Genomic DNA, 144,179 nt, shown 5'->3' on the forward strand with positions numbered 1-144,179 from the left:
GATTGTCATTCCACATTTCAAGTATGCATCATCTATCCACGGTTATGTGTATGGCTGCATTTAGCCCAGAGTTGCGCAAGCAACTTGTATTGACGTCCTTTTGACGTCCAGGATTCGAGAAAAAAATCATTGCTTTTATAAAACTCCAATAATGTCAAACAAATTCTGAAGACTTGACTTTAATGCATCTGGTGCAAAGGACTGATAGTCATACAAAGAACTCGAATGAGAGAAATAGATGGATTTAAGAAACTGTGTAAGTCCATGAAGCACTTTTGCAATCTGCTTAAGGACTCACCAATGGAAAAAGACAGAGGAGGAATGAGATAGCCAAACTTTGTGGGACTTTATAGATAACTATAAACCACTTACGTGCTGCAAGAAAGGAAGTGGAATTCTAGCATGTATTAGAGCTACAGCATGTGTTACTCAGCTATGGGACTGCCACTAAATATAGTGGCTCGTTGATATTAAGTTATGAACAATTCCCCCCAATATCCCTAATGGCTATAATCACCACTCATGGAGGACAGGGCTTCCCTTTGACTGGATAGAGCAGGCTTTTCCTTGAGGCAAAGTGAGGTGACACTGCCCAGATGGACTGGCAAATGCTGGGGGGGGGGGGTCAACAGCTGCCACCCCCTGACTGCTCTTCCTAAGGTCCCCTGGCCATTTCCCTCTGTTGGAAGGTACAGCTATGTAAGCCACATGGCATTACTGGCCTAATAATAATAATAATTCCCAGCCACTCTGGGTGGCTTACAGCATATCTAAAAACATAATAGAAACATCAAGCATTAAAAACCTCCTGATACAGAGCTGCCTTCAGGTATCTTCTAAAAGTTGTGTAATTCTTTATCTCCTTGACATCTGAAGGGAGAGTATTCCACAAGGTGGGCGCCACTACCGAAAATACCCTCTGCCTGGTTCCCTGTAACTTTGCTTCTCACAGTGAGAAAACCAGCAGAAGACCCTCAGAGAAAGACCTCAGTGTCCTGGCTGAGCAATGGGGGTGGAGACGCTCCTTCAGGTATACTGGGCCAAGGCCACAAACCAACTTGCTGCCTTAGGTATGATAGAAGATGTTATTGCATCCAGTGATGGAGGAACCCTCTCCAGCACCTGGGGCGGGATGTCGAGGGGGGTTAACCACCCAGTGACGCAGGTGCGGCATCCCGTACGGAGTGCGCATGTGCGGCAGCCTGTACGGTCTCGTGCGAGAGGCAGCCTGTACGGTCGCCGTGCAAGAGGCGCCCATACTGACTGCACAGCTGGGGGGAGGCAGGGGCCATCTTGTCACACACACCCCAGAGTGGCATCCGGGGCAGCCCGCCCTCTCCACCCCCCACTTCATACACCTCTGATTGCATCACCAGTGTTGAATAAAATCCAACTGCTAGTTGTGTGAGTCAGCTTCAATTCATGGAATAGGAATGGCCGTCCTCCTTTGCTTCAGGCCGCAAAATGTCTTGGACAGGCCCTGGGACAGAGCAAGGCAACCTCCTCAGGCATCTGATTGTATCACAAGAATAGAGCAAATTGCTAACTATTTGATTTATGATTAGTGTATTTTTGTCTGCAGGGGAAGGGGAAGAGGTGCTTGGAAGATTTTCTGCCCCAAGTGCCAAAATAACTTGACAGGCTTTGGTAACTGGGCACCTTGAGATGAGGAAAGGGAGGAACAATGTTCTGCTACTCCTGAGGCAGCAAAATTATTTTGGGTTAGCCCTGGTGATGATAGGGATACATTCCTATTTCTTCTGCTATTGCTATTCATTCACATGAGTGCTCTTTTCCTTTCCATGACAAAAAATAATAAATAGATATGGGAAAGATTTATACCTATGGCTATTTGGGAATTAAGACGCTGTTATTATAAGCCACACCTCTTTCTCCTTTGGGTCATATATTAAGTGTTACAGGCCAATGAGTGTGTCGTTCAGCCTCTCTCCACACCCCTTCTTGTGAAACAAAATGACTGAATTTCACTTTTCTTCTGCTTTTTAGAAGCTTGTAATGGGCAATTGAGAAAACAATAGAATAAACACAAATACCATCTGTTTCCAGCCTCTCTCAACTGCATTGTAATGAGTCTGGGGAGATGTTATTTCTGGGTCTTAAACATTCAGTCATGCTTCTTTTAAGGAGTCGCTACTTAGCAGGGCATTAAGTTATGCAATTGAGTTCAAATCCCCAAGCTTGAATGTTCAAGAACCATACATTGTATTTCTAAAAATGGTAAGAGTCACTTAAAGATTGACGTTAGAAAATCCCCTTTAATTAATTTTTTTAAATGGAGATTTTTCTACTGCATCTAAGTAATGTTTGAAATACCTCTCAATGGCAAGACATTATTATTAATAATATTTATTATTGTTGTTAATAATAACACATTTCAAGATGAAATTAAGCCTTTTCTGTGTAGTAATATTAATTCAACTAATATATACTGATTTATTACACATGTGTCAAAGGTGCTCATTCACTATTTGCATATTTTAATGGGTTTTGTGTAATTTTGTAATTACAAAAATATTTAAAAAGAATGGTGATGGTTGATCACAACAGAGTTTGACCCAGAAACTTACTATGCTGGCAAATGTTCACAAACCCTCAAAAGAGCCTCAGATCAGATCCCTCCCAAATGGTAGGCAAGGTGAGGCTGTTGCCGCAGGTAGCACATCCCCAGGTACCCTGCCTGACCTGCTGCCTCCACCATCAGCAGAGAAGCACCTCTGCCATCAGCACCAATTTTGTGCAAGACGGTGTCCATTTTATGTGAGATCTCACCCTAAATCGGCATAATCTTACCCATAATTGGTGCCAGTGGTGGTGGTGCTTCTCTGCCAGCAGTGGATGTGGCAGGGCATGCAGCGGCAGCAGATAGGTGGTGGCAGAAGTGGTGACAGCGGCAGAGCAAGGCTTCACCTCCTGTTTCACATCAAGCGGCGAAATGGGATGCCCCAGCCATGTCTCAAAATGTGCTCCTTAGCACAGTCACTGGCCAGCCTCCTACAATCCACCACCAATGTGGGGTGGGGAGGCTGTGTACTTTTGTGGTCATATCCTGCTTTTGGACTTCCTATGAGCCTCTGTTTGGCCACTGTAAGAATGGGCTTGATGGGCTTGGGTTCTGATACAACCCATCTCCTTATATTCTTATGATCCAGAGTGGGGGACCCCACTGCTTTCTTTTGAGTTAAAAAAAAACCTCACATACAGGCTACATATTAAATGTAACATGTAGACTCTCAGTCTTGGAATCACTGCTGCTGGAGTCTTTCATAGCATTGAACAGGGCATGGGCAGCACATGCAATGTTCCTTTCCTTGCAGTGTTGTGGCTGCTTTGATGGTTACTTTCTTCAAGTGTTCTCTTTAACTGTTTGAAAAGAAACCTCGATGCCAAAAACTGTTTCTTCTCCTGCAAATGAAATAAGCAGAAACTCCCCTTTCAAAGAGGCCACAGGCATCTGCCTACAACCCTATTAAATCCTGTAACAGTACATATGTCTGAAAGGGTGTGTATGTGTGTGTTTTATTAGTACGCAGATTAATTTTTGACTATGCAACTCATCAGCTTTGGAGTTTGAAGCCTATAAACTTTGCTTCAAAAGCTTGCCATTCTGAAATAATCTTCTTCATGAAATTGATCCTATTTGGCATTCGTCGTTACTCCTCAGCATTGCACAGTGACCAAGAGAAGCCCTCAGCCAAAAACTTTGCAAGTAGCTGTGTCCATGTGGTCTGCACTGCTGCAAAGGAATTTAAGAACAGTTAAGGAATTTGTCGTCTATTAATAAGAACGGGAAGCCAGCAATGGGTTAAATGGATCATTCGGCCGACAGGCTAACACTTCCCTTCATTTGGCCTTGGTGAGGTGAAATGGTGAGTTTTCATAAATCAGAGCATGAACAGTGATTTTCATAAAGGTCTCAACAAACGTGATGTAGCTGCTGTGAAAGTTGCCAAAGCAGACTTTCGCTTTGGGGTAGATTTTGAACGCCATGTCTTGAATGTTTTTGCTCAAGCTATAAGCCATATGTCTGCATGAGCTATTAACAATAAAGATGAGGCCAATTGCTCCTAAAGGTAAATGTTTAATTCATGGCACACACCTGGATGTAGCACTCATGCTAATAGGAGGAGTGAAATATTAATAACTCTAGCAGACAGTTGCATTTGGCACAATTACATTTCCCCTTCTAAAGAAGACTCTGCCAGATTTTCCAGTGCATCAGTCCACATTCTCTTCCTGAAGCCAACATTTCCTCAAGAAGCATTGCAAATAGGCATGTTTTAAATTTAGATCTAACATAATTGCATCATTTTAGACTTGATAAGTGATATGTTTTGTTCAAGCTGCTACTCCTCATCCCCTTTCCCAATCTAGTGCCAACCAGATGGTTTGGACAACAGCTCCCATCGTCCTTGACCATTGGCCAGGCCGACTGGGCTCCCAAACCACAAAAACATGGATCCAAGGCACAGACCTTCATAATTTTTACATAAGTTGACAACAAAGCCACCAACAAGTCCCAGGAGACATTTGTAGACACAGAGCTGACATGTGTTGTTGGTGATTTTGAGGAGATCTCTTCAGGGTGGGGGCTGAGGATCCAAAAGGATTCATGTCCCCCATTCATGTTTTTGTGCTACTGGATTTCTGATTTTTATGGTTCAGTCTTGCTCTTGGTTTTTGAGGGTAGAGGGTAATCCTGGGGGAAACTATGTAATTTCAAAAGGATCCATTTACTGGAACCAACTTCTCTTTCTTTCTTTCTGGTACTTCTTTTTCTCACAATTGGCCCCCTCTCCTTCTCTTCTCTTCTCTTCCCCCCAACCTCTCTTGGCTTTCCCTCCTATATATTCAATCAATTCATTCTCTCTTTCTTTTTTTCAGTCCCATTGTTGCCTTTTGGTTATGTTTTTTTATTTTTAAAAGATTTTATTTTTATTAACACACATTTCACAGTACAGAACAACCCTCTCCTCATCTTGTAGATGAGGCAAGGAAAGTCGAAAGTTAAAAAAAAAAGGAACCCAAACCATTAATCTGTCAGTACAACCCACCAGGAAGTATCAGAATTAAGTCCACAATATTCATAGCAGCCAGAAAGTGTTGTATGCTGCTAGGAGAGGTCTTTGTATTTCATCTTTGTTTGCATAAACAGTAAAAGAGTGCCAATCTGCCACAAAAGAATCTTTATATTTCCTTCTTTAAGCCAGCCATAGATTATTTTTTAATTTTTCCACCAAACTGACTCACCAAACCATCTTATACCAATTAGCTAAAGTGGTGCTCTTTAGATCCTTCCAATATTGAGCAACAGCTGGCTGGGCAACTGCAAGAAGGTAACCCATTGTTGTTTTGAAAAATGCTTAACGGGGGCAGCTCCAGAGATTTCAGTGCTTGCTGTCCAGTCATTTTAGCAATTTCTCCAAAGACCAAAACTGCAACACGTTTTCCACAAGCCCAGTACATACGCTGGAATGCCCCTGGTTCCTAACATTTGCTCAACAATAGTCTCAAATTAGAAATTTATACATCAACGGTCCTGGATTATATTAGATTCTGCACAGCAAATGTCACCAGGGAAAAGTATGTTAAGTTGTATCCGAATAGGAAGCCCTGGATGACAGGAGAGGTTAGGAGATTGTTGAAGGCCAGAAATTCTGCTTTTAAAACTGGGGACCTGGTATTGTATGGCATAGAAAGAGCGAACTTGAAGAGGGGTATCAGGAAAGCAAAAGCGGAGTACAGAGGAAAAATTGAGGACCATCTGAGAAATCATGATACTAGACAAATGTGGCAGGGAGTCCAACATCTGACTGGTTATAAATCAAGGAATTCATCAGTGGTAGAGAGTACTGCTTCCTTGGTGGGAGAGTTGAATACCTTCTTTGCCCGATTTGAGGTGACACCAACAGTGACTCCAATAGGGATGCCAGAGCTATTGGCGTCACTACCTACAGGAAATGCTGCCAGGGTGGAAGAGGGAGAAGTGAGGTGAATATTAAAGGAGGTAAACACGAGGAAGGCTATGGGCCCAGATGGGGTGGCTGGCAGAGTGCTAAGAGATTGTTCGGACCAACTGGCAGGAATCTTTACGAAGATTTTTAACCAGTCTCTGGCCCAAGCCACTGTTCCACCCTGTCTGAAATCCGCTACCATTATACCCCTGCCAAAAACATCAAAGATAGACAGTCTGAATGATTTTTGCCCTGTGGCGTTGACACCCATTATAATTAAATGTTTCGAAAAACTGGTGAGGAAGCGGATCTTATCTTGTCTGCCAGTGGTACTTGATCCTTACCAGTTTGCATACAAGGCAAAGAGATCCACAGAGGATGCTGTGGCAATGGCTTTACATGCTGTCCTGACTCATTTGGAGAAGCAAGGGAACTACACGAGACTGTTATTTGTAGACTTTAGTTCTGCATTTAATACTATTCTTCCGCATAGATTGGTGCCCAAATTATTAGACCTGGGACTTCCACCATGTTTGTGCAGGGTGGATATTAGACTTTCTATCAAACCGTTCCCAAAGGGTCAGGTTGGGTTCCCATGTCTCTGCGGATCTCATCACGAATACGGGGACGCCGCAGGGGTGCATGTTGAGCCCGCTTTTATATATGCTCTATACAGCTGACTGTGCCCCCAAATACCCCAGTAATAAGATCATTAAGTTCACAGATGATACAACGGTGGTTGGTTTAATTACTGCTGGAGAGGGGGAGGCGGCCTATAGGAAGGAAGTTGAGCAGTTGGGGGAGTGGTGCAGGAAAAACAACTTACTCCTTAACTTAAAGAAAACAAAAGAGATCATTGTGGACTTTAGGAAATGTAAATTGAATATTCAGCCACTTATTATTGAGGGGAAGTGCGTGGAACAGGTCTCGGTGTTTCGATTTCTGGGAATGGAGTTGAGAGACGACCTAACCTGGGGAGAGAACAGCAAAGACCTGGTGAAGAGAGCACAGCAGAGGTTATATTTTCTGATAATCCTCCGGAAAAACAATCTCTCAAAGGACCTGTTGATGGCATTTTACCATTGCACTGTGGAGAGCGTACTAATTTATGGTCTCTGTGTGTGGTTTGGGAGCTGCACGGCCAGGGAAAAAACAGTGCTATCCAGGGTTGTAAAGACTGCAGAGAGAATTATTGGGTGCACTCTTCCCACCTTAGATCAAATCTATGCTGCCAGGTGCCATAAGAAAGTGGCAGAGATAGCACATGATAGTACGCACCCCAGAAATGATCTCTTTCAGCTTCTGCCTTCTGGAAGAAGGTATAGGGTTATAAAGGCCAGGACTAGCCGCCTGAGAAACAGTTTCTACGCTAATGCAATTCTGGTTCTAAACGCATCATAAGGGGTCTCTGTAGTATAGTGTATTTTAAAATTATGGCAGATGAAACTGATGGACTATATGGAACTGGCGGAAATGACTGGTAGAATCCGTGACCAGGGAGAAGAGTCGTTGGAGGAAGATTGGAAGAAATTCAAAGACTATCTGCAGAAACATTGCAAAATTAAAGAATGTTAGAGTGATGTTGGATTGAAAACAAGTGGCTTCCAGCTGTAAAGGATTTAAAGTTATAGATAGATTAAGATTAAGGATTAGGATTAAAAAAGTTTAAGGAAATGGAAACTTGGTTTTTAAGAGGTAAAACTTTAATGTTATATTATATTAAGATTAAAGATTGGGATTAAAAAAGAGGGAAAGAAACTGCTGGACAAACCATTTGAACTGGAATACAAAAGAGGGAGGTATGAGGAGGTCCAGAAAATAAGTAAACTTAAAAATGGAGATGAAAAGGTGATATTGTTTTTAACTGTTTTTTTTCCCTTTTTTCCCCCTTTTTTGTCTTTTGTTTTTTGTTCTTTTTTTCTTTTTTGGATTATGTATTGTGTATTTTTGAATTGTGTACTTCTTTTCTATGTTTTCATGTTTAATCTTTTATTGATGTGTTCTTTTTATTGGAAAATTTAATAAATATCATTTTTTTTAAAAAAAGATAAAATGGGGTTTTAGAGTTTTTAGGGGTTTTTGAATGTTTTATGTAGTTTTGTAGTAGTTTTATGTAGTTTTGTAGTAGTTTTATGTAGTTTTGTGGTAGTTTTATGTAGTTTTATGTAGTTTTTCAATTTCATTGTTCCGCAAGGGACAATGACAATAAAGATATCGTATCGTATCATAAAAATTAGATATCTTCATTTGGAACACTTTCATCGGTGTCATATGCCATTTTTGCTCATTTTCAAATGCTTGTCCACTCATGCTAGATTATCCCAATTTAAATGAGAACTTTAACCACATGGAATTTTAACAATTGTCCTAAATAAAAATATTCCAGCCTGACTCCCACATCCATTTCAGACCCTTTGAAGAGCCAATAGCAATGCCAAGAAGGAAATTATGAATACAGGACACCAGCATGAGGGCTTGCTGTTTAATATGCTCTTTGATGCCACTTAACACACTTGCTTATATTAAAACACCATGATAATAAATATATTGTTCTGAGTTGTGGGAGGTCAATCTGGATGAAACCCTGGGCGCCCTTCCAAATGTGAGATCCTGCATCTGTGAGGGTAGAATGTATCAGAGGAGGCTGGCCAAACCACTTCCTTTGCCAGGTAATGCCTTTGATGAGCTATTTAGCTACTGCAATTTAACATATCCAACAAAGTTGCTCTCTGCCATGGAAACAAATGGGTGGCTCTTTCCCTCACTCCCCTTACCAGGCTGGATGTCCTGTGATCCTAGATAGAAGAACAATAGCCAGAGTTGCCAGAGGATGGATGCTGTGAGTTGTAGAACAAGTATGGCTTGTTCTATGCTGGACTTTGGTACCCCCCTGAAAACCTAATGGGGAAGCAATATCTAAGGGAGTGTTAATGCTGGGAGTCCTTCCATCCTCCAACCATGCTCAGGTTGTATATATGTGTAAATAAAACCATATATCTTCAAGATCCCACAGTCTCCACTGGTCTTCATTCCAAGGAAACCGAGCCCTGGAAAAGTGTCAGCACCCCTGCAGCACCATTTTCCATTATGGCTATGACACCATTAATACAGTGCCCAGGGAAGTATTATTTCCACACCATGAGAGCCATTGCTTTGTAGAAACTGACAGAAGACAACTAAGTGTGCCTTGTGTTTTTGCTTTTGAACAAGCTTTTTGCACCATGTTTTATTTTAAAAGTTTTCTGTTGGTGGAAGCGAGCAAGCTTCTGTAGCTTCAGACTGACTAGAGTTTTGCTGGGCATTGGTTCCAGCCAAAGAGCAATATAACTCGATTTTCCACAAACCATTTTAATCTGATTTTCATTTAACCAGTCAATCCACAGTTAGACCAAGAATCTGCCAACAATCTGAAACAATATGATAAACAAAAATTGGAACAAATGTTCGCACTGTATAAGTAGTATACAAAAGTCATAATTAAATCTCATGAGTTTAATGTTGATGCACTTTTCAAAACAAACTTTTAAGAGAAAAAATCTGTTACTTGTAGATGACAGTACCTAAACTATTTTCTTTCTTGGGTTGATGGAATTTCCACAGGGGACTCTGAAATTAGTTTTTGAATTGCATATGTCTGTAAATAATCTGGAAGAACATCATTGATCAGAGAGTACTTTCAGCTTCAAAACAGCTTCCTTCAGTTTTATGTGGAGCATTAACAGTGTTCAAAAGTAATGTATCCCAGACAAAAAGTCACTTAATGTCACTTGAGAAAGCTGCTTAAAATTCCAAGCTATTGGCAACAAAGTATTGTTCAATTAAAACAGGATATTCTTATTTAATCTACTGCTTTCATTTCAGTTTGTTCTGAATTCAACAGATGGGAATAAGTTTAATTGAACTCAGCCTAAAGCTGGAATCCTTAACATGCTCATTTGGGACTGGAAGTAAATTCCATCAGCATTGGTGGAATTTATTTCTAAATGAATAGGTCTTAGCGTATGGTATACGTCTGCTTAACTGCAAGCTTAACTGCAAGCAAGCACTCTTTATAGATGGATGTAGTCAGTTGATTGAGGGTGGTGCGAGTGGTACCCATCACATGCAAGGCATAGGTGAGATGCAAGATTGGCTGCTGCCCATGGAGTATAGTCCTCACAAGCCCTTTTGTGTATCTGTTTCTCCACTGTATTCTGCCTTTGTGCAATCCCATTGCTTTGGATTTGGCAATAGAGACTGCTGTCAACCAACTAAAACTGATCCACTCTGCTGTACCAAACATTTTGTGTCAGTTTGGAATGTCATTTGTGATTCTACACTTTGATTTTCTGGTGTAGTGGCTGATCAGAATGAGCTGTACAATTTTACATTATCCATTTAAAAAAAATAAAAAATAAAAATAAAGATATGCATTGAGCTGTGTAAACTGAAAAGCAAACAATCAATCTGTCACAAAATTCCTCTGAGGTAAACAATTACATATTTAATTGCTTGTTAATTCTCCATAACAAAGCAATTGAAGGATGGCAGGGAAAATATTTTTTTAGAGCGACAACCTAAATGGAAATGCTAATTAATGCCAAAAGGTTTGGGGAAAGCTACTTTTATCTAACAAATGCCAGCCATTTTCAAAGCTGTAGAAGAAATTTGCTTCCAGCAAGTCAAAGTATATTAAAGGATGAGTAACATATGTTTCCAAAATCACCAGAACTGAGGATAAAGCAAATAACATGATAGGAGGGGTGGTGGAAGAACACAACTCACTTCTCTTTTGGATGGGCTGCTTAATTTGGCATTTAATATGCCAAAGGGGCTGCTTAATTGTTTAGGCAAGTCTTCGGTTTCTGGTTAAGGATTTAAGTTCAAAAGCAGTAGCACAGCATGTGCTTTGTATTTTGCTGATTTTAACAAAATCTGCTTCCAAATGTCCTGAGCTCCATCAATGCTGGCACAAGAAAAATGTTTTAGGAATGGATACAGAAGGCGCATTTTAAAGTGCATGAAGCAATTTGGAGGAACATGACGTGAACTTCTTTGCTCCTTGCAGGAACTCTGAAATACTAATTTTCATATGCTTTTTTCTTTAATAGAACTGTTCCTGAGGAATCAGACCTGCTGAGAGATGTGGCAAATTGAGCAATGGAGTAGGTGCCCAGGGTCTATGCTATACCCTAAACACCAACTCTGTGTCTCCTAAAAAAACACTTTCCTGAAATGTTTCCCATTTGCATGTTACACAAAAAGGGAGCCTGAAACTGTCAGGAAAACGAATGAATGGCAGCACAAGGGCATTGGTGGTTTCAGGTAACAGGAAATGATCTCATGTCTTCATGTTGTAGGTAGGAGGAGAAGATGAAACAGCTAACCTCAAAGAGAGGTGATCTAAAAATGTTGAGGGAATGAGATGTGTGTGTGTGTGTGAGAGAGAGAGAGAGAGAGAGAGAGAGAGAGAGAGGGAGAGAGAGAGCTGTCCTCAGCCAAAGTAATCATAGCTTTTGTCCTTGGCATGCTACAATTTAGCCTTGCTCTCCAACAAGTGTATTCCCCTCTTCCCCTCTCCATTTCCTCCTCTTTGTCAGATGGCCAAGTGATCTAAAATGGATTTCACTTTCACCGTGTTTCCCTAACAGTTCAGTAAAATTGTGTGCATATGCATAACACAGAGAGAGGGGGGTGTTAGGTTTTTCTTCTTCTTCTTGGGGGACAATACAACTCGACACACAAGGATTATTTTCACATTTACAGAGCTATTATGTAGAGAGTTATCAGGAACACTCCTGCAATATTAAATACTGTCAGGAATATTGGCTATAATGGATGACCTGAATACTATCGAGATTCATTCTTCCTCCTCTCTAAAAAAGTAAGTTGGAAAAGGATGCATTGTGTCTGCTGCTCCTGGCCAAGCCAAACATTGTTCATCAGGATAGATGCAGGGCTGCATATCAGAAGAGGCAATTAGAAAGCTCAAAGCAGTCGGTCAGCTTGGCAAGCATCCTTCTCATTACGCCAATTGCAAGCAGATCCCCAAAGGCTCCTTTGCAGTTGCTTTGCTCGGCAGTCCAGTGGGCAGCCAGTCCTGAGCTTTGGTCCTGGAACAACTGTTGTTGTGGGAGGCTCTCCAAGTGTCCCATTTACCACCCTTATAGTTGCTTACTGACCCCAATAAAACTCTGCTTGCCTTTTGCCTTGTGGTGCTGTCTTTGGGCAGGAACAATCACACTGGCAAGTGTGACACGCATTTCTTCTGGGCCCAAACATGTCAACAGCAGACTGTGCCAGTGGCAAAAGAGGGCAAAGCAATGAATGCAAATTTTACTTTTATTGTTGTGGTTGTTTAGTCGTGTCCGACTCTTTGTGACCCCATGGATCAGAGCACGCCAGGCACTCCTGTCTTCTGCTGCCTCCCGCAGTTTGGTCAAACTCATGCTGGTAGCTTCGAGAACACTGTCCAACCATCTCGTCCTTTGTCGTCCCCTTCTCCTTGTGCCCTCAATCTTTCCCAACATCAGGGTCTTTTCCAGGGAGTCTTCTCTTCTCATGAGGTGGCCAAAGTATTGGAGCCTCAGCTTCACGATCAGTCCTTCCAGTGAGCACTCAGGGCTGATTTCCTTCAGAATGGATAGGTTTGATCTTCTTGCAGTCCATGGGACTCTCAAGAGTCTCCTCCAGCACCACAATTCAAAAGTATCAATTCTTCGGCGATCAGCCATCTTTATGGTCCAGCTCTCACTTCCATACATCACTACTGGGAAAACCATACTTTTATACCGTTGGTTAATTCCTAAACGCAGTCACAGCTCACTCTCTGTCTTTCATCCAGGCAAGCAAGACGCGTTATGATAGTTAAAGGACTCATCTCAGCCAGACAGAAACACCCAGGTCATTGAAGAGTTTGCCATGGGGAGAGTCCCAAAGGCCTGACAGAGCAGCCTGGAAGTCCAAACTTAGCCACCATATGCACCTTAGATTATCTATCTACATCCACCTAAACATGCCCTTTTTAAACACACCTGGATACCACAGCCTGTATATCTGTTTAAGTCTGAAAGGGTTTGCATTTTAAGGCCAACTTCTATGCCCGTTTCCTTATCTTTTGACTTCAGAAGGAGTTACAAGGCTCTTCAAGCCCCCCAGTTGTACCAGGCGTAACTTTATCTGCGGTTGTCTCAAAATGACAGCAAAGAGAATGAAGTAATTGCACCCTTTGGTGTGCTTGAAAGGGTAGCCATGTCAAAGGAGGGCGTATGTAACAAAGCATAAGGCAAAAGAACAAATCCAGAGCAGCCTAGTAATTAAAATTATGAGATGTAAGCCCACAGCGTTAAATTTAGAATTTTAAATACTACAGGTTTGTCAGTTTCTCCTCACCTCCCTTCCCCCCCCTCTCTCTCTCTCTGCCTTCCCCCAAATGCATTGTTTTTCTTTCAGCTTTATAATCAGATTTAAACAAATACATCTCCCCGCTGGGAAAAGAACAATCTTTGGCCAGCTCCAATCTGCACTTTGATAAACTGTGTATAAACGAACCCAGGAATAATACGAGCACTCTGGATTGAATTCCCATCTTAAATTAATCTGTTTAATAGAGTGAGTTCACTTTCAGGTCCCCCTGTCATTCAGAAAACTGCTAGTGGATACTATACAATATTAGCAAAATAACCAAAAGTGATTTACAGCTTGGTGTTCAAACTGGGACAAGGTATAGCATTATTCAAAATGTAATGTTCCAACTGGGTGCACTTTGTCTTTAATGATGTATTTAGTTTTACTACGTAGAGGAGTATTTGGCAAAAAGGTTTTCTTTGGGTCTCCTCCTCCTCCTCGTATGTTTTCTGACACCACTGAAGCCTGGGATTATCTGTTATGCCTTCTGGAAAATGGAACCTTGGCAATTCAGCAACCAAAGAGCAAAAATGCAGCTCACCTTTACCAAGTCATCTTCTTCTTTCTTGTAAAACTTGGTTTGATGTGACCCTTAAAAAACCCCCTTTATTTTAAGCAGAGGTTGGATGGCCATCTGTCATGGATGCTTTACTAGACATCCCTGCATTGCAGGGGGTTGGACTAGATGACCCTTAGGGTCCCATCTAACTACAGTTCTTCGATTCTGCGAAATAAAATGTACATGTTCCAAGGCACCATTGAAGGGCCTTTGTTGAGGATCCTGTAAGGAAAGAGCTTGCAAACTACTGACAATTTAATGCATCTGTTACTAGAGGGGAAACAATTGTCAATATGTTTCCTTCCCAAATTTGGGAATATGAAATATTCATCAAAAATAGCTTAGATAAACATGTTCAAGATTCATTAGTAGATTACAATCCTGGCACCAGTGGTTGGTCAGATGGGGCCCTGGCCAAGGCCCCCGGGGTTAAGAGCCCTGCTTTGCCACCATTCCCCATAAGGACTTGGCACTAACTTCCCTTGTATTCATTAATAGCCTGCTTTTCTATTTAAATAACAACAAAGGGCCCATTTTTCTAAGGTAGGAACAGAAGCTAAAAAGCTCAAGCATCTGTCTGGCAAACATGTCTGTGTATCTTTTCTGTTGCCTCACACCTGCTGAAATGTGTCTACCATATTGTCTACAAAGATGCAAAAGTTAAGGTAGGTTTGGGGGCTGATGTGATAACTACACTGTACAGCCAATGTAGAGAAAAAGAGACAGTGATTAGTGCCCTTTCTAACTTTTTCCAGGGAACCAGGCAGAGGGCCTTCTCGGTAGTGGCACCTGCCCGTGGAACACCCTCCCGTCAGATGTCAAGGCAATAAGCAACTATCTTACTTTTAAAAGACATCTGAAGGCAGCCCTGTTTAAGGAAATTTTTAATGTTAAATGCTGTACAGTGGTACCTCGGGTTACATATGCTTCAGGTTACATACGCTTCAGGTTACAGACTCTGCTAACCCAGAAATATTACCTCGGATTAAGAACTTTGCTTCAGGATGAGAACAGAAATCGCACGGTGGCAGCATGGCAGCAGCAGGAGGCCCCATTAGCTAAAGTGGTGCTTCAGGTTAAGAACAGTTTCAGGTTAAGAATGGACCTCCGGAACAAATTAAGTATGTAACCAGAGGTACCACTGTATTGTGCTTTTAATATTCGGTTGGGAGCCACCCAGAGTGGTTGGGGAAACCCAGCCAGATGGGCGGGGTAGAAATAATAAATTATTATTATTATTATTATTATTATTATTATTATTATTATTATTTCACGGTTTTGTAGATGGGAAATCCAGATTCAAATTCTTAAAGACTTATTACAGAAAGCTTGCAGTGTGGTCCTGCACATGCAATTGTCTCCTGGCCCAAAACAATATAGACTGAGGATTACTGTGAAGCAAAACCATTGCTTTGAGTTCCTTGCACGTCAATCCTTTGCTGCCTTTACAGCATTTAGATCCAGCTACAATTGGTGGGATACAAATGCAACAAAAAAACACATGTACCATGCAGAGTTGCAAATGTAACGACTGAGATATAAATGCAACAAATGGGGATAAAAATGTAACAAAACAAAAAAACCATATATGGGATACAAATGTAACAAAAAAGCAACAACCCTGGAGATCACAGATAGTCGTCCCATGTTCAAAATCCCTGCTCAGATGTGAAGTTGGCTTTGGGCTGTTCAGTTTAGACCGTTCATCTGTTGGCTTTATATACCAGCTTACATACATACAGTACTTATATTTATTTTGCCATTACAGCTCAATCTGTTTACTTAAATGCATCTAATGAAGTAGGCTGTTGCCTTTGGGGGAGGGAACCAGTTTGTGTCTAAAAATATTTTATTGTTCTGGTGCCATCCAAGTTAGCATTTATGGCAAGAGTAACAGAGCAATCCCCTGTAAATTTACTCAGAAGTTAGTCCCACTGTTTTCAATGACATTTACTCCTACTGTACTGCGTGTACAGTATTATTTTTATTTTCCTTTAAAAAAATTCACAACAGCCTTGTGAGGTAGGATAGGGTTGAGAAACTGTGATTTGTCCAACATCACTCAGTGAACTTCACAGCAGAGGGATGGTGAGTCGGGCATCGTAACTCCTTCAACACACTGTTTATTCAGGTTAGTAGCCTTTTAAGAGCTCCTCCAGACAACATATCCAGTTCTCGCCCTCCAAAGTTTATCCTCACAGCAACCCTGTGAGGCAGAAATTAGGCTGAGTGGGAACTGGAACCTTGACCTCAAAGGCCCTACCCATGATACCACCAGGGCAGACCCACATTTTTGGAGCCCTGAAGCTTGAACTGTTATTGGGGCCCCTTCGCAACCGGCAAGGAGGTCTGGGTAACCCCTATTATCTTCGTCAATGGAGTTGTTCCATGACAGATCACCACAATGTTTTCACAAAGATCAACTGCTACAATATCCGATTTTGAATGAAATTGCTGTTCTGCACTGGATTATTCCACATGTCAAAGTCACTAATGTGAACAAAAAATTCCTATGCCATATAGTTTTTGAGTTATGGCAGGGGGGGAAATGAAAATTAGGGAAATGTACTATACAGGATGCATCATAGAATGATTTAAGTCGCGCCACTCAAATCGGGTCTGCTAGACCCAAATTTTCAGTGCATTTTTTTAAAGCCCTGGAGCCCACGCTCCGCAGCAGGAATGCAGGGCTCTCGAGCTGTCCCGAAAAGAGAAGCTGCCCGCTTTCTCCCTGCCCAAGATTCCCGGGATCCTTCGCTCGCCTCGCGGGAGTCGCGCGTTCTGCCTTTCCTCGCTCGCTCTCGGCAAAACTTTCAGCCAATCGGAGCGCCGCCTTTCTCGAGCCTCGGCAGAAGCGCCGGCCCAGCGGCGGAGACTTCGCGAGCGAGGAATCGGGGCGGGGGGAAGAAGCAGGCCCGGCCAGGGGGGAGAGCAGGGGAGGAGATCGAGCAGCAAGGCTTCCCCGCCCGATCCCTTCTCTCTCCCCACACCCCACCTACCCAACCCGCTTCCCTTTGCAATGAAAGCCCCTCTGGATCCCTTCCCCCCGTTTAAGAGCCTACATTAGTAACTCCCCCCAGCCCATAATAGTACAAAATGCTGGGCATGTACGTGCCGGACAGGTTTGCCCTGAAGTCATCTAACATTCAAGACGGGATGGGGCTTTTTACGGCCCGGAGAGTAAAAAAGGTGGGTGATCCTTGCTGTTGCACCATTAAGGTGAGGGATCGGCAGGACGGGTGGGGGAGAGATCCGCCAGGCTTGTCTTGCAAGCTGTTCCTCCCTTCTTTAACCTTCCACCCTCCCCAGAGAGCTTGCCACGTATTTCTCTCTCTCTCTCTCTCTCTCTCTCTCTCTCTCTCTCTCTCTCTCTCCCTCTTTCTCTCAGATCTTCACCATTTAATCCCAACCCCCTCTTCCTCTCCTGACACTCTTTAGTTCACTTCCGTCTGGCAACTTGTGGAAATTATTACATAAATGGCCTCAAAACTTTTGCTTTTTAATCTATCTTTTTCGCAGCGCCTTCTGCGCCCATTGTTGTTCGATTGAGCTCTCCTCGGTCCAGTCAGAATCCCCATCAGTTCGACAACAGCCACATAAAAGAAGGAGCTGTGAGCTCAAATCCGATTCGCATCCAAAATAGATTTGCCTGGGGGCAGGGATTCAATTTGCATCTTGCAAATCCGTGACAGTCTTCGGTTTCAAAGGAAGAGCCTGTGTATTTCAGTCCTTCACCTCAATGGCAAAGGGAACGAGAATAAACAAAAGGTGCCTTTTCCAAGACGCTCTCTTGAGCTAGTTTAGGTAGCCAAAGCTTGCCAAATTGTAGCAAACTGTTATTGTCCTTTCTTACTGTAATTGCTCCTCTGTTCCTGGTTTATGCTTTCTGGGCTGTAGCTCCGTATAGATCACCTGCCTTGTGTGGACCCAGGTTCAGTTGCAGACATGTCCAGGTAGAGTCAGAAAGCTGCTATCAGTCAGTGTGGAGAATACTAAACAAGATTGCCTAATGGACTTAGTATAAGGCAACTTCCCTTGTTCCTATAAACAAACAAATAAGCAGCTAAGCAGTTTAAGGTAAAGGGACCCCTGACCATTAGGTCCAGTTGTGGCCGACTCTGGGGTTGCGGCGCTCATCTTGCTTTATTGGCTGAGGGAGCCAGCGTATAGCTTCCGGGTCATGTGGCCAGCATGACTAAGCCGCTTCTGGCGAACCAGAGCAGTGCACAGAAACGCCGTTTACCTTCCCGCTGGAGCGGTACCTAATTATCTACTTGCACTTTTGAGGTGCTTTCGAACTGCTAGGTTGGCAGGAGCAGGGACCAAACAACAGGAGCTCACCCCATCGCGGGGATTTGAACTGCCAACCTTCTGATCGGCAAGTCCTAGGCTCTGTGGTTTAACCCACAGCGCCATCCGCGTCCCTGCTAAGCAGTTTACATTGTGGTAAATAGGATGGATGATTGACTTAGTGGATCATGTGTGAGTACCATATTTGCAGTTTATCAGGTAGCACAACAGAGAACATCCTGCTCTCTCCCCACCCCACCCCTGGACCCCTGTAATTGACAGAATGTACACTGAACAAAACTGACAAGCTACTTTCCTGAAGGTTGGGTCTCTGACAGCATTCCTATTGCCATGGCAGAGAATCACATGTGTGACCTTATGAGCCAATTCTCCACATTTTGGGGGGGTGGGGAAGAGTAACCAGTAGGATCCAGGGGTTGGAGCAATTCCCCTATGAGGAAATGTTACAAAATCTGGGGCATTTTAAGTTTTAGAAAAAAGGCAAGTAAGTCTTTTGGGGTGGGGAATGGGAGCTTTTTATCCTTCCCATAATACTAGAACCAAGGAATATCCACTAAAGCAGATGTGAATTTCAATTAATTTTAGTATTTTAACTTTTTGTATGTTTTAAAGTTTTGTAATTCCCTCTCCCCCTTGATTTTCTTGTTTTATTCTTTTGTAAACTGCTTTGAGGTTGTTGCTATTGTTAATTTACAATCGATTGGTATATAAGTAAATAAAAATAAAATAAACCTGAAAGGTGGAATATTCGAGACAGCAAAAGGAAAGACTTCTTCACACAATTAACTTCCGAAGGCATGGAATTTGATCCCTTGAGATGTGGTGATAGCCACCAACCTGGACTTTTTAAAATGGGGATTAGGCACATTCACCAATGATGATAAGTCTGTCAATGGCTGCTAGTCATGATGGTGATATAGAACCTTTGGAATGAGAGACAGTTTGCCATTGAATACCAGTTATTGGGGATCATGAGTCCTGTTTGCAGGCTACCCAAAGGCATCTGTTTGGTCACTGTGAATAGAGAAGTTTGGACTAGATTGACTTTTGGTCTTATCCAACTCTTCTTATATCCTTATTAGGCTGTTAATTTGTATCATTAAGCAGTTGAAAAAATACAGTTGTTAACAGGACTTTGCATGATATTCAAGAAGTTTTACTCAGAGTAGACTTCTTTAAATTAATGGACAAGACATAAACATGTTCATTAATTTGAGTAAAACTTAATTGAATACCACCCATTAGTCCTCTTCAGAGATTCAGGGTACCTGTCCCCCATATCTTGTTTTATTTTTTTCAAATAGGGTATGGGAAGTTAACCTTTCTCGCCAGTTCTGATTTTCTGATTCGGAAAACATCTGGACATGGCATTTGTGCTGCAAGGCTTTTACCACTGGGGAATAAAGCAGCTTTTTGTGGGGTGCTAGGGGATGGGTGCTGGGGGAAGGGTATAAACCCCTTTCCCCCCATCTTTGTTCATATGTGAATCCCCATGTAAGTAATTTAAAGAAACGGTGGGGCAGTCACACATTTCTGTAATAATATGTAGCTGACCCCAATAAAGTTGTGAAACTGAACATAGTAATACATTTTCCGAGAACAGAAGGAAGGGTTTGATGGCTTTGCTTGCTTGTGTTTCCACTCCTTAGGGCGAAAAATTTGGACCCTTTGCAGGAGAGAAGCGAATGCCTCAGGAGCTGGATGAAGACACAGACTGCAGACTGATGTGGGAGGTGAGGACTGCAGGAATGACTTGGCTCCTGGGGCTCTAGGCACTCAGTTGGTACATTGTTTTGCAAAAACAAAGAAGTCACACCCACATGATACATTTGAAGCACATGGTTCCCCTGCCCCAAGAATCTTGGGAACTGTAGTTTGTTTATTCATTCATTCATTCATACCCTGCCCATCTGGCTGGGTTTCCCTAGCCACTCTGGGCAGCTCCCAACAGAATATTAAAAACATGATAAAACACCAGACATTAAAAACTTCCCTAAACTGGGCTGCCTTCAGATGTCTTCTAAAAGTCAGACAGTTGTTTACTGTATTTTTCGCTCTATAGGACGCACTTTTTCCCTCCTAAAAAGCAAGGGAAAATGTGTGTGCGTCCTATGGAGCGAATGCAAGGGGGAGGCAGGCGGGAAAAGCCCCCAAGAGCCGCACACAAGCTTCGTGCGCTCTTGCGGGCTTTTCCCCAGGAGGGAGAAGGGACTGACTGGCTGCATTAGTCCCTTCTCCTACCTCCCAGAAAAACCAGGAGAAGCCGCGCAGCCCCTTTAAAGAGCTGGCGGCTTCTGCCAGTTTTGCGGGAGGTGGGGGAATCCCCCCACCTCCCAGAAAAGCCAGGAGAAGCCGCGCAGCCCCTTTAGAGAGCTGGCGGCTTCTGCCGGTTTTGCGGGAGGTGGGGGAATCCCCCCCACCTCCCAGAAAAGCCAGGAGAAGCCGCGCAGCCCCTTTAAAGAGTGGGCGGCTTCTGCAGGCTCTCCGGGAGGTGGGGGAAGCTGCAGCGGATTCCCTCCTCCCCAGCTCCCTTTGAAGCAGCAAAGTGGGAGGGGAGCAGCTTACACTCATGTAAGCAGCTCCTCTCCCACTTTCCTGCTTCAAAGCAACCAGGACGAGGGAAGGAAGGGGATCCATGCAGCGGATTCCCTCCTCCTGGGCTCCCTTTGAAGCAGCAAAGTGGGAGGGGAGCAGCTTACACTCGTGTAAGCAGCTCCTCTCCCACTTTCCTGCTTCAAAGTGGATGGAATCCACTGCAGTTGCGAGCAGAGGATCCATGGCTCCGCTTCCTTCCCTGGAAGCAGGGTGCGGGGGTGCAGGGGAGAAAGAGGGCAGGAAATAGATGCCGGGCAGGAAGACACAACCACACTTTGACCACTGGAATGTCCACCCCAGCCTCCCCAGATTTCCACTGAGACGGCCAGGCTAATCTCGATGGCCATAAGTCAGGCTCAGCATTATTGACTGGACTTAGATAAGCCATGGTTCCCCTTCCTACCCTCCTCTGAGGCTCGATTTAAAGCAGCAAATGGACAGGAGCCGCCCGCTTTGCTGCTTTAAATAGTTTAGTGCAACATTTGATTCAGAATATTTTTTTGTGTGTTTTCCTCCTCTAAAAACTAGGTGTGCCCTATGGTCAGGTGCACCCTATGGTGCGAAAAATACGGTATTTCCTTGGCATCTAATGGGAGGGCGTTCCACAGGGTGGCGCCACTACCGAGAAGGCCCTCTGCCTGGTTCGCTGTAGCTTCAGTTCTCGCGGTGAGGGAACCGCCAGAAGGCCCTCGGCGCTGGACCTCAGTGTCCGGGCAGAACGATGGGGGTGGAGACTCTCCTTCAGGTATACTGGGCCGAGGCTCAGTACTCAGAAATGTACTGGGAGCCAAATGTAGGTACAATTCCTAGCATGCAGAATACAATTCCTAGCATGGGAATACAGTTCCCATGATTCTATGAGGGAAGCTATGTGCTTTAAATGTACTGTATGGATGTGACCCAGGGCTAGGGACCCCGGGACCCAATTGCTATTGTTTGTTAGTCTAACTAGATGTGATGGGATACAAAACTTTTTCTTCTTTGTATCATCTTTGTATCTCTTCCTCCTGTTCCTGATCACATTTACTTGTACAGTGGTGCCTCGCAAGACGAAATTAATCCGTTCCGCGAGTCTCTTCGTCTTGCGGTTTTTTCGTCTTGCGAAGCATGGCTATTAGCGGCTTAGCGGCTATTAGCGGCTTAGCGGCTATTAACGGCTTAGCGGCTTAGCGGCTATTAACGGCTTAGCGGCTTTAAGAAAAAGGAAACAAACTCGCAAGAACTCCCATAGGGAAATTCGTCTTGCGGAACGACTCAAAAAACGCAAAACCCTTTCGTCTAGCGAGTTTTTCGTCTTGCGAGGCATTCGTCTTGCGGGGCACCACTGTATTCAGTGTATGAGGTCTCCACAGCGTGTGCCCTTCTGCCCCACCACCTATTGCCAGTGATGTGAGGTGGGAGTAGGACAACTCATAGGATGCGGATGCTATACAATACACTGTGTTCAACCAGGGTGGAAAGATGTAGAGCAGCAGTGGCATCTACAAAGGTGCTACAAGGGCGCTACTTGTTGTTGTTTAGTTGTGTCCGACTCTTCGTGACCCCATGGACCAGAGCATGCCAGGCACTTCTGTCTTTGACTGCCTCCCGCAGTTTAGTCAAATTCATGCTGGTAGCTTCGAGAACACTGTCCAACCATCTCGTCCTCTGTCGTCCCCTTCTCCTTGTGCCCTCAATCTTTCCCAACATCAGGGTCTTTTCCAGGGAGTCTTCTCTTCTCATGAGGTGGCCAAAGTATTGGAGTCTCAGCTTCAGGATCCGTCCTTCCAGTAAGCACTCAAAGGGCACTACTACTTGTGACAAAACCAAGACTGACAAAATGTAGTTGAGAGGGAGAGAGAGACAAATACATACATAGAGAAACCTAGGGAATTATAAACCTCTACAAAGGCATGAATGGTCACAACTCTTCCAATTTAAAACCAATCCAGACTACCTTTTCTTAGTTAGGGCCATATATTACAGGTCTGTTCTTGAATGGATAGCATTTCTGATGTTTTATCTAGTTTAAATGCCTGTCTTTTTAAATAATGGTGGCATGGCTGCTTTTAAATTTTAAGCGTGCTCTTATAAGAAGTGATCCACTTTGGGTGTAGTTTTCCTTTAATAAATGCCATTTTAGCAGTGGTGCTTGTTTAAATATATTCATTACCAGGGGCACCAACTATCTGGGTGCCTGAGCATCCACAAAAAATTGTTGTGGGTGCTGCCCAACGCAACTTCTGAGGTCTCGTAAGGTCTCGGAACCTGACTTCCATTGCCACCGGAAGTCAGGTTCCGAGGCTGGGGAGTGTGTGGGACATCATGACATCACACCGCACTGTGACACCATGATGTCATGTGCACTGGGTAACAATAACCTGGGACCCAAGTTGGCTCCCCTGTTCATTATGAAGAACGAAGATTCTTTTTGTCTAATTAAAGCTACCTAGAAGCACAATAATCTTCTAAATGCTGTAAATGGTTTAATATTAATATGTTTGAGAGTGTGACAGTGTTTCAGTGACACGTATATGTTCTAACAGCAAACCATAAAATCAGCTTTTATATGGTTCTTTGACACTTTTTCCTAGCTTTCCCCCTCTTTGACCTATTTTTGGAACCTTGCACAGATTCCTGCATACCGCATTTTATGACTTCCTAAATGTTTGAACCCAAGCGGTTTACGTTTACATACACTGATCTGAATACAAGTGTTGTTGTGCATTATGAATCATGCTGTGAAGTGGCCTTGAGCTGCAAGCCTGTGGCTAGGGACACGTAAAGTAAAAAGCAGCTGTCCAGGTTTACATAGATAGCCATTCAAGAAATTAGGAAGGCAGCTTCAAGTTCGTGACTGTTTTGCTGGAGCTCATATATTGTCTATTATTAGTAGTAGCAGTATTAACCACATTGCTGATCACTCCGGTTTATGAGGAAATATTCTTTGTAGGTTACATAGAATCTGAAAGACCCCTAATATAGTTCCCATCCATTATTTAGTGGGGTGGCTTTTTTGGGCAGGGGATGGGTCAACTGTAAGAAACCTGCCCACATTCAGACAGATTATTTTTACTTTTGTTATTTAAAAAATCTGGAAAGTATTTGTCACCAGGCCCCCTTCCTGTAAGTACCCTCCATGAAGAAATGAGAAAGCCCTATGTTTTGTAATTGTTAGTGGGTGATACCAGACCTGGAGGACAAGGACGATCCATTGGGAGGGTGAGGGTTATTGTGCCCCCAAATCACTGCGATTGGAGTTCAGCTGGAAAATAATTGACCAATTTAAATGCTAGACCTCTCAGTCAAATCAAAAGATCACCTCACCTCTCCACTCTCCTTTCCACCTCTTTCCAGTTGAATTCTGAGTGTTTTCTCTATCGACTCGGGGATCTTCCAAACTTCCACTGGCCCTGCCACCTTCCCCTGGGAAATCCTGCTGTTTACTGCTGAATCTGAGCAAGTATCAATCAGGTTTTCTCCGGATTAACATTTGTTCCAGTTTAAATAATAAGATGATAAGATAAGATAAGATAAGATAAGATAAGATAAGATAAGATAAGATGATGATGATGATGATTAGCACCCCATCCATCTGTCTGGGTTTCTCCAGCCACTCTGGGTGGCTTACAGCATATATAAAAACATAGTAAAATATCAAACATTTTTAAAAAATGGGTTTTCAAGGGAAAAACAACAGGTGAAAGACAAAACTGCTCTAGAAAACAGGGGACAAGCAGAAAACCGCTCAGACTTGTGCTTTGGAGACACCAGAAAAGCAGAAGTGTGGATGAGCCCTGTGTTTCATTTCTCAAAAAGCCAGTCTGTGTGGGGTGGCAGGATGGGGGGGGGGCGGTCATATATTTCACGCTACGGAAAAACTGAGGCAACTAAACTATTCCGAGGACTGGGCACTGCCTGATCTCCCTTGGCATTACCTGTTAACGGCGCAATGTGGTAACGTGAAAGACTCCTCAAATCACTATGATTTGCCTCACGATTTGGGCTACACACACCCCTAGTATCTTTTTTGTTATTTTAATGCTTTTTATTGACTTTCCCCCCCAAAAAACCCAAAATAAAACAATCTTTACAATCATTCTTAGTGTCATCTTATTTACATTGCGTAGAATCACACCTCGACTTCCTTCTTTCCCAGTTGCGGTTTTCTTAATATACCTCTTCTCTTACAGTTTCTTCTACTTTTCTATACACGTCACAAGAGTTATGTTAACCCTGCTGTAGTTCTTAAACTTCTACAGTTGATTCCTGTATGTTACAAATTTACCCCATTCTTCTACAAACTTTGCCCCTTTTTGGTGTCGAATTTTATATGTCATTTTCGCTAATTCTGTATATTTAAAAAGTTTAGCCTGCCATTCCATAACTGTTGGCATCTCCGATGACTTCCATTTTTGGGCTACAAGAACCCTACGCACATCCCTAGTATCCATGCCTAGCACTGTCAGGCATCAAAAGTACATACTCATTCATGTAAACAAATAAAATTCTGCTCATTGAAAAATAGGATATCAGGTAGAAGGCTAGGCTGGGATTTTTCTCCTTGACACTTTGGTAGGCAGGGAGATTTGGATGTGTTGCAGCATTCCAGCATGTCTTTCCCCTCTTCATATTATGAAATGATACAGTGCTAGGAGGGCTGCATCAAGTGCTTTTTATAAACATGCAGTTCAGATCTTAGATCGAGCCCTTCTGAGCGTTTGTTGAGGCTGACTATAGCTCTTAGTATGCTTGGACCTTCAAAGCTCTGTTGATTTCATTAAGGCTTTGGGGATACTCAGTGCATTTGGGATTACAGCCCATATCCTGTGGATGTGTGGTCTTATATGACAGAGCTATTGCTTGATCTCCGATGAGACTAGTATTCTTGGAGGGCGTCTTAAGGGAGCCCTGCTGGGTGGTTTGGTGTTTTGCTTTGTAAAAACAGTTCCTAAATGAAATATTTTGTGCTCATAGAGTGACAGTATTTGTAATCAAGTGACATCATTGCTCTTCCTGCAATGCTCTTGCAGCTGTCTGCTTTTGATGAAATTAGGCATCAATACACCCTCAGCTGATGGGCTTCTGAGGGTTGAAACAAATAACAGTATCCTCAATTCAGTTGCCAAATTAAGAACCATGGCATGAAGTAGTAGGGTATGCAAACATTTTATCTGTAAGCCACAGACCACTTGCTCTGAAGTTATCTCATTGAAGTTACTTCACTAAAGACCACATGACTAATGCAAACCAACACTGGGCTTGGCAGAACATTTATTGGGCTTTACCTCTCTGGATAAGTCTCCTAAAATACCATTAAAAATATTTGCCATCACCTACAATATTCTGCAGAGGACTGAAGGTCCCTGAATATTAAACAGCAATTAATCTCTATATATTCCTTTCTATTGATAGTCTATGAATAAAGTATCCAAAGTGCTGGCCTGGTTCGCACCTAACGCTAAACCATGTTTTATTAAACCATAGTTTGTTTGCTCATCTGAATCAACTTAATTGGGGTTTGTTTAATCCCAACAAACCACAGTTTGAAGCCATGGTTTGTTGTTGGTTTATGAACCTTGATTTGTTTTAACTATGGCCTGATGTCACATGTAAACCCAGTACTCTTAACCATGGTTTGTTTGGCCATCGCACTCCAGATGCACGTCAAGTTGCAAAGTTACAAGGCAAGAGCAGCTGGAAAGCAAACCAAACTTTATAAAACCAAACTATAGTTTGTTTGTTCAATCGACTGTGGAAAAGTCTTCATCTTTTAAATTTTCTGCCAGAATTGGAAGCAAATTGCAGGCATGGTTGTCCCTTTTGAGGGAATGGCGTTGGCAAATTTCAAAAAGATAGATGCAACTTGCCCATGGAGGGGCTGCACTCCATTAGATAGAGTCTCTGAACGGCATATTGCTCTAACCCAGCAGCTTCAAGATCAATGCAAGGCTAACATTTAGCTTCTAAGAGCATCCCATACTAGGTCTCATGTGTTCTGTTTCAAAATTAAATTAGAGTAGTCACGGAATATCCCCCGCCCTTGCTGTTTATATGGGAATGTAGTTTCTTGCCTTTCTTATTTAATAACAATCCACCAAATGGCCTCCAAAATTGCAAGCAATGTGTTTACTGAGTGCTGTAGCAGAAGCCATCTGTTTGTTATCATTGCTGTGCTGACATTTCCCCCTCACTGGCTGTAAAGTATTTGACTTCAGCTCACAGCCATGCTTATGTAGTGCAACAGAATACATCCCGCTGCTTAATCCTTTTGGCCAAACGCAACATAATTTCATTTCAAACTTGAGAGAGTCATTTAGCAAGTTGCCTGAGCCACATATGCCAACATGAGCTTTCTACTTTTTTTTTTTTTTTTTTTTTTGCCATTCACCAATAGCCTTCCCCAGAGTGCTTTTTTTGGTTTTGGTTTTTTAACCAACTTGCATTATTGGCTTGCATCAAGGCCACCATTTCACACTGGTGGGTAGTATTCACTGAAGGTGTTTGAATCTGCATTTCACTGCTGTATACAAACCAATGGCACCCATTTCCTGAAAGTTGTAATCTCTTGTCTCCCAGCTTGTGGTAAAGTGGTTTCAAAGGAGTTGTTAGTTCCCTAGTTATTTTCTTTTTCCAAATTAAACAATCTGTTGTACCTCACAGAGCTACAGTTTCCAGAGTGGTTTCAGAACTGGTCCTCTTTCCAGGGAACTAATTCTGGGTCTCCTAACAACTATCAGTGCATGCCCTTAACAAATTACAGTTTCCAGAATTCATTGTGGGGAAACCACAACTGTTTAAAGTGGTATAATGGTGCTTGAAATGTAAAGTGTGGATGTGACTTCTGTCTGTTTAATGGTAATCAACAGACAAAATAGCAAAACTCCCTTTAGCTAAGAATAGAAATAATGTTCACATCAACTGCAAATGGCTAGAAATCATGACTGATTTTGGTGTTTTTCCCCCATCACTGTATAAGTGATTAAAGGCTTCAATCCTATACCCATTTACCTTGGAGTAAGCCCAATTGCACAAAACTCACATCGGTAGGTTTTCTAAATTCCACTGAGGTCAATATACTTTTAAACAATCTAACTGTGTACATGATTGCAGCCATAGTATTGTCCAAAAGGAAAGCTCCAATTTTCCCAACTGCATTACTTGTCTTCTTATTTTAATGTACAGTTTTGTGTACGGCAGTGGTCCATTCAGGCTTTCAACCCTTTCATGTTGAAAACACAGCATAAACTTGTGCTATTGTGGAAATGTCAGGCTGTTTGAAACACGATAGCTTTAATTTCATCCATATTCATGCAAGAATTAACACTGGCCTTGCTTGTCTGTCCCAAACAAAGTCAAATGCATATAAATATAACTTTTTGGAGCAGATTTTGTTTTTTCAGAGGCACATACAAATCCTGTTATCTTCAAAAACAACTTATATTCACATCTCTGTCTCTTTGGGGAACAAAATCTCTCCGTGGAAAAAGAGTAGGAAATTGGAGAGACTTTTATATTGTTTTGCAGAACCTTGGGAGCAGTTAAATAAAGAAAATAAGAACAGTGTCAAGAATACTCTCTTGTGGTTTTTGCTAAGTTTTGTCATAATAAGGCTACCTGTGTCTGTCAGTGAGGAAGTAGGATGTCCCTTCCCGAGGGTAACTGAGACAAAAAAGCTTGTATGGTGCAGTGGGTATCGTGTCAGACTAGGACCTGAGACACTCAGGTTAAAATCCTCATCCAGCAATGAAGCTTACTGGATGACCCTGGGACTGTCACACTCTTAGTCTGACAAACCTCTCAGGATTGTTGTGAGAATACCGTATTTTTCGCTCCATAAGACACACTTTTCCCCTCCTAAAAAGTTAGGGGAAATGTGTGTGCGTCTTATGGAGCGAATGCAGGGGGGAGGCAGGCAGGAATTTTGGGTGATGGGTTGAATCTTACCCTTGAAATCTGGAACCAGTGCTTTTCCTAACAGTTTCTCATTCCTTTTGGAAGAGATCCACCTAACCTTTTGAAAAGTGTGGTTTCAACGGAATAATATTTTCTCCCCAGAATTTTCCTGTTTCTGTCCAAAGTGAGTACACAATGCTAAAGAAGTATATTATAATATCGCTCAGGAACAATGGTCAGTTACAGTCCCTTTTGGCACAACAGTGAACAGTTTGCTAGTTTGTTCTTTTATTTTCCAGGTCCAAGGTCTTAGAGGCTCAAGTTAAAAGATGGAAAAGGAAAATATATATGAAGTATTGAATAGACTGCTTTGGTTAATATTATTAAAGCACTGCCTTCCCTCTTCAGAGACCCTGGAAGAGGGTCCATTACTGTTTCGTAATATGAAAACATTTTCTTAAAGGAATTGGGAAAATGCTGCAACCACATGTGATGAGGAGCAGTACAAATGTGGGTTTTGAAAGGCAAATGAGGAAGAATGGTTGGAGTTGAAAGTGCTAAGGAGAGCACAGATGTGTTTACCTTTTCCCAACCTATCTGGGCAGCTTGCCAGGGGCTTTAGAATATCTTAAATAATTTTGTCCAGAACATTTCTTCGGGTAGCCCATTGCAATTATTATCTCCAGCGCATCCATTATTTTTTGAAGGCCTTTTAATAACATTTAAAAAAATTCTTTGAATATTGTTGATCATAATTTTTAGTATTTTCTCTGCTGTTTGACAGTGGTTGGTTGGTTTTTAATCTTTTCAATGCAGTTGTAGCTCTTCTGTTGTGTAAAATGAGATGTGCCTGGCCTTGTTTTACTCTTTTGTTCAGGTTTTGGTGTGAATTTGTATTATTCTTCTACTCCAGAGTTGTTCTTATTTTGCTTATTATCACATAGCCTTTATTATGAGGTGACAAATATAAATAAAAAAAATAAATAATCCAGCAGTGAGAGTCACTAGTTTATATATTTTTATTGGACTTGGCAGCTCAGCTAAAGAAGTCCTTTATTAAAGTAGACCACAGATGGGGAACCAGAGACCCTCTAGATGTTATGGGAAGCCAGCTCCCATCAGTTGCAACCAGCATAATGCCAGTCCAGATGAGTACATTCCATAATACTGTACTGGTGCTAAAATAGCCCACCTCCACCTCACTAGAAACTGACAATAATCAGACTTGTGCCTGTGGGAGTTTTAGTCTGATACCAGGGGGTGGTCAGGTTTCCCTATGCCTGCTGTAGACCAAGATAAAATGGGAGCAGGTATGGGTTTGGAAGTGGGATTTGGAAACTATCTAGTTTTGTGCTTTTGACAAAACCAGAAGTGTGGGAAGCAAGCCCTTCCGTAGGTAACTTATAGCACAGGTTTTCTCCTGTATTTTTTCCTCGTGTGGACTGTATAAGATGCTTGAATTCCATAGTTAACCTTTTGTCCTGTCTGAATTAATGATGGTTGTTGGTTATCCAGTGGGGCTATTTGACTTTTGATGTAGCTTATTAATGAATATGAGCCCTGAGAAAAGAAGGCTGTCAATTTGAAGAGAGTTAGCAAAAGAGAAGGGCAGTTGGTGATGGAGGTACATGGGCCAAGGATGTGAGACATGGTGAATTCCTGGGAAAGTGACAGATTTGCTTCTTCTGCCAGGCAGAGTAAGATAGGCTAGGAGGGGAAACTCTGGTGATTTACAGTGGAATATTTTAATTGTTCCGCAAAGTTTTAGTTTTGCTTAACGGTTTTTGCCATTGCAGGTGCGTGGGAATAAAGGTGAGGTGCTTTATGTGCTGGATGCCAGCAGTCCAAGGCATTCCAACTGGCTCCGCTTTGTACATGAAGCACCATCCCAGGAACAGAAGAACCTGGCTGCTATCCAGGTAAATTTGGTAAACACTCATTATCCTTAATCTCCGTAAAGGATTGCTCATTTATTTATTTATTCCCCTGTGCCAGCCTGGAAACACTGTATGAAAAATTTCAAAATTCACAGGGCGATACCTGTGCACTTTTTTATTGGCAGTCAACAGACCATTGAAACATTTTGTAGCACTTGACAATCACACTTGATAAAATTTATAAACATGCACGTGGATACAGCTGAAAAACACAGAATTAAAATACTAGACAATATTGATAGATATATTTATTGGGAACAACTAAAACGTCCCCCAAATAGTGAATGTGTTTTGTGTTCTACAGAACTCTCCACTAGGCAGGATTTTAAACAAAATCTGAGGAGTGGGGTGAGAAGGAGAGAAAACTCTGGTCAGGGTGTTGGAGGCCAAAAGACTGTGGTTTGTATCCGTGTTAAAACTGAGTGCAAAGGGGTGGTAGACTGACTTAATTTGGTTAGTCTCTGCTGTATGCAAAATGGATGCTAAGTTGCACCAAAGGACTGCTGGGATAAAGAAAAAATAGTGGCAATTCCTCCATTTTTTGAAAGTGCGTAATTTCTCAGGCAGCTACTCGGAAGCTTTCTGCCAAAGACAAGTGAAAGCTATAGGTAGCAATTAAGTCCATGTCCCAATAAAATCCATTCTTCCATGAATTTGTCCCCTTCACAATTACCCCAAATCAGTAGTTCGTCTTTAGTTAATTTTTATCCCAACTAATAAAGGTAAAGGTAAAGGACCCCTGACAGTTAAGTCCAGTCACAAACGGCTCTGGGGTTGTGACGCTCACCTCGCTTTACAGGCTGAGGGAGCCAACATTTGTCCGCAAACAGTTTTTCTGGGTCATGTGGCCAGCATGACTAAGCCGCTTCTGACGAAACCAGAGCAGCACACGGAAACACCGTTTACCTTCCCGCCGGAGTGGTGCCAATTTATCTACTTGCACTTTGACGTGCTTTTGAACTGCTAGGTTGGCAGGAGCAGGGACCGAGCAATAGGAGCTCACTCCGTTGTGGGGATGTGAACCACCGACCTTCTGATTGGCAAGCCCTAGGCTCAGTGGTTTAGACCACAGAGCCACCCACGTCCAACTAATATTCCCTCCCAGAACACTTTCTATTGGATTCAAACAGAAGAGTTTTAAGGGCATACTTAACTCTCCCACTGATATCACTGGTAATTTAGATAGCTTGGGTTGTATCTAGTACTGCTGTTCCACTTGTGCAACAGAACTACTCTACTCATGCATTTGCTTTAGCTTTGACTTGATTCTGCCTTTAGATTGGATTCTATGAAATTAGAGTAAAAGCTAGGCAAGAATAATTTTACAAATATCCCCAAATCATGCCTTATAGATTTTCTGGGGGGTACGCAGAGGTACGCATACCCCTAAACATTTTGTGAATCTTTGTACTTTTGACCATTTACTGTATTTATTCTTCCCGATTTCAACTATAAAATGGTGATTTTCTTGAGTCAAAATAAGAGTACCTCTAATAATTTTTTAAAGAAAAAAAGCACTGGATATAAGAAATTAAAAATAGTGGCTAATCATACATCCACATTCAAGCAGATTAGCTTTGTATGCTGTGTCTGAGCTATGGAAATTCTAAAGAACTGTAAAAACTATTTAGAATCTGAAGTCAGTTGTGTGAGTATGCTTTGTTAAGCGGATAAGAAAGCCAAGAGTTGTAGGGAGCATCAACTATCTCTCCACTCCCACCCCGTCCTCAGATGCATGATATACTTTTTGACGCCTCCCCCAGTGGAAGGAAATGGTTAATCAAAGTTTTTGGAATACTGCCAGATTGAATGAGGACTTGTAAGGCCATGTATGACATATAGCTATGAAGTCATTGGCCTTTTGTTCGAAGTTGTAATCAGTGTGACAGCAACAATAAACCTTCAGTCTTTTCTCCTGTCATTCAACTGATCAATGAACATATAAAATTCACAATGCCTCTCAAAGCTAAATGTGTTTTCTGCTTGCTTTCCTGTACCTTAATCCCATTTTGAGTAACCTGGTTGAATAAAAAGGCCTGCATTTGCTCCTGTGTTTGCCAATTCCATTTTTATACTTTTTTTTAACAATGGTGTCTGCTGGTGACTACTGTATGGCGAAGGCCCCTTAGCTGTTAATGTCAAAACTCTTTATAAACAGGATCACAGCCAACCCTTTCTATTCAAGCACTCTGTTCATTAGCCACCAGACATTCTGGTGGTCTGGACAAGCTCAGCAAACTGGAATAATGAAATGGCAAAGGTTAATGGGAAAAGAGGTATTTACTGTGATGCAGTAGAGTGGTTTAAAGTCATACTTAACAAATGTAATAATGGAAGATTAGTATTTGAGAATCAGTCAACACTGTAATAAATATGGCACAACTGGTCTGCCTCTCAGCCTAAAAGGCAGGCGGGAATTTGGGAGAGGAGGTAAGCCACAAAGAAATCCAAGACAAATGCATCTTATTATAAGTAGACAAGGAGAGTCTTGCTGGCTCAAACCAAAGCCCTGTCTGGTCCAGGATTCTGTTCTCACATTGGCCAAACACATGACTATGACAAGCCCATAAGTGGGACATGAGAATAATAGTCCTCTTCTGCTTATGATCCTGCTTGTGATTTTATATATTTACCTATTGCAATATTTACTCATCATAAGGCAAGTTTGAGGTTTTCTGTTCATTTCTTGTGCTGCGCATAAACAATTATATTAACAAAAAGTTAATGCCCAAATACATAGTGTTTGACTTTTATAAGAAAGCAGGGCCACCTCCTTGTTTGAGGGGATCCATGGCAGACTGCACTCCCTTTATCAGTAGTCATCCTATATCACCACCATCATTCAAATATACAGTATAAAGCCATCAAAGAAGACTAAAACAAACAAGCACAGGTTCCAAAAACAATAAAATATATCCAGCAAACTCCAAAAACGATAAAACCACCCATCTAAATCTAAAAAGCAAAACAATTTCATTGGCTGTAATATTTGAACCGCCATAAACCTTCAGTGAGCACCTAAACATCATTGTGCCAGGCATCTGTCTGATTTTGAGTGGCTAGTCCGAGAACTGGAGCTACAGGAGTAAAAGCCCAATTTATAGTACAGGCTAAGCACACCCATCTGCTGGACAGAGATACAGTAGGAGAGATGGTCCCATAGATACCCTGGTTCCAAGTTGTTTGTTGACATGGCAGTCCTGGCAGCAGTAGTGCTGGACACTTTGCTCTGAGCCACTGTTTAAATTTCTAGCAATGTAGGGTCATTATGGGAAATTAAAATGGCAGCTGAGTGCATGTATTTGAGCATGAAACTTCAGCAGTAGTCTTAGAATCTTGGTACAGGGCGAACGAAGGCTAAAACCGACACCCGGGGCGGGGCAAACCGCCGGCTGTGCACGTGTTGTGCCGCTACGTACGACACATGCGTGCGGTGTCACTACGTACAGTGCATGTTTGTGACACCACGCATGTGTTGTACATAGTGATTTGTCGCCGGTGCCGCCCCAGCACCGTACAGACGGTGGCGGGATCTTCTGCTCACGGCTTCAGTGGCAGCAGAGGGATCACACCGCCGTCCGTATGGCGCTCGGGTGGTGCCGGCGGCAAACCGCTATGTACAGTGCAGGTGCGACGTTGCTATGAACAGCGCATGCATGTGACACAGCACATGCGTTGTACCTAGAGGTTTGCTGCCGGCACTGCTCGAACGCTGTATGGACGGTGGCAGGATCCTCTGCTTGCAGCTGCAGCCACGAATGCAGCTGCGGCGGGGCGAAAACCCCACGGGGTGCCTTCTTGTCACCCCTTGAGACATGGCACCCGGGGTGAACCGCCCCCTGCCCCCCCCCCCCCCCCCGCGATGCCACTGTCTTGGTAATCTTGGTAATCTTAGAAACTTTTGGTAATCTCAAACTTTTATCAACTCATGTCCCCCTTCTGGATTTTTGTTGCCTTCTGCCCTTCCCTTCATGCCCTGCTCCTAACAGCAGAGGTATGGATTTCATACAAAGATTGTAACTGAAGCAGTGCTTGGTTTTATAAATGAAGTCATAGTCTTAGGAGCCTTGGTTTGGTTTGGGTGTTGTTTGGTGTTACCATACACTCCACCCTGCTTCCTTAACCATGGTTTGTTTGAGCTCCCAACCACAAATGATCAACAAACTGCAAAAGTTTTGACTCAAGAGCAGCTGGAAAACAAGTCCAGCTTTGGAGAAACTAGCCATGGTTTGTTTGATTGTCTATGGGACAACTTGTGGTTAACTAACAATTTGTTAAAACAAATTATGGCTTAGCCATTGTGTATCAGGGCCTTTGTGTGGCTGGACATATGTTTCCTCGAAACAAGAAAAAGTAAGAGCCAAATCTTTTTACATTAGGAGGGAGGGGGGAATGTCTTATAACTTGATTTATTTTAAGTTTTTATTGTGGTAAATTAAAATTCCCTGGAACATGCAACAGTGCTATAAGAGGAAAAAGTAACTCTTTGATGAAGGCAAGATATCCTGATAGCTATCTGAACTCCACTGTGAAATACACATCTTGAAGAAAATATGTAATTAATTTTCTTCTCCCCATTCCATCACTGATGTAAGAGCAAAAAATGTGTCTGGTCCTTGAACACTGTTGCTTTTGACAAGTTTTTCAAATTAAATTGACTTTCCCATTTCATAAATAAGTCATTTTAATCCATTACAGACCTATCTAAGCTTTAGAAGTAAGATATCCCCTGTTGGCAGTTTCAATGAATCTGAGCATATTGCAAATTAAAAATCATTATCTTGCTGTAGCCTCACAAAGCTTGTCACAAAATATATGGCTATGTACACTGTAAGCAAGGCTCAATTAACTTTACTGGATGTTGATCAGATAAGAATTATGATTTACGACAGCACTTGGCAGCATTTGCTAGGTAAATGTGATTCTCCTTTTGTTTCCTTTGGAAGAACCCAAAGCACTTTGCTCATCTGATAACTGTTGCCCATGTCTGCATTACCATAAAACCGTTGACTGAACCATATGAAAGCAGGTCCATGGGAATGAGAGGTGGGCAGAAGCAAGAGGCTTGCAAATTGCAATAAAGCTATAGAGACAGAGCACAGGGCGCACTGCAGCACTGGAGTTTTGAGAGGACCCTGGGCAAAGTGTCCTCTCATGGACTTCCTCTTATGTAAATATAGGTCCCATTGGGAATACCTGGCCACAGTGTTGGAAGCAGCAGGAGTAATCCATGGGGGGCTGGGAACTGGCATTGTAAGCTCTCAGAGTTCCATAGTGCAACTCCATGGCATCCTGAAAAATGTCAGTGGGTGGCTTGCAAACAGTATCCTGACATCCCAAGGGACCTGCTAGCTGCCTAGGGTGCTAGTGCTGAGCTTGATATACTGCAAAAGCATGCAAAATTAGTAGGGGGGCTTCCACAGGATACATGATTCCAGCCGTCTGGAAATCAGTTACCAACTGAAATTAGGCACACAACTAGTATTCTGATATTTAGACAGCAGTTGAAGACATTTTTGTTTAAGAAGGCTTTTCCTAAAATGTGACTCAGACATTTTATGGACTATTAATTGTACAATTGAATCGCAGAAATGGTTTTATTGCTGCTTGTTCATTGAGTCTACAGGGGTTTTTTTGTATTTTATCTTACTTTTCCTTCTGTCGTACACTGCTCTGGAACCTTTGATTGTGAATTGGTTTATAAGTCTGCAAATAGTAAATAAATAAATAACAAGCTCAATTGTGTCTGACAGGAAAAGTCAGCCTTGTGGTACCTTAAAGACTAACAGATTTACTATGGCACAAACTTTTTAAAAAGTGCAACAAGACTATGTTGTTCCTGCTGGAACTTTAGAGCAATATATTATTTTCAAAACAATGGGTGAGATTGAAGTAAATTGGCTGACCAGAATGAGCTCTAGTCGTGCAGTGGGATTTCCCCCTCTCTCTTCCACCTGTATGCCCCCCAAATCTGCTGTAGGGGGCTAGGGAAACCCCCAGAATGGGTTTAGGGCTTGTGGGGGTGCAGAGAGGAAGGAGAGGGGAGAAAGTCCTATTGCACAAGCAGACCTTGTTCAGCTCATGCATACCCTGCTTAACACTACTATGAATTCCACCTTGTATCTGACAAAAATTACTTGTTCTTGTATCCACTCAGAAACTTAACTTGTATTTCTTGATGCTTTTAAAAATTAATTTAGCTGTATGCTTTCCTAAAGGGACCGTCCAATCTCTTGCTTTCCCCAACAGGAAGGAGAAAATATTTTCTACTTAGCTGTTGAGGATATTGAAACAGATACAGAATTGCTGATTGGTTATCTTGACAGCGATATGGAAGAAGTAGAGGAAGAAGAGGAGGAAGTAATTACTAACCAGGAAGAAGATGACAATATCATCAGCAACAATGGTAACAGCAGCCATAAGGAATTGCAACAAACTAGTGAGAAAGGTATGGAATGAAATTAAGCTGAATGGACATGATGCACATCTGTTTAAAAGCACACAGTCATTTCTTAATTTAAGAAAACAAGGGGACCTTTTCTGTATAGCTGAGGATTTTGGTAATTTCAGTGTTCTGAACAGTTTACAAATTGCAGCCTTTGGAAGCTATCAAGATTACTTCAGACTTCATACCTTTCTGCCTCAGTAACTACGAAACAGGATTCTATTCTTAAACATTACTGAAAAAAATCACACCTCTCTATGTGACTCTTTTATAAGATTATTTCAGTTTTAAAATATATATTTAAGGTGCTTTCTCAAGCGTCTTAGAAGGCACTCACAGCAAAAGACTTATCTTTGTTTAATGAAATAACATAAAACTCCAGAAAATCAAACAGCAGTCCATAAGTAAGGACTTTACAGAAGTGATAGAATTTACATAAATGATATAATAAAACAGAACACCGTCCCTCTTCCCCAAGTTCTTTCTTTTAGGTTCTGTCACCACAAAACCTCTTCCTTGAAAGTTGATCTTTCTGTTGGCTGGAAGGAACATTGCTTCATCTCAGTCACCTCAGCAACACAGCAGTCTTATCAAAAGAGTTGCCACTTAGGAAACAGAAACGGAAACTTACAGCCCTTTATAATATAAAGAGCACCAGTGCTCTTTCCAACTGTCTGCAGAATTGTTATAGCAATGTATGCTAAAGGGTTACACCAAGACAAAGCGATGCAGAAAAATAAGTTGCACAGAAATGAACAAACATAATTAAATTTCTTTGCTGTTTTCAGATGTCAGCTGAATTAATCATGTTTCTTTTTGCAGTAATATGAACTCACCACAGCTTAGAAAATATTGTGGATCCTCCTTCATTAGAGCATTTTCTTAGAATATAAGCTTCCAAACATGTTATATGCAGGAAATGATTTTTCTGAATTTTTCTTCTTCGCTGTGCAGATTCTTTTAGTTGCAAAGAGGACCATGCCTGCCCTAACTGTGAATCCAGTTTTGCCAGCCAGGAAATCCTAGCTGAACACCTTCAGACATTACACCAAAAACCCAGTGAGGAAAAGGAATTCAAATGCAGGAATTGTGGGAAGAAATTCCCAGTTAAGCAAGCTCTGCAGAGGCAGTAAGTCTATAACATCATAAACTATGATTCCGTGTCGCTTAGATCATTAACTTGAATTTCTCTTCTTTAGGGATGGATGAATTGCAAAGTTAGCAAACATTTTTAGACTACTTTAAAATGTACATTTTTGAATGCACACTGAAAACATCTTATACCTGGAATATGACAGAAGTTGTGTGCAGACAGATGCACTGCAGCAGGTACACTTCTCAGAGAAGTCAGGATTGGCTTTGGCTTCCTGCTGAATGTTCCCTCAGTGAGAAACCTGGGTTTGTCCTGTGTTGTCTATGAAATGGAAGTTTTGGAGGAGAGGTTTTCTTCTGGGTAGGCTTTCATGTTAGTCTCCAAGCATTCCTTCCAAGTACCACAGCCCATGTTGGCTGTTTTCGCTGAACATCTTGGACAGTCATAGGCAAACTCTGGCCCTCCAGATGTTTGGGACTACAATTCCCATCACCCCTAGCTAACAGGACCAGGGTCAGGGATGATGGGAATTGTAGTCCCGAACATCTGGAGGGCCAGAGTTTGCCTATGCCTGATTTTGGATAATGCAACAAGCTTAGGGAACATCATCATAGCTATGAATGTATGGGTTCTGTATGGGTTGGGTGGAGCCATCTTCCTGACGATGACATCACTGCTGCTTACCTGGAGGCAGATGGGGTGGGACAGAGAGACTGCAAAGTTGGAGTCACCAACTAGAGAGTGGTGGCCCCACCGGTGTCTCTACACAGTCCTAACCTTGCCACCACCTTGACTCTTGAAGACCTGGTCCAGGTAAGAACAGCAAAGCCAGTAAAGGTAAAGGACCCCTGTACGGTTCAGTCCAAGTTTTGGGAGAGCATCTGTGTCCCACCACAAACTCCACTACTAGTTCACCCTCACCTCTCCTTCCAGTGTTCTCTAATATTGTGGGTGCTGTAGACTTAGCTCCACAACTTCTTTGAATGCAGTGTGGAATCAAGACAACGCCACTGAAAGCACAGCACATTGATTGCACTAAATTGTATAAACCCAAATAAGCCCAAATAAGTTATGAACACTCATAAGGACTCGTAAGAATTGGTACCTCAGATAAGTTTCAGCTGTAATTATTTCTCCCCAAAATGAAAAAAAGCAAACTAACTTATGTGATGTCACATAATATTTATTGTACCTAGAAATCGCATACGACCAAAGCTTGATAGCTCTGTTGGTAGAGCATGAGACACTTAATATCAAGGTTATGGGTTTGAGTCTCACATTGAACAAAGGATTCCTGCATTGCAGGGGGTTGGACTAGATGACCTTCACAGTCCCTCCAATTCTATGAAAACAGAAGAGAACATTTAAAATTGAATTAATAGCAAATAAAATCACATAACCAGAAGATCAAACTTGCAGCCTATTTGTAACATATTAAAATGAGAAAAGATACTATGTTTTAAAGGTATACATGAAGCAGCTATAGGTAGACAATTTGTGAGAGGTTATTAAGTCTGACATCTATATATATATAGAGAGAGAGATACATTTTGTTTCTCTTCAGGGGATTCAGCATGTGAAAATATTCCATATTTTAATTGTGTATTTTGTTTTTGAAAAAGCAACCCTGGGAATGTGTTTGAAGTGCAGAGGAAAATTTCTTAAGTAAATATTGTACATTGGAGCAGCAGCAGACCTCTGGAAATTATACAACACACAGTTCCTCTTTCCAGCAGAAATGGAACATTTTCTCCCCCATTGATTTGCATTCTGAGACACAATCTTTGTAAAAAGCAACCGTTTAAATAAAATGGGCATGGTTTCCCACCAAAGCAGGAATTTTAGAAGTTTTCTGTATATTGGTGTATATTATAAACAACGTATATGTAAGTAGATCACTGGAATGTAGTGGATTTATAGAGATCCATTGTGAATCAGTTGTTCTGGATGTGTTAATGTTTGTGGAAGAGGAAAAGAATGAAGGGTTTTCAAAGGTTTATGTTGTAGCTGTTAATCCCAACATGTTTCAGAAATAGTTTTCCTTCTTCACGGGCATTTTTTTTTGTCAGAATACCACAGAAAAATACTATTGCGTTCTGCAGCCTTGAAAATATGGAAGCCACCCAAAAAACTTTATTTTTGTTTTGACTGGGCTGATAGGAGTTGTAGTCCAAAATAGATTTTGCTGAGATTAGATTAAAACTTGATTGTTGATTTGTGTTGTGATCGTGGTCTCCCCTTCAAGACACCTAGTAATTAAAAACAACAACAAAAAGTATATATATAATTTAACTATAAACTTTGCAAATAAGATCACTCAATTTAAAGAGCATACATTATTGCATTAAGATGGCTAAACCACAAATTAAGTGACTCGTCATAATACTCTTAATTTCCTTCAATAATTCATATACAGTGGTACCTCGGTTTAAGAACAGTCCTGTTTACGAACAGTTCAGTTTACGAACTCTGCAAAACCAGAAGTAGTGTTCTGGTTTGCGAACTTTACCTTGGTCTACAAACGAAAACCGAATGGTGGAAGGGCACCGGCGGTGGGAAGCCTCATTAGGGAAAGCGTGCCTCGGTTTAAGAATGGATTCAGTTTAAGAACGGACTTCAGGAACGGATTAAGTTCATAAACCGAGGTACCACAGTGTATGGGTGTGTGTGTGTGTGTGCGCGCGCACACACACACACACACACCCCTCCCCCTTGAACAAATATCCCAGGATGTGTGGGAAGCCAGTCAATCCCTGAAATCTAATTGACCTTGGAATGTTTGCCTTCTGTTTTATTTTGGAAAACAAACAAACATAGCATAAATGTGGATGGCATCAAACGCCCACACAATTTAAGCAAATGCGTGTATTTTCTTTTGTCTTTCCTGACAGTGTTCTTCAGTGCACAGAGAATGTCAACCCGGGAGATCGTTCGAGAAGTTTTCAGTGTTCTGTTTGCAACACATCCTTCAGCTCAGAATTGAGGTTCCATGTCAGAATTACTGGACTGCTCTCATCCTGCTGCTGACCTCCCTTTTGCATGCTTGCTTGCTTTTCAAGTTCCTTAGTTGTTTTCTGAACCCTAACTGTGCAAGACGAGAAATGCTTTCATGCCTACCTGCAGTAGGTTATGCATGAAGTGACCCCAGAAGTCTTCTGCGCAGCATGTGTTAAGCGCACTCAAAATGCCTGCTGAGAGGCTGATTCTTTTTGGAGAGGGGGGAAGTATCTTATTTCTTGATGTATTATTTTTTCCCCACTCTTCCAACTCTCCAACATCAGCTACGAGCAACACAAAGAAGCATGCCGAGGTGATGCCAGGTTCGTATGCAAGGCTGACAGCTGCGGGAAGAGGTTCAAGAGCAAGGATGCTCTGAAAAAACACAAGGAAAATGTGCACACTGGTAAGCATAAAATGTTGAAATCGCCGGTGTTTAGGGAATCACTTCCCAGTGTTCAAGTTTCCTGAGCTGAATCTGGATTCAAGAAAATGTCGGCCTATCTGTGGCTATTAACTGGGAAAACCAAAGTGTTCAGAGGAAGAGAATGAGAGCTCCATGTTCAGCTCCATGTTGAGAGCCAGTGTGGTGAGTGGTTAAGAGCGACAGACTCGCAATCTGGGCAACTGGGTTCGCGTCTCCACTCCTCTACATGCAGCTGCTGGGTGACCTTGGGTTAGTCACACTTCTCTGAAGTCTCTCAGCCCCACTCACCACACAGAGTGTTTGTTGTGGGGGAGGAAGGGAAAGGAGAATGTTAGCCACTTTGAGACTCCTTGGGGTAGTGATAAAGCGGGATATCAAATCCAAACTCTTCTCTTCTTTTTCTTCAGAAGCAGGACACTTGAGTACCAGTTTGTGGAAAGAAACACAAGCCCATGTTTTATCACTATCATCTGGGCTGGTGTCAGTCCAGAGTACCCTTCTCAGAGGCAGTATGCTGGGATTTACAATTGGGGAGTGCGCTGTTGCATTTAGATCCTGCTTGTGGGCTTTCCATGAGCATCTGATTGGCCACTGTGGGAACAGGATGTTGGCCAAAGATGGACCTTTGGCCTGATCTAGCAGGGCTCTTCTCATGTTCTTGGGTAGCTGTATCATCGCAGGATGGCCAGAACTGACGTCCATGCCAGTTTGGTTCTTCCTGCTATCCCTCTGGCTGTGTGCTGGGCTTACCTGAGTGGCAGTGACTGCGTGCGGGAATTTTAACATGATGAGCGGTTTTCACAGATCCAGCCACTGCTGCCAGGTGAGCCTGTAGCCTGTGAGACACTGACTGGCCAAATTTACAGATGACCATTCACCTCCCCCCAAAAACCCCTCTGACAATCATTGTGGGCTTCCTAAGAACAACTGGTTAGTTATTGTTGAAGATAGAGTGCTGGACTAGGTGAAAATGGATATCCTTATGTGCTTCCGTTTTGAAACTGTTGGTCAGACATGGTTCAGAGCATTACAAGGTTACACTTTTGCACGCTACCTGGAGTGCACAGGGGAGGGCTAATGATCCTCCACTACATTTGAGTCTCCATGCTTTAAATCCAACTATGACTTGAAAGGGGCAGTCTCCCTAATCTGTAGTGTAATATTGGACCATAGTATGGGAAATTATGGAAGTTTAAAGCAGATGTGGCAAGCAGAGTTAATAGAAAAGGTAAGAGGCTCACAGGTGGGACACTGTCTGGCAAAGCCACCCTTTAAATATGGTATCTGCACACCTAGAGGAAGCCTCCCTCAAAATCATCTTCCACTGGTATTGGACACCACTAAGACTAGCTAAAATTAAACACAGGCTGTCTTTCCTTCTGTACTGGAAAGGGTGTTGGAAGCCTGGGTATTATATTCATGTATGAGGGAAGTGCATTATTGTTCAAAAATTCTAGATCAATGTTTTCACAGTTGTTTCTATTATTATTTCTAAACGACCCTTGAAGACTAATCAAGTCTTAGCACTCCTCCTACTGGATCTTAGCTCAAGTTGTGCTAAGGGTAACACAAACAATTAATTGGTTTTCTTCTTACTGTGGATTTTGAGGGAGTTTTAAAAACGTTTCATAAGGAAACTTGCACATTTGACGTGTCCAGCATTGTAAAGATGGCCACCGTTCTGCTGTTAAGACATAGAACAGCCATGTAATGTTGGCAGTGGCTCACAGATTAGCCTGAAGCATAATTGGGATGACTGGAAACTTTTCTTGGTATTAGTTAATTATGTTAAAGGGCAGAGGAAAACATGTATTAAAGATTCAAATCAGAAGAGGTTTTGGTGTGTTTTCAATTTATTTATGACAGGAAAATCTAAGAGATACGTGTAAACTTCAAGAAACTAATGGAATTAGAAACCTTGTTTTCTGCGCATGTCTGAACCTCCAAAAGAAGCCACTAGTCCTTACTTGGCTTGGAGAACTTGACAGGGAGAAAATACAATAGTGACACAAATGGTAGTTTAGCACCAGAACCTGGGACAGTAGCACTGTTGGAGCTGGAGGCAAGACTGAGGCCCCATCTGCTCTGCATGTTTAAAGGGGTATTGTAATGAGTATGGGTTGCTCGTGCGTAAGTTGCCGCCTCTCCTGGCTATGTTGCCTTGTTAAACCTTTCTGTCTGGACAGCCCTTCAATTCGTGGCTGCCTCAGTCGCTAGCAGAATCCGTCAGTGGGCGTTTCTTAAACCTTTTCCAACATAAAAGTAGTTTGACGCCCAGTCTCCTCCTACTCTCCCTGCGCAGAAGTCTTCTGCGCAGGGAGGGCGTGGGTAGCGGAGGACCCGTGCTCTCCCCACTGGTGTCCGGTGAAGAGTCCTGGAGCCCTCTCGCCGATTCCCCCATCTGCCCCCCTTTATCCCTGGTGTTGCGCTGATTTGCTTCCCCATCTGCTGAGCTGCCTCTCTCCCTGCTGGGCCCTTCTCCAGCATCATTTGAGAGCCTTCCCTCCGCCTCCAGCTCCGATGTCAGTTCCCTGACATCCACCTCCCACCCAGGACCCCCTCCACACCCGGCCCAACCTGTTGACCCAACTTCGTCCCTTTCTTCGGCCGACAATGTGGGGAACCCCCGGAAGGAGCTGTCGCCATCCTCTGAGGATTCAAAACCCGCTTCCCACCCACTCTGATCCCTTCCTGCGGGGTGGGCCTCCCAGTCTGATTCTTCTTCCTCCGAAGCCTCTTCTCCCTCCCCTTCGGAGGCAGAAAAACCCACAAAATCCTCTTCATCGTCTGTGGTTCCAAATTGCTCCTCCCAGAATCTTGCTAGTGGTTTGGGTTTGTCCGGGAACAGGCGGTGGAATTCCTCCACCAGATACCCGTCATCAATTGCCTCCGCGGGAACCCACGTGTTTTCCGACCCGGGTTCTCCCTCCCAAGCCACCAAGTACTCCACCTGGCGTCCTCGCCACCTTGAATCAAGTATTTCCGTGGCCAAGTTGTGGTGCTCCCTCTCTTCTACCTGCAGGTGTGTGGTGACTTCTCCCTCTCGCCCCGGGAATCCCCGTCCTTCCCTGTACCGTGAGAGTAGGGACCTATGGAACACCGGGTGTATCTTCATGCTGTCAGGCAATTTGAGCTTGAATGCCACGGGGTTCACCCGCTGTGTTACCTCAAACGGTCCCAGCCGCCTGGGCTGCAACTTCTTGCACCCCCCCTTAAAAGGTAACCCTTGGGTTGACAACCACACCCGATCTCCCACCCGTATGGTCTCCCCTTCCCTACGGCGCTTGTCTGCCTGCCTCTTGTAAATTTCCTTGGCCCGCTCCAAGTTCATCTTAAGTTGCTGGTGCAGGGCTTCCATTTCTTCCACAAACTGCTCTGCCGCCGGTACGCTCCAACCTTCCTCCCCACTCCCCGGGAAGGCCCTGGGGTGACACCCATATTTGGCCATGAACGGGCTCATTCCCATGGACACATGTTCAGCGTTATTGTACGCAAATTCAGCCAGCGCTAGTTTCTCTACCCAATCGTTCTGCCTCTCGCTGACGTAGCAGCGTAGGTATTGCTGGAGTATACTGTTCGCTCTTTCTGCTTGCCCGTTGGTTTCTGGGTGTCTCGCCGTTGAGAAGCCCACTTCGACCTGCAGCAAGCTCATGAGCTTCCTCCAGAAACGGGAAGTAAATGGTTTCCCGCGGTCGGAGATAACCCTTGAAGGAGCCCCATGCAACCTGAAGATGTGATCTAGAAACAACCTGGCTGTTTCCTCTGCCGTGACCGCATGTGAGCAAGCTATAAAATGGCACATTTTTGTTAGTAGATCGACCACTACCATGACCGCTGTCTTCCCCTGGGACTTGGGCAAATCGGTCATAAAATCAATGGACACCACCTCCCAAGGTTTCCCAGGCGTGGGCAAGGGTTCCAGTAATCCTGCGGGGGCAGCCCGCTCCCCCTTTGCCCTTTGGCAGCGGTCGCACCCCCATACATATTCCCGTACATCCTCCCTCACCCTGGGCCACCAGAACTGCCTGGTGATGAGCATCATGGTTTTGTGCTGTCCAAAGTGCCCAGCTGTGGGGTTGTCGTGGAGTTGTTTGAGTACCTTCCCCCGTAGGGTCTCCCCCGGTACATACAGCGCCCCCTTATAGTACAGCACCCCTTCCTTCTCCTCAAACCCTCCTTGGGTTTCTCTTCCGTCTCGGAGTTCCCAGATTTTAGTTTGTGCGAACATGTCATTTCTAGTAAGTCCGGCCAGTTCTCGTTTCCCCACCAAGGTTCCCCCACACACCCATTGGTCCTCGGGGATCACGTGTCGTATCTCCGGCGGCCCCTCTCCTTCCATGTACTCCGGCTTCTGGGAGAGAGCATCTGCTCTCACGTTTTCCTCTCCTGGCACGTATCGGATTTCGAAGGAAAACTTGGAGAACTCCTGTGCCCATCGAATCTGTCTCTGGTTGAGCACTCGTGCGGTCCTCCAGTATTCCAAGTTCTTGTGATCTGTACAAACCTGGATCTTGTGCTGTGTCCCTATTAGTAGATGTCGCCATCAACGAAATGCCGCATAGATCGCAAGCAGTTCGCGGTCATACACAGTATAGTTTTGCTCTGACTTGTTCAGCTTCCTCGAGAAAAAGGCACACGGTTTCCATTCCTGCTTGCTCCTCCCTGGCTGCAAAAGAACCGCCCCAATGGCTTTGTCGGACGCGTCGGTCTCTAGCCTCATGGGTTTCTCCAGATCCACGTGCAGGAGCTGCTCTTCCGATGCGAACACCTTCTTCAGTTTTTCAAAGGATTGCTGGGCCTCCTCTGTCCAGACGAACTTCCTTTTGCTACTGAGACAATCTGTGATGGGTGCTGTCAAGTGGGCGAAGTTCTTGATGAACATCCTGTAGAAGTTGCTAAATCCTAGGAACCTCTGCACGTCCTTCCGGGTTTTGGGAGCCTTCCACTCCAGCACTGCCTGCACCTTGCTTGGGTCCATCGCTAAGCCTTTGTCTGACAACTTGTACCCCAGAAACTCGACTTCTCTGGCGTGAAACTGACATTTTTCCAGCTTGACCCACAACTGGTGCTTCTGCAGTCGTTTTAGCACTTCCCTGACGTCTCTGACATGTTGCTCCTCATTGTCCGAATAGATTAAGACGTCGTCCAAGAAGGCTACGCAGTTCTTGTACAGCAGGGACCCCAACACGTGGTGCATGAAAGCTTGAAAACAGGCGGAGCCCGACTGTAATCCAAAAGGCATAACTAGGTACTCAAAGGCCCCCAGGGGTGTGAACATTGTGGTCTTCCATTCGTCCCCCTCCCTCATCCTAATCAAGTTGTATGCTCCCCTGAGATCAAGCTTGGTAAAAATTTTCCCCTGCCTCACCCGTGTTAAAATGTCATCAATCCTGGGCATAGGGAAGGTCACTGGTTCCGATACCAAATTGACGGCCCTATAGTCCACAACGAGCCTGGGTTGATTAGTGTCCTTTTTGTCCACAAAGAACACCGGACTGCCCCCTACCGCTTTTGATTCTCTTATGAAGCCTCTTTTCAGGTTCTTGTCAATAAATTCCCGCAACTCCTTCATCTCCCTGTCCGACATGGCATACAGTTTACCCACCGGTAGCTGCGCCCCAGGGAGCAAGTTGATTTGGCAGTCAAAGGGCCTATGGGGGGGGGTTGTCTATCTGCCTCCTTCTCGCTGAAGACCTCCTGCAGGTCAGCATATTGTGGTGGCACCTCCCCTTTCGGCTCCACAGCTATCCCAGCCACCCTGGCCACGGTCATTCTTGGGGTTTCCCCCCTAGACAGTGTTCCAAGCAGTAAGCAGACCCAAAGGTGACCGTTCTCTGATGCCATGCCACCACTGGATCATGTTGTGCTAGCCAGCTCATCCCTAATATTATTGGGGGCCCTGCCAGTGAGGCTACGTGAAAGGCGATGGTCTCCGTGTGCCTGGAAACCCTCATTCTCATTGGTGGGGTCTGGTGCGTCACTTCCCCTCCCAGAAGCTCCCTGCCATCAATGGTGGTTACTTGGAAGGGGAAATCCAGGGGCAGCAGGTGGAGCTGGTGCTCTAGTGCAAAGTCCTTGCTGAAGAAATTGCAGGAACTGCCTGAATCCAACAGCCCTTTCACCTTGACTGGGTGCCCATTCGGGAGTTCTAGCACCACTTCTATGGCTATAGCCGCCCTGGGGGGGTCTGGTTGGGGCACTTCTATTGGTTGCTGGCCTGGCTGCTGTGCCCGCTGAGTGGCAGCCAAGCGTTGGCGTTTCCCTGCTCCTGCCCCTTTACCATCTCCTCCTCACCCCCTGCAGCTCCCACCATCCCTTGCCAGGCCTTTCTTTGCGGGCAGACCCCGGCAAAATGTCCTGGCCACTGGCAGAGAAAACACTTCTTGGTGGTTTTCCCATCCTTCCCCTCACTCTTGCGACCTTCACTGGCGTTTGAAACCTCCCGCGCGCGCGCCCCATCTATTTCCATTGGCTCCGCCGGCGGGGAAGGCTGCCTTGGTATTTCAGGAATGCGGTAGTCATGGTAACGTTGCTCTCTCCCTACCCGCTTCTCCTGGGCCCGCGCTTCCTGCCTTACACCAATCGCAAGCACAGCCTTGGTCAGCTGATCCATCGACTGCGGGCGGGGTGCGCAGGAAAGCTCGTCCTTCACCGTTGGGGACAACCCCTCCTCGAACAGCATTTGAATGGGTTCAGAGTCCAATTCCCACCCGAGCCGGTGGACTAACATGGCAAAGCGTGACCAGTAGTCTCTAACTGACTGGTTCCCCTGTTTGCAGCCCATCAGTTCCCGCCGAGTCACACTTTGCTGTACATCACTGGAATACATCGCATCCATCGCCTGGAAGAATTTCCTCAGGCGTTGCCATTAGGGGCCTGATCCATTCTCTGGCCCCATCCTGCAGATGTCCGACAATATAGGCAACCCTCTCCCCATCGTCTGCAAAATCATTCTGTTGCAGTTCCAACGCGTACTCTATTTCCGTTCAGAACGCACTGTAGTCCTGGGGTTTCCCTCCAAATTTGTGTACCAGTCCTGGTACCTTCCTTGCTACGGGGGTGGGTCTGACCTGAGCATCCTGAGCCCGCCTTTCGTCCAGCCGCGCCGTCAGAAGAGCCACATGCTGTTCCAAATCTCGGTTCCTCTCCACCAGATTTTGCACTCCAGCTGCTCCCTCCGTGGCGCCAGCTTCTCCAGTTTTGCTCATGATGCTGCCTGCCTGTCGCTGTGCACGAGTGACGTCAGGGACTGACGGATTGCTGTAATGAGTATGGGTTGCTCGTGCGTAAGTTGCCGCCTCTCCTGGCTATGTTGCCTTGTTAAACCTTTCTGTCTGGACAGCCCTTCAATTCGTGGCTGCCTCAGTCGCTAGCAGAATCCGTCAGTGGGCGTTTCTTAAACCTTTTCCAACATAAAAGTAGTTTGACGCCCAGTCTCCTCCTACTCTCCCTGCGCGGAAGTCTTCTGCGCAGGGAGGGCGTGGGTAGCGGAGGACCCGTGCTCTCCCCTCTGGTGTCCGGTGAAGAGTCCTGGAGCCCTCTCGCCGATTCCCCCATCTGCCCCCCTTTATCCCTGGTGTTGCGCTGATTTGCTTCCCCATCTGCTGAGCTGCCTCTCTCCCTGCTGGGCCCTTCTCCAGCATCATTTGAGAGCCTTCCCTCCGCCTCCAGCTCTGATGTCAGTTCCCTGACAGGTATCATACCACTTTAAACATTCATGGCTTCTCCCAAAGAATACTAAGAACAGCAGTTTGTCAAGGGTGCTGAGAGTTGTTAAGAGACACCTATCTCCCTGAGAGAGCTACAGGTCTCAGAGTGGCTTAATAGTTAGACCCTCATCCCAGGGTACTCTGGTAATTGCAGAGGGCCTTCTCGGTAGTGGCACCAGCCCTGTGGAATGCCCTCCCATAAGATGTCAAGGAAATAAACAACTATCTGACTTTTAGAAGACATCTGAAGGCAGCCCTGTTTAGGGAAGTTTTTAATGTTCGAAGTTTTATTCTGTTTTTAATGTTCTGTTGAAAGCCACCCAGAGTGGCTGGGGAAATCCAGCCAGACGGGCGGGGTAGAAATAATAAATTTATTATTATTATTATTATTATTATTATTATTATTATTATAGCTATCGGAAGGAAATAGGGGTCTCCTAACAACTCTCAGCATCCCTAACTAACTAACCATGACTATTTCAAGTGGTATGATTCTTATTTAAATGGTGTGAATGTGGCAAAAAATATATATATGATATGGCTGCCTACCATAAATGAAGTGGATAATCCAGAGTGTTGCTCCAGTGCTGGTCTGAAACTTGTTGAAGGCTGAAATACCTCTACAGGACACATCTGTTCCAGGGTGTAACTTTGATTAAAGAGGTCACCCTCTTTTTCTTGACTGAACTTAGGTCAAGCTGGTATGTTTTCTGCCACCTCTGGTGGCAAAGGTACGATGCCGAGAGCTGAGGGAGTTTCTGGGGAGAAGTTGGCAAGGAAATATTTTTCATTTCACTCTTAATTTGTATACCGCCTTTCCATATTACTATAAACAAGGCAGTTTGCAAGCTGAAGAAACAACGAAATAGACAGCAAAGATCACACACCTAATAACAATATGATCCAATACAAAAAGTCATAATAAAAACATAACTTTAAAATAAACATTATTGGGAGCAGGGGTAGAGAAAGCACAGTACATTTTTTTTCATCTTCTGTGGAGATGCCTGCAAGAACCACAGTACCACTGTCTGAAGTCTGAAACGATCTTCAGTTTATTGGCCCTCATCCAGTCTATTACTGACTCTGGACACTGTTTCAACTCTTCCACAGCATTGCCTGAATTCACTGAGACTCATTTAAGCCTATGGGACAAAATCATTCTAAACTATGGACTATGGCTGCCTTCACTAACTTGGTTCCCTTCAGATGTTTGGGAGTTGTAGTCTAAAACATTTGGAGAGCACAAGATTGGTGAAAGCTAAACTATGATTTATTCCTCATAATTGCTTATTGTAAACACAGCACTTTTAGAAAATAATCAGTAATTGATAACTAAACTCTTGTTGCATTCTGAACTGGAGGCTAATAAATGGATATGTTCTCATTGATTATATTAGGTGATATAATATAATTGGATATTTATTTATTTTTTAAGCAGCCAAAACTTTCTTGACGCTACATTCCACAGGCAAAAACTTCTGTAGGGCACCCACAGAGCTGTCCTGTAACATAATACATTTGAGGTGGGGTAAAAGTGTAAAATTCTTGTGTCCATCAAATGGCCTGTGAAAAATGGCACAGGCAGTGAAAACATTTGGCCTCTTCCTTTGTACTTCTTTATTAAAGCTGTTGGTGGTATTTTTGTTTCTGGCTTAGGAAACTCTAGGAAGAGGCTGATGTGCTCAGTGTGCAATAAGAGGTGTTCTTCAGCAACAAATCTTCAAGAGCATCGAAAGGTCAGTAAAATGAAGGCTGACCCCCAGCAGGTTGTGACTCTGCCGAGGTAGAAGGCCATAGAGTAGGGTCGCTAGAGAGCTGCTGAAATTCAGACTATCGTTTTTCTCATGTTCACAAAGACAGTAGTCTCCTTAGAGCCTGAGATTTTTATTTTCACAACCACACAGTAAATGAAAAGAAAATGATCTTTTGTTTCTCTTCTTTTCTTTCGTTTGCTGTGATCAGTACTTTATCTTTCTGTTACGTTTTCACTTTTCAGTCAAATTCCATGTAGAACACTGAATATATTCTGAATCCATTAAACCTAAAACACCCTAAAAGAATAATTGGATAACTGGCAAATCCACATAAGGAATTAATTTCTTTTAACAGAAGCCCACTGCATATTGTTTGTCCTGCTAAAGGCTATTAATGCTAAGAGTCAAAGCAGCAAGTAGCGTGCAACAAAAATAATCAGGATTTAAAAGAAAAGAAAAGCTTACTGCTCTAACCTTTACAAATTATGGAAACGAAGCAAACAGGTATCTTTGCTAATAGGTATCTGTTTACCTGGTATGCAAAATACACTTTGCTTCTGCTTGTGACAGATTGAGGGGACACAATAGCCCTGATCCTGCAAATCTTGTTCAAAATACCTCTGGCATTTTGAGATTTTTCTAGGTATCAGCCACACATTTGCAAGCTAATCAGGTACTCTTAATTGTTAGAAACAGATTTTTAAAATGAAAAGTGACTTTCCCAACTTTTCTGTCTAATACCAAATTCTGCGCTTATACTGTATAATTATTTTCTATTCGAAAAGTGCATCTAAACTATTTTCAGTTGACCTAAACTAAATCACATTTTGGGGGCATCCTTTTATGTGTAGAAGAACTTGCAGTTGTTGCAACTTCAGGACACTGAAGACACAAAGACATTTGCTGAAAATTCATAGGGCAATTTAATTGCATTAATAAGCACCCTTTAACTGCGTTAATAAACCTGCCTGAATTTCACTTCAGTTTGCTTGGGTTTTTGTCAGGTTTCTACTGCTGCCTGCCCTTATTCTTTGCCAGTGTTATTGATTGCCAGACTTTATATCTTGTTTTGCAGCAACACCAAGTCATAGGACCTATTATAAGAATCCCACCAGCAGCATAAATAACCAGTCTCTCTGCAACTCAGCAATGTTGCCTCCATGCTTACTCCAAGCCACTGTATGCTAGTACCATATAAAGGGTTTTTTGGGGGGCCAGGGGAGTTTTTGGGTATCTTTTATTTATGTAAAAATAGCTTTAGTGAGAGTTTTGAGGGTTTATGTGGCAAATAAGGCACAGCTGGTAAGACAGATTCTATTAATTAGGCTGCATTTATTACAGTACAATACTGGAAAGGGAGATGAAAATCTTCTGTAGATTTTCTTTTAAAAACTCTTAAAAAATATATTGTTTGCATTAATCTTCTTCTGACCTTTTAGCTGAAGACAGTCTTCAGAAAGGAATGTTTGAAGATTTTTTACTTTGTGTCTAGCTGAGTATCACATCGGGGGTAGGAGCTCATTGCTCGTAAAACCTGGTTTAAGATCTGGTCTTATAAGAAGAAAGGTAGTTGTGTTTCCCTCTTTATTTTACAAATATCCCAGAAAGCCATAAACTGGAAAATCATTCCTTTGAGCTGTACAATTAAGTTCTACTTAAAGCTATGGCATTGAGATTATGTGGTGAACCAGCTGCATTGATAGGGTTCCACCATTGTAGGCATTTGTTGCTGGGAGAATCATGCCAAATACAGACTGTATGTCTCAACAAGTTCACCTAAATGCCGGTCTGCATCAGCATACGGAAAGTCCACTTCATTTTGTGGCAGCTGCCTTTCACAACCAGCTTGTTCTTTGGTGGTATCCGTTACAGCTTAACCACATTTGGTTCATGCTAATTCAGATGTACCTGTGAAAGGTGTGGCAGTCTGGATAGGCCTTTAGGTCTGTTGTTCTGACTGGCTGAAGATCAACTACAGCATAGTGGCAAATAAGGGTCAATACTCCACTAAGTTATTATAAAATTTAGTGATCTTAGGCATATGAAACAAGGACCGGCCTTATCATTGGACCATCTAGCCCAGCCTTTTTCAACCTTGGATCCCTGATGTTAGATTACAACTCACATCATGCCTAACCATTGGCAAAACTGGCTGGAGATGATGGGAGTTGCAGTCTGATCTAGCCAATGCTACAGTCTTGGGTAACCTTTGACCCTCCAAATGTTTTTGGACTACAATGCACATTATCGCTGGTATTGGCTGGGACTGATGGGAATTGAGAGTCCAACAATATCTGAAGCTCCAAAGGTTCCCCAGCCCTGCAATATGATCTACTTAGACTAGCAACAGAAGTTTTCAAGGTCTCAGGCACAGTTGTGCCAGCCCTGCTGACCAGGATCCTTTTAATTGGTTTAGGACTTCGGTTATACCAAGCATGTGCCCTACAGTGGTACCTCGGGTTAAGTACTTAATTCGTTCTGGAGGTCCGTTCTTAACCTGGAACTGTTCTTAACCTGAAGCACCACTTTAGCTAATGCTGCCGCCGCACCGCCGGAGCACAATTCTTATCCTGAAGCAAAGTTCTTAACCTGAAGCACTATTTCTGGGTTAGCAGAGTGTGTAGCCTGAAACGTATGTAACCTGAAGTGTATGTAACCCGAGGTATCACTGTATTAATAGGTTCCTGTGACTTGAAAACAAAATGCCAACTGAAAACATCCCTTAAAATTCAGACCTATAAGGATTCTTTTGTTTCCAGTGCAGACTCTAGGTTACCTGTATACTAATTTACCTGTCCTTCACATTTTTAATATTATTTCTAAGCAGTTTGTTTAATAGCTACCTTCAAAGGCAAAAAACTGATGCAAATCCAGGAACAGTTTTTGGAGGGTAGTGATACAGAATGAGAAATCTCTTTCACAGACATATAGTTGTGAAGTTAATTCCTGCATAAAGCCTAGAACTAGCCAGCTATTTCGAATTGTCTTAAAAGTTTGAAAGGTCAGATCACATTGCTTGGATTAGTGAATCTCTTTAGGGGCTTATAGTATTAGTTGAGTTCTAAGGAAAAACAATCAGGCAGATTTATGGACTGTAAGTCAAAGTCTGTCAGGAATTACCCAATCTGAGGGGTATCCCTAAACATTGCTATGCAAGTATTTCAGAGAGTGTTACTTGTTCTGTAATTATTCTTTCCTCTTGATTTTCTTCCAACTGTTTTTTGGTTGATTTTCATGTTGCTGCTGCACACATAGGGCTTTTTTGGTTTGGGGTTTTTTGAAGGGCAAAGGACACCTTTCTACTCACCAAACCAGTAGATTAAAGGACAAACTAGGTGTGATGGCAGCAGCTTTTAATGTGTCTGCCTCCTTTGCCTAAAGAGCAAGGGGGAATCTTACCTCAACAATAAAAATGCACATAGGAAAGAGGTCCTGAACCCTGATGCTCTGGGGACCTTTTGCAGTTCCTGGTTAAATTTGTACCCCATTATTCCTCCCAACAGAGCCCAGGTCAGCAAACAGCAAAATATTTAAACATAATTAATGTTTTGTATTCTGTTTTACTCTTTGAGGAGATTAGAAATTTCCACATCCACTTTAGATAACCCTCAGTTTCCTATTATGTCCAGATCCTAACTCTGGCTAACATAGTTAAGATTAACCACAGTTTGGGTTTGGATATTACAACAAGTAGTGGTTAATCTAAAATGGAAGCAAAAATATCTGAATTTATCACTGTAGCTGCACCCAGAGGAGGAGGGGGACAATACACATCTGGATTTTGCTGTAGCTCATTCTCATAATGTACAGGCCTACATTTTTGAGAAATTAAAGAGAATCCTCTATCTAGGCATGATGCTGTACCCAGATTATGACACGATGCAAAATTTATGGTGCTATAACTTTCCTTCTGACCCCAAGCCTAACACAGAGGTGGGAATTTGGAGCAGACTCTTGATTATATTAAACATTGGGCATTTGATGGTGTTGCAAGTTCCACAAAGGTCTATCTGGAACAAATAATTAAATGGAAAAAGGCTTTTCATAGAAATATCAAAACCACATAAAAATTATGTTTGCAGCAACATTTGGAATTACAGGTTTCTTGGAAAGCAGAGAAGAGAAGCAAATGTAGAGAAAGAGGTCAAATATATCATCTAGTTTTTAATTTAGTCATACTCATAGTACCCCCATTGAAATTATTGGATCTAAGGTGCTAAATCCATACTGTGGTTATCGCCTAGTTGGTTCTCATGCAAAGTTAATCTATGTCAAGTTCACCTTTGGAAAGTTTGGCAAATTATTTTTTGTCCTTTTTAATAAGACAAATGAAGATTTCTGAAACTGTCACTTTTAAAAAATGAAGAAATATGTTCATTTCAGGCTACACAGACCTTGGTTAGGCTCAAGCAATTCGGACAATTAGTGTTTTTTGTCTCCAGACATCTTTGTCCAGAAGCTTGGTACTCAAAGAACGGTAATATAGAGTTATATTTACATTTTTAAAATCATTGCTACTTTGGAAAATATGATAGTAGCCAAGAGAATGATTTCCAGTGCAATTCTTATACAAGTTTACTAAGAAATGACTGCCACTGTATTCAATAGGGCTTACTCTCTGGTAAGTATGACTAGTGTTTATGAGTACATTAGACTATAATTATATTCTTCTTAGAAGTCAGTGCACATTATTGAAATGTTCTCTGTATTTTCAGGCTCTATGCTAGAAGAAAAAGGTTATGTATAAAAATTGCCTATTCTGAGAAAATTATTTTTTTTGGGGGGTGAACACATATTCTACAGTAGTTCTAGAAATGTTGATTTTTAATTTTTTAAAGAGTGGGTTATGGATTGTGGACTGTGAGGTAATTTTTGTTCACTGGAATGAACTTTTTAATTTTGGAAATGTGGTTGTTAAGCAAAGGAGTTAAGGAAGGAAGTACATCCATGAGAATTAGCATAGCTCCGAGCTAAGGAATAATTACAGTCTATTTGAGATGTTCTTTTATTAGCTTAAGATGTGTGATCTTGTGTAAGACACATACTTAATTATCATTAAATACTCATATTGCAGGTTCATGAGATCTTTGAGTGTCAGGAATGTGACAAGAAATTTATTTCAGCTAACCAGCTAAAACGCCATATGATTACTCACTCAGGTAAAAACCTTTTTCTTTCTTTATTAAATCAAGCTTCACATAATACATTGAATTGCTATTGTATATATTTTTGTTGTTGTATTGGGCTTTGCATTAACAAACAGGTAAGACCTAATAATGAGGCTCTTTGGTAGTTGGTTCCATAACCTAGTTTTGTCAATTTAAGTGGAGGGAAGTCTGTGGCCCTCCAGATGTTGTTGGATTCCACTGCCCTTCAGGTCAGGAATAATGGGATTTGTGGCCCCAACATCTGGAGAGGTTCAGTTTATTCATCCCTGATTTAAGATGGCTGTTCACATGAATAAGGCATATACCGCAGCTCTGAACACTTGCTTGTTACACTTGCTTCCATTGTAAGTGTGTTTGGAGTTTTGGCAGCCTAAAAATGATTTAGCTAAAAGGACTGATTTAATTGGTTTGAGAGTTTCAGCCAACGCATATAATCCTAATACTTTACAATTAATAGGTTGAGCGTTTCCTTTTAGAAAACCCCAAGTTTCTTATATAGGCTCCTGCTTCCACATATCTTTTTTCTTCTTGGACACACTTGCATCATAATATTTGCCTTGAAACTTGATTGAATAGTTATTTTTTAAAAAAGTTAGTAGGCTCATTGTATGGTAGAAATAATGTAAGCGATGCGGAGATGGCTTGAGGAAATGGCTTTTTTCCAGGACGTTTCCTTGGGCTGAAATAAATGGGAAGGTATTTAAATTATCTATTGGTCTCTAGGTATCAACAAGATGCTTCCATTGTTTCTAAAGCAGACCATATACACCTTTAGGCAATAGCCTGAGCAGGCACCTTATCTATGATGGAACTGGCAGAGGAGAAGCCATGTAGAATTTGCAAGAAACACTGTTTTGTCTGATTGGACTCTGCCACTTATTTCTGTTCATTAAGCTCTGGCATTTCCACATCTTTCATTCAATAATTGGAAAAAGGTGCAATCAAAACCTGAATTTTTGTTCCCTTCCTAAATGCTTTAAAACAGGGTTTCAACATTGCTAAAACGGTTGATGTTTAGCTGCTATCTCCATTTCATTGCATGCTTGAAGTGCATTTGTTTAAACAAGCAAACAAAAAGGACTGTATCTCAGGGGCATTTAGCTGAGTTTTGAGATTCTGGATTAGAATATTCTACATTGTAGTGCTAGGCTTCATATAGCAACTGAAACACAAAAGCATATACACACCAACTCTGGTTGTTTTAAAAACGAATCTGCTATGTATATTGTTAATTAAGTTTTAAAACATTTAAACTGTCATGCCCTCGTTCACATTTGTAGTCTGGCAAGGCTTTGCCTCTTTGAAGTCATTCTCTTTTGATTTAAGCTAATTAATCAGAGTTTAGTTTTAGCCATGATTGTTGCAAAGAACGTGCCAATTTCTCGAGATGCGCCATGGCTCATCTTTTACGAAGCGACTTAACTGTGTAACATAAAGGGCATTAGATGTCTTTCTAATTGGTTTAATCTTAATTGGGTTGACTTCATTGCAGAAATCTCTCCAACGAGATGGCTGTCTCTGCCTTTCATCTTCTACCCCTATATAAACAGGAGATTAAATGTCCCCCCACTCATTTTCTGCAGAAAAACGCCCCTACACCTGCGAGGTTTGCAATAAGTCCTTCAAACGACTTGATCAAGTGACTGCACACAAAATAATACACAGTGAAGATAAACCCTATAAATGCAAGCTTTGTGGAAAGGGATTTGCCCACAGAAATGTTTACAAGAATCACAAGAAGGTAAAAACAAAAACAAAAACAAAAAACCACTCCGCTGTTGTTGTTTACAGCTCTGCCAGGCTTAGATTTGCAGCTGTTGCTCATTTTAGTGATGGATCAGTGCGCTTTGGCATGCTTAGAAACATGAGCTTCAAATCTTGCAAAATATATTAGCTAGCGTTCCTTTGCGATAGCCTAGATATCTAGATCATAAACGGGTCCTTTGTGATTGTTTCTTTCTTTCTAATCAGTCCAGACTAGTTCAACTGATTGCATACTTGTTTTGATTTTGTTCCTTTAGGAATTTTTTTTTTAAAAAATAGTAACTTCTTAACTATATCTATCTATTGTGATGTTGCAGTCATTTTTTCTCTTTGTGGCAGACATTATCAGGAGAGCCGTTAAAGTTTGCACTGACGACATTTCAGTTAGACATGATTTCAGCAACAGAAGAAAACTCTGCCCCAAAGTACAGAGGGACCTCACATTCAGGCTCCACTAAACGACTCCTGGCTGTGTGATTTAAGCTCCAATCTGCCTGCCCTAATTTTGATAATGCCTGTCATTACTTTTGACCCTGGGTTACGTTTTCAATGGCACGGCTGCACCCTTGACTGCTGCCGCTGCTTCAGAATTGCAAGACTGTAAAAAATTATCTGGCTGGTTTCCTGCTTAGTCTTTGAAACCCTATTGCTCCTTCCCTCCACCCGCCCCTTGCGCCAACACTTTGATGAAATAGATATACCAATACTTACACATTTTTCACAGTTTGGCTCATGTTATATGCCATCTGGGAATCTGGCACCGGATCTTTGCACCATCTTTTGTGTTTTCAGCCATAAATCATATGAAAGTAATAATAATAACCAGAATGCTTCTAACAGGGTGAAACAATGATGACTGTTCTTTCTAAGGCAGACAGGATGCATGAGCCCGTTGAAAGACACAAGAGCTTGCATATCAGGACCATAGCTTACATATGTAATGACCTTTTAAAAATACAACTTACAAACTGGCTACATTGAGAGCAAAGTGACTGAAAGCTATTCTGAGTAGTCAACTTTAAATTAAAAAGAGAGGGAGAGGGAAAGGAGGGGGGAAACATGTCCCGTCCCCCCAGTAATCTCTGTGTCCTGAAGCATTATTCATTCAATAAATATTGAAAACCTAGTGTGGACCTTGCCCCTGAAATTGCTTTGAGAGTCATGGAAATATGTCCACATTGGTGTATTTTTATGTAGGATGGGTTTAGATTGAATTAGGGCATTTCCATTTTGGAAAGCTCAAGCAGCAGAGCTGGGATGGGCCCCAGCCCCAGCCTCAGTCTCTGAACCCCTGGATTTGAAGCTCATTAACAATATTGGACCTAGTAGATCAGGGATGGACTTGCTTCAGTTTGCATGGTATGCTTTTCTTTCTATCTTGCTTGAATACTCCTGGCCCAACAGTGTGCTTTTACAAAGCTGGGTATCACTGATCTTCGTTGAGGGATCAAGAATATGCATGTTTGCTTAAGAAGTGCCTAGCTTGATTCAAAGCAAGATAAATCAGGTCCTACATTCGCAAGCAGGGGTGTCAATGTGAATAAGATATTGAGTTGGCCAAGGTAAGCCCCACCTTGCATAATCGATCACATGATGTGGTACATTCACACCACCCCTCAGACATTTTACTGGGGGGCAAAAGCCCCCTCATCTCCTAGGAGCTGGCTTCTATGTTTGCAAGTACTGCTGCAAACAGCAGACACAAGATGGCCCCCGGCACATTGGCTTGTGGTTCACCAAGGGATTGGGACCCCCTTCCTGCCCATTCCTATGGCAGACATCGGTCTGAATGAACAAGTCTGAGACTATTCAGTGCTAAAAAAGATAAAGACCTGAATCATGGTTACCAATAAGAATAGTTGACTCAATTTGCATGAATTATACAGATTAAGCAAATGCGTATATTCTGCATAGTTAATTCTGCACCTGTAGGTTAGGGTAGAAGGTGAAAAGCTAAGTTGCTTCCAACAACTGGAAAGTGTGCCTCTGAGCTATAGACAGGCTCAGAGAATTTTCAGCCCTATTTGTACAGCTTTAAGGGGTGAAGCTTGAAAAGAGCAAGCAGTGCTCCCTCAAAACCCTTCAATTGTTCCACGTCATTAAAACAGCAAGTAAAAATTGGCATAAACTACACTAAATGAGCTACAGTGGCTGTTACAGAAGCTTGTGAATCTCAGCTTTCTTTTTTCTCTTTTAAACCCTTATGGTTTCAAAGATAAGACCGGGAAACATGATAGCAATTTGGGCTGGAAACTCAGAAACCAGATGGCAAGTGAAAAGGAACTGTAATTCATTCATTTTCTCTTAAGTTTACTAAAGTTCTTAGTTTTAAGCTCAGAACTGAAAGATTACAAGTCTTCAAATTTTTAGCATTTGGCGATAATAATTCTGTAGTAAGAAGCTATCTACGCTAGTGCCTGAGACACAGCAACTGATATGAAAATACCTGCTAATTATATTGGCTATGGCTATGTACAATTGAATATACTAGTGAGCTGTAGCAGATAGGGTTCATGCGGTTCATGAGCTGTTTGTGACTGTGGTCCAAAACAGACTGACTTCATACACTTTTCTCGCAGTCTGGCTCCACCACCAAAAGTGAGCTGAGTTCTGGAGAAAAGTTTCTGAAGCAACATATTGCAACTAGGTCAGCTGGGAAGCAGACAAGTTTATCTCATCTCACCTATGTACAACTTTTGTTGCAAAAAGCAGACCCCACCCCTCCCTTTAAAGATGAATGAAGTATTAACCTATGTCTCTCTGTGTGGTTAAAGGAATATGAATGGACGCCAGTACTGTAATTCTATTTTTGCCCTCAAGTCTACTTCACAAAGTGTAGTAAACCGGTCCCTGGGCTGTTGTATTTCAGTCTATATGTGGAGGCTCCCATGTTTGAACCTTCCTTCATAACAATAACAAATCACTAAGTATAGAGAAATAGCATTTCAAGGGCTGGGCAACAATACTCCTCCCCCCCCCCCATGTCTAGCTTTCTCTAGCTTTCCCTATGCAGGTTTTGTTTGGGGGGGGTTATGGAAGAGCATTCTGTCATGTGAACCCCCACCTGCCATTTGAAATTGTACTGTCTAGGTGAAGGGTTGACACTACCTCAGGGAAATCTACATCTGAGGTACCCACTTGTAATCTCTTTTTGTATGCATTTTGTGCTACTCTGAGTAGTGCTTCATTTGTAAAATATCAGGGGCTGGTTCTGAGTCATATAAACAAGTTTATCTGGAAATCTTCTCTTTAATCTATGGGTTTAACTGGAGTAATTGTGCACATTTGTTTTATTTATCTGATTTAGGAAATGAATGCACTACTGACCATTTTTAGCAAAATCTCTATAGAGTGGCTTACAAGGTGTCATAAAATGTTACAAAACAGAAATGGGAATACAGTAAAGACATTATAAAAATCTGTTGAACCTCTTCAAACATATGCTGCTTGTTCCTGTGCTTCTCCCAGAAAACAGGTTATATTATAGCAGCCTTCTCCAACCTTTAGATGTTTTAGACCACTTCTCCCAATAGTCAGGGATGATGGGGACTGCAGTCCTTTCACATTTGGAGGGCACCTGCTTTGGGGGGATAAATGGGAGGGAAATGCAGGAAGCAAAAGTGTAGTTTAGTGGCCAACATGTTTTGGACCTTGTTAGTGAGTTCTACAAATAAAAATATTTGTATAGTTAACAGAACTGTGCATTAGAGATAAGACCTAGTCTAATGAAGCTCTGTTTCTGTGTGGTTTTAAGAAGGGAAAAGCCATAGCTTAGTGATAGAGCATACACAGCTCAGGTTAGCTGAATTGGGAAAGAGCTCCTTTGGTGACTTTGGAGAAGCAGTGCCATTCAGAATATGCAGAATACTGGGCTAGATGAACCATATCAAAGGCCTGCTTAGTAGCAGACATCTCCTGATCCGCAAGCCTGATTTGATCCAGTAGTTACCAAAAATTCCAAAACACATCTAACAAATCATATCAAAGCACCAACTTTGGTGCTTTATTATTCGTCTGCAACAGGCATGGCTTGGTCAGAAGAGCAAAATCCAACTCCTATAACAAAAAACATGTTTTTCAAATTTGATACCGTCAAATATAAATCCATGATAATCTTGTGGTCTTTGCACTGAATTGGTATTAGAAACATTTCTCTTAAGAATATTTAATGAAAAACAGGACATGGGGATTGTGCCCTCTGGGAGGGTTTTATTATATGCTTTGGGCAGAGGTTGCCTTGACGCCTATGGATAATTTTTTTATGGATACATAATCTGGTGGTGTGCTGGAGCATCAGAACAAACTTGGCTGACTCGAAGTGTGTGTTTGACTATTTTCCAAGTTTACCCAGTGCTGTAACTGATGTGGTTTAACATAGTCTTTTCACAACAAGGAGTTGATTTCATTTTGAGGTGGCCCAGTTATCCATGTGTAGCATATAAAACACTTGCACTGCAATGGTTCTTATCACCTCAGATTATAAAATGGCTAACAATAGCACCTTGGTTGTACACACTTTCATTATTTCACTTTGTATAGTGCAGGGCTTGTCTACAATGAAGTTTACTGTGTGTCTGCAGCTGTTAACATTCCTATTTAATTTGCACAATCTACATGACATTACCTTCCAACAATACCAACCCTGATGCTCTCCCCTTGTAAATGTGGGTTTAGCCATACAGGGATAATCTAATGAACTGGGGGAAATTTGCCCTCAAACCGCTTCACTCGGGGTCACAGACTATGTGTTGCAGTTCTTTCGGAGAGGTGAATCACCACTTTCTGCTCTTCCCCTTTGCATGACCACTACTTCCCTCGTGCTTTCATTTCCTTTTATGTACATTCTTGTAGCTATTTCTGGCACGCTCCTGAACGAAGTGTAGCCTTGAGACATTTCTTAATTTTGCTCCTTCAGATTTGCACAAAACCAGAAAATTACACAAACCAGTCACATTAAAAATGGTTTCCCGAACATTTATATTTGGCTGACTATGGGCTTTTGTTTACATCCTGGACTCAGGGCTCATCCAAATCCTGGGTAAGTCCCATAAAAGGAGGATTCTGGGGCATGACTTACCCCACTCCAAACTTAGTTTAGCTGAGTCATGTGACCGATTAACCCAATAGAATTTACTTGAGCAGAAGGGTTGGTGTAAGTCAAGGGTGGTGTAAGCTGACACAGCTGGCAGTAGCCCCACTCCTGAACCAAGTTTGGAAAAAAATTGCCCTGGCTTCCTATCATTTGGATTGCTTTATAAGTGACTAGGTCAGCCACACTCTCTCAGCCTAATCCTACCCCACAGGGTTTTTGCGACAATAACAGGCAGGGAGACATGTGTGTTACACTGATTTGTGGTGTAGGATAACAAGCTAGTTTTGTACAATAAATGTTTCCAGCTCTGCTTTCCTGATCCATTGCCCCACCACCCTGGCAGATGCCTTTTATGTTTAACTAGTAACTGTGGAGACATTAGCAGACCCTGAGTAAAGGGGGCATGGGGATGCAAGGCAGAGAGGAAAGCACAGTGTCCCTACAGATTTGCCATAAAAAGAAGTGCTTTATTGAACGCTCCACATGCATAAGACAGAGTGTCTAATAAAAACATATGCATTCTTGGCAACTCCTCCCAATCAAAACAACTTAAAAACCCTGCTACATGCAGAGAGGTCAGTTATCTGAGACACCCCTAATGAGACTGGGTGCCTTTACCTGATGCGGGAGAAGAGAATCTCTTTAAGAAACTGGATCTAAAGCCTACCTGTATATACCTTTAAAGGTTTTCTCATATATCAGGCCATGGCTTCACATTACAGATAGGCTTTAAAAGATGTTTGAAATCTTCACAATGGTTTCATGGATCATGTTTCCTCACAATATAACATGCTACTCATTTGTAATATTTGGGTAGTGGAAGAAGAGGAGGAGGACCATGTGTGTGCTTGGGCATCATAAATTCTTTTTATTTCTTTGAGAGCTGCTTTATATCACTATGCATGTTGAATTGGTTTAGTATAGAATATGACTAGAATACTTCAGGATAGTTTGCATATTTGATTCCCTAAGAGTTGTGGAAGCGTGGTTGGGCTGTATAAGAGACCTCTGATGATTTCCCATCCTCTGATATGGCATCTTCACTCTGGGCAAAAAGAGCTAGAAAGAGGTCATAGTCTGGAGATCTCCTCTTGATCTGCCCAAGAGCTGACAGGGTCAATATTGTCATTAACAGCAATCAAGAAGGAGGTACATTTGCATTTGTAATACTGGGTGCATTTTTTTTACATCCCTTGTTATTGCATATTTATAATATTGAAAGTAATTGAAAAGGAGCAAAAATAGAATAGAAATTACATGAAGCTGATAAAATCTGAAAGAAAATAAACACTGCTTAAAAATGTAAATTAATAAAACCATTTCCTACTAAATGAATTGCTGTACTGAGCCTCTAATTCTATTGATGTTCCAAACTCTCCATAGCTTCCAAAAGAGTGACCAAATGTATGCAGTTCAACCATCTTTACATTTATTACTTTGCACTCTGTCTACTGGTCTACTCTACTATGAGGAACTGTTCGGTCTTCCAGAGTTGTAGAACAAGCTGCTTCACTTATAACCTAGAAAATATGTGTCTTCAAACAGCAGTCAATCAGCACTGCAAATGGCTTTGGAAATTCTACATGATTTCACTCATGTGGGCTTGTGTTAGGAAGAGAAATTAGTCAAAACTCTTGATAAATATAGGTCCTTCAAATGTGAGCACAGTCAACAAAGTTCTGCATGTAGTTAACTGAGAGCCAATTGAAACATTATAGCTCCCATGTGAAGGCTGATTAAAAAGTGTTTATCCTCATGCTTTGTATGCTAGGCATAACATTTAAAAGCCTCTTACACTATGTTTTGGCTCAAATTTGTACAAGGGGCAGCAATTGCTTGGGATGTGCATTGCTGCTACTGGTGTGAAAACACTGCACATTTTGGTAAATGGAATGACAAGCTTTTAAATGCTACTCACAATGCTTTTGGGAGTCTGTAACATTTAAAATTGGCCTGATAATTCTTGTAAGGGAGTGACAGTGGTTTTGGTATTCAGGATAGTGGTTTAGAAAAGCCGATAAAGGGCTGTTAAGTGGCAAAGCAAGAGAAACTCTGCAGCTCTTCTGAATGAAACTTAAGGGCTTGTTTACATGATCTAGGAATAGGGTGACCAGATGCCAATTAAGACAAGATTCCTGCACCTTTTAACAGTGGCATAGGGGAGGGAATTTCAGCAGGCTAGAGTGCAAACTACACATGCTGAAATTCATTTTTCTAAAGGTGTAGTCCTGTCTTCTTTTGCATCTGGATACCATATAAGGAAAGCAGAGTTGATACAGCTGAATTAACCATTCTTCATGCAGGAAATAAATCCCAGAGTGAGATAGTCATACTTTCAGGTTCAAGGTCTACAGTTTCCCCACTTTACTCTTTGCACAAGAGACAAGGCAAGTCCAAATACTTCTGATTATCTGGGGGTACTTTCTATGCTCTCAGTTTGGTTTAGCTTCTGATCAGATTAAAAGAAATCAGAAGGTAAATCTATTTAAGATGTTCAAAAAGCCAGATAGCTGATCACCTAAGCAAGCCCCAAGTGTGTTATTAAATGAGGGCGGGGGATTTTTCACTCATGCATGGTGCCAGATTAACAGCCCTAGAGACTGAAGCCTTCTATTTATCCACAGAACAGGTACAGCACAGTCAGCAGCCATGCAAGCTTTCCCACAGCAAAGTATCAACCAAATGTCTCAACCCTGTTCTGGAGGAACCACCTGTTGAGGTGAGAAGGTAGTTCAGTCTCTTTATGTCCAGACTTGATTTGGCTTTTCTGTAGCAACTGCTGTTAAAGAGCCACACCAATAGCCCTAACAAGGATGTGGACTTTGGAGAAAAGCTTCCAGCCTTTTGTGTTGGCCACATCCATTAAAAAAAAGTGGTGTTAACTGATAACACAGTATTTTGTTCTATGCAATGGAGGAACAAATTTGAAAATATGTCTCAATGATTTTTCTGGTTAAAGAGTTTTCACATCCCCTGCCATAGATTATCAGAAAATGACAACAGGGGAACATGGTCATTTTAGTTTCTTCTGCCTCCTGATTATTGTGAAGAGGCTGAGAAAACAAATCCTATGCTTCTCAGCAGGAAATTATGCTGCTGTACATGCAGAAGGCATGCAGTTTTTGGTTAAAAGGGGGAAAAGGAAAGGTTTCTTCTGTCCCCCACTGCTGGTTTCAACCTTCTCTTTCACAATGAAAGTTTGAGAAGGAGATGGAAGACTGTTGAGGCCACGCTTCACTTATTTGCTTGAGCTCTCTTGGGAAAACCTAAAGCAACTCAAGTCCCCCTTCTTGGCTGAGCATTTTCCAGAATTGTTTGTAGAGGGTGGGGGGTGAATGCAAAGTGAAGAACGATGTTGTGGTTTTTAATTTGTTTTATTTTTAAAATTTATATCCTGACCTTCCTCCCAAAGGAGCTCAGGGTGGGAAAATGGTGTGGGAAGTAGTTCCAGATGCACTTGAGCAGAAAGTTCCACTCTGCCTTTCCTTTCTGTCCTTCTGCAGCTAGTCTAGAATTCATATCTGTAATGGGGAAAAGGCAACAGTTACTTTGCAGCAAAACCTATGGGCAGATGGTGCATTATATGTGAAAGATATTTCCATGCCTTGTTCTACAGTAGCAATCTATTATCGATCACAATTCCTGTGATCTGCCAGAGGCTTCTCTTTGAAGGTGTTCTTAGTGCATTAAGTGAGAGGAGCAAGGCACATGATGTTTCTAGTGGCTGTTCTCTAGCTATGAAATATCCCCCTCCTTAAAGTTTGTCAAAGTCCAGAAGCAATGTTAAATTTCTTTTATTTAAGAGATACTTATTGGGATAGTTTAGCTCCATATTTTAATCTGTATTTTTTTTGTACAGTGGTACCTCTGGTTACAAACTTAATTCATTCCGGAGGTCCGTTCTTAACCTGAAACTGTTCTTAACCTGAGGTACCACTTTAACTAATGGGGCCTCCTGCTGACGCCGTGCCGCTGACATGCAATTTCTGGTCTCATCCTGGACCAAAGTTCTTAATCTGAGGTACTGCTTCTGGGTTAGTGGAGTCTGTAACCTGAAGTGTTTGTAACCTGAGGTGTTTGTAACCCAAGGTACCACTGTAGTCATATACAATCCAGATTACAGTGATGTGCTCTATGTGTGCCTTGCTCTGCAGAGCCTGGAGACTCTTCATGTGGTGCAAAACTACTTTGGATTCATTTGCACTTGTTTCCAGTTGGTTTCTGCATGCAATGCAAAGCCCCAGTCCTAACCTACAAAGACTTAAATGGTTTGGGGGCAGGATATTTGAAGGGCTGCCTTGTCCCATGTAATGCTGTCTGTCGACTGTGCTCCGTACTGGAGGCCCTGTGTCTCACCAGTTTCAGAAGCATAAAAGACAGCCAAGCATTGCCTTTTTTTTTGTTGCAGCATCTGCATTGTGGGCATCCTCTCCCTACAGAGGAAATTCAGTTGGCTTCCTCTCTCTTATGCTTTAGGTGCCTTCCTAAGACTTAAAAAAAAATCAAATCAAGCTTTTAATGTGGCTTAGAGCTTTGTCTCCCTGTTTCAGCGCTGAATTGTTTTATATTTCTCTTGGTTTTATTGTATGGAACTGATTTTATTAATTTTGAACTGCTGTTTTTTGTGAGATGATTTGAGTTTGTTTTATAAATAAAAGCCAGGTATGTATATTTTTAATAAATAAAGGAGATGTATCCAGATACAAAACATAATAACAGCAACAAACCCAGGGCACAACTCATGCTTGTTCAATTCACTGATGGCCTTTTCATTGGGTTGTATCCAATGGTCCTCTTCTAGTTACGGAAGGGCTTTTGCATCCATGAACAGAAAGCAAGGGAGGCAATTTTCACCGCTTATCTCTTCATCCTGCAGCTCCCAGTTCCCTTAAATTCTGTTCTGGAGGATTTGGGAATCTCTAGCCAGTGTAAGAAGTATTGCAGGGTGCAGCAGGGGAAGAGGTAATAGGTGAAAATTGTCTATCCCAGTTAAGTTGTGGGTGAACATATCAGACGACACAGCAATTCTTCAAACAGCTCTTGTTTATTCGCAGGCCTGAACTGAACTGAAGGGTTCAGCCAGCCTGCTTATATAGAGCTCCACTACAACACAACTGTAACAACTTTCAGTAACTATCCAATCACTGAACGTCACTTTCAATCCCTTATTTGCATATGTGGACCTGAGTGAAAACTATCTACAGTATCCCCCTGCTGGCCCAGGGTGAGAACATCAGTACATAGCAATCCCCATTCCATTATTAGGCCTTCACTTTCAGGAATTGAAAGACCCCTTCTACTCCAATAGATACAACCCATTAATTTTTATGTAGCTGAATTTTTCTGAAGGAACTCAGTGATACTGCAAAACTACTTCATTTTTTGAAGAATTTCAGAACTGCAGGTGGTGTTTTGGCTTCGTATTTTTTATAATAAATTATGTCTGAAAAAGCTTGTTGATTGTGTAAATGTGTAAGTGAGGCAAACATGAGGGAAAGCAGCTGTATTCTAGTAGGGCAAGAAGTTATTGCTTGAGCTGTATGTTAACCTTGGTCAACTTCAGAAATCCCTGGGAGGATATCGGTGAAAGTGACTACAAAACTTTGGTGTAATGCAGTCCTTACAGGTTCTGGTACTGGTCTAAGTCATGAGCAATGCTTTTAAATAATTTTGCATTTTACATTTAATGGAATTTTACAACTCTCCCACCCTGCCCTATGTGTGGATACATAGAATTTGTGTTGCGTGTTCATTTTTACCTGAAGCAAAATACTGCTTTTGTGTAGTAGCAATGCACTCTGAACTATAATGAAACAATTTTCACTGTCCTCCCAGTTAACATAAATCTAGTGACTTTTGGTTAAAGTAAGTACAGTTCTAGATCTACCCAAGGGCATTAAACAACAACAAACCTCTTTCATGTATCTGGAAATGAGAGAAAATTAAAAACACAGAAATATCTTAACAACCTGATTATCCCAGGGTATTATACATTTTCCAGGAAGAAATCCAAGATGTATGAGGGGGGTGGGGGTGTCCTTTCAGGCTTTATGTTTTATTTATGATTTGAAGCTTATTTCAGCCACAAAGCACTTCAAATGTGGCAACAAAAAAATCTACTGGCCAAAATTTTGATACTACTGATCTCAGTTTCAAAATAATAAACAAGGTTGAACTGAGAGATGGGATTTGAGTTCTAACTTCATTCTTAAGCTTCAGAAAATAGAGCTAAGCAGCTGGCAGAAAAGTAGGGTGCAATTAAGCAGGGAAATGTCATTCTTTTATGTTGGGCATCTGAACCACAAAAAAATCTTGAGTGCGGTTTTTATCTCTATGGCCACGTTTATATGTACATTTCTCTGTTTGGTGTTCATCTGCTTGACACCAACCAAGCATAAGCTTCTCCATCACAGGAGCATGTGGTTTTAAGCCTTTGTTGCTTTTTTGGTGAACCGAGGCAATATCTCTTCTGAACTCAGCCAGCAAGGTTAGCCACAATTATTGTAATGACTTCTAATTGATCTCTCTGAGCCTTTCCCCTTTTAAATACATTGTCTTTCATCTACAGACCCATTCTGAGGAGAGACCATTTCAATGTGAGGAATGCAAAGCACTGTTCCGAACGCCATTCTCTCTGCAGAGACACCTTCTAATACATAACAGTAAGTGCTAATATAGAAGATCAAGAAGTTCCCACATATCACTGCTGTCTTGTAATCTGTGAAAGTAAGTGCACTGTTAGTTTAGAAGACTGTCTGGTGTAGTCAAAATAAAAAAATCCTTCCAGTAGCACCTTTAAGACCAACTAAGTTAGTTCTTGGTATGAGCTTTCGTGTGCAAGCACACTGTATCTGAAGAAGTGTGCTTGCACACGAAAGCTCATACCAAGAACTAACTTAGTTGGTCTTAAAGGTGCTACTGGAAGGATTTTTTTATTTTGACTATGGCAGACCAACACGGCTACCTATCTGTAACTGTCTGGTGTAGGTTAGTATCAGAGTCTTTTCACTAAATGCACATGCGGGGGGGGATGGAGAGGGAGATTTAGAATTTAAAACTCTAACCATGACTAGTAAAGTGGCATGTAGTTTATCAATAAACTAGTGATGCATTGTATCTTTGGCAGGGAACGGAGTCTTTGTCTGTTTGATTCAATAGAAAAAGGATCTTTAATATACCATTAGGCTGAGAGCTACAGAAAGACAAATGTGTTTATTATTTAACAAACATCCCTGGGTGGGGAGTCCTTCTGTCAATGTGGGCAATACAAATGAGTTCTTCAGAAGATATAATCCTGGTTCAATGCTCAAAATTGACGTGCCTGTTTCCATCTACTCCTTACCCAGGAATAGCCAAATTTGTACAGCACACTTTGTCTCTCTTGTATAAAACTCCAGTGGTGAGTATCCTTCTCCTCCTGACCTTACTGCTTAGTACCATTCACCAGTAAATCCTGCCCATTTTGTAATGAGCTTCCCTTTTTTCAAGATATGTCATTGGCAGGCAATGGTCGGTAAACTCCTAATGACCATAATTCATGTGGTGAATGGTGGTAAATGATACACATGCAGCCTAGGACATTCACCCAAGGAATGTGGATCTCTACAGAGAGTGTGATGTATGTTCTAATTCAGTCCTTTGTGCTGCCTGTGATTAGCATAGGGAAGGGGCATAGGTTAGATGGTTCGATCCCTGGAATCTCCAGGTAGGGCAAGAACAGCTGCTGTCTGAAACCCCAGAGAGCTGCTGCCAGTCAGAGTGGAAAATACTGAACTAGATGGATGAATGGTATGGCTTGGGATAAGGCAGTTTCCTGTGTTCCTATGTTAGCACACATGAAGGGGAATATAATTGTATTCGTGGATATTTGAGGGTGATATAGAAGGTGAAGTCATTGCAGAAGAATTAAAGTCCTTATGCAGAAATTTACCTCATGATTCAAATATCATCTGTGTCCTGAACTTGGTTGCCTTAGTCGTAAGTTAGCTCCTCAAGAATGGTAGCCTCAGATGATCTGCCTTAAAGAATTGCAGGAAGGATTACAACCTGATACATAAAGCATTGTGAACACTTTAAAAGCATTATATAAATGCTAAGTATCATTGTAACCTGATACATTTTTAATGTGATGTTGCTCTCCACATGCCTGTGTTACAAGGCAAGTTTTAGCCAATAATAATAATAATTCATACCCTGCCCATCTGGCTGGGTTTCCCCAGCCACTCAGGGAGGCTTACAGCATATATAAAAACAGCTAGAGTACTGCAGTATCCCATGTGAATTTGGGGGTCTGTTCAACAAACAAAAACATTTCAGTACCATTCCCCACTGCCAGTGGCGTAGCGTGGGTTGTCAGCACCCGGGGCAAGGCAAGTAATTTGCGCCCCCTAACCCTGAGTGAGCCAGGTAGGGGCAGAGAGCTGCGAGTGCGAGCGCGCGCCCCCCCCAGATGTTGCGCCCGGTGCGGCCGGCCCCCCCGCACCCCCCACGCTACGCCACTGCCCACTGCTACTTTGAAGCAATTCAAAGGAAATTAAAAGTTGTGGCTGTGAAAGTCAAAGAATTCCCTATAGACTTCAAAATCTGTTTCTCCACCTTGAAATCCATTAGGCATTTTTAAAATCTCCTTAATGCCTGATCATCTTGATCGTTGTTCCTCTGGTGCCCAAGCATGCGAGTTGAGATTTTGTTTGTGTATCTTTTGTATGACTCATAGAAGACCTGAGATTCTTAGATAATCCTTTGAGACTCAAAGGTGACATGTACAGAAATGAATAAAATGTGCCATGTTTGTACAGCATAATTGTGCTTGTAACAAGTTTCTGAAGGTATTGAATGATTCTCTTGTTTGCTAGGCTGACCTTGTATAGAGTAAGCAAAATCCTGTGAAATGCCAAACACTACCCCGGTCCAATATTGTGCTGAAACAGTTAATTTTTCATTCACTTCAAAATTGTATAGCCTTCGTATCTCTATAAAAAAATTTAAATGTGTAATGCCCAACTGTCAATAAAACAAAACCAACACAATACTATGTAATACAATAAACTGAACTGTAGAAAACACAACTTGAAAAAAGAGACAATGCACGTATTTTTGTAAACTAAGAAATCTTTAATAACAATATGTTTTTTTAAATACCATGCAATACAATAAAATTAGTATATCTGCTTGCATTTTATGTTTTGTTGTATTCACAATAGTATGTGGCTGTCTGCAGCTTGCATTAGTTTTTGTGAGTTTACATTTTTCAGTGGTTTCAGAATGGTCAGGCAGGGCCAAATATATAAATAGTGATGACCAACATTTCCTATCTACGTTTTTAGCTGTTTCTATTTTAGCTGTAAGCCGCCTTAACTTTTTCATTGCTGAGAAATGTGCAAATTCATCTTCACTTGAGTAATTTGTAGAATAGGAAAATACCTCCAAGATACACCTGGAATGCACACTGAGTGTAGATTTCTAAAATGGATGCCTGAAAAATGTGCTTTCTTGGACATCTTTCAAGGAACTGTAGCAGGAGGATTATACAGTCGTAACTTGGTTCTCGAATGGAATCCATTCAGGAAGTCTGTTTGACTTCCAAAAACATTCAAAAACCAAGGTGCAACTTCTGATTGGCTGCAGGAGCTTCCTGCACTCAAACTGCGGAAGACACATTGGACATTCGGATTCCAAAAAAAGTTCATAAACCGAAACACTCACTTCTGGGTTTGTGATGCTCGGGAGCCAAAACGTTTAGTCACAAGGTGTTCAAATACCAAGCTATGACTGTATGCCACATGAAGTTAGGATACTTTTAAAAACAGTAGTTTTATAAGCACCCCTTAGTATGATAGTGGAAGTTAAGCTAAGTCTACTACTAACATAGCTTTATTCCTTTTCTCCCTCTGCAAGGTGAAAGAACCTTTAAGTGTGATCACTGTGATGCAACCTTCAAAAGGAAGGACACATTGAACGTTCACATACAAGTAGTTCATGATGGCCATAAGAAATACAAATGTGATTTGTGTGACAAAGCCTTTGTGACACCGTCTGTGCTTAAGAGTCATAAAAAAGTAAGTATAACCCGTAGCTTGTAAAAACTGAGGTCATTGTAATAGGTTAAATTCATTCAGTGTGTACTATGCTTACCTTTGAATATACAGATAATGGAATTTATTTTAAGGTAAATATTTTCAGCTGCGGATTGTCCATACCAACAGAGTAATAAATACTTATGAAAAGTGATAGCATATGCAAATATTAGAATTAAGGTAGCTGTAAACACAGTTTTCAAGAGCAAGCAATGAAGACCTCCAAGCTTATTGGTGTGGTCCAATCTTATTTATGAATCAGTGGAGCTGTTTTAAGACTCCCCAACAATCTTTATTCCTTTGACTGCGACTTACTACAATTTTTTCCTCATATCTCACTCTCATTCCTTATTCTGATAACAATAGGATTGTTCATTAGCTTCAGAGAGAAATCTATGCAAGAACTTGTATTATTTTAATTGGTTGGTTTGGGAAACATTGCAAATGTGGATGTAGACAAATACCCAGAAGGGTATGAAAGGCTGGAATAAATCATTCTTTCAACATTTCTTCTTCCATTGCCTTTGTATACCTGCTGACAGCTATTGAAAAAGCCCAATGACTCAAAGTACATAGCTTCTTGGGGAAAAATGCTAAACTCTTCCCTTCTTTGTTAAGCAATTGCACGTTGTATGCCCTCTCAGGGCCAAGGCTGTGGTCTTGAGTTTGAAGTATTGACGGGTTTGTATTTGTCTTCACTTTGATTTCATTATTGTTTTGTGCTGTTGCATTTGATAAGATGAGCTATGTCAACACTCTCTCCACCTCACTCTGTAAGTCCTGACTTTCGATGAACAGAGTAAATATTGACATTGTTTATCCACTAGGGATGCAGGAGTTAGTGGCAGGATTTATTACGATTAAAAGAAGTCTCTAGAAGGTCATATCCTCTGTCACCTTACCTAACTGGCAGGTAGACTTATGGTTTTGATTAAACTCTTAACAGTTTTGTAATGGAAAAAAGTTAACTATATTGATTTTTAAAATAAAATAAAATCCTGAACTAGTAGGCAGAAGCCTAAACCTTCGTTTAGAGGATATTTTTTCTTACAGTTGTATCCATGGAGAGATCAGGAATATATGTAGAGTTTTTGCCCTCTCATTCTTCTTCATTGGTTCTTACTGTGGAAAGAACTGGAAGTGACTGAACTGGAAAATCCTGCATTCGAACAAACGCAGTCTGCCTGAACTTTGCAAGACAGCACCCATTTGAGTGGCCAGAAGCACCCAGTGTCTGCACTGTGATGTCCTTGGCTTTGATTTTTATTTATTAGAGCTTTTCTAATCAGCCCTTCAGACTCTTTCCAAATAAAAAGGTGCCAAATCTAGTTTGTGGGGCACGAGTGTTCCATAATCGTGAGTGCAGTCACTGAGAAGGCCTTTGCTCTTGTTCCAGACAGCTGAGTTTCCACCCTAGGTGGCGATGTCCTTCTGATCTATAGGAGTGGGCAGGGTAGTAAGGGAGGAGGTAATTCATACAGTATACTGGACCTAAGCTGTTTTAAAGGGAATCCTGAGAGTGTGGTATTGCTCTCCCCTCACAGTTGTCACCCTACAGTGGTGGCCTCTTTTACTTCTCACCACTTTATTTCACTGGCAGTGGCTGTTGGAGTCTTAAATATATAACTGAGTTGGTAGAACATGAGACTCGTAATCTCAGGGTCATTGGTTCATGCCTCACATTGGGCAAAAAGATTCCTGAATTGCAGAGGGTTGGATTAGATGCCCCTCACAGTCCCTTCCAACTATACAATTCTATGATTCTATGGTGTCACCTGGGCAAGCTATATTTTGGTGTCATCAAAAAACCTTAAGTTTCCTATTTAAATCAATCAACTTAAATGTCCTTGCCATAATTATTCCCATTGTATTTTACTGTGGCTAGGTCCAGCATTCCATCTCATATTCACTAAAATTCCAAAATGTTCTTTTAAACAAGATTGCTGGATTAAGTCCCTTTGCAATGAACATAAACTACAGTCAAAGTTGTGTAAAAAATGTACTTTCTCATTGCTATCTAGTCACAATGAATCTTTCAAGTAGTCATCTTTCTCACAATAGTTTTTATAATGCTCAAAATCTTCTTTTCCAGCTATAGTAAAAGTGTTTGTGGGCCAAAGTCTCTTTAACAATTTTATTGAACAATAGCATTAGTAGAACTGGACACAAACAGAAGTTTTAAGTGAACTTAAGGTTATCATTAAGAAATCAAGCCAGTGTTTGCTATAAAAACTGTAGTGCAAATATGGAAGTAACAAGGGCCTTTTTCTTCAGCCGCAAGCAGTTTCAAGAACCAATAAAGATTAATTGAATTTTTATGAGCCAAACCATTTGAGAAATAAAAAACAAATTTGGCCTGTAGTTAAGTTAGATAACCTGGTTTGTTTTGCAATGAGTAGCAGTATTCATTCAGGCATTTTGTGGTGTTGTCCTAAAGAGTAATTGTAATCTTAAAGTGTAACCATTATTAAACTCTTAAAACCTGAGTTTGATATTATAGTGTGATATGTAATGGAAGCTGAAGAAATTAGACTCTTGGAGCAATAAGAATAATAAACATTATTAATTTATGTTTTCTTTCGCAGCTAAGTTAACTCTTTCTCTTTTCCCTCCTTCCCCCTTCTTCCTGGTAGACTCACACGGGCGAAAAGGAGAAAATCTGTCCGTACTGTGGACAGAAGTTTGCAAGCAATGGAACACTGAGAGTACATATTCGAAGTCATACAGGTACAACATTACTTTGTAAGAAATGAATAACATTTCCTAGGCACTTGAATTGCACCATTTCATAGTGTAGATTTGCCTATTTGTATTGAAGGACAGTTTCCATAACTCCCCTGTAAAAATCACTGGTGCCGAAATTTGGAATTAGTTGCTTAAAAAATGAAATCTAATAGGATAATCATTATAGAGAACCCTAACTTCTACTTACCATACTTTAATATTTTCACAATACAGTTTGCAGTGCATGTGCTCCTGGAATTTTACTTTAACCCTTTAGTTACTCTTTGCCAAAGGAACCAATCAGTTTAAACGTTCACATTTGAAACCATGCAAACACCAACCATGCTTTAAGAAACATCTATGTAGTTTATGCCCTTGTTCAACATATCTTTCTCACTCATGGTTAGGTGCTCATTTCTGATTTAGCTAGTTGACTTTTGGCCCCTGTTTCTCTTGAATGTCAGGCAAAAGCTTTTTTTCCTGCGTAAAAATTCTTCGCAAGGAACAGCTACACGATCCCTTCTGTTTTAGACCTGCATTATGCACGCTGCCACCGCCTGTCCTTCTGCTTGTGTTGCAGCCTGCAGTGGCTGTATGTCATTCAACTGTAGTAAGCAAGGTACATGTTGTGATGCATGACACTGTGACACGTGTGGTTGGAAAACACACCATATTACACATACTGATGCACATTGATGTTGCACTAACATTCAGAGATACTTTAAAATCTCAAAATTCTGGAGAATTACTGTCCTAGTCTGTGCTGCTGCTGCTGCTGCTGCTGTTATTATGTGGCTCCAAACAGAACTGATGATGATGATCATGATGATGATAAAGCGATAAAACATCAGACTTTAAAAACTTCCCTGTCTAAAAGTCAGACAGTTGTTTATTTCCTTGACATCTGATGGGAAGGCATTCCACAGGGTGGGCGCCACTACCGAGAAGGCCCTCTGCCTGGTTGAATTTGTAACTCTTCAAGGAAATGATGAATTACTGAGTGGACCTCCAATGTAGCTAAAAGTTGGAAGATTCGTGACATACAAAAGAATGTATTTGTTTAACAACTGTTATATACTGCTTGATTCTTACAATACTTCTAAGTGGTTTACAAGAAATATTAAAATGATCAGTAAAAATAGTTCCTCAAGGTTGTTATTATTATTATTATTATTATTATTATTATTATTATTATTATTTACTTGCCCTTCCTCCTACGGTCCCAGGGTGGGTTACAACAATTAAAATACAACATCAAAATAAAGTATTGTAAAAAAAAACTTACAGTCACAAAAAATAACATGAGGGATAAAAACTTTTATCTGTCCACTTTCTCCATACTGTGCATCATTTTATACAGGCCTCCTCTTATTCGTCTTTTCTCTAAACTAAAAAGCCCCAATTGTTGTAACTTTTTCTCATAAGGGAGTTGCTGCATACCCTTGAACATTTTGGTTGTCCTTTTCTGATCTTTCTCCAACTCCACAATATCCTTTCGTGAGGTGAGGTGACCACATCTGTATATAGTATTCCAAATGTGATTGCACCATAGATTTGTATGGTGGCATTTTGATAATTTGCAGTTTGCCTTTCAGCTCCCTTCCTAATGATCCCTAACATTAAATTTGCCTTTTTCACTGCTGCCACACACTGGTCCCAGCTCCAGTTCCCTACTTGTAGATTTTGCTGGCAATCCCTCAGTGCCATCATGTTCTTACAACTGGCTGTACGTGTCTCTGTCACCTAATATGAAGTAGTTCTACTTATCTATAGATCTGACAGTACATCGAAGACACAAATTTTGAAAACAAAGTGGATGCCCTAGAGCATTCCGTTTACCACAGACTACGTATTCGAGTAATTGGCAAGCTGCTGAGTGTTTTTGTGATGTTTGGTTTCCAACTTAAAAGGGTGAGGATTGGTGTTTGACATGCAAAGCGCTTGTTAACAAATAGTCTTCTTATGACATTCTGTTCGGTTTTGCATAAACAAATTTGGCTTGCAGGAAGATGACAGAACATGTGCACTTAATCACTTGGCTTCCTAATATGTTTGATAAGTCTTAATCACTTCCATCTCTCACGGCCACCTGTTAAGATTAAAGCTGTTTACTTGTTTGGTCCTGTTTGTAATTCTGACTGTAACCAGGACTGAATACTGATTATTCCAATGAAAATTTAGATTGTGTAGCTGAAACAGAATCTACTTCTTGGAAAGGGCTGAAATTGTAGTTCCTAACTGGAGGGTAAGGACTCAGCAGATGGTCACAGAATCCTTGTTTGCTGGTCACTGTGATGCAGGCGAATAATCCTGGGACAAAAGTTTTGGAAGAGGATATTATCTGACCCTCTGTATGTAGCTGCACATTAACACATTTGCGGTATAGGAAGCTAGTAACATTGTACTATATGGTGGTATGATCCATCAGGGCAGTAGCATCTTCGTATTTCTTAATACCTAATTTAGACCTTAAAAAATGCCATGACTGATGTAGGATTAAGTTTCATATCTCCAGAATAAAGTGCAGCGAATTATTTGTTGACAGTCCCAAGACTTGAGCATTGCACCAAACATATGGGTGTTGTGCTTTAATCTTGTCCTCCTGTTGTAACCTTTTCTACTTGTGTGCAGTGAGGGATGGGGCAGAGCAGTGTTTCTCACCTGCTTTCCCAGAGCCAAACATTGCTGCCAATTATTGAGAGGGGGGAGGGTTCAGTTGTGGGAAGCTCAAAGTGGGCACAGCAGTGGAGCCAATCTGATGTTCCTCTCCTCTTGATGATGCTTTGTGGTAGGAAGCCGGCTAGCAATGCTTTGCAGTCTGCACCATCCTGTCAACAACTGGGTGTCTGCCTGTGCAACATTTACAGTATAACCCTTGAAAGCCATCACCATAAAGAAATTTAAGAAAATTTGATCTTGGAGGACAATAGACAAGCAAATTCTGCCCATCCATATTGGGGGACAGACACTAGATCTGAGTGTGATTGGGAAATGTCCATAACATAGCCCCAAGAATTCATGGTCATTTGTCAGCATGTACTGGTCTAGTAAATCTTGTTACTAATGACAACCATGTTCTTCTCAGAGATTAGCACACACTCTCTGCAAGGCAGGAAAACTAAGCATGTTCACATTTTCCTCAACCTCTATTATTTGATGTGTGGTTAGATGGCAGTCCACAAGTATCTCTGTTTCTCCCATCCTCCTCCACCATTTCACTTGGAATTCTAATTTGTCTACAGTTTTGGTTCTCTGGAAGGCTCTTCCTTGCTCGATGTGCAGCAATGTGATCTGCTTATACGTTTAGCTTTTGTAGTGGTTCTGGGGGTTGCTTGTGCGTAAGCCGGTGCAAGCACCTGGCTGGGTTGCCTGAGTGAACCTTTTCTGTCTGGACAGCCACTCACCTGTCAGTGGGCGTTTCTTAAACTTCTTCCAGCAAAGAAGCTCTTTGACGCCTAGTCTCCTCCTACTCTCCCTGCATGAAAGCCTTCTGTGCAAGGAGGGCTTAGGCAGCGGAGGACCTCTACTCTCCCCGCTGGTCCCCGGCAAGGAGTCATGGGACCACCTCGCCGCTTCCCCCATCTGCCCCCCTTCTCTGCTGGTGCTACGCTGATTCTCTTCCCCAGAAGATGGGCTGCCTCTCTCAATCCCGGGACGCTCTCCGGAATCCCTCTGGATTTTGCTCTCTCCCTCCGGCACTGATGGCAGTTCCCTGACAGCTTTTTATTAAACTTTCAGGTTTGAAAGTAAATCTGTGATTGACCACTGTGCAAAAAGAATGCTGGACTGTGAGGGCCTTTGGTCTGATCAACAGGCTTGGTCCTACACTCTTGGTCGTTGCTAAAGGGGCAAGCCTTGTGCAAGGACATAAAATCTAGCAGAAGCTTTTAGAAAATGTATTCTGTTTATATTCAGAATAAAGGTAGACGATTGCATGTTTGCATGCTTATCACAGAATCTGCACACATAAAATTGAAACATTAGGGAGAAGGTTTGGTTAGGATCCTTTACTCTGGCACTGTAATTTTCCGTGGGCAGAGCATTTTTTACATTAGGGAATTCACATAGAATACATCTCTCACTGCACCATGACTTTTGCAAACATATCCTGATGAGATCCATATGCAGCTGAGGCTGCAATCCTATGCTTGTTTACCAGAGAGTAAGCTCCACTGAACACACTTGAACTTAATTCTCGGTAAACATATGAAGGATTAAGTTGTGGTTTTGTAAAAGGGGCTAACATCCATTTTGTCCCCAGGCCACCACACAGCTATCTTCAGGTTTGCTCATTATAGAGTGGTTTAGAGTTTGGATTTGGATTTGGTTTGGCCCAGTATTAATTCGCAGAGTAGGAGAAGGCTGTGACCTTAAAGCAGACATACACAACGTATGACCCATTAAGCCAAACGGATCCCTCCATCCACATATGTCAACCCAACTGCAACTCAGTTAAATGTATTTTTTTCCTTGGGATTGCAAAAATGAGGGCTGTCAAGCCCACAGCAGGACAGAGGTGGCATATTGTGTTCCATTTCATGGGTCCCAACTAAAGCAGGCCTGGCTTAAAGGAACACATCAGTAAACTAATTGCCATCGAAATGGTTGCAGAACATTACATTCTGTATCACCTCTCTTTGTTACCGTGAACAGCAGATTGGCTTCCTAGATAGTGTAACTGTTCCTTAGGATTCCTGTCAAAGGCATAACTCCAATGAACTGGCCTAAATGTTTCAGCATGTGGCAAATGGCTGAATCTTTCAGCAGTGGAGCTAGAGAACCAGGCAGAGGGCCTTCTTGGTAGTGGTGCCCTCCCTTCAGATGTCAAGGAAATAAACAACTATCTTACTTTTGGAAGACATCTGAAGGCAGCCCTGTTTAGGGAAGTTTTCAATGTTTGATGTTTTATTATGTTTCAATATATGCTGTGAGCCACCCAGAGTGGCTGGGGAAACCCAGCCAGACAGGCGGAGTATAAATAAAATTATTATTATTATTATTGGAGTAATAACCATGTCTTGAGACGCAGGTGACGCTGTGGGTTAAACTACAGAGCCTAGGACTTGCCAGTCAGAAGATCGGCAGTTCTAATCCCCGTGACGGGGTTAGCTCCCGTTGCTCGGTCCCTGCTCCTGCCAACCTAGCAGTTCAAAAGCACGTCAAAGTGCAAGTAGATAAATAGGTACCGCTCCAGTGGGAAGGTAAACGGCGTTTCCGTGTGCTGCTCTGGTTCGCCAGAAGCAACTTAGTCATACTGGCCACATGACCCGGAAGCTGTACGCCGGCTCCCTCAGCCAGTAAAGCGAGATGAGCGCCGCAACCCAAGAGTCGGTCACGACTGGACCTAATGGTCAGGGGTCCCTTTACCTTTAATAACCATGAACAGTGATGCACTGAGATATAAGAGCATAGATATAAGGGAGGACAAGGTCATGGATAGCTTTGAAGAGGCTTGAGCTGGATTCAGCAGTAGAAATGAAGTAGCACTGATGTATTAGGAAGACCTTAATTCATATATTTCCAAACAATCCTTATGTTTAATGTGCTTTAGTAAGGAAAGCAAAATTTAATATTTTATTATTTTTAGCATAGGTCTTTTTTACAAGAGGGGGTTCTTATAAGCAGTTACTCCCCAACACACTTTAATCTTAGAGTTGTTTGCACAATTCAGGGTCTATCCCAGAGGCAAGTTAATTGAGTTCAAAGTGAAGAAAGCAACCCCCCCCAAAAGAACCCTTGACTCACCTTTCTGATAAGTAGTTGCGTAAACAATAACAGAGTTGTTATCCTGGTTAGGTAGAGATTGTTTCTCATAGAGAAACAAAGATAATCTGCAAGGGGTTATGACCGAAGAAGTCTGAAATCTCCTGTTTTTCTGATGAACGAACTTGAGATTGGACTCTTCAAAACTCAGCTACCTTTGCTACCTTAGATATGTACTTTGCATATTGGCTAATTAACCTCCTTACAGTATATACTGGTATCTTGCACTGATAATTATGATTATTAGTTATAAATTCAATTTAAATACCAGTCTTCACCAAAAAATCCCAGAGTGCTTTACCCAATAAAAACAAAGGAAAACATCAAACATAGGAAAATATCAAATTAACAACTATGTTTAAATTCCACTGATACAATCAGCATACTGGGGCAGCACTGGACAAAGCAATTAAGTAGCAGCACTGCAAATAGCCATGCTAATTCACTAACCTTGCCCAAAGACTTGTGTCAGCAGCTGACATGCGTATGTGAGTGTGGCATCCTTATCTCCATAGTGAACAAGTTCCACAGACAAGGGGGTCACCACCAAGAAGGTCCTATCTTACAATAAATGTTTGCAGAAGGAACCATGAGATGGGCTTCCCCTGTGGACTGCAGGGCAGATAAGGGGAGAGGTTCTCCGTCAAGTATTTGGGCCCTTAGAGTTAATGTGTTCAATGGAGCCCAGCAGTAAATAGTCAGCCAGTGAAGTTCACATAGCCTTGGTATGTTATTTCTTGCCTTATCACTCACAATACATGTGACTGTAGTCTGCAGCAGATTCCTGACTGTCCTGAATTGTATAATAAGGGATGGAAAGGCCAGTCCCCAAGACTTCTGGAAAGCTAACACCTGTCAGAATAGGCAATACTGTGGTAAATTTCCTTCCCATCCTGAATCGTTATTGACTTTACCAAAATTTTAAAGGAGTAAAATTATCCTACTGAAATAAATACGTGTTTTATATTTCTGACACCGACCCCAGGAGAAGAGATGCAACATTGCCATTGGGGACTCAGATGGTCTCAGTGCCTAGGAGTGCCTATTTCCTTCACCAGCTGGTTTGGCCTCTTTTGAGCAGAGATGTCTTAGCAACTCTAGTAACTCACAGACTAGATTACAGTGGTGCCTCGCAAGACAAAATTAATTTGTTCCGCGAATTTTTTCGTCTAGTGAATTTTTCATCTTGCGAAGCACGAAATCCCATAGGAATGCATTGAAAATCAATTAATGCGTTCCTATGGTCAAAAAAAGTCCAAACAAAACCAAATTTGGTACAACAAGAGTTTATTAAGTGCTCTTTAAAGTCACACATACTGTAAAGAGCATTTCAAAATTCAAACCCAGAATTTTTTTAAAAAAACAGCAGAGTGGCCCAATGGTCACAGAAAATCATAAAAATGCAGGAAAAAAAACACACAAGCTTCCAGATTCTTGCAAACCCCTCCCCCACACCAAGTCCTTGAATTCCAAACACCCCAACCCAAAATCCAAAACCCCCCAAAAAAGTTTTAAAAGCTTAACTTGCCAAATGGCTGCAAAAGAAGTTTTGAAAAAGCTTAAAAAATCACCAAAGTCTTTAAAAACCTCAAAAAAGGCTACTATGTACACTGCGTTCTATGAGTTGCTCCTCTAAGTCAAGTCGCAACTGTATTAACGGTGTTAAGAAAAAGGAAACAAACTTGCAAGATGTTTTCATCTTGCGAAGCAAGCCCATAGGGAAATTCATCTTGCGAAGTAGCTCAAAAAACGGAAAACCCTTTCGTCTAGCGAGTTTTCCGTCTTGCGAGGCATTCGTCTTGCAGGGCACCACTGTACTGCAATGCACTCTACATGGAAACTGCCATTGAACAAGATTCAGAAACTATTCTGAAATGCAGGAATCAGATTAGTAGCTGGAGTTCCAGCAGAGTCGGCCCTCTTGATGTTCCATCACCTTCAGAAGTTTGGGGACTGGTGTTCCAGAAGAAGTTGTTGTCTCTGGCTGTGGATTTGCCTTTCCACAAAGGTTTGTCTGGCCCCGTCATCATTTAGTTTTTGTAGTATGCTTAAGGCGCACTTCTTTACTGTGGTATTTGACTGTAATTTGTTCTAAACTGATTTTAATATGGTATTTTAAAATTGTAACCTGCCCTAGAACTTCACTTTGATGGGCAGGCAAGAAATCTAATAAATAAATAATGATAGCAATAATAAATATTCTCATTTCTTCTTCTTTTTTTCTGGGTTCCCTAAAGTCCCTAAAGTATCCTTCATCTTGGACACTGCCACATAGTAAATTTCCTTGATCTTATTGCAGCCCCTCTTTATAACAAATCACTTGGGTGATTTTTCTTTCCTTTTAAAAGAAAGAATCTGTTGTCTATAAAAATACTTTCATTCTAATAAGCCACAAAGTTAAAGAGTTCTGCATTCCTAGCACTTTGGGGTTGTACATCATTGTCTATTTTATCTCCCCGTGACAGTTAAATCTTCAAAAGTACCTGTAAAGTCTCAGGCAGATGTCAGCCTCCTGTTGGTTTGCTACTAGTGGATGAGAGAGTCACATTATTTCAAAGGATGCTTGGCTAGATTGCTAGTGACTTCTTTAGATCAAATGAATTACAACACCCAATAGGTTGAATATTGTGAGGAGCTGGAAAAAGAACCAGCACTGGGTTCACAGGGGTCAGAGATTTTAATCATCCTTCCTTCCTTCGTGTTTTTTTTAAGAGGGGGTGGTCAGAAATACTGATTCCATCCCACTAAAAACCCAAGGCCCTCAAATCCAACAAAGAAAACATGCTTAATTCCATTGAAATCAATTGGATCAAATGTAACTTAATTTTTTTTATTATTGTACCTCAAAATATAAATTGGAGTCCTAAGGGGGAAGGTATTACTAAAGCAAGTGTGACTTATTTCCAAATAAGTATACTTAAGTGGCTTTTTCAAGTTTATTTATTTCCTGAAGACATCCTAAGTATGTAATGCTGTTTCGATTACAGTAACCATACATAGAAGGAACCAGGATTGTATCACAGTTGAATTCATTACGTTTGTTTGTTGCTATAATTCAAGATTTCAGTGTTATACTACCATCTGATGTTTCTTTTTAAGACATCTAACTGCCAGTACTTCGCAAATTCATGAAAGCTCTCCCCAAACCCAGTTTTCTGAGTCAGAATATATTTCAAGCTTAATAATGAGCTGGAGCTGATTTGGATTATTTATATCTATTTGGTTTGCAAAATTTGAGCATTATTTGAATGTTCTGGTTTCGTTTCCTCACTGAACATTTTATAAACAAAAGGTTTACATAATGAAATAAGCAAAAAGCCCTTTTCCTAACCTCACTTATTTCAATCACTTGGCTATCTGTCAACAAAGTGCATCTCTCATATCCTATGTGTGCTTAGAAAAACATCACCCTATTTTTGATGTTTCTTGGTCTGTTTGGATAGCTGGGTTGTACTGTATTATAAATTTCTTGAAAGCACAGGCCAGTGAGTCTTGCATGTGTAGTGCTGGTATGTTTACTGGTACAGATTTCTATTGGTTTACTTGCCACTGAGAACTCGGCTATTGTCTTCAGTGAAAAGCTTTGTGTAGTGTTTTTTCTCTCTCTCTCCTGACAAGAATAAAATAAAATAAACACCTAACCTATGCAATTAGACAAAGTAAATTTTTCAGTGATTGCAGCAAGAGCTCTATTGCTGCAGTAGATTTTTCTAAATTAGCTAAAAGTGTAAACAAATACTTTTGTACAGCATTCTCTAAGTATCTAACAAACTTATGCTGTTCTCCGTTACCTTAACCTTTTGTCCATTCATACTTGTTATTGCCTGCTGTCGTCACCTCACACTATCTCTGATTAGAAAAGCTCTCTTACAGCTTCCTTTCTGGACTGCTCTATTGATCACCTGGCAGGGGGTGTTGAATGTGTGATCCAGATGGCCCCGTCTCCTTCACCTCCCATGACCTCCTGCCCAGGAGAATTACCTTGATTTTGCAGATAGACTGTGGTCCCGGTTTGGTATTGTAGTGCTGGATTGCTGATGCTTCTCTTTCTCCTGTTATCTGATTTAGGATATACTTAAATAAAACAGTCAGAATTCAGGGTGAATATTCTGGATTTCTCTTTTTATCAGCAAGGATGTAGTATGGGAGTGATGAAATAAAAAGAAGTCTGCTGAAACCCAATCTGTTTGAGTCTGATAAAGAAAATCTGTTTTAACACAATGCGCTATATCAGACTCACCACCAGTTTTACAAGAGTTCATGTGCTTCCTTCTCACCTCTCTTTCTCTGGCACAGCCATGAAGATCTAGAAGCCTTTGTTTCCATTTTAGAGTGCCATCTGAACCCGGCAAACTGTGATGAACCTTCCTTATAGTTTGTTGAAACAAGCCAACTTCAAACAATAGTTTTAAGATAGCTAAGCTTAGGCACCATTGGGAGGCTGGACATAATGCTAAACTGTGGTTGATCTGAAGTGGGATTGGATGTTTCTGAACACCTTGTGGCTGCACTGAAGGATGGGTAGGGAACACATGAGTCCAAAGCTTGCTGCAGTTTGTGGTCATAATGCTAAGCCATGGCTAACTTTACCATTGCATGCAAAACAGCTTCATGTTGAAAACAACCTATTCTTATGTAACTGCATAAAACTGAGTTAGACTAAATCTCCATTTCGGGCTATACCACACAGTTTGAATTTTCGCACTCTGTTCAGGAGTTGCATAATTCTTTCCCACTCCCTATATGTAAACAGGTACATTCAGGATCACTAAGGGTTCATTCACACATAATGCTTTGAGAAATATACAGAAGTGGAAAAGCCATGGCTAACTAGAGGCAGCTCATAGGCATTGCAAAACCTACTTTTGTTAATTTTGGTTTATTACTTATTTCACAACGTATTTTGGTTTGTGAAAAATACAAACACATCCATGATTGATCCTGTATGTCTGGATTAGCCAACATGGTGCCCTCCTGGTGTTGTTGAATTACAGCTTGAATCGGCCCTGGCCATTGGTCAGTGTGATGTGGGTCTGATAGGATTGCCCTGTTAGATATTTATTCCCATGATGTGTATTTTTTTAAAAAAATATTAAAATGGTTAAACAGATTTTAAGATAATCTGATGGGTGCTGATGATTCATTTTTTATAAACCAATATAAGTGTAATTTTTAATTTGTTAGTACTGAGATTTAATTAAAAACCTAGTTTAAAAACCAAACAACAGACAATTGTTACAACTGGAATTTTAAAAATCTAGTTTTTAAAAAATTAAATGAATTGTTTATGCACCTTGAAAGTAATATTTTAAATGGGCCTAAGAATGTAATTTCAAAGTGCTTTGAAAGCACTGAAATTAATGGTACTTACTTACACATAGGGATTGAAATATGAGGGAATATTTTCAGCTCTTTGTAAAGCTCCTTTGTCAAACCATAACAAAGTAAGCTGCAGAAATATTCAACAACTGTGAAATAATGTTAACTTTTGCTTATGAAAACTGAAAATAACTGGAACCAACATTTTTTCAAAAATCTCCAGCTCTTATTGTCAGCATTGTGCATTCCTATGGCTGCAGTTGTTGTATCCTGTGCTACCACAACAGATTCTTATTCTGAAGCATCTCGGTGTACTTCATAAATTGCATGACTGAGCAATCACATTGTCTGCCTGTTTTTTAAACTTAAATACTGGTCACCAGGGGGCCAGGGGTGGTTATAAATATCATAGCTCATGCAAAGTGGAGGTTTAAGTCTCCTCTCCCCAACTTCTGTCTCTGTAAAATTTGCTCCCTGGTGTAGTAAAAAGAAGAAGAAGTTATCATTGGTGTAAAATGGGACCCTAATGCTAATTGCTGCTTGGGAGGATGAATTTCATTTCAGCGCAGCTGCGGCAGGAATTAAGATTGTTACCAAGCTGAGCAACATGTAGCAGTGTCCAGAAAAACCCCCACAAAGACTTGCAGTTGATACATACACACAAACACCACTTCCGTTAGTCATAGCAGCATTTCATTAAGCCACTAATTAATCCTGAGGGCTATGATTTAGCTGTAAGAGCTAAAATTGTCTGTTGCATGGGATCCTGAGCTAAGCAACAAAAGATTGAGGACACATCTATATGATGGATGATCCAAGGCAGGTCAAAGCAGGAATAACGTTTTGTTATCAGATGCCAGTGTCGCCTTCTACCAGCATCTACTGAGTTGCTTGAATCCTAACTTGCGCATTCATTGAATGAGGAATTCTCACCTTCATCTTTCCCCTGCAGCCCCTCAGAATTTGGGGGTTGGGAGGATGTTGTGTAAGGGGACTGCAGTGCAGTGGGTTGTTGGTTGAGATGGTTCCCCCTCATGTGAGTCGAGATCCAAGCCATATTCTTCAAGAGCTACAAATGCTAAGGTTACAAAGGACATTGAGAACAGTGTTCCTATCAGCCCTAAAGCCACCCCATTAAAGCAAATCTCTTCTCTGTAAACAAAGAATGAAGGGGGTGGGGGGAATCTCAGCACTGGCCTGTCAGCAGTCATCTGCTTATGAATCTTTCCAAACTTTCCCCTTGAAATGCAAAAAGCCTCAGAACATTAAAATGTCAACTGGATTAATTAAATGTTTGAGTCCCAACAGCTCCTGCAGTGTCCAAAGGATGACAGCATGGATTAGTGACATCAAGGGTCACAAGAGATAGTGTCACGTTTCAAACAGATGTGAAATGGGTAAATCGGAGCGCATGGGACAGCTTTCGGGCTTTGTTAAAAAAAATTTGCTCAAATCCTTTTATTCAGAGTTAATGAGCTAAGGCAGGGTGGTGGGATAGTGGGAAAAGAGAGAGGCAATCACATTTTACAAGTACACTACTGTTCCCTCACCCTTGGGTCTTCGGGTGACTTTATTCCTACCAGTGTTAAAGCATACATGGCTAATCTACTAAGACCCATAAAGTGGTATCACACTGCTTCAAATGTATGGTGTGGGTGTAAAGTGTTCGTGATGTGGCTTCACATCATAAAATGGCTGAGGCCTGGTTCAAAGATTCTGGAAATCAGACTAAAGGTTTAGTAACGCTGCCATAGTATGAGGGGAACTAATGAAGCATGGTCATTCTAGACAAGAATACCATGATCAGAGGGACTGACATCCATCCAAACGTTCCAGTGAATAGAGAGGATTCAACATTGTCATATGCCAAACATGGATTATACAGCAGGGCAGCCAAGACAGTTTTATTTCTGAAACCCAGTGGCTGCCAAAATCAGTTAAATGTGTGGCGCTGAAAATCTAGGGGAACAGTTGTGGTGTAATCAGGGTAACTCCTTTTGATGAACTTTTTAAAGAACAGTCGTATCACAGCATTATACAACTTCCTTTTGCTTTTGAAAATGTGGGATGAAAGTTCTGTAATATTATCAGCCATGCATGAAAGTGAAATGGTATATTGTATGTTTTGCATTTCGTTGTTTGTTTTGCATGATAGCCCTGATTTTTGCGAGGAGGGGGAATACAGTAGGCTACGAGCCACTGAAGGCATCTAACTAGAAGTTATGCAGCAGGAGTCACAGCAGGAGCAATCCAGCCGATCTGCTTTTAGTTAAATAAGATACATGAATAGAATGGGTTGAGGTAATTAAATTGGATGGTGACACCCAGATGCCTCTAATGATGAACAGCTGTGAGGTCAGGAAAACATACTGTACTTTTGAATACAATTAATGACTATCCATAAAAATGGCCATAAAGTGACCGTTATAGATGTCCCACCCCGCAGTCAGCACTGTTGTCACCAGCAATATGGGGGTGGGGGTGGATTGTCATATTCATATCTTGTTAAGCCAACATCAAACAGCTGTACTTTGATGTTGCCCTGCTTGATGCAGAACTTAGTGTTCTTTTGTTCTTAAGTGCGCAGTCACTTTAAAGCATCAATGCCCTGGCCTTTCTGGCCTCCTTCACACACAGAGACAGTGTCATGGGAATAGTTTCAGTGTGGCACAGTTGCTCATTGCAGGGCTGTGTCTGTGTGTGTGTGTGTGTGTGTGTGTGTGTGTGTGTCTATTATAACCATGTGGACTGTGCCAATTGTGTGGATCTTTCCCATGCAATCTGTAGCCTACTGGGAACGAGGCCCTCATTTGTATGAAGTGAACATTAACATTTGACCACAGAAATATGCCTTTGACAGACATACATGCTGTGCTTCTTTGATCTTCTAAGACAGTACGTTCTTTTTCCTGGGCCACATTTTTTTTAGACCCTGGTCATGGTTTGAAGGCACACAGTACAGCACCATTTCTGATGTGAAGCATGTCTGGATCTGGCCATTGCCTGGATAGGAGAACATTGGTAAACCCTGCCTTGAGGAATATCATCTGAAAATCCTGTCTGTGCTGTTTTGAACTCAGAATCAGAAAAGGGTGATATAAGTAATAGTAATAGTAATAATTCTTTTAAAAATCTGGTGTTTACCTTATTTTCAGGTGAGCGGCCATACCAGTGTCCTTACTGTGACAAAGCTTTCAGCAAGAATGATGGGTTGAAAATGCACATTCGCACCCACACAAGGGTAAGCATGGCTCTGTTACCTTGTGTCATAGCTGTTTGTTTGACAACCTAAAGTGGACCATGGAAATAAAAATATATTGTGTAGTAGGGAATCTTTTCTCCAATAAAAAGGCAAATTTCAAAAGGAAACATTGCAGCAAGATACATACTCATAAAACTTTTCAACTTGACTGTCAGAATCCTTATCAGATTCTGTGGAATCGCAAAGTCGTTTTTCTATCTGCGTTGTATGATTACGTATTTCGTGGTAAACGTATTTCGTGTGGCAAACTTTTTGTTGCATAACAAACCTTCGTATTTAATCCAAATACCCTTGTTTCTAAAACAGAAAACAGAGCATTTCCACAGTCATTTAACTCAAGCCATGTGTGGCATGATGGTTTAAATAAGTTTGAGACATCATGACTGATGGTCAGATAAGAAGATGAAATGTCACATACCTCATTGCCTGTGACAAACAACACTATTGGAAATCCTTGCAGCCATGCTAAGTGTGATTTGTAAATACAGAAAGCAGAGACAGAAAGTCTGTTTGAACCCTCCAAGTTTAGTCCCCTCATGTTGTTTACACACTCTCTTTCTGAAATCTGAAAGTCTTTCTTGTTTATAATCCACTGAGATTTTATGTAACTTCTTGCCAGTTTATGGATCTTTCATTGCAAAATAATAGGAGCTTGCAAAGAGTTTTCAGTGAGGCAAATAAACCAGCTTCACTTCACACCAAACAAGAACCCAACATGGAGCCTGCTCTTTGAGTTTCTGAGTGAAAAGATGACTGTTTGACATGTTCTATCACAAGATATACGTAGTTGATCCTGGCTTTGCATAAGATGCTGAGCCAAACCTTGCTTGAGGGCAAGCTCTTCTCTGGGGCTACCATATTTGTGCAGTCCCAGTAAGCCATAGTTTGTTGTGCCATGAGACCTATGAAGGACGGGATTCTGAGCATCTTTTTTTTCCCTTTTAAAGCCCAAGAAATATATGCACACTTTTCATACATGGACACACTAAAGAATTGTAAATTATTTTGAAATGTTCACTATATTAGCACACCACACCAGTTTTAGTTAGAGCACATGAAGTCTATAGAACTGAGGTGTTCATTTCCCCCGCTTTTAAGTCTGGAGATTTAAACAAGATTATGATTTATTACTAATTGAACATCCGTTTTATTGCTCCAATGACAAGTTTTAAATCTGCCTTTTATTTTAATGCTTAGAGACATGCTTTCCAGATTAAAATGCTCAGCATTTAAAGAAAAGAAGCAAAGTAGTGCTCCTGAACTCCTCTTTTTTACTTTCAAAGGGAGCTAGTCTGAAAATAAACTTTTATTCATTTGTAATCACAGGCTTATTAATACATAAAAGATACATAATTCCTGTTACCCTTTGGCATGTTCAGAGAAAATCTTCCAGTCTCTTGTTGACTTAAAGACATTGGCCACAATCCAGCATAATTATGTATTCTATACTTCCTTTGAAATCAGTAGAATTTAAGAACGCTTACCTGTGTACTAGATTGCAGCCATGGCTTTTACTACTGCTGTGGGTTTGTATTTGACATATTTTTGGAATCTAGCTTTATAGGTTAGAGGTTTCTCTCTACTGAAGATGACTAATCATCGGATTTTCCAGTAGAGGGAAATGCATTTTAAAAGTTTGCTGCTGAGAATGGAACAAAATATCTCTAGGCACCTCCTGTCTGAACCAATTTTCAATAAATCCTAGGGTTCATTAAGATTTCAGGTTTATTTTCTCACAAATCTATTGTAGTTCCACAAAAAAATTTTGCAGTTCACTATTATGCCTCTATGGAAAACTGAAAAGCAATGGATCTGGTTGGCAGTCCTCAAGGTCCTTGCCTACAGCTTGACATCACCAGGATTTCTGAAGGGCTATGTGGTTTATGGAGTGGGATATTCACCATGACTAGCAATAAAATAACTTTTCCCCATTTTTCTTTACTTTTTTTTTAAAGACTACATTATGGCTTTGGAACAGTAGTCTGCTACCACAACTGTTTCACAAATAATTTCTTTAAATTGCAATCTAAGGGGCAGGACTTTTCCTACTCTGCCTCATTTCATGAAGTCCATAGTCGGTTTCCAGACCAAAGAGGGTTGTAAGAATTTCATAGGTTCTTGTTTCTTTTTTTGTTGGTGGCATGCCTAATTCCATAGCAGTTTGCTGTTAACTGTGCTCTTGTGGGTAGATCAACCATGCAATGTGTGGGTGCTGATGTTATTGCTCTGCTGTATACATGGGCTGTATAACATTGGTCGTCAATTGAGTTTTATTCCCCAAACTAAAAGCAAAAGGCAGTGATTATTTACAACAACTCTGTGAGAAAAGTGCATGATTTTTAACATTGGAAAGCATTAGCATAATTCCAAAATTTCATCTGGGATGTGTCATTTTTGAGCACACGTATATGTGATCTTTTTCCTATCATGCAGTCCCATTAAGCATATTGAGCCCATATTATTAGACTAGTCAGATTTTTTGAAAATGTGAAGTATGAAAGCATTTGTGTTTGGAGTGTGTGTGCATCATTAGAAACCAGTTGTTCCTTCATTTAATAAGAAGTGCTGGCTTTGAAAGTTTAGGTTGCAAAATGTTATACTCTAGGGTTGGTATCCATATTGGAAAGTGGCTTCTGATTTTCCTGTGTCTGGACAGTGCCATTGCCTACCACAATTGAGGACTTATTCCTTAAGGGCTAAAGCTATGCTAGACACCTGATTTTCTATGTGGTATCTTGTAATATTCAATCATGACAGCCATCTGCAATCTGCATTCAGAACTGGTACAGACCAGATAGAGGTTTACCACTTCATTTGTGAAAACTTTACCTTACTTTTCCGCATGCAGGAAGATTTTCATGTGGGGATACTTACAAACAAACTTGTGCATTCTGAGGTGCTAGTATGGTCTCTTGAGAGGATGGTACTGTATGCCTGTGTGAACATTTTAGCCATATTGGAGTAAGCCCAAAGAAGCAACTTTTATTTCTGCAAACCTTTCCTCTTCTAAAGAAAATGTTCCACTAAACAAAAGCAAGGACTGTAAATAATAACAACCCTCCAAGTTTCTATTACAAGTAACTGATACTTCAGGCACCAAGAGAACATTAACAATGTGGAAAAAGATGTCGCCTGGCACGTTCTCCACACTAGTAAATCTATACAAAACATAAAGATAAAAACTATAGCAACAATTTGGGAAGAGAATTAATGCCATTAGGAAGGACAATGGGGACACTAAAGACATTAAAAGAAAGATGAAAAGATCTAAAAGCACAGAAAAAGAAAGGGAGGGATGGCTTAACTGTCAACAAACAGAAGGTCATCTGGAAGATAATAAAAAACGGATTTCACAGGCACTGAATGGCTGCTAGGACTGTAAATTCCAACTGTTTATGGTGCATCTATCAGATTATAGAAGCAACTACTTCCACTCACCAAAGTAAAAGAATGTCATGTGTTTGCGTTTATTGATGACAGGAATATAAAAATGGGTTGTGGGTATGGATCATTGTCGCTGTCGCTAAGTAACTTAGTAAATATAAAATATGCCAGTCGTAAATCAAAGCATATGTAATAAAGGAAACTCTATAACCTGTCTCTTTTATGTGAACCAACACATTGAAAACACATCTCTTGGTCATATATTAAAACTTTAGGTTGCAAAAATTATCTTGCCACCAGTCTTTCTTTCTTCACTATTTCCTTGATCCATATTCCATCCCTATCTAACAACAAAATGCTACATTCACTGAGAGATGTGTGAACCAGCCCTATATAGGAAAGAGTAAAGAAATGACAAGCTTATTTCATACTAGGTTGTGGAAGACTTAGGGGGCAGCCTTATTTCATAAATCGTAGCCATGGGTTGGGCTGAGGTTACATTAGAAAGATATCTGGAGAGAAGCCAGGTAGATTTTTGGTCCTCTCAGCTTTCCGGATGAGTTGAGTGGCACTAGAAAAAAAATCTCATTACACTGTGATAGGTCCCTTTTCCTTTGTGGCCACTCTGTCTGTCTGCCCTGCTAGCAGTGAAGTTGCCAGCTACTGCAGCTGAAGCAGCGTCTCTGACAGAAATAGGTTTAAGTACATTAAACTCAGAAAACAAGACAATGAAAATGCTTGCTCCCGATGGCCTCAGCCCAGATAATTGTTTTCTTGGAATGGAGTGTTCTCTTCTCAGAGGTTTTTTTCATAAGGGTTTCCTCCTTCAAATGTCCTCTTCTTATGAGTCACTTTCAGAGTTGGAGTGAGCCATTCACCCAGAGTGGACGAGACAGCATCTTCAAATCACAGTGCAGGCAAATGATAAACAAAACATTTGTGAGGCATGGTCGGTAATCCCATAGCTGTGATTGTTCTGTATACTATCTGCATTTCTTCTCATCTCAGATATGGAACTGCTTGCTACACTTTATTTTGAGCTTTTTACTGAGCAGCACATGCAGATAATAAAATGGATTTTCAGAGGGCTTACACCAAATGTGGTTTCCATTAACTACAATACAAAACAAATTAAGGCTATGTTGGTGATGCCTGTTTTTCATATGCCTGAGACATATACTTCTGTAAAAATTACAGGGGCCTGTCTGTGGAGTATTTACTCAATCTGTAGTCAGGGAGGGGAAAAAATCCTATTGACGCAAAAGCCTGAAGACAGGACCCGCAAGATTCTTTTCTAAATATCTTGTTTGCTAGGAAATAGACCTATTCTGATGTATTTTTTTAAAATGCTGGTTACCCAAAGTAAAATAAATATCAAAAAGCCACAAAAGTGGATAAACATTTCTCTGAAAGGCAAAACTTACACAAAAGAGCTCCATCATCAGGAGTATGTTGAGACTACATTGAGGCGTTCTTATTCAGAGTGGTAATTTCATCATGCATTTGGCAAGTTTAAAACTAACACTAAAGTACTGTAGAAATATTAATATTATTTATAGAGGTGATGTGTGGGGATGGGAGGCATTCTTGACAGGAATCTCTGCCCAGCATTGTCAGTTAAACTGAAGAACGCGTCCACAGCCTCTCAAACTTTCAGTGTATAGACTTCCCACAATTTCTTTCCATATCGTATGCACAGATAACTACTTTTAATTGTGTGATTCTGGAAAACCCTAGGACTTGTGGTCATTGGTATTATGGTTGACAGTATTAAAAATGGCCTCAATCAAAATGTTTCTTTTGAAAATAGGTTGTAAATCAAGCTTTCTGAGACATTGCGTTTTTTAGTTATTCATATTAAAAGTTATGGAAAAACAAACACACCCACTTCCCTGAAAAACACTGGTTATGAAAGACAGAGAAAGATTCCTAATTGTTAAAGTGGAAGACAGCTCCTATTGCTGCTGAATTATTTTGAGGGGGTATTCAGTAAATTTTCGTTACAAAAATGTAGATAGCCCCCAAATGGAAGGAGTGAGAGATAAGAGCTGCAATTATATACCTACTTATTCTAGAGTAAGCGCCAATGAACTCAATTTATAGTTAGTATAGCATTGTACTGTACCTGTTGGATTTTATTGAAATGGTATGAAGTGGACATAATTTAAAATTTAGGCAAGGAGGAAAGTTGAAGATGGAGACATGGAACTTAACAGGTTTCTTTGAAGTTGTTACAATAGCTAATATACTGGAATTGTTTTTAGGTGTGATTTTGCATTTGTAATTTTGTCTCGTTCACGATGATGAATGATAATTGTAGGAACAGTTACCCTGGATTGTATAGATTTAATAGTTTGATAAGCAAATGATGTATTGAGAGAGGGCATGGCCAGGCCTCCGGTGCAGTACAAGGTGGCAGTCTAGAGCTTTCCCACCAGATATAAAGACTTACTGAACTTTGTCTCGTGAAACTAATACAAAGCCCTCACCATCCAGTATGGAATGCTGTCCTGTTAATAGCCTGCTCTCTGCACCGAGTCACTTTAATTCCTTCTCTTGCTCACTGTGCTACAGGAAAAGCCTTACCAGTGCTCCGAGTGCAACAAAGCCTTCAGTCAGAAACGCGGCCTAGACGAGCACATGAGAACCCACACAGGGGAGAAACCTTTCCAGTGTGACGTGAGTTGGGTTTCCTTTTGATCTATTTGCGTTTAATCCAAAGATGAACCCCAAAGGGTGCAACCATACCCACGCCAACAGCAGTGGTCAGTGGGGTGGCACAGGTAGGGAGGCATTTCTCACCTGGCTTCCCAAGGTCAAGTGCCACTGCCAGCTTCAGAAGGGGCAAGGGGCAAGGTGTGGGAGCTGAGGGCAGTTCAGATGCAGCTCAGCCAGTTCCATGCACCTGCCACCCCACCCACCTCGTGTTGTGCTCTTCATGCCTCTCTCCTCGATAACTGGCAGCAACACTCAGTGTTGGGAAGCCAGGTGAGCAACACTTCTCTGCCTGTACTTCCCACCGACTGCTGCTGCACACTTACCTGTGAGTAAGTCTAACTGAATGCGACTTACTTCTGAGTAAATATATGTTCAAGAAACATTTGCATACAAGGTTGTCAGTCTTTCTCAATCTTTGATTAATTAAAGATGGAGTAGCTAGTGAAATTTCACTCAGACAATTATTATTATTATTATTATTATTATTATTATTATTATTACTGTGGTACCTTGGGTTAAGAACTTAATTCATTCTGGAGGTTCATTCTTAACCTGAAACTGTTCTTAACCTGAAGCACCATTTTAGTTAATGGGGCCCTCGCTGCCACTGGGCAATTTCTGTTCTCATCCTGAAGCAAAGTTCTTAACCCGAGGTACTATTTCTGGGTTAACGGAGTCTGTAACCTGAAGCATCTGTAACCTGAAGCATATGTAACCCGAGGACCCCTGGACGGTTAAGTCCCATCAAAGGCAGATTATGGGGTTGTGGCACTCATCTTGCTTTCAGGTCGAGGGAGCCAGCGTTTGTCCACAGACAGCTTTCCTGGCCAGCATGACTAAACTGCTAAAATTTCAGGTATTTGTGTGTTTATAAATATAATTAAAGAGCAATGTCAACAAGAGGGAGATCAGACACCACTGCCATTAGAAGCTGCCATTGGTGTCTGATCTCCCTCTTGTTGACATTGCTCTTTAATTATATTTAAAAACACATGAATACCTGAAATACTGTCATGCATTTCTCATAATGTCCAGTTTGGTCCTTTAAGTAAGTAGGACTGCAAGCTTTAGTTTCCAAACTGCTTGCAATGTCTGTGTCATTTTCCCCATAGCAATTTTTCCTAATGTTAGTGTCCATAATTACATGTGTAGACGCCATGCACACATCAAGAATGTCTATTTAGGGAAATGTTTCTGAGACCACATCTTTTTTTGTTTGACCCTGTTTCCTTCTGGTTAGGGAAGTGATGTCAGCTAGAGAAAATTAATGCCAAGTTCTTGGCTCTTAAAATACCTAGTAAAAATGCTTGGTTTCATTAGAAATGTTAGCATCAAAAAATTAGGATAGTGGCTTTACATTTTTGGTCATTCCTTTTTTTTCCTTTGAGTAATTGTCTAAAGGGATTAGGAATTGTTAAAGTACCATTCTCTGGAGTTTAATTCTACCAGGTTCTTAATCTAATGGTGATGATCTAGTGTCACAAAAGATGGTACTTTTAAAAGATGCCTAAACACATAGGGAGGAGCAGTACCTGTACCAGTCTGAGAAGGAGAAGACATTCCTTTTTTCTCTGTAATAAATTCCATTTGTGTTAATATGAGTTTCATCTAGAATTTTGGCTAGAAAGGATACCTGCCTGCATGCCAGTTTTATTCAAGATCCTGCCTAGATCATTTGATCACATGCTTTCTTGACAAGGATTTCATGCTCAGATGAGCAAGGAGAAATTAGAACAGAGACAGACTGCATACTCTCAAGCATTTCGTAGGCATTCTTTTGTGTACTGCTGACATCTCCACTTTCACATTGTGGCTGAAATCCTATGCACAACTGGCTGGGAGTAAATCTCATTGGAACACAATGGGACTTACTTCTGAGTGAATATGCATAGTATTGCACCGTAATGATTATGGCCAGTGCATCATTTACCCACCTACTATTACACATTACTGCTGAAGTCTCTTCTCCATCTACTCTATACTACAATCATTTATCTTTCCACAGCTTGCTATCCACAGGGTAAGCAAAACATAGCCTGTCCTCATTATGGACCTCACAAACTGAAGTATTTGTGTACCTGCATGCTCACCAGGGACAGCATATATCTGCTCAATCCACAGAATCATACAAGTTGGAAAAGGCCTCAAAGTCATGTGGTTCAACCCTTTGTAGATGCATGAAATCTTCTGTTAAGGCATTTCTGATAGTTGGCCATCAGTCTCTGCCACTAAAGGAGAGTCCCCCAGTTTCCTAGGCAGTCTGATCCAGCTCATACCGTCAAGTAGCTTGTAATTTCAAGAAGTGCTTCCTAACTTTAGTTGAAATCCCATTTCTTGTCATTTGGACCACTGCTCTTCAACTTTGAGTCCCCATATGTTGTTGGACTACAACTCACATCACCCTTGACCAATGGCTAAGTTGGTTGGGGATGATGTGAGCTGTAGACTAGCAACATCTGGGGACCCAAGGTTGACCAATGCTGACTTGGACCTACTATTTTGGATCACATGCCAACACACTGACCACTGTCTTCTGGCCAAGACATTGGGTGACCTCACTGACAAGCAGCTCAAGCCTAGGGTGAGCAAATTTGCTCCATCTGCTAAGTGTCAACCAAATATCTGAAGATAGTTATCAGGTGACCTCTTAATTGTCCCTTCTCCATGCAAGGCGCACCTACCTCCTTCAACTTTTCCTCATAGTCTCCAGGTCCCTCACCATCTTTGTTGCCATTATCTGGACATGGCAACATTCCACATTCAGAGAATTAACTTTTAGAGGCCCAGTGAGATTATTATTAACTTTTTTCTATTTCCACTGATTTGTAAGAAAATCTGAAAGGTTCACTGAACTCTAGCAACTAGCATAATTCTGTGAGAAACAGACACCATGGGTAACATGAGGCGTTTCTGTTGTTAATATTAATTCAGCAATTAGCATTGAGAAATGCCTTTAGTGACAAAGATTTAAATGAGCTCAAGTTTCACTTATTGCAGTAAAACACTTTTATGTGCCTCAGGAGAATTCTGCAGTAACAAAGCACCGAGACTCCTGTGCATTAGGAAAAAGATCCTTTTAAAATGTAAATATTCCTTTCCTTCTATAATGAGAATTAAATGTAGGGGCAATTCTTTCCCACTCTGCTTTTTTCCATTCTCATCCAAATGCAGTGTGTGGAGACTGTGTGTGCTTTGTTTTTTGTTTTGTCCCCCTCCCCTTTTCATACTAGCTTCTATAATGCCTACCCAGATTAAAATATTGGTTGCGTTCAGAATAATGCAAAACCATGATTTGCAAAGCCAAACCAGGCGTTGGCATTATGTTTGAACCAAAGCTGATTTGCAATTCATCATTCATCAATTCATCATGGACAAACCACTGCTAGGGCCATTGCTGTGCCTTAAAAGGTTGTTGCACCATGCAGATGGTACTGAATTTATGAATAGATCATAACTGAAACAGAGGAACACCAAAGTTTACTCAAACACATTTAAATTAATGAACCTTAGGCAGCCATGTTCCTTAATTTCAGTGGGTCTGCTCTGAGTATGACTGATTTGGAATACAACCCTAGGTCTGGAAGCTCAATTCATGGTGTGGATTCTGAACTATGGTCTGCAAAGATCATGATTTGGCATGAAGGCTGACTTGAGCCATTGCAACATTTTTGTCCTGTGCATACTTACCTACAAATAAAAGCCATTGAACCTAGCAGGATGTAGTTCTGTGCAGGCATGTATAAGATTGCACAAAACATCAGTAGCAAGAAAAGTGTCCTGTGTGTGTGTAATCCTAACGTTAGCTAGAAATATTGTATGTTTAACTGTAATATGCTTTACGATCATGGACCGGAATTGCAGGTTTTTATTAGACTATTTGCAAAGCAGATCATAAAAAATATCACCAATTAAATGCCTAATTAATGTCGGCAGGGGCATGGATGAAGATCTCATTGAAATTTCAATAGTTGTTCCATATTTTGTTTGGTTTACAATAAGTTTTCAAAAGCCTGAACAGTACCACTGTTGTATTTAGCAGTCTGTAACAACTGACATCTGATGGACAGTACAGTGGTACCTCGGGTTAAGTACTTAATTCGTTCTGGAGGTCTGTTCTTAACCTGAAACTGTTCTTAACCTGAAGCACCACTTTAGCTAATGGGGCCTCTTGCTGCCGCTGCACCGCCACTGCACGATTTCTGTTCTCATCCTGAAGCAAAGTTCTTAACCCGAGGCACTATTTCTGGGGTAGCGGAGTCTGTAACCTGAAGCGTATGTAAACAAGGTACCACTGTATTTCATAATTTTTAATCAGAGTAGACCAATTGAAATTAACAGACCTAACCTAGTCATGTTCATTAATTTCAATGAGACTACTCTGAGTAAAACTTTGTTGAATACTGGCAGGATTTTTTTTTAAAAAAAAAACTGGTATAAAAAATAGGTTTGTTCAAATAAAGGTTGTGTGTACGACTGAGCAAATACTAGCTTTTTGCTTGAAAATATTTGATTCTTAAAGGACTCAACATGCATAGGCTGCATTTATAGTGCTTTAAGAATCAAAATGTGCAGCAGCCCCTTTGGTAATATAACAGACCTTGCACTGCCCACAGGGATGCCACTGAAAAAGGCATCCCCATGATGAATTTTCTGCTTGCACCAGCTGCTGTAGCATACAACATGCCTTAGAGGCAGGATAATCTATTACTGCCACACATGGAACATTTCCACATCTTGGCATAGCTGCCAAGAATGTCCTATGGGGCATGTAGATACAATAGCAGCAATCTATGAGGTAATTCTAGGTATTAGTCAGTGTTAGGTATTTCAGTAAAATTCACCCAGGGTTGCTGTTTTCGGTGACATCACCACATTGTGTATGTGTGTTTCATCTCTCCATTGAGGTGCCTCTGTATCCTCCTTCCACCACATTTTTAAACATGCTTCTTGGACAGAAGACCCCATAGGGCATTAAAAAAAAAAATCCTGCTCCTCTTACCCTTCCAACATGGTGTAGAGCCAGCATGAAGTAGTGGTTAAGAGTGGTGGGCTTGTAATCTGGTGAACCGGGTTCGCATCTTCGCTCCTCCACATGCAGCTGCTGAGTGACCTTGGGCCAGTCACACTTCTTTAAAGTCTCTCAGCCTCACTCACCTCACAGAGTATTTGTTGCGGGGGAGGAAAGGAAAGGAGATTGTTAGCCATTTTGAGACTCCTTAAGGTGAGTGAAAGGTGGGATATCAAGTCCAAACGCTGCTGCTGCTGCTGCTGCTGCTGCTGCTGCTTCTTCTTCTTCTTCTTCTTCTTCTTCTTCTTCTTCTTCTTCTTCTTCTTCTTCTTCCAGTTTCCATGCTATAGGGAGACAGGGATGGCCCACCCACGAAGCAAGGTGAAGCAACAATTTCAGGCAGCAAGATCCATAGGGGCAGCAGATCCAGCCTCCAAGGAATGCATTGCCAGCTGTGACATGCTCCTTGGAGACTGGATCTGCCGTCTCCTTGGCATCCCTCAACCCCAATGCCACCTCTACAGTGGCCTCTTGGGGAGTAGGAGGCCCTGCTGGTCTTCCCCCACCCTTGTGTCTAATGTAGATCTTTATCCCACCCCCTGATGTAGATCTACACTTAACTCTTCTTCCCTGGTGGACATGGGGAACTGTTTGCTTCAGGCGACAAAATGTCTTGGGCCAGCCCTAGGCAGAGCCATTGCACTAGCTTCCTGGCAGGTGGGTTGCTTACTTAGAGAGAAGAGACAGTAAGGAGGTTAAACTTTGATTTTGCTGTTGCATTTACCCTGCTGCCTTGCCCCCTCCTTCCTGAGAAGCAATAGCAGCCTATCTACCGGGAATGTAGTATGGCGTCTCTGCTCCAGCCAATGAGCCACCTCTAAGTATGACATATTTCAAAACTGAGGGAAGCTGACACACCCGGCAGAAGGCTAGAACCCTTTACCTTCACAAAAGGTTTTTGCATAGGGAGGATGATCATTCAAACCTCTGATTCTCAGCTTGCTGTCTGAACTGGTACAGTGCAAGGAAAGACTACGCCATGTGATATTTCTGAATGTGCAATTCAACTCTAAGTGTACATTTCTCATACTGAGATGCTTCCTTGTTCTGTCCAGCATTTAGCATACATATACTTAAACTGCCCATTTAAATTCTCACACTAGGCATTTAAACACATTTAACATTAAATTAGCTACATTGAATTCTTTCTCAGCATGTTTCAAAAGCCTTTTCTTTCAGCTTTTGATGCTAGATTCTAGAATCTAGAACAGCATCTCAGCTAATAAAAAAACTGCTTTCAAACTTCAGCTTTTCAGAATGTCACAGAAAAGTTGTATTTTGCATGACTCACCTTTCCTGTTTGAGGCAACCCATCTTATAATTTTCTCCATGCATTGCAGCTATCACTTTGCAAACTCTTTGTACTGTTTCTTTGTTTTGTTTTAACCTTGGCAGTGCACACTTCTTTATTTATTTGCAGGCTTTTGAAATGTTACAGTTATAGCATATCAAGAAGAATTTACTGCTCAGCGAGGGATAGGTATTAAGTGTGCATCTGTAAGCAGTTTATTCTTCTCATTTTGCAAAGATAATGTGCCATTGTTAAACTGTCATCACTTGTATGATTGAGACTCATTAAGAACTACTTACTGGTAGCAGAATTTGACACAGCACATCTGCTGAAGATGATATTCCTAGAATTTATTTCCAGGAAGATGAACGATGTGTCTATGATGCTGCATAAACATATACATTCATGCAAATGTGGTCATCGGTAGTACTTACTGGGTTAAATGTTTATTTGTAGCATCTACATCTGTTAGAGGTTTCATGATTTTGGTAAAAGAGGCATTTTATACTTGCCATTTAAGTGTGCAAAAGTCACAGTCAGTATTTAATCAGTGTGGTCCAGTGGTCCACATGATTCCATTTGACCATGTTATAATAACACAGGGAAGGCAGAGATTGCAGGCCCTTCAACATGTCCCAGGTGAAAATAGGGACATGTCATTTCCTGTGTACTCCATAGTAAGGATCACTGCCTGAGCCTATTATCACACATTGCTGAAGGCTCTAGTCACCCAGCTGTATTTGTTTACTCTGAAATTGCCTGCCCTTCACTGATTTAGAAGCCAAGACAGCGCCTGTTCTTTTGTTTAACTTGTGTTTTGTTTTAATTATATCTTTATCAGCAGTTCAAAATACAGTACAGCTGCTGCAGTCTGCAAAATGTTTGGCTGCACGCTGCCTTAGCGTTCATGCACATCTATTTACATGCCTGTACATTAATGGCAAGCTGCATCCACACAAACATCCCACATGCATACTTAAGAGAATTACGTTATATCACACTACAAACATTTGCACAAGACGCCACCAAAAGGCAAAAATAGGATCCAATATATATAAAAAAATAGGAACTGATTTTGCTAAAGGGTATGGGACCATAAAGTCTACTGCATGCTATAAATCAGGGTTGGGAACATCTGTCCCTCCAGATATTGTTGGCCTCTAACTGCCATTAGCTGTTAAGGCGAAGGATCACAGATGATGGGAGCTGTAGTCCAGCAACACCTGGAGAGCCACAAGCTCCACACCCATTGCAGGCAACTGGACTGGGTGACCATAGGGTCCCAATTCCATGGTTCTATGGTGGATCGCCCTCATTTCCATAGAGACGATTCATAGTGCACTGGATCCTCCATCTCCTTGCCGTCATTAAACTAGTTTGTTCCAAGCAGAGCTACCAAATTCATAGCTGAAAGTATGAATTTACCTGAAAGTCTTAAGTCTTGTTTGCTGCAAAAGACTAATATGGCTACTGCCATTTGCACGGCAGAAGGAGTAATTACAGTATGGAGCTGCAATAGTGCCTTGCCTTCTCCGGCCCTTTGCAGTAGTGTGTTAAGCATTAGGAGATAGAGGATTTGTCTCGTTGCTTGTTCTTCCCCAGCCCTTGACACCTATTAAAGAGAGAAAGCCCTAGCCATTTTGAAAATTCCAGTCTGGTCACAGGGAATACTTGAGTCTGTGGTTGTTTAATTTAATGGTGCACTGTAGAGGTTGCACACAACTGCTTTTCCTAGATGTGGGTAATGATCATCTGATTGCATTGCACTTATCCTTAGGTCTTCTGATAACTAGGAATGCATTAAGCCTCTATATTCAAACTTGTAATCTACTAAAATAGGCTCGTTTGGAGCAGAACTGACCATTGGACAGTGCCTGTCATTGAACATAGTGAGGAAAGAATAACAGTTTCTGAGACAAATTCCTTTTAGGGCAAATACTCTTTTCTTCCAGTGTTTATATGGCAGTCCTTAAAATTATACCTGTAAATGATGCTGATTCAGCATTCTTATACCTTAACAGAAGTATGCTGGTACTGTTTCCAAAGGGTTATGGAAAGCAGTTCACTAATCATTGGTCTTACAGAGAAAGACTCAGCAGTCAGGATGCGTTGTATGTTTTCTCATTCAGTATGTCATTGTATTGTTTTTGCTTGCACAATGAATAATACCAGATATCCTTGGGAAGATAGAACACTGCTTAACTCCCTATTAGGGAGACACTGTTCAAACATCAGCCTCACCCGAGTTTTACTTCTCATGCAGTTTATAAGCACAAGTAGTTATATTATTGTTAAATTAAACCCTTAGACCAGAAAATTACTTTAGGAGGGAGAAGGAAGTACAGATATTGCTACCAACTGTCCAGAAAAATAACAGCTTAGCCCTGTTCTCTTTCTTTATCAGAGGTTTGAGATACAGAAATCAGCAGCATGGAGGTAAATATGACCATCTGCTCATGCTGAAGATCAAATACTTTTCAAAGGACAACTTCAGGGCCAGTTCAAATGTTGTCAAGTGTAGTGGAAGTGACTTCCACTTCCTGTTCTTCATACTTCTCTTAGTGAGCACAGATTAGCAACTTACCAGGTTCTTAAGTGTTTCAGTAGAGACAGTAGAGACAACTGGCTTGGTCTTATTCTGAGGTTGCTACTGGTCCACCCCTGGTTACTAGCTTGTGGAGTGATGTTTTTTCCTCCATGCATTGCTGTACTAGTTTTCTCACTAGCTGAGGATGAGAGATAGTCACTTGCTTAACGTTAGAGAGGATGAGCAGCAAAATAGTGAAGGAGTGGTCACCTTCTTTATATCCAAACTGTGTGATCTCATAAAGCCACACAGCCTTGCTGTGTTCTCCAGGGGAAAAAGGAGGTAGCTCTACAGTGGTGCAATCCAGAGATACAACTAAAGCCTTCTGATATGATTAGATAAAAGATTAATAAAGTTAGCAGCATATCCCTGGTTCAGAAATGGTGGATAATGTTACCCTATTGCTTAATCTGGGTTGTGCATAATGTTGGGTGCCCAAATGTCTACTTATGAAATATTCTTCTGAATCATCAACAATCCACTGGTTTCCTTTTTGTCTTTTTATCATTGCTTTAGGTTTGTGACTTGTCGTTCAGCCTGAAGAAAATGCTGATCCGGCACAAACTGACTCACAATCCCAATCGCCCCATGGCGGAATGCCAGCTATGCCACAAAAAGTTTACAAGAAACGACTACCTCAAAGTACACATGGAAAATGTCCATGGAGAAACTGACAGCTAATTTTGGCTTGCACGAAAGAGTGTCTAGTGTTTCCTTTGTAGGAGTATAAACTCCAGACTTCTCACCTGATTAGTGAACACAAGACACACACACAAAACTCTAATGTGTTCACATAATCACTTTTTTCATGGTGTCTTGTATTTCTGTTCAGACAAAAAAGAAAAAGAGTACCCTAAATTACATGAGGCTACATCAACATAAGTTTGCATACTGTGGGTGGATTTATAAGACCATTTTAGAAGGGCAAATTGTCACCCAACACCATCGCCATTCTGTTATAGGTAAGAGTTCTTTCTAAATGCTCTATCATGTGGTGAAGTAGATAGTTAACTAAAACTGCAATCCAAAGCACACTTACTGGGTGTAAATTCCAGTCTGCTGTTCCAGTAGACATGCTTAGCTTTGCACTGCACAGGGTGTAAATGTTTTGTTGCCAGGATATGGGGAAACAGTTGCTTTCTCTAAGAAAACAATCAGTGAGTTCTCTGAAATAATAGTATAAACTCACTGTATCTCATTCCTCAGACATTCTCACAGTCTAGTTTGAAATTTTACATATTGAGGATGGTGCTTTGAATTACCTTAATCCACCTCATAATTACACATGATTGGGTTCCATAGAAAGCATGGGGACCTCAGCAAATGTCACCCTAGGATAATAAAGTACCGGTAAGTACCCTGTACTGGTAACTGAGAGATTGCTAAGTCTGTGCAGCACTTTATTACGCTTTAGTAATATTATAATAGTGGCTAGATTTTTATTAACCCGGTAAATTGACTTCAATTCTGTTAACCAGCATGGCTCCTGCAAGCAAAGTTTACTCTGGTTTATACATGTTTTGATTAAATTCAGAACTGATATTGAAATACTAGAATATTTTTCAAGTGTCACTGTGCTGTGGAGAATGAGATATGGGGACATGCTGTCTCAACTGCTTCAGCATGGTTTATTACTTTGGGTTGCTATTGTGGAAGGCAAATCAAAAGCAAGCAATGTGAGTAATTTTTGTTGAAATGCTACGTTAGCACTAATGCAATATTTGTAAATGCCAGTGCCAGAGGAAACAAAATCTCAGAATGGTATTCAACATCTGATTAAGTCAAGGAACATGTAATTAAATTGCTAGGAAGAATTTTTACCCCATGGAATTCTGCGGAGTTTAGAGTTAGGCTTGTGCAATGAATCTGTCATTCATATTCTTTTTAAAAAAATATTATTATTTTAAAGACCAAGACTGGGTTATGAATAATTTGCTAACTACATTACTTTTTCAGCAAGTAGTTTGTCATAATTATTAATGGAAAGCCTGTAAATTCTCTTACTTGGATAAGCCAGTTAATGTTCAAGGAAGCAAATAATGCACCAAGGTGTCATCTTTGTAGGAAACAAAAGTTTTTTAATAAATTTGGTTCTAGGTTGATATTCTTTAAACAGTTTTGTCTACACTACAGCTTCCTCTTTGGAGTTTGCTGCTCATGCACCAACAAATAGGCTACAAAAGATTTTTGAGCTGTCACAGACACAATCAGGAGGTATTTTTTGTGTCCCTTCTGTAAGTGATATAGACTACTGTAAGGTAGGTCAGACATATTTTACAAGTTGCCGCTTCTGTGTAGATGTAATTTGAGATTCATTGTTCTGTCAAGTCTAGTTTGAGATCTTCATAAACGAACTTTCAGCTGTCAATTGCACTGACAGGCACACATGGGATTTCTAGTTTAAAAGGCTTATAGTAACTGATTTTATTGAATCATGTCATTTGTATTTAGCAGTTATCACTCACTCAAGCATATGGCTGTGTCAAGAATAGTCCAATCAGTTTTGCTAGTGCAAAGCCATGGAGCTCCGTGAAGCCTGAAGTATCAGTTCTGCAGCTGTACAATGAACACAACCAAATGGACTATCCAGACAGAAAGCCAGAGAAAGGAAGAGATTGGATATTGTATACTGCAGAAGTCGCTCTTACAGTAAAACATGTGTGTGTGTTGTAAACATGGAAATAAAAATCACAAGAAACAAACACATACACACAATCCTGACATTCCACAAAGAGGATGCATCACTAATTAAAAGTGTAATTGACAAATGCTTTAAAAAAGTTTATTTAAGAATATAAGAAAGATGCTATGCCCATTTAGTTCAGCATCACGTTCTCATAATGGTCAACCATATGCTGGTGGGAAGACCACAAGCAGGTCATGAGGACCATAGCAATCTTCTGACTGGTGCTCAGAGGCATGCAGCCTCTTGATACTGGAGGTAGTACAACTCATAGACTCTGAAAGAAAAAGAACACAAAGTCCTTCAGTGGAGTTTTCTTTGATAATTTTTCACTAAACCAATGGTAGCCAATTTGTTGCTCTCTAGATATTGTGGACTATAACTCCTATCATCCATGACCATTGGCCATGTTGGCTGGAGCTGGACACCACTACCCTTTGACTACCCCTGCACTGATTATTCTAAGGCTGGCCACTCCTCCATAGAGGCAGCATTCAGGAGGAACCTTTCTAATACCCTAGAGATGGCCAATCCCAAAGGGAAATTCTGGTTTACCATAAATTAACAACCCTGCAAGTACTCCTAGGACAACTTACACACTTTGGCTTAGGTGGTGGCCGGGCTTCTTTCATCAAGTTCTAACCTGTTATCATTGAATTTGTGGCAGAGTCTGGTTTGATGTTCCTGTATTGTCCTCTCTATTTCATTAAATAATGCTGGAGGTCGAAGGTATGCTCCCAGATGTGGTTTAAGGCAAGGATGCCTTTGGCATAGTCAAAGTTTTTCCCGCTCTCTGCCATGAGAAGGTCACCTTCATGAATTAGAATTTATTGCAAATCAAAATGCCCTTTTTTCACTTGGTCTTTTAATTTCAAATGTAGGAGAAGCAAACAAGGGCACTTTCCCCTCCTCCCCCCCCCACCGTCTTACAACTCAGTAGTTAATGCAGTATTGAGTGTTAAGTGACACATTAAGTGTCACTTTCCCTGTTTCTTGTTAGTTCTGCTCATGTGACATTCATCTTTCAGGCAATTGAGGTGATGGTTAACCCTTGGTTATGTCTCGGGTTACAAAAAAAGTGAGCTCAGAGACTTTGCATGACATGAACTCTTATCATCACCCTTCAGCGACAAAAGAACACAGGAAGGGAACAGCCACCTAGAATGACAGCGATAGGGAGAAGCCCAGATACTCCCAGTTCCCACCACAGATTCTATCTGAAGTAGGTGAGACTACATTCCTGTGCCTCGTGATCTGGCTCTGGCATGAGATTAGCTACCCTGAGATCAGCAGGGCACTAACAGTATGAGGGAGAGGAAGGAGGCAAAGTGAAAACCTGGATGCATTTAATGTTTGGGGAAATGGCTAACATGGAGAGACAACTGAGTGAACTGCTTTGATGCATATTTCCTTTCAAAGAGATTTATAGTGTGTGAAGTTCTGAGGCCACACCAGAGACTGCAGCTGAAAGAAGCCAGGCAAAAGACTAGGTCTGCCTGAACTAAAACGAAGCATTTTTAAAGGGGGGGGGGGCATATCTATGGAACATAGGACACTTACTGTTTCTTTTGTCCCTTTGAGGACCAGTTCTCCAAAATGCTTTAAGTAGCTCTGTGGATATAACCGTTATCGAGGAAGAAGTACATCACCGGCTGTGATCATGTTTACAGTCACTGTGCCTCTGCAATGTTTCGTGCAAACAAGGCAGCTGAAAAATGTGCCATGATCACACCAATGAATGCCCCAAAGCAGCATCTGTCAGTGTGGCAGACTTGCTGATGAGAATCCTTCCTTCATAGGATTGCGTCCATGACAGACAATGTACTTTTGTACTCCAAATCTTTCATAATTTTAAACACAACTACAGCTTCTTTAACACTGGATACAATCTCTTGGATACACGCAGGGCTCGTCATATAACAATTTTGTAGCAGCAACGGGATAACTTCCCGCTTTAATTGATTCCTTTACAAGAGCATTGGTCCAGCACAGTTAATGGGATAATTGGTAACATGATATTTTATGCATTCATTCATTCTTTTCTTTTCTTTTTAAAAATATCCTGCCAGTAAGAATTGCTTTCAGGGCAGCCAACAACACATGATAAAGCAATTAGTAACATAAAATCAAAAGCAGTAAATAGTAGGATTAGAAACAGCAAGATTTGAAACAGATAAGCTAAAACCACAAGATAAAAACTCACCCCAGCCAACATTTAGGAAGGTGCCTTATAGAAGTCACAGACTATTGGCCCATCTAATGCAGGTTTTTTTTCTGCACTGGCTGGGAGAATCTCAGCAGGATTTCAAACAGGGTTCTTTCCCCAGCCCTACATGAAGATGAACCTGAGTTCTTCTGTGTGCAAAGGATGGGTTCTGCCACTGAATTAGGGCCTGGGAAAATAAAACTGTTTCCTGATGCTTGAAGAGACTTGAGTAGGTGCCAGCCAGCAAGCATCACAACTGTCAAATGGGTGTTGGAAAGAGCAGCACTGTGCGAGAGAAGGCCTTGCTTCATAAGGCAAACCAATGAATGCTTAAGTGCAGAGGCTTCACATTTTTATTCAAAGAAAACTGTATTTTATTATGTGGCAAGGCCCTGCTACAGCTTGGAGTGTTGTCTTTCTTACGTGCTGCCCACAAGTACTCGAGTGGCACAAAAGGGAAAGTGTTCATTCAGGAAAGAACTGAATAAAATTAAGAAACAAGTCCACTGTGGAAAGTACTAACTAAATAAACGGTGCTCAGTTTGTTCATGTGACATTGACATATCTGTGGGTGATATTCCAAGTTAGTCATACAGGAGCCCCAATGAAATTGACAGACAGGTAATTTAAGTCCATTGATTTCACAGGGTTTGCTCTGAGTCTGACTAACATTGGATACCACACTATAGCTATATACTGAGAGAAAGGGGGCTATAAATTCCCTTTGGATTCTGAACAGTGGAAATATGCCTGCACTATTTGCAAAAATCCAAAGATCAAAAATCAGTAGGCAGGGACTGTGGACTTTCCTCAAAGAAGGTTCTTGAATAATGGGATTGTTTTTCTTCTCTGAGGAAAGAGGCTGTGTGTTTTCAAATCCACAATCTCATTTCCAGTTTAAACAGCTGTTCAAACACAACTGGAGGAAAATTTGAAGCAGGTTCTGTAGCAGCATTCTGTCAGGATTAACAGGTTACTGTGGACCTTGATCACTTTTAACTCTCTCAGTTCTATTTTTCCAATAAACTGAACAGACAAATATTGCAGCCTGAAATATATCTGTTTGGGAACAGAATAATTTAAAAGTTGCAGTAACCATAAGTGGAGTGATACGTTCTGGTGTCAGGGTTGGGAGTTTTTACCTTTGTTTTCTGTGTCACATGCATGCCACAACTTGTAAATATAACATATGAGAATAAAGAAGCCTCAACCCATTAGTGATCATAATATCAATATACATATGTAGCAGGGATTTTGTGGAATGGATCATCTTTCAGGTCCAGTAATCATCTTGTTCTGGCAGTCCTTCTGTATCTTAACATAGGAATTTGCCAATATTCCAAGTCAAACCATTGTCCCATTTAGCTCAGTATTAGCCACCTCTCCATGGTTTCAGCAAGATTTCCAGGGATTGAACCTGGAACCTTTCTTTGGGTTCAGAACCATGCATAGTCCAATGAGTGTTGCCCTTTTAATATCTCTGAATGCATGGTCAGGTTGTTCTCCAACCACTTGTACTGAACCTGGACTCCCCCAATCAATCCAATCCAATCCAAATAACTTTACTGAACTAGCCATTGGCCATGACAAATCTGAATCAAAAATAAATACAAGCAAAAGGGATGTAGTGCCACAAATAATGGTCTCTATTTAGATCTCTGTGTCTCCCTTGCAGTTCACTGCTATATTGTCCAGGGTTTTCTTTCTGATCTTTTTGGCCGCCAAAGCAAAAAGGGTGACTTTATGAGTCACTGAAGCATTTACATCACTAAGAAGCCATAGGGCCTTCTCTGTCGGGGAGAGACCTCTTTCATGTACGGATGGTAAGGTGAGAAATTGCCTCCTGGGTCCAATGTATAGTGGGCAATATAGCAAATAGTGCAATATGTCTTCCACCTGCAGTTGCCCACATAACACAGAGTCTGTCTTTGTATGGTACCCTGTTATATCATCCATCTAAGACGGGGGAAGGCATAGCTTGAAAATGCAGCTCAGTAAAAGCGAATCTAAGTGAGGCTGGCTGGAGATTCAACAGGTAGCTGGCTCTAAAATGGACTGTTTTTAGAAAGAGGAACCAAGGAGGAGTGCAGTGTAGGCACTCTTTTTCCTGTCAATAACTCCCTTCAGTGGTGGGAAGGAATGTGATGAAAATTTCTGCCCTCTTATATCTTAGAGCTTAATGGCCAGTGGAGAGCTCCGCAGGGAAACTGGGTCTTGTGATCATTCTTCTCACTTTCCTTTAAAACTGATTCATGTTAGTGAATGCCACAACTACCAGAGGCTAGCAACTTTATTCTCCTCCTCTGCAAGAAATTAAAAGGGATCTACTACACCACCTCAGTCAGGATATGGCAGCAGTTTGAAAGCACACTGCCCACAAAGGACCTTCTGAATTTCATTGTGAAGCCCGAGTCAAGGGTCAAGCAAAACCAGCTTGTGGTGGCCTGAGGTGTGAAAGTTAGCTGAGAGACCAAGGCAAAGATGTGTTTGAAGCAGCACCTCACCTGCATTGCACGGCAATGAAAAAATGAGAGTTCACATTCCTCTTCTTTTTCCTCTCTCTGGAAATGATTTCAACAAGGCCTGATAATGCATTTTCAACTCCTTTGTTTTTATATGTGAAATAGCTTTCATTATTCTTTTTAGTCTTTTCCATGGGCACTCAAGTCAAGGCCTGCAATATGTATTTACTTCCTTGTTTTGTTGTTTTGAACTAGGTGCTCATTAAAGCAGGAAAGGATATATTAAGTCTACATTTAGGACTACAAGGACGCCATTTCTTTCTTCATCAAATTGGCTGTCGTGGTTCAAAAGCTTTCTGTGAAAAAGAAGGAGGAACCTCTGTAGTCAGACATGTCTTCCCAAAACCAGTTCAGAACAGGGCCAGGCTGGACTTGTGGAGCTCCTGTGTTTGCTCCAAATGGTTGTGGTAACAGACTTTGCTTATTGAAAAAAGCAAAGCTAGATAATGCAGCTGGCCTTGGCTGATCTTTCTCCACCCACTATCCCTCCTTGATAACATTTTGAGAAAAACCAGAACCACAAAAATACACTTTCCCCCTGAAGCAAAAAAAAAAAAAATGCATCACAGATGGCTCCTTGGGTTTATATATTCTCTTTCTGATTTGCTGTAGGTGAATCCACAGCTGTTGTTGATTTTGTGACTAAATTGATAAGCACAGCTCAAGTGCCATTCAAGAAGTTAGAAAATATATACACATTACATAGCGTTGGCTTTTTTTACATACATAAGAATAGATCCCTTGCCCCTCATGAATGCATTTTATATCTGAGGCTGCATCTTTTAGGGTACCCATCTGAAAAAAGGAATGATTTCATTATGTTTTATGTTCATCTGCTAGGATGATTTACAAAAGTACTTAAATCATTCTTCATTTTCCTAATTAGAAAATGTTCTCTTACCAATTCATCATTCAAGAAGCCTTTGCTGAAAATAAGTCTGTGATTGTTTTGGTGATGTAGTATATTCCTGATAGAACACTTAGTTCTGTTTTGCTATTTTCTACATGGTTCATTGGAAGGCTCTCTCAATCTTGACTACAGAAAAATATGAACCAGGCTTCCAGAACTGTGTCGTCCTATTGATGGTTGAGATTGTGCCTGGGATAATGTGCTTCCTGTTGTCCAGCACCGCAGTGTGTAAAACTGCACAATAGCCATGCAGGGCCTGCCCTATAAAAGGTAGAGTGAGGCAATTGTTTCAAAAGACTAATAGTTCAGGTACAGCTGTAGCTGTCTCTGGCTATTCCGCCACATAGCCTCTTTTGGGCCACCTAATCTGGCCTTGCTGCTTCAGGTGTGCTGGAGGATGCTATCCCATCACCACCATTGAACTAAGACTTAGCTGCATGTCCAGTCCACCTCTGTACATGATACTGACGGGGGCCATGATCTTGTCCTTTGTCTCAGGCTGCAAAATGTGAAGCCAAACCAAGCAGCAGATGAATCGTGGTGGCATTTGGAACCAGGATGTGGTAGCCAGCAGGGAGTGTAGTGGCTTGGCGGTTATCAAAGGCCTTTGCCCAGTTTACAGCCTATCCTCAAATATGATAGGAAATAGGCATGCTGCTCATGTTCCACATTTCTCAATGATTTAGGCATAATTGTGGTAAATTCATGTTCTTCAAAATGCCTTGCAGAAGGTAAAAATCCTAGAGTTTCCCAGTGCTTCCTTGATCTCCTTTCACTGCCTGGCCCACTGAGGACGAAGCATGTGGTCACTGTGCAGAAAGACAGTGTGACAGACTTTCTCAATGGATGAGTCATAAGAGCAAAGGGTCTTTTCCGTAACTGCATCACACTTCACTTCACTTACCTCCTCATGTTTCTCATATTGCATTTCCACTCAATCATCCTTTCAGCTGCTTCTTTTTACATCTTCATTTTCATCATGCTTAGGTAGTCTGAAAGGTTTCGGTATTGTTCTAACTGGAGCTCATGCAGAAGCATGTTAATAAAGCCCCCGCCGCTGCCGCCTGACAAGGTACATGAAGTGGAACAGTTTGGTCTGCAGCAAACAGATGGAAGAAACAGGGTTGTGTGTGATGTAAGATGTATCCAAATGTGGAGGATCTTGCCCATTTATCATAGGAGACTGCTGACAAACAAGTGACAGTAATGAATGTGCCTCTTGAGATGCAATCTAGATCTCCTGTAGCCAAGGAAAATCTATCCATTGGCATGTTAGTGGCGAATAGCTGCCTTGCTTAATTGATTTCCAACTGTACTATATTAGAGGGCAGCAACAGTGAAAAACATACCGCTGAATTAACTGTGTGGAATTGGCGAGTACCATCCTACTGCCTTGTCACACTAACTGCTGAACAGTCCATTGCAAGGGCCCTTTTTAATGGTATGCAGTGACTAGGCCAGGTTTCAGAGGCAGTATATCTATGGATAGCAGCTTCTGGGAGCAGCCACAGTAGGGAGTAAGAGCCTTTATATCCTGCTTGCGGACTTCTCAGAAGAATTTCATTGGCCACTGTAGAAAACACGATACTGATGGGAGCAGTGGATGTGATCCAGCAGGGATCTTTTTGTGTTCGTTATCTGAACTGGATGTGTTATTTGCTCATGAGAATTCACATGAGCTACCTGCTCAGCGGCTCTTTTAACAATGTATGTGAATATGGTTCTTTTTTGTACTTTTTTAAAATAAAAAAATCATGTTGGATTGAAATGCAATTCAGACAATAATTTGCATGTTATGAAACCTCAGCACTTGCTGGTCTGTAAGTACCCATTGTGTTGTGAAACAGCAGAAAAAAACAGCCTTATGAGATTCAAGTGTTCTGTGTTAACACACAATTTATGCATACTTTTTTTTTTTAAAGCGCATTTATAGTGCAAAGCAATTTGGTCATACTTCTCTTGATTCAGTAGGCTCATAAAATACAGCATGAATCTTGAATGTCATTTATATTTGTTTTGAGTAGGGGAAGAGAGCTCATATTTCTCAAACACATATTTGTCAAACTAATTGTTGTTGGAAATGAATAATTCACGTTTTTGTCCCAGACATACCATGTCAGGTCCAAGAGCTTTGGAGGTGGGGTGCTTTAGATGACCTTTGTATAATCATAATCATAATCATAATCATAATCATAATCATAATCATAATCATAATCATAATCACTTATTATTTATACCCTGCCCATCTGGTTGGGTTTCCTCAGCCACTCTGGGTGGCTCCCAGCAGAATATTAAAAGCACAATAAAACATCGAATATTAAAAACTTCCCTAAACAGGGCTGCCTTCAGATGTCTACTAAATGTCAGATAGTTGTTTATTTCCTTGACATCTGAAGGTTGGGTGTTCCACAGGGTGGGCACAACTACTGAGAAGGCCCTCTGCCTGGTTCCCTGTAACCTCACTTCTCGCAGGGAGAGAATCGCCAGAAGGCCCTTGGAGGTGGACCTCAGTGTCCAGGCTGAACAATGCGGGTGGTGACACTTCTTCAGGTTACTGGGCCGAGGCTATTAAGGGATTTAAATTTCAGCACCAATACTTTGAATTGTGCTTGGAAACATACTGGTACAGGTCTTTCAGGACCAGTGTTATGTGGTCCCGGCGGCCACTCCCAGTCACCTGTCTAGCTGCTGCATTCTGGATTAGTTGTAGTTTGGTGTTTCTTCCAACTATACAATTCTATGATTCTGTCAGATGGTAACTCAAATGCAGACTCTTCCTGTGTGTTTTAGAAGCAGATACAGAATAATACCCTAACTGCTTTATTCTGTGATCTGTCAGAATGAGGTAACAATAATTGAATTCGAAGCCACTTTAGCAACTGGAAATGAATAAGACAATCTAGATGAATGCATACCAAAGTGATCCGAGCCCTGGGCATTATCATCAGCAATTCCCTGTTGTAACAGAAGGCTGCCATCTGGTTTCACATGACTTTTGCAGATCCCTGGCCCACCTTTTTCATTACTTTTACTAGAATACTAACTCCTGTTTAGCAGCCCATCCTTTATTCAAAGGAAGTTCAAAGAAATGTAACGCAAATGTTACTAATCCTCTGGAACTCCTGAATAACCAAGTTCAAGTTCATGGAATCGCTCGTATAAGTGGTGCCGGGTATGCAAGGTGTCAATTAATAGAATGTGGGCGATTGGTAAAATAAACAGAAGAGCATGAAAACAGTAACTGAAATGGGAATTCTTTAGCTGAATTGAACGGCAGGAGTTAAGTATGAAAAATTAAAATGGGTGTCTGTTGCTGTTGGCATCCATCTGCCTTGAGTGGCAATGGAGTGCACTTCTGGGGGTGACGTCTAGCCCCTGCAATAGCAGCAATGAAGTGAGTGCAAGGCTGGGCAGGGTGTATGGAGGTCCTGGGCTGTACAGACAACACGACCCTCCCACTTGGCCTCGCTGTTGAGGAATGGCTGCTGTCCTTGTTACTGCTTTGTTGCCTTACTGCCAAATTGTGGGGATTTTTACCATGGGCTAAGCTGGAGCGTCAAGGAGAGCAATTTGGGAGTCAGTTGGATAACAGTGTGAGTTACTATGATAGGTATTTACTGGCAAGCACCTTACTGACCTTTGGAGCCTTGTGATCTCTTTTCCATTGAGATATTTGGCCATATGTGGAGTGCAAATGTCACAGCCCTTAAGCATTTGTCCAGATGCACCCATATTAAAGGGTAAAAAGGGACTATTGCAACAGCACTGCTCACTTGGTAAGAATCAATGTGGGTTGGTAAAGCAAAATGCAGAACTGAATTGAACTTTATGCTAGTAGCACGGAGGCCCGCTCAAATTGTGCCCTATTGCAGAATGCAACTATCTGAGAGAAGAACATTTGCTTAGGGAAGTTTTTAATATCTGGTGTTTTATTCTGCTTTTAATCTGTTGGGAGTCGCCCAGAGCTTTTAATTTGTTGGGAGTCGCCCATTATTAATAATAATGATGATAATAATAATAATAATAATAACGTAATGTAATAATAAAATAACAACAACAACAACTGGATGAGCCCATCTAACATGGCACAAAAGGGGAACGACACATTCCACATATTCATTAGCTCTTCCAATCTCAGACATATTGGCTGCCATCATTGTTCCACCCATCCTTTGTGGAGGGATAGTGGGCAAAACGACAGACATCACTTTCCAAATCACATGGAAAGAGTTCCTTTAGCAGGGGTGATCTTTATTCTTTGCTTAAGTTAAATCTGAGATATTTAGAGCTATAAGCCCCCAGACAAAAGGGTATTATTGAACATTCCTAGCTTCAAAAGGAATTCCTGGGATATTGGCTCCACAAGCTTCCTGGAGGGGATTTCGTACCATCCATGGCTTCATATCTATATGCTGCACATGTTTTGCTTTCCCCCCCAAACCAATATCACTCACTAGCAATGGTTCTATGGTTATTATTTTTTAAAATGTGTTTACAACTAATATTATTATTACATCATTTTCATTTCTGAAAATTAGATCAAGTGTCTGAGCAACTTTTTCCAGTCTATGCATACATAAACATTGAAAGTCTGTTTCATGTAATAATTTTGCATTTATAGAATAGGCACACTATATTTTTGTGGCATTTAACACACATGCAAATACCACCAAAAAGGCAGGATATAACTGGATCAGTGGCTGTAAGCAGCAGCTAATCTCACATCATGGAATTAAATTTAAATGGGCTTAAGTGTTTCAGAGGCCTACCAGACCTGTTTGTTCCATAGCAAAATGTCCTGCTTGAAAATATAAAGTCTTTTTTTAATTTTCCAGAACTGACAAATCCCTAACATTCTGTTTACTTAAACATCCAGACATACTTGGTTAGATAAACAGAAAAAATGTAAAGCAGAAATAGATCTTGAATATAAATGTCTTCCCTCAGAAAACAGTGACGGTCTGAAAGTTTTAAGAATGTCTATCCCAAAAGTATGAAATGCCCACATATGTTTTGATCGGGATGGGGGAGGTGGGGCTACAAACAGACTATTAGCAAGAACACACACATTGAATAGTTAGGTAAACAGACAGCACCTTCAGCTTCATAGAACATCAGCCGCTGACTTTACTGGAGTCATAATTTGTCATGCTTTTGCCATACCTGAGTACAAAAACCACATGCATTTTGTAAAAGAAGTAAGAAATGAGACAGAAAATAGCATTTCTGTTTTTCCTATTAAAAACAATGTGTGTGTGTACACACACACACACACACACACACACACGTCATCTGTTCTAATACAAGGTCCAAATTTATTTTGTATTCTACAGAGCAAGAAAATAACTTTTCTAGGCTACAGATTATAATTTTGTCGTAAAATACTACATTGCTATCCCTAAAGAAGCTGGGCACCACCTAGCAAAAGTTAAACACTGTGAAGTCCCATTGATGCAATTAACTTTACCACTGAAATCACTGTATCTTCAAGGTGCTCAGCTATGACTGGATTATGTCACCCCCCCTCTCTTTTTTTTAAAAAAAAACCCACTTATGTGTGCAAGAGTAAGTCTGGCCTCCTCCTTCTGAACCCTAATGGCTTCCTTCTGGGTGAGGAAGCAGCACATTTGTAAAATTTGCACCTGTATAAATATCCTGTGTCCATGTGTGCAGAACCTTTCAACAACGAAAGCTGATTGGATTCAAGATGTGCTTTGAATGTTTTCTGCTGCCTTAGTGCAAAGTGACAAGTGTTTGACAACGCCTGTGACTGGGAAGCAGGAACTGCAATGAAATTAAAAGCAATAATATATTATCACTAGCTTTAGGGGTTGTGGAAAGAGAGTTGTGGCGAAGAAAATAACACTCCACACCCACAAAATTATTTGAAGTAATATATTGCCTCTCTTTGACTAACAAATCAGTTCTGTGCACATCTGTCCTCAGCCCAGCTGAGTTTATTGTGACTTACTCCCAAGTAAGTGTGTATAGGATTGCAGCCTATATGTAGAATCAAATGTCAAGAATAATCTTGACCATTTGTGCAGCATTCTAGAGCGTTCAAAGCAATTCAAATCATTGTAAGCATCTCAGCAAACAACTCTACAAGATCATTAACTCTACAAGCATCATTTTGAAATAATAATAATAATAATAAACCAGGCTGGTTCACAACAATATAAATGCATTCTAAATAAAAATTAATACATTGGAAACAGTAAATGCAACATCCACAGTAAGTCAGAATAATTACTAAAAGCTTGGCAAAAATGCTTGGGTGAAAAGGCAAGTCCTTAACAGGAGCAAAAAACACATCAAGTTTGGCACTTGCCTTGTTTCAGAGGGGAGATGATTCCAAAGGCTGGTTGCTGCACAGAAAATGCCCTTTCCTTGGCTTCTGCAAAATGAATTTCCACAAGCTGTGGAAAAATGAGGGCAGCCTTCTTTGAAATCTGAATGAGTGGGTAGCTTGGTATGGGGGAAAGTGCTCCCTCAGGTAACTGCATCCCAAGTTGTTTTGTTCATATTCCTTTCTTAAAAATTATTATTTAAATATATACCCCATCCTTCCTCCCAAAGGAGCCAAGGCTGGCAAACAAACAAGCAATAAAACAGTTGAAACCCCTAAAAACAATTCTAATACGGATGCAGATTAAGAAAAATCTCTACTTAGAAAACTTGCTGCAAGGGGAAGGTCTTCAGTAGGTGCTGAAAAGGGAGCAGAGACACTGCCTTCTGATATTTTAACAGGAGGGAATTCCAAAGGGTAGGTGCTACAACACGAAAGTCTTGATTCCTGTCTTGTGCAGAATGGACCTCTTGATAAGATACTACATGCAGTCTCTTATCCCATGGGCAGTCAGTGCAGCGGTTTCAGCAAAGAGGTGGCGTGCTTGTGATAAGTTGCACCACTCAACAACGTAGCGACTGAATTTTGCATCAGCTGAAATTTCTGGACCAACTTCAAAAGAAGCTCCACATAGAGTGCATTACAGTAGTCCAGTTTCAAGGTCACCAGTGCCTGGGGGTGCTATGGCCAGACTCTCCCTGTCCAGAAACAGCCATCAAGTACTAAGCAAAGGCTAATAGGCACCCTTGGCCAATGCAGCTCTCTGGTCCTCCAACAACACCCCACCCCAATATAAACCCGATCCTTCAGAAGGAATGCAGAGAAGCACCCAGAACAAGCAGACTGCTTGTCCTGGAATCAGGAAATGATTACAGAACATCCATCTTGTCAACATGCAATGTTAGCCCTCATCCATCCCTCCACTGCTATCAGGCACTGATCCAGGAATTGCACAGCCACACCTGATTTAGATGTATCAGTGAAGTAGAGCTGGGTGCCATCAGCATATTGATGGCACTATACTCTGAATCCCTTAATAGCTACTCTCAATGGCTTTAGCAAGATGTTACAGAGCATTGCAGACAATATGGGAGCTTTTGTACCCCACAGTATAATTGCTAGGGGGCTGAGATGCAACCACCCAGTGCATTCCAGTATACTGTCCTCATTCCCTGAAGCCTGGGGAATTGAGAAAGGTGTCACAATTATACAAGTGACATGGTTCTGACAAATGGCTTTGGTGATTTAATAAATGGACTCCATTCATAAAACCTTTGGAGCAATTGGAGTTGCAAATGGAACACCATGGCAAAAGTATAAATACTTTGCTTGGGAGATCCTTTGTGGGTGTTTTGGTGGAAGGAAAACAATAGCAACTGGTGGAACAAAATGCCACCTGCTCATTCTAAATCCCCAGTCGTTCAGAAAATGCATCACATTGTGCCTAAAAAAAAACTCTTAACACCACAAAAGTCGTTTCATATTATCAGTGTGGAACAGATGTCTTCATAGAAGCATGAAAGCACCTAAATTTTCATGCAGTACATAGTCAAACTATGGAACGCGTCCCCAAAGGAGGCAGTGATGGCCACCAACCTAGATGGCTTTAAAAGAAGATTAAACAGATTCATGGAGGAAAGGACTATCAATGGCTACTAGCCATGGTGGCTATTCTTTGCCTCCATGATCAGAGACAGTAATGCTTCTGAAAACCAGTTGCTGGAAACCACAGATGGGCTCTTGTGCTCAAATCCTGCTTGTGGGTTACCCACGGGCATCTGGTTGGCCACTGTGAGAAGAAGATGCCGGACTAGATGGACCATTGGCCTGATTCAGCAGGTTCTTATGTTCTATTCCAAAATCCATTCTTAGGCTATTGCATAGTGGCCATTTTTTTCCTTCTTACAATCTTTCAACATTGGCTTTGCAAAGCAGATGTTTGTGAAAGCTGAGTAATAGGTTACCGGTCTGGATTTACTGACCAGAAAATAATATGACAAGAGTTGATGCAGTTAAGGTGCAAAAGATACAGTTTCTTCTATAATGGCTAGGTTCTTCCTGGAATCTGACATGTATAAATGACATTAGTGTTCCACGGGGAATCAAATAGCTGAGCTGGTGCATGTGATAATCTTTGGTTTACACAAGAGCTGGGAGGCTCTTTGAAATGATACCAGCCTGTAATCATGTTATCTAGTGCTGCATATTCATAAATCTCATTTGTGTTCTTTGCAAGGATGGAGAGATTTGTATATATTTTGGAGGCTCAGCACACCCCCCCCCCCATGAAAATCCAGTTTCTTGATTTAATCTGATGAAAGTGGAATGAAAGCCCTTTTTAAAGTCCTGATACATGCTATTCCTGTTTCAAGCACTGTGTGTTCATCGCATATGACCTTGCTTCCTGATGATCTGGCGCAATGCCTGGGCACACTTCAATGATCCACCGAATAGCTTGATTCTGCCATGTGGGAGACAATAAAAGAGCATTTGGCATCAATTATCCTTCCCTTACTTCCAGTAAAATTGAAGCACCAAACATTTTAAAAGATTGTATATAAAGTCTGGATTTCCATTAACCAGAAACAGTTGGTGTAAATAATATTTACACAAACTCTTTGACCAGCCCTAGGTAATATATGCTCTCTTTTTCTTATCATGTGACAGATAATTTTTACAAGTGCAAAGCATTTCACACCTGCAAAGAATAAAAAAATCTGGCAAATGAATTATAGAAACATTTTATATAGCTTCACATTTGTGATGGGGGAGAAAGATAGCAACATGAATGTAGCTATATTGCTATATTAGACTACAATTCTGAAATATCAATCATTCAATCATTTTATTTGTACACCGGCTTTCCAAAGTTAAAACCATGCTCGAGGCAGCTTACAACATATAAAAAATTACACAATTACAAACATAACAAAAGTAGTCAAAAACAACAAATAAAACATTGAAAAGTACACAACCAAATCGAACAATTTCCATCTAAACTGAGCCAGCGTTTGTCCACAGCTAGCTTTCCAGGTCATGTGGCCAGCACAACTAAACTGCTTCTGGTGCAACGGAACACCATGACGGAAACCAGAGTGCACAGAAACGCCATTTACCTTCCTGCCGCAGCGGTACCTATTTATCTATTCGCACTGGCATGCTTTCGAACTACTAGGTTGTCAGAAGCTGGGACAGAGCCAATGGGAGCTCACCCCATTGCACCGATTCGAACCACCAACCTTCTGATTGGCAAGCCCAAGAGGCTCAGTGGTCTAAACCCAGTGGTCTAAACCCTTTATGTTGCCTCCAGAAAACTACTGATAGTAACTACTGTAGCCAGGAGTAGAATTCTAACTACAAACTGTGGGTCCTGGAAGCATTAAGCACCCAAAGCAGAGATAAGCCAAACAACCAATTGATGTCCATGCCTGAAGGAAAGTGAGACAATAACTTCCGATTAGCCATAAAAGTGGGTTCCTTTCTAGTCACATGGAATTGGAAATGTTACCAGGCCTTGAAGATCCAACCAGCCTCAAATGCTACAAGGTTAAAACAAGGGCAGATTTTCCAACAGATTAAGACACCGGAACAGAAAGTTTCCATGACTAATGTTTTATGTGCTGTGAGAACTTAATTTAAAAAAAGAAGAAGTTTGGAATATACCTACACCTGCAACTGATAACAGTTCCTGTGACATTCATGCTTTCGTCACCATCACCTCAAAAAGTCTTGTGCAGTCTAGAGTATGTGCTCAGCACCTTTAAAGGCTTTGTAAGCTCTCCATGAAAACAAGTGCATGTTAGATACCTAAATATGCCAAGGTGTTGAAAGGAAATACATAAATTCAGGGGCACATGCTCTCAATGTGGGGGGCTGCAGCCCCAATTGGAGGATTCTACTGGCATGCGCACATTGTTTATATAGTAAAGGATTGTCTCAGAAATAGGCTAAGCTACTTCCTCCCAAATAACTTTGCATATTTTGATTCCAATCCAATTTGGACTGAGCCCAAGTTCTGAGTTCTTTTTTGTGCATTTTTTGTGGGGAGGAGATGCCTCTGTGAGTGGACTTGGTGCTGCTGGATTTGGTTTCATCTGAAGCAGGATAGTAATTAAATTTTGCACGACGGTTCCTGAGACTGTAGAGGGTTTTTTGTGTGTGTCTTTGTTTGCCTACAATTATATGCCACTATGAATCAATATGGCCGACTGAACCTTTCAAAACTACACTGCTTAGCATTCTCAAGCAATATATATAAATCTCTAGTCTGCTATATATATTTTGAAAACGTGTTTCTCTGTTTGCTATACATTTGGAGAGCTCTCGAGATATCATAACCAAGTTTTGAATGGCGGTTCCTGAGATCAAAGCAGGGTTGTTGCTGTTTTGGTCTGTGTCTGGAGACAACTGAACGCCATTTTGAATCAAGATGGTAGCCAGAATCTTTCAAAGCAGCACCTGTTTTAACAATGGATTTCAAAACTGTACAGTACTGTTCTTTTGATTTCTTAGAATCCCCAAGCAAAGCTGGGTGAAAGGCTCATAGTATTAAATGAATGCTTGCGTGCAGTCCATATGCTGCATGCTTACTCAACAGTAAGCATGAGTTCAATGGGTCTTATTCCCAGGTAAATTTCCAAACTATGGTTGTTTAACAAAAGGTGAATGCTGTAGTAGTTCTATGACCAGGCTATTACAGATGTATATTGCCATTGGACATGGAAGCTTGAGTTCTCATCCTGAAATAACACATTTCATTAACCCCTAATTATGTTACCTTACCTAGAAACACCAGCTTTAAAGGTCACAAACTGATTGTGACATTTTTGGACACAGTAAACATTTAACAATAAACTGCCAAAGTTGATGGAATGGCTAATGGAATTGCATTGCAATGAGCAGTAATAAACCATTGTTCTGACTTTTCCAACATACTGCAGAAATGCTTGTGCAATATGTTTAGCAAGTTTACTGGAAATTGAAGTCAAGGTTCAGAAAGTACAAGCTATAAAGAAAAGAAAAGGCCCTAGGCTAGAACATGGAGCTACTGAATGCAACCTTACACAGACATTGTTTTGTGTGTTTCGCTACATGACTTGCTACAGCGGCTATCTATGTTTAAATAGAGCAGTGGTAAATATTCATTTAAATAAATGCTACTCAGAGATTATGTATCATTGATTTGATCGTTTGGCCTCCTGCTTACATTCCTTACGATGCCCACAGGCATTCAGAATTTTTGGTTATTGAAATAGGATTTATGCCATTAGCATTTTAAAAATGTAATCTACCATAAATAAAGTACACAGTTTTAGAGAGACAAATGTCACATAGAAGTAATTTTGCAAAGGCAAACGATTCCCAGTAGGGATCATTTATCAAATTTGAGAACAGAATTTTTGAGTGCGGTCACTTACTTTCTTTCTTTATTCACCCCCCCGCCATTTTTTTACCTAATCAATTCCTATCTAAAACATAAAACCCTTTGTGCCAATATGTAGTTGAAGATGAATGACAGATAGTATTTATCTCCTTTTATAACTATAGGCATGAGTGGACTGCCGCAAATCCAACATTACTTACTAGAATTTTAAAAATCAGAGCCTCCTTCAGAAAGGAGGCTATCCATAAGTTGTTGGCATCCACCGATCTTGAGAGACAATGGAGTGTGCCTTTGGGATGAAGTCAATCTGCAGTGTTAGCAGCACCAAAGTGATCTCCCCAGGGTGCAAGCCTAGGTAGTGTTATGGAGGTCCTGGGCTGCCCTGATGACAAGACCACCCCCACCCCCAGTCAACCTCACTGATGTGGTCCAGAGGAAAGCATAGCAAGACATCTGGCACCAGCTTGGCTGCAGAAGTTGCCAAAAGGAGGCATATAAGGCGCCATCCAACCATCTTAGGGACTCTGCTCCAAATTTGTGTAAGGTCTACTCCTCAGCCTTATCTTCTCCCAAAGATATCCTGCAAGGCTGCGGATGTTTAGAACCAGAGTTTTCCTTCCCCTAGGTGATCTACCTTCACATGTTTATGAGTCCCAAATGCCCCTCTACAGCACATGCAGAAACTGTCTTCTTGACCATTGGACCCACTATTGGTCCCATCCGCTCAATCCACTGGAGCCTGCCTTCTCATGCAGGGAAAGCCCCTAATTCACAGAGGGTTTGAAACTTATTGGCTACCTCACCTGGTTTAGCTGGCCTTTCAAAGCCAGTCTGAGGTGTGGCCACTGTCACATGCTGACAGCTTCTAGGAGCCACAGGTGAGAGTGCTGGGTGGGGACCAAAGATGGACAAACTACCCCAGAAGGAGCATATGTCCCCTGCCCTGCCCTGCCCCTCCCCTAACACCCCATACACCCCAGTAAGTAAAACATAAATATCCATAAGTAGAACACAAATATTTGTGGCAGAAAAATGTAGGGCCTGGCATGCAAATTCAAGCAGATACTGAAACAAATAAGAAGTACTTGTGAGAGTATCTATTTGATAATCAGGGCAGTGCATTTTTAAGAGCACAGTCTGAGGACACTGCATTTTTCTCCGATGAAAACCATGAAAGTATGTACATATTAGGAATAAATTCAGTTTTCTATGCATTTTTATGAGAAACTACCTAATCCACAGTTCTCAAAACAATACAAAATTGAAGCACAATTTAAGCATCAAAATCCATGTCTCCAAATTTTGTGATGCAGTACTCCAACTCAACAGACTTTACCAAAAAATGCATATATCAGGGGCAGCTGTGCACGGACAAGTGTATTTGACTGAAAATAACACACACACACACACACACACACACACACACACACACTACATTTTATTAAAGCAAATTGCTAGCAGAAATATTTATACTGGGAGAAATTTGTGCTGAAATTCTGATGAATTTTTATGAGGATTTTTTTTTAAATAGAAAAAAATAGCTAATTGCTGTGGAAATGCAGAGAACTAAATCTAAGAATTGAAAGATGAGAAACGGAGATATTGAAATTGGCAGATTTGTCAATCCCTAGCGCAGGCTTCCTCAAACTTGATCCTCCAGATGTTTTGAGACTACAATTCCCATCATCCCTGACCACTGGTCCTGCTAGCTAGGGATCATGGGAGTTGTAGGCCAAAAACATCTGGAGCGCTGTTTGAGGAAGCCTGCCCTAGCACGTATGCCCTGTAACATGTAAAGAATTAGGCTATTTTCTGCAAGTAAACATTGTGCACATTTAGTGTGCCTTTAATAAGGAATCCATCCATTGAATGGAATCTATCCATTCATACTTTGTACGTGCTTTTCTTAACAAGAACAACAATATCCCTGTAGGAAAAAGATAACATCTAAAGTGAAGGGTCATGTAGAGCTTATTCTGCTTCTAGCTTTCCCATAATCATCTATTTGGTCACTGTAGAAAAGATGATAGAGTAGATAGACCTTTGGTCTGAACCAGCAGGGCTCCCTCTTAAGTTTTCATGGCTATGGATTTGCTCATGGATTTCCTAATAGATTCTTCAGGGATCTCTGTAGCTCTCTTGTAGTTTGAGGAGCAGAAATGAGAGAATGTGATGGACAAAAGAAAACATTTACATATTTGTTGTTCACATTTCATGGAGAGCCACATATTTTACGTTCTGATGTTTTTCTTTAAAGAAAATGTTATATATTTGTTAAGGGGGAGAAAAGCTACTTTATCACACTGCTCTGTCAGCAAGTGCACGTGGGAAAAATAAATTGGTCAAATGCTGCCTTTCAGACATTTATTCCCACTTCTAATCAGTACTAGATCATAATCTCAGCTTCCTAATGGAATTGAAAGCCATAATTGTAACAAGTCTGTAGTAGAACCACAGTGGAATTGTGGTTTTATAAACTTCGCTTATTCCGGTGATAATTTAATATTACAGCTAATCCATCAAAAAATAATCTTGGGCGCTCTATAAAAAATGGCTGGTGGTAGTACAAATACTAACAAGTGCCAGCCAGAATTGCTTCTCAAAGGTGGAAGAATTACATGCTATTCTGGGAATGACAGAGAACTGTGGAGGACAAAATTGCCAGCAGAATCTATCAGCTTTTGCAGTCCTTTTTTCATTTTTGTGCTGTTTGTTTTATTTATTCTAGGTCGTTTTTCACAATGTTAATTTAAAACGATGAATAGATAGTAATACTCACATTCTGTCTAAAAACAAAAACAAAACAAAACCATTACATGAACAAGATTAATGGAAATATCTTTCAAGTGTGTATTTATTTGTAATTCATGTAATATTAATCTGAGTCTAGCTGTTACAGCATGTTCATGCTTTCAGTGCCGTAATTTGTAAAAATCTATTATATAAACTTTTTCATATACCTCCAGGCTGCAAAGTCCTAATATGTGATCCCCACCTTGAAAATGCCTCCACAACAGGGAGACAATATTTATATGTAGAGGTTGATGTGACAGTTTTGCTGAATATGGTCTATCTTTTTCTTGAAATCTTTATATTGTAACCCTGTTTTTCATTGGCTGCACTGATTGGCAAAAGCTACCCCAGTGGCATACTATTTGCTAACTTGACAGACAACCAAACCTTTCTCTTTTCTGGTTTCTGACTGGGAACATATTTATTAACCACCCTTTAAAACTTAATAAAATACGGATAGCCAAAAGGAGATAATAGCAACAATGAAGCTGAAATGGATGGATAAATTTGTGCAAAACTGGGCAGGGGAGGGATAGCTGCAAATAGCAACTTCTATTTTTTTTTAAGCCAACATTCTGGGGTGCATGTGGGGATTCTTAGGCACATGTGAAACATGAAAAACGGCTGCCCTCACACATATAAAGGTAAAGGCACCCCTGACTGTTAGGTCCAGTCACGAACAACTCCGGGCCTTTGTCCGCAGACAACTTCCAGGTCATGTGGTCAGCATGACTAAGCCGCTTCTGGCGAACCAGAGCAGCGCACAGAAACGCCATTTACCTTCCTGTCAGAGCGGTACCTATTTATCTACTTGCACTTTGATGTGCTTTCAAACTGCTAGGTGGGCAGGAGCTGGGACTGTACAATGGGAGCTCACCCCATTGGGGGATTCGAACTGCCGACCTTCTGATCGGCAAGCCCTAGGCTCTGTGGTTTAGACCACAGCACCACCCACGTCCCTCATCCTCACACATATACCAAGTTGGAAAAATGAAGAAATAGTAAGTTTATCACCCATCCACTACTCTCTCTCTCCCTACCTCTGTACGAAAAAAGAGAGAGGTTGCATGTTCTTTTGTATTTCATGAAAATCTTTAATAATTTTTTAAAAAAAGAAAAAAAAGGTTACCCTATTATCTCAACCACATTACGTCATGCTTAGTAGGCATTTGATAGGAATGAACTCAGCTCATCACAACAATCTATTTGTATTTTCCATAAAAATGGAGGTACCACCCGCCCACCCAAGTGGTACCTCGGGTTAAGAACTTAATTTGTTCCGGAGGTCCGTTCTTAACCTGAAACTGTTCTTAACCTGAAGCACCACTTTAGCTAATGGGGCCTTCCGCTGCTGCCGCACGATTTCTGTTCTCATCCTGAAGCAAAGTTATTAATCTGAGGTACTATTTCTGGGTTAGCAGAGTCTGTAACCTGAAGCATCTATAACCCGAGGTACCACTGTATTTAAAAACAGCCCAAAGGCCCATCTAACCAGCTTCCTGTTCTTGCAAAGGCCAATCAGATGCCTACAAAAAGCCTGCAAGCAGGATTCCCCACTTGTGATTCCCAGCAACTGGTTGCCTTTGACAGGGGAGGAAAAACATTGTCGCAGCCCTATCCTCCATGAATCTGTCTAATTCTCTTTTGAAGCCATCCAAGTTGTGGCCAACTCTACATCTTATGGGAATGAACTCCATGGTTTGACTATGTGCTGTGTGAAGAAGTACTTTCTTCTGTAATCAAAGAATGTGAATGTTAGAAGGAAAACATTTATTTTTAGAGAAAAATGTATTAGCCAAGCAGAAATATCTAACTATTAAACGGTTGGCTAATTCCCCTTGCAGTGGAATGCAGACTTGGGACTTTAAGGGGGTACTAAGATCTAAATCACAGAGCCTAGGGTTTGCCGATAGGAAGGTTGGCAGTTCGAATCCCCGCAACGGGGTGAGCTCCCGTTGATCGGTCCCAGTTTCTGCCAACCTAGCAGTTTGAAAGCACATCAAGGTGCAAGTAGATAAATAGGTACCGCTCTGGCGGGAAGGTAAACGGCATTTCTGTGTGCTGCTCTGGCTCGCCTAAAGCAGCTTAGTCATGCTGGCCACATGACCCAGAAGCTGTCTGCAGACAAACACCGGCTCCCTCAGCCTATAGAGCGAGATGAGCGCGCAACCCCAGAGTCGTTCACGGCTGGACATAGCAGTCAGGGGTACCTTTACCTTTACCTAAGGATGTGAAATAATATAAAAACAGTATGAAAGGATGCTGGACATACTTTATAGAAAAAGAAAAACATTGTTCAGACTCCCCTAAAAAACATGGTTCAGACTTCCAAAGCTAATGTGCAACATCTGCTAAAAGGTGAAAAATTGAATTTGTAGCAAAATACACTGAAAAATATGCATTGTTGCTATCATCATCTTTGTCAAGAAGGATGGTCAATGCATCACCAGTGGACTAAATGAATGGTATCCATGAAAGGAAAAAAGGACATTGACAAAAAGGAGGTACATTCAGAAAGGGAAACTGGCTAACGTTATTTGAAGGCAATGGGCGGGGGGAACCCTGAAATAAAATATCTGAGAAACATTTTGGTCTTGTGGTCCTTTTACCTACTTTTATTAGATCCTTTAAATGTAAGATATTGCACTTGCTTAAATATCCTTAAAACTGCCATTAAAGTGGTTAAATGCATAACAGATGCACAGGTTAGCTCTGCCGCTCATGGAGCTATATTAGCCACACAAAATTGTCAGCAAACTTTTCACAAGCACAATTTTCACCTGCTCATGTGGCCTCCACCTGTGCGGATTGCTGGCACACCCCAGCAAGGTCATTCGACCTGCAGGCTCGCCTTGCTGCTCAGGAAGGTACTTCCCCTCATTCCACCTTTTACAGAGTATTCTCTGAGTGTCCAAAATCATTCAGTGGCACTTACCTATATAAACTGAGCTGTGCTGCGATAGAAATACAGGTCTAACAGAAATCTATATGGACATTTAGTTAATACAAGAAAGACCTTCTAAGCATTTTCACAGCCAGTCTCTGGTCCTAACATGTTTTACATTACAGCTCACAATGTTAACACTTGGCCAATGCGCCACGAACCTCCCAATGCATACGAATTACAGAAACATCTGGGTTAAATAGCTTCATGCCAATCCACTGAGAAAATTCACAGAGGATCCAAGACTCCTAAAAGAAATTGCTCGTGTTATATAGAAGATAGCAGGCTACATGCTTAGGGTCATAAACCCATTCATGGACACATAGGAACCATTTTGATTTACAACAGTCTACAGTGCATTCGGTATTAATGGAAGATCTGAGTCCCTTTATATAGCCCTTGAGTTTGAGGAAGGGTATGGAACCTCTCTTGGTCATAACGAGCCACATGTGTGGGCAGCCCACAAGGATCAACTCCATCCAATTTCATGTGGAGCTACTTAGCAAATACTTTCAATTAAGAAAGTGGAGAGTAGCTTTTATACATCAGTGGTACCCAACAGAGCAGTGTTGAAGTGAAAAGACCCAAGAACTATGAGTGCCAGTCATTTGTTTTTTCCAGCAACATAATATATTCACTGTACTGTACATTCAGCTGGCTTAAACATTACTCCATTTCCCTTTAAAAAATATTTCATTATTTAACAACCCCTGCTTTTATGAAACTTGTAAACCTTTCGCTGATTCAATGTACCCGTGTGCAGTTAATTATGGTGTTGAAGGCCTCCTCCAACTTATACTGCAGATCAGCCTTCGTCAACCTGGTCCGCACCCCACCTCCCGATTATTTGGACTTTGGCTCCCATCAGCCCCAGCCATCACGGCAGTGTATTGGGGCACCCGGCTGGTAAAAGCTGCCATCCATTCTGGAAGAAATAACAGGTGAAAATGGGGCGTGGAATTTCATCCGCCTATAAAAACATGGGAATTTTTTAAAAAAGAGGGGAATTAGTCTGGGGAAATCTGCCACCTAAAACTAACACTAGAGAAATGGAAATTATGCGTGTGAGTGGAGCCAAAGGTTCAATGCTTACATTTCCACTGTGGTGCATTGTGACTTGTGCTAATTAAAAGGGGCAGCAGAGGCCAGCCAAAATGGCAATAAACTCCTTTTATAAGTAGTATAAAATCCTACTCATGTTCCTTGGAAAAAGTGACCTTTTCACAAAATAAAATAAAAAGTCAGTATATCATAAATCTTTCAGTGTGCTGTAGATACCTTACTGTGCGCCACTGCCTTTCAATAACATAGGGTGCAACCCTTAAACCACTGCTGCTATAATGAATGATTAAATGAATGATTAAAATGAATGGAGGCTGTACTGCAGGAATGGATGTTGAATTGGGCCTGGATGAAGCAGAGAGGAAAGAGCACCAGGCTCAAAGAACTTTCAACAGAGCTTATTCAGAGCCAGAATGCAGTTATCAGGACTGGAACCAAAACCAGGTAAGATATTTTAGCCCAAATAGGGGAACTATGGACCCAAAGGATTTCAAATTAGGCTGAGGCAGGTACACACCATTGATTTAAACCACATTCAATGCACATTTAAAGCATTTCCCCAAAAAAATGAAGTGTTGGAGGAAAGCTTTGATTTAGTATACATTTCAAGCCATATCTATCAAGCCTGCAGTTTGAATAACATTATGTGAACCACAACACAGTTATCCTTCAGTTTCAGAATTTTTCAATGCAGTTCTCCAACCAATGATTAAAGAAAATAAATAGGGGAAAGTATGCATAAAAATGAAGATATTAGTGAAAATATAATAGGAAAAAGTCATTATATGAGAGGATATTCCTTGCAAAAATGTGTGCACCTGAGTTAAAACTGTAAGACCAGAATTCACGTGCAAAGCCTGCTAGAATAAAATAAAGTTCCAAATAAGCACTGTTAACTTCAACTGGAAGGAGCGTGTCTGCCCTCAACTGGCAGGGAGTTCCACAGATACTGAACGTGTGGCTTCTTGTGCATACGGTCCATGAATCTGAACCATGGCAGATTACTAACAGTGTCAATCCTAGATACTTTGTTGATAGAGCAACCAGATCAGGTGTTCCCTGATGTATCTTGCACCCAAGCTGTTACTAGAAGAATATTAATACAAAAATTAACACAATAATATAATCATAGTGAAGCTTTCCAGACATCCTACTGAAGGATGAATATAAACTAAAGGCAGCTCTTGATCAGAGCTAAGCCTCAGCCTCAGAAATTAGCTTGAGCTACAAAGGAACATGCAAAGTAATACTAATATTAAAAAGTTTTTCTGAGCATGCACAATGCGTTCCGCTTAACTACCAAGCAGCCAATTCTGACTGGTTTCCATGTTCCTAGGATTAGGGGTGTGTGTGTGTAAAGTTGAGACCTAGCTTTTCCATTTTTAGAAATTACTCTCTAAAAATTGCACACACCATCTCGCACATGCAAATGGCTCAAATCCACGATCTGTTTGTTTCAGGAAAGTCTTGACAAAGTCAGCAGGGACTGGTCCAAAATCAGTTTGCAAATTGTACTCCAAATCCAGTTTCTCAGATAAGTGAAAGCCAGGTTTCTTCTACTTCAGTGGTCATTATTTTTGTGACCCAGTTTCATCACTCAAGGCTCAACTGCTTCAGTATTTGGAAGTTGGGGCAGTAATAAATGACCTCCTCTAAATATGAGGCAATGTTGGGGTTTGTATGCATCAGTTGCACTGCATGAATGTTGGCAAGAATATCGAAAGCATTGCTGAGTGTTTTAAATACCCAGTTGGATGTACTGAAACTGTACAGTATTGCCTCTTTCTCTCATTTAAGTCATAATAAATACATACTCTTTGCCAAAGGGGATGCTTGCAGATCAAGGCAAGGAAAATAATGTATCTGTCCTTTTTAATGTCCAGCCATCTATGGGAAGCTATGCCAAGTTAAACTTTCTAATGTGTTCTTTGCCAAATAAGGTCTGTTATTTAAGTATTACAGCAGTGTCCTGGGAGGGACTCCTGTTTTGAAGCGTACTCTGTTGAGTCTTTAGTAGCTAACAACTCACAGCCTATACAACAAAATCAGTCAGAGAAAACTGCAGTCAATATCATTCCTATGTAATTTTTATTCCAATAAAGCATATTTCTTTGAGAGTGTCACAATGAGGCAGTTGACTTCGCATTGCAAAAACTCTGCCATTTTGACACATTTTTATTAGGATACAGGGCTGTGTCTATTTTTTTTAATAATTCTTTTTGCTTCCACTACCAAAATCAGTGGGGTCGTGGGGAAATCAGAAATTTACTTGTGAGAACTGGATTAGGCTCCCAATCTGGGGGTTAGCCACTGCTGATCTAAAGCCTTCTCAGTGGCAGTGTCCCAGAAATGCCAAAATGTAGGAAAATCACTGGTTCCCTCCCTACTGACATGTAAGCAGAAGGTGACCAGCTCCCCCCAAAAAACTTTAACCAAAATAGCTTTTAAACTGGAGTTTTTGACCTTGTTCTTCTTTGTTTTGATATGACATAGCATTTTCTAAATTTTATTCTTTGTTCTGTTGCTTTGTGCTTTATTGTAAACCATTTGGTGATGTGCTATACAAATTTGATAAATAAATAAAAAATGGTAGGGCGTATAAACATAGTACTCCACAGTGCATCATTTCCCTTCAGTAGGTTTTGGTTTGATCAGAAGCAAATGGCAATATTCACTTCTGATCAAACCAACAAACGTTGCAGTGAGCTATCACATTTATTACACACAAACAGTCCATTATCCTAAAATGTCTCAGATTGGCTGTGCATCTTCAAACCTTTTGAATAATGCCATGAGCTGCTCTCATGGTGGAGCTTTAATAGCTGCCTCCTGATGTTCTGAACCTTAACTCCCATCAGTCCCAGCCAGCCAAGCTGTGATCTAATCCAGGAAGGATGACAACCAGCAACTCATGATGTGAACACCGGCAGAACACTGAAGAAGGAGGGCAACTAGTTGCATAACAGACTTTCCAATTCCCACAGTCTCTGAAAATATGGGCTGGTTCTGCACCAGCCAGAATGAAATCCATTGTATATAATAGTAATTCCAAGCAGCAGAGAATTGAGCTTTGTCAGGGAATAGATCAGAAAACTGGCCAAATTGGAGAGCTAATGTTAAACAACTTGCCTGTTGCGTGTTCAGACCCAGAGATCTCCCCCCTAAATAAATTCAAACATGACTCAAATTTTAGTTTTGGTTTTTGGGAGAATTTAGGCCACAACTTTATTGATTACAGAAAGTGAGTGGTTGCATAGACTCTGGTTTGACTAGCTCCCTGCACTCTTGCAGGCAGCGTTGACCCAGGGCACCAGCATAGGACCTACCAATCAGGTGTTGTGGCAAACCAATCCACCCACCCACCCACAACACAGGAGGTCAGTCTCCAGGTCTCACTGCAACACGTGCCCTCTTTCAGGGAGGACACGATTTCTGTACTGAAAGTAGCCACAATGGATAAATAAGAGCGATGAGATCTGCACTGACGTATTCCTCCGAAATAAAAGAAAACTAGCATTGGCCTGACATTTCAGAGAGACTTCATCCTTGGCTCTTATTGTAAACAAACACAATAGAATTTAAATATCCAAGATTTTGGTTCAGTGTATTACCAACTAGATTGCATATTTTTTTCAGGGGGTGAGTTTTATTTAGTCTTAAGATAATCATGTTACAGATAAAGGATACCATGCTGGACTTGGTAGGAAGAATACAAATTTGATTGAAAGGTTAAGAGTCTAATAACCCTTCTTTGGTACAGACGAAATAAACACAACCCTTTCAAGATGCTCTCCCAGGAAATAAAAATAGCAATCCCTTAAATCTTATACGTAACTTGTCTATTTCTGCTTGAATATTCTCTTCCTCTAAACAGATTTCATGAAGTTTCTACCAAGCCGGAATATATTGAGAGGCATTCTAGTCCTACCCAGAGTAAACCCACTGAAATTAATCAATGTGACTAACTTAGAAAGACACCATGCAGCTCTGTGGACTGATTTGATCTGCTGAGGCACAAAGCTACAGTGCCTCTGTATTAGCATCTTGTCTTTAAAAAATGAAAATGTCCTTCTTTGCATTGTTGTTGTTGTTTAGTCATTTAGTCGTGTCCGACTCTTCGTGACCCCATGGACCAGAACACGCCAGGCACTCCTATCTTCTACTGCCTCCCACAGTTTGGTCAAACTCATGCTGGTAGCTTCAAGAACACTGTCCAAGCATCTCGTCCTCTGTCGTCCCCTTCTCCTTGTGCCCTCAATCTTTCCCAGCATCAGGGTCTTTTCCAGGGAGCCTTCTCTTCTCATGAGGTGGCCAAAGTATTGGAGCCTCCGCTTCATGATCTGTCCTTCCAGTGAGCACTCAAGGCTGACTTCCTTAAGAATGGATAGGTTTGATCTTCTTGCAGCCCATGGGACTCTCAAGAGTCTCCTCCAGCACCATAATTCAAAAACATCAATTCTTCAGCGATCAGCCTTCTTTGCATTACTTGACATATATTACCTTTTTTGTTAAAGTTGTGTAACTGCTGCTGACCTGGCTCTGCTATCAGCACATAGAATGTTTCTTTAAAAACTATTGCCAATTCTGCCTAGCTATTCCTAGTACCCTCCCACAATCCCTTCGGTCAATCAAGATGGGACAGCTGAAGGAAGTGAGTAGCTTTACCCTAAATGAATTAGGATTCAGAAGAGAATTTTCAATTACTTAAAGGAACCCAGACAGAAAAGACTTATTCCCAATCTGGTGATAATGGGACAAGATGCAATGAATACAGGAAGTTAAGAGTGGGGTTAAGTAGTCTCGAGAACTTCCTAACTAGGTTGAAAGCTCAGTGGAATAATAAACTAAAGAAATTATAGAAGAGAGAGACAGAGAAACTGACACTTGTTTTAGGGCAAGGAGTGAACTAAAATACCTTCTCCAGGTTACAGTGCTGGGTGGTTAGTAAAAAAAGGGTCTTTTCCATGGTGGCACCCTATTTATGGAATAACCTCCCAACCCCACAGAGAGGCTTGCCTGCTTTCAAGCACCAAGTGAAGACCTTATGTGCTTTATTCGGTGACAAGTGGTGAGGATTTTGTGGGCCTGTGGGTGTTGTTGGATTCACATGTGGTATGGCATGTGTGAGAGGACATGTAAAGACTGGTATCCCGTAGGACAGTTTCTACTGTTGGCCCCTGAAGTGAAAAGGGAGAGAAATGCCTCAACTGCATTACCTCTGCCTGCCACCACTGTGCAACAATCCTCTTCTTTTGAAACTCCTTAAGTATACGATTGTGCAATTGGGAACATAACGAGGTGAGAGAGACTGATGATGAGGGTGATGGGAAGAACCCCTTCTTGTCGTGCAGTGTTAGTTTCAACCACTCAGAAGGGAGGAGGCCATACTGCTAGGGGATTTAGCTCCTGTACAACAAATAAACGGTAGATTTTGGTCCCCTCCAACTCCCTGGGTGGTTCCCTTTGAAGAAAGAGTTGTGCTTTCTGGCAGCACATGGGCAATACCAGTGAAAGAGGAACACCAGCCAAATTTGAGACCCAGCTGCCAAGAACACAGATTTTTATTAGCGCTACGACCACATACTCCTTTATGTCATCACAGTTCCAATTCAGTTTAAATTTAAGAAAACACTTTGACCTCAGTGCCATTCTGTGGAGGACTTATCCCTTGAGGAACACCATTTTCTCCTGCTGAAATACACTTTCTGCGGGCATGTAACTGTGGTGATGTGACAATGGGGTTTTAAAATAATATAATAAAATAATAATAATAATAATTTGCAAGCTAACTGATCATGTGAATGCTCTTGTTTAAAGTTTTCCACAAATCAACAAACTAAGCTATTTGGCACATCTAAGGCTATGTACATATTAGCAGCGTAAAACACAGTGAGTTCATCCCCACCATGACAATGCACTGCGGTTCAAATTGCATTTTTATACAGTGGTACCTCGGGTTAAGTACTTAATTCGTTCCGGAGGTCCGTTCTTAACCTGAAACTGTTCTTAACCTAAAGCACCACTTTAGCTAATGGGGCCTCCTGCTGCCGCCGCGCCGCCGGAGCCAGATTTCTGTTCTTATCCTGAAGCAAAGTTCTTAACCTGAAGCACTATTTCTGGGTTAGCGGAGTGTGTAACCTGAAGCGTATGTAATCTGAAGCATATGTAACCCGAGGTACCACTGTATTGCTGTAAACAAAAGAGAAAGGGCAGGGCTGTCTTCACCCAAAACCCATTCCCTGATTTGTTTCCGTGTGCCTGCAACCCTCCCAAACTCCAACGAAACTGTCATCTGCACATGCAGGGGTGCCAACTTGAATAAAATATTGTGGGGGCCCAAGTAAGCCGGACCTGCATAATCAATCACATGACACACTGCACATACACCATTTGGATGGCAGTGCCCATGAACTTTGTGGGGGTCCAGCCCCCTCAATATTTTATTTCAGGGGCCAAAACCCCTGCGGCCCCCAGAGGTTGGCTTCTATGTGCAAAGGTGCCTTCTCAAATATAAACGCCTCAGCTTAACTGCAGCATTGCTTTTCAAAGTGGATGGAAAAACGAGGGAAAACACATCAAATAGCAAGGAACTACAGGATGCAAATGGTTTCTGGCTAACGCCCTGCGCACTCCACTTCAAACACCTGTGGTGAGAGTGCACTGGAGCCAGAGGAAACGGTAAAGTGTACACACCCTAAAATAAATGAGGCCATTCAAATGAAAGTCAAAATACATCCTAGTATCACTCTGTAATAACTTTACTACTTTGATCACCAGCTAAAATAGTCATCTGAAGCCAAATTTTGATAACAAATTTACCTATTATTCTGTCAAAGCCTGGAGCTCGATTTCCTCACAACAACTTCCAGGGGAAGGCATACCTTCTCAGGGTGGTGCCAGAAACAAGAGGTCATGCTACTTTGTGCTTTGGTTGAGTGTGGGTGACGCTGTGGTATAAACCACTGAGCCTCTTGGGCTTGCCAATCAGAAGGTCGGTGGTTCGAATCCCCATGACAGGGTGAGCTACTGTTGCTCGGTCCCAACTCCTGCCAACCTAGCAGTTCGAAAGCATGCCAGTGCAAGTAGATAAATAGGTACTGCTGCAGCGGGAAGGTAAATGGTGTTTCTGTGCACTCTGGTTTCCGACACGGTCTTTCTTTGTGCCAGGAGCGGTTTTGTCATGCTGGCCACATGACCCGGAAAGCTGTCTGTGGACAAACACCGGCTCCCTCGGCCTGAAAGCGAGAGGAGTGCCACAACCCCTTAGTCGCCTTTGACTGGACTTAACCGTCTAGGGATCCTTTACCTTTTACTTATGCCATCAATCCATGTCCATTAAGGTCCCCTTGCCTGATAAACTTTTCCCCAACCTACCAGGTTCCAACCTCACATCTCACGAGACTCTGCCTTTTGATCTGCAGGCTGCTACTCCTCAGTTCCCTGGGTCTAAGCTTGGGGTTAGTCTAGTTAGGATACCTTTCTTGTTCCTCTCCAGAAGCCCAACCAGTGTTGGATTACAGCTGCAGCTTGGAAGAATGTAGTGAAGAGACCTAAGCCATCATATTTTCTAAACCAGCTAATTGATTCATTAGGCCTCATTTCACAAGGGTTTTTTTTTTTTTTTTAAGCATCAGGATAAATTTATAAATGGATCATTAGTGCTTGTGGAATATCAGAAACTGTAAGCCTGTTATTTGTCGCAGGTATTGTTCATGACAATGTATTAAATGTGTCCTTGTTTTTAAAATGGTCAAAGTTTAATCTGTTCCTTGCTCTTGGTTTTAGTAGCACATTATTAGACCCTAATTGATCATTTAAAAACTTGAGAGGTTTTTCAAGAATGTATTTAATACCCTCTTAGGAATGAGTATTAGATGCATTTGACCACAGATGACTGATTCAGTAATCTAATAACCGAGTTATTTTAATTCATAACCTCAATGCCTGATTACTCTAGCCCCTGGAGTGTGAGGTTGGTTCCAATTTTTGCTTCAGTGTTGTAAACTTTCTCAAAATATTTTAAGAGATTCAGCTTACATGACTTTCTGAAGCGATTTTGGGTTTCAGCATTAATTTCACATTTGCCCCCAAAACTTTGGAAATACTTGGTACTTTTAGCTGATTCAAACATTAAATCTGTGAGATGCAGGGCTTCTTAACAAAAAAATTTGGGTCATTGTTCTTTTGCCATTTTGGAGAAGGGCTGATTATATATTAACCTACAGTACAGGAGATGTGTGGAGTTCTTTGCTATTAAAAATAATTCAATAGAAGTGAAACTGCATGTAGCATCAGCAACAGAAAGTTATGAAGCTCAGTGGTTGAGCATCTACTTTGGATGCCAAAGGTTCCAGGTTTGCATGTTTAATTTCCAGCAGTTCCAGGTAGGGCTGAATTGACTAAGGCGGTTTCCTACATTCCTAACAGGACATCCAGCAGGGACTAAGAAGAAAAGGGTCAATGACAGATAGAAACTTGTCTTTCTAAGCCCAACCAGATTTAAATAGTGAGAGTTTTGTAATAATTTTAAGAGAAAATTTCAGGCTAGGTGTAGTTGAGACCCTGAACACATCACTGAAGCTTAGGGGCACTGATGTAATATTTACCCTTCTCGGTAACAAATTTGCCTTCTATTTTTTCCATCCCTGTTTAAATTTCAAGATTTTGCCGTCTAGGAAAAAGTGTGAAACCTGTACAGCAGATGTGGCCAGATGTGTTTATGAATTGACCCTCTGCAGTACTCACAACACACTAGCTGCTTAGCCACATAGGGGCTGATATTGTGCATTAACACGATTGATTTCCACACTCATTTTAGGGTTCTATTATATACTTTGCTCGCTAGAGTCTGGTTTTGATCCATCTAGTTCTACATAAGACCCACTTTGAAGGCAATGGGTCATTCAGGGATAGTTAGTTGTAGGGGGGCTCCTTTATTCTGCTACAGAAAATCTATTTTGGTTTCTTACTACACATTCCCCATTAAAATGCTATGCATTTCAATTAAAGACTATTTTACAGGAAAGGAAACTGTAACAAATTTCAAACTGGACTTCCTCTAACACAGAAGTAGCCAATATGGTGCCCTCTAGATTTTGTTTGACTGTTGCCAGTCGTCAAAGATGATGGGAGCTGTAGTCCAAACACATTAGGAGGGAACCATATTGACTAGGTAAAGGTAAAGGGACCCCTGACCATTAGGTCCAGTCGTGACCGACTCTGGGGTTGCAGCGCTCATCTTGCTTTACTGGCTGAGAGAGTCGGCGTACAACTTCTGGGTCATGTGGCCAGCATGACTAAGCTGCTTCTGGCGAACCAGAGCAGCACATGGAAACGCCGTTTACCTTCCCGCCGGAGCAGTACCTATTTATCTACTTGCACTTTTACGTGCTTTCGAACTGCTAGGTTGGCAGGAGCAGGGACTGAGCAACGGGAGCTCACCTTGTCGCGGGGATTCGAACCGCCGACCTTCTGATCGGCAAGTCCTAGGCTCTGTGGTTTAACCCACGGCGCCACCCGCATCCACCATATTAACTACTCCTGGTCTAACACTTAACTTATCCTGAAGAGAAGTATCTGGGATCTCACACTTGATGAAAAAAAAATTTCATACAGTAACCATCCAAAGTCTGATTTTTTAATTCCAGTACAGGTTCTGGGGAAATTCTTACCAAAAACAACTGCACAGAAGAGCTCAAGCTTCTGCTCCACACTACCCTTTCAAATTCACCCCGTCCCTCAGGTCTTTAGTAGTCTTATTTCCCTCAGCTAAAACTGCTCATAATCTCCATCTGTACGTTTTAATGCCACGTGTCATGTGATGTATAAAATGCAAACGCTTTCTGACAGTTCTATAAAGAAGTAAGTCACAAGTTAATGAGGTGAAGCATTCATTGTCTTTTAAGGGGGATACTGCTGTTGTACAACACTGGCGAGGTTGGGGGTCAACGTCTTGTTAATGGTAGCCATTAACCAAGTTAGAAGAGTCTTTGTTTACTTAAGATTGGTACTTAAAAGAGAGTCTGGCTGTTCTTCCAATCATGGCGAAACAGAAACACTGGAATGATGTACCTGTAAAAAAAAATCAGCAGAACAGGGAACTATAGAGATTGTTTCAAACATTTATCTTTTGCTGTAACATTTATTTGAAAAACAGCTTCAGAAATAGGACACTTGTAGAGCTGGACAAATATATTGATTTCACTATAACTCAGTCTTCCCAATCTTAAATTCAGTACTCCACAATTGCATGTTAATTTGCAGAATCCTCATGAAAATTCACCAGCATTTTAGTGTGAATTTCTTCAAATAAACACGTTTGTGTATGCAGTTTTGACTAACACAAACGTTTCGAAAGCATGTTTCCCATAATACATTGCATTTAGGCATGTTATTTTCACTAATATATTATTTTTTAATGCAGTTTCCCAATAGATATGCATTTTTGTACACTTGGGTTGCAGAAATGCAAAATTGGGAGAAGTACGCCTTTCAAAGGATAGCTGTTTGGCTTGCATATTGCTTTGAGAAGTGTGAATTAGGTAGCTTTTCATTAAAATGTGAAATTTCTCCCCCTTCCCTAGACACATATTGCAAAAGTATCTCCTGTTTAACAGACTTAGCTGTCAAAATAAACATGAATAATTAGGCCTTTGTCACCATGTGGGTATTTAATTCTTAGCTAACAGAAACACACGCAGACTTCATCCTTCAGCATAGAATTCAAAGCATTCATGGTGGAAGAGAGCTGGCTGAAATATGTGCATGTTGTGTTTGGCTGATAAGTGCTTTTCATAATAACCATTCTTAAGATGTCATTAGTACTCCCTCTTTTGCACTAAAATAACATTTTGTTAATTTTATTGACATGGAATAGAACTTGCTTAAATCTCCTGTAATCAGTTATACAACTGAACAGTTAAAATAATTCATGTAAAGTATGAAAGACCTTATCCTTTTCTTTGTTCTAATTTACATACAATTAATTCTGGACCATTTATTTATCTAGTCTGCTTCCTCCCCCCCCAAACATCTCAGCTATAATAAATGAGCTCTCTTTCTTTTATTTGCAGAAGTGTTTCACAATCTGATTTCTATAGCCACAAAGTGACAAAGCACAAAGTGATGTGTTGATTTAGTGGATCTGTAATTGTATGCTAAACTCATAATCTCTGGTGCTGTTTCGTGACAGTGCCCTGAATTTTATTTCTTAATAATGATGAAAAATCAGCTGGAATTACTTGATTGAATTCCTTTATTGGAGTGACACTAATTGACTCCGACTTCCTTCTGACACTGACTATTCATTAGAGTCTATTAATTACACATCTGCTTGTATGAAAACTGTGTGCCTAAAACTCACCTTCTTGAATATATATGGTGTTAGCAATTGTAAATCTTAGCCTTGCTATTCAGCAAATCAATCAAGGGAACATGAGCACAACTTTTCACAGAGCCTTATCATAGAATTCAAGGGTTGCATCAACTGAAATTACAGACCCCTTGGTCTAATTTCTCTTCCACATAAATTGGTAGAAAGTATTATAGACACTTAAATATGTAGGTCTTGAGGAGACAAAATCAATAATGTTTTTAACAAAGGAAAGTCTCACCACCCAAATTCTTTGAGAGAATCAACAAAGATGAAGATAGATATTATATACTTGAAGTACAATCCTACCAGATCGTGCCTATGCTTATTTACTCAGAAGTAGACCCCACTGAATTTGATGGGCTTTAGTTCCAGGCAAGTAAGTGCGCATCTGACTGCAGCCTTAGACTCCCCCAAAGATTTATATAAACGCCTTTAGTAAATGCACCATAGTGGCAGCCATCCATTTCTCTCTCCTCTAAGAATGTCCTAGAAATGATGCTACATCATTACATAGTATTTCTCCTACTGGGTCTTTAAGAAGAGAAGACAACACCCTCCGCTACCTCATATAAAATAACAATAACTCCCACCCTCCATAAATTAATGAATTACAGAGAATTCCAAAGATTATTACAATCTTCAGGGACTGAATTTGCCAAAGCCTTGAAACCAGT

At 41.3% G+C, this 144,179-nt stretch overlaps 1 protein-coding gene and 1 long non-coding RNA gene across 5 annotated transcripts; one reads left to right on the forward strand and one right to left on the reverse strand.

Annotated features, from left to right (window-relative positions):
- The first annotated feature begins 16,835 nt into the window (after window positions 1–16,835).
- PRDM5 (PR/SET domain 5) lies at window positions 16,836–107,381 on the forward strand. 3 transcript variants are annotated; one of them, XM_081021957.1, is made up of 17 exons: window positions 16,836–17,106; window positions 19,878–19,961; window positions 30,495–30,617; window positions 36,885–37,083; window positions 38,035–38,209; window positions 41,065–41,157; window positions 41,455–41,576; window positions 50,966–51,045; window positions 56,138–56,222; window positions 57,815–57,972; window positions 65,717–65,806; window positions 69,656–69,749; window positions 72,985–73,145; window positions 75,797–75,890; window positions 90,125–90,210; window positions 96,190–96,294; window positions 105,796–107,381. In XM_081021957.1, the coding sequence occupies exons 1-17, from the start codon at window positions 17,014–17,016 to the stop codon at window positions 105,958–105,960; spliced, it is 2,007 nt and encodes a 668-aa protein (XP_080878083.1). In that variant the 5' UTR covers window positions 16,836–17,013; the 3' UTR covers window positions 105,961–107,381. The 3 variants fall into 3 exon arrangements, with proteins under 3 accessions (XP_080878083.1, XP_080878084.1, XP_080878085.1); XM_081021958.1 differs by lacking the exon at window positions 65,717–65,806; XM_081021959.1 differs by lacking the exon at window positions 57,815–57,972 and having other exon boundaries at window positions 65,712–65,806.
- On the reverse strand, window positions 107,172–120,403 carry LOC308485900. 2 transcript variants are annotated; one of them, XR_013990836.1, is made up of 3 exons: window positions 119,932–120,403; window positions 114,505–114,696; window positions 107,172–108,239 (listed from the first exon to the last, which is right to left on the reverse strand). It is a non-coding gene; the product is annotated as an uncharacterized lncRNA (long non-coding RNA). The 2 variants fall into 2 exon arrangements; XR_013990837.1 differs by lacking the exons at window positions 114,505–114,696; window positions 119,932–120,403 and adding an exon at window positions 110,166–114,498.
- Between the last annotated feature and the right edge of the window lie 23,776 nt (window positions 120,404–144,179).

This window comes from Podarcis pityusensis (assembly GCF_964106645.2).
Source record: "Podarcis pityusensis genome assembly, chromosome: 9".
Classification (NCBI taxonomy): domain Eukaryota; kingdom Metazoa; phylum Chordata; class Lepidosauria; order Squamata; family Lacertidae; genus Podarcis; species Podarcis pityusensis.

Bases quoted from the DNA above. Each gene is read 5' to 3' on its own strand.
- PRDM5 (XM_081021957.1), top strand. From the start codon at position 17,014: ATGCTGGGCATGTACGTGCCGGACAGGTTTGCCCTGAAGTCATCTAAC. The intron at 37,084-38,034 runs GTATGGAATGAA...TTCGCTGTGCAG, and splicing joins GCAACAAACTAGTGAGAAAG to ATTCTTTTAGTTGCAAAGAG. The intron at 56,223-57,814 runs GTAAAAACCTTT...CATTTTCTGCAG, and splicing joins CCATATGATTACTCACTCAG to AAAAACGCCCCTACACCTGC.